Source organism: Aquarana catesbeiana, linkage group LG03 (assembly GCF_042186555.1).
Source record: "Aquarana catesbeiana isolate 2022-GZ linkage group LG03, ASM4218655v1, whole genome shotgun sequence".
Lineage (NCBI taxonomy): Eukaryota > Metazoa > Chordata > Amphibia > Anura > Ranidae > Aquarana > Aquarana catesbeiana.
In genome coordinates, this window is record NC_133326.1 from 11296740 (window position 1) to 11413673 (window position 116934).

General features: G+C 45.2%; 1 protein-coding gene across 1 annotated transcript; it reads right to left on the reverse strand.

Moving 5' to 3' along the window:
- Positions 1-20207: 20207 nt before the first annotated feature.
- NOX5 (NADPH oxidase 5) lies at positions 20208-109840 on the reverse strand. The gene is made up of 17 exons (XM_073618268.1): positions 109737-109840; positions 88915-89044; positions 82765-82915; positions 73687-73897; positions 71208-71442; positions 61992-62145; positions 55594-55769; positions 53543-53725; positions 48462-48594; positions 48228-48367; positions 45342-45488; positions 40248-40292; positions 37501-37625; positions 29525-29609; positions 24090-24189; positions 20683-20849; positions 20208-20595 (listed from the first exon to the last, which is right to left on the reverse strand). Exons 2-17 carry the CDS (start codon positions 89032-89034, stop codon positions 20464-20466), a joined length of 2304 nt encoding a protein of 767 aa, XP_073474369.1. The 5' UTR covers positions 89035-89044; positions 109737-109840; the 3' UTR covers positions 20208-20463.
- Positions 109841-116934: the final 7094 nt, after the last annotated feature.

The following is a 116934-nucleotide window of genomic DNA, read 5'->3' on the forward strand; positions in this document are numbered from 1 at the left end:
CCCATTCACACCGGCGTGACTTGTCATGCGACTTGACGGTTCCAAATCGCACGACAAGTCGCGCCCCCATTGCCGGCAACGGAACCGTTCATATCGCTGCAACTCATGTCGTAGGAATTATGAAAAAGGTTCCTGCACTACTTTTCACCGATTTCATTGCGAATCGCGTAGACCTCTGTTAACCGGTTCTCGCCCGGCCTATGGCAGGATGACGCCGGTCAATGGGGGATGAAGCGCGTTCCTCGGACACAGCCCATCCCCGATTAAGGTAAGGAGCCAATGAAATTGTCTTTTTACCACATGAACAGGCTGTGTCCAATCATCAGCCGGTCACAAATGTAAACAAACCGTGGTAACTCGCCGTTATCGGGTTCACACACCAATCCAGCGTGAAGAGAAGATCGCGGGAACAGTGAGTTAATGGTTAACGCCTTTACAGTACTGTGCTCGGATTGCCCCAGAAATAAAGAGTACCTGCCCGCAGCCCATCAGTACCTGTCATGTGACATGTTCAAAAGACTCATAATGCCTCATGGAATATACGTTGCGGTGTTTGCTTTCCGAAATGGGGTCATTTTGTGGGTAATGCCATTGTCCTGGTGCTCCAGGGCCTTCAAAAGTGTAATAGGTGGTCAGGAAATAAGATGTGTAATTTACTGTATTCTCCCATAGAACACATGAAGGTACTCCTTGCATGTTGGGCCTCTCTATGTGGCCAGGCTGTGGAAAAGTCTCACACATGGGGTATTGCCTTACTCAGGAGGAGTGGCAGAATGTATTTTGCCACTCCACCAATTGGAAGTATGTGTAAGAAATAGATCAGTGAAAAATGTAGCGCTAAAAATATAAAACAATAAGCATCCAATGTGAAGAGGAGATCGCGGGGCACAATGAGTTAATGGTTAACCCTTTTACAGTACTGTGCCCGGATCGCCCCAGAAATAAAGAGTACCTGTCTGCAGCCCATCAGTACCTGTCATGTGACATGTTCAAAAGACTCATAATGCCTCATGGAATATAGGTTGGGGTGTTTGCTTTCCGAAACGGGGTCATTTTGTGGATGGTGCCATTTTCCTGGTGCTCCGGGGCCTTCAAATGTGTAATAGGTGGTCAGGAAATAAGATGTGTAATTTACTGTATTGTCCCATAGAACACCTGAAGGTACTCCTTGCATATTGGGCCTCTCTATGTGGCCAGGCTGTGGAAAAGTCTCACACATGGGGTATTGCCTTACTCAGGAGGAGTGGCAGAATGTATTTTGGGGTGTAATTGGAAGATATTGATCAATGAAAAATGACTCATTTTTCATACATGTTTCTGTTTTATATTCATTATATTTCAGATTGATTTTTATCACAAAGTTTTTATTATTTACACACAATACTTGATATATTGTTCAATGTTTATTGTTTTATATTTTTAGCGCTACATTTTTCACTGATCTTTTGCATTGAACTTTTGTCACATTTTTATGTAGCAGCTGTTAATTTTTCTTCGCTAATTGAGTTAGCGCAGTCATATCCCCTATCCACATGTGTAAGAAATAACTTGTTATTATTCCAATTTGGTGTAAAAAAAAACAATAATAAAAAATAAATAAATAATTTCTTAATTTTTCCAAGAATTGTGGGGAAAAAATTACAACTTCAAAAAACTAATTTGGGAGGGGAGGGGGGTATCTGTACTGTCCTGGCATTTTAGGCCCCTTTCACACAGCCGTTCCGTATGTCAGTTTTCCATCCATCCGTTGATGGACCAAAAACGGAAACACATGTATCTCTATGGGATCGTGGACGTTGGCGGATTATCATCCGCTGACATCCGACTCTGCTAAGCTCCATTTTTTTATAACGAAAGGAAATTCTATTTTTTTCATCCTACAAAAAAAAAAAAAAAAAAAAAAAGAGAATGGACGAAAAATGGATTTTAGCGGACATCCATTTATAACCCTTTCATGACTAAGCCTATTTCTGACATTTGTTGCTTGCAAGTTAAAATCCGTTTTTTTTTTTTTTTTGCTAGAAAATTACTTAGAACCCCCAAACATTATATATAATTTTTTTAGCAGAGACCCTAGAGAATAAAATGGCGCTTTGTTGCAATATTTGTTTTCTTTGCTGCGCGAGCTCGCGGGGACGGAGGCACTTTTTAAAAAAAAAAAATTTTTCTTATTTATTTTTATTTTTTTACATTGTCACTTTAAAAAAATTAATTAAATTTGATCACTTTTCATGTAAACCTCCCTTGTGACAGTAATAAGTGGTGACAGCTACTCTTTATGGAGGGATTGGGGGTCTAAAAGACCCCCAATCTATCCTTTGCACTTCAAAGTATTCAGATCGCCAAAAACGGCGATTCTGAATACTGACGGGTTTTTTTTTGTAAACGGCGCCATTGGCAGCCGAGTAACAGAAAGAAGACTGGAACAAAGCTGCTTCCGGCTGGAAGAAAGGTCAAACATTCCCATAGACACACTCCTAAACCTTGTGGACGGCCTTCCCAGAAGAGTTGAAGCTGTTAGAGCTGCAAAGGGTGGGCCAACTGAACGGATTAAGGCGCATTGAACCCTATGGACTAAGGCGCATTAAAGTTCATGTGCGTGTAAAAGCAGGCGTCCCAATACTTTTGGTAATATAGTGTATGTATGGGAGGCTTATAAATATCCAGCAGGAATAGTAACTAGAGCCCAGTTCACTCCCCCTTCCTTCACGTACTTCTACTCCTGGCCTCCAGCCACCTCGATTCAGTCATCACCTTCTGAGGACATCTATGACCAGAGGCAGGAACTAGATGAATAGAGAGCACAGCCTGCACCTCCTCCTCCAGGCTCTCTTACTTGAAGGTAGACAGGCTGCAATAAAAAAACTCCTCTTTTGCCCGCAAGCAATGTTCCTTCTGAATGTATGACTTCTATGCGTATGCACGCGAGATTTGCCACCCTGGGCTGGTCAATTAAGATGGCAGAAGCCGGAAGGGACAGCGTCTCTTTGATTACAAACTATTTTTCTTTATGGAGATAGGGTGGTTGTCAATGTTGATGTCCTACTGTGGAAATGTGATTAACCGGCTGTCAAGCCAGCTGACCCTCTGATGGCCAGACTTTGAAACATAAACCCACAACGAGTGTGCAGATAAGACTTCTAACTTTATTTTCTAGCATTTCTAAGGGCTCATTCACAAGGGCATGTGGATCCATACACCCGTGCAGAGGGCCGTGTTTAGCTGCCTGGGAGGCACAGGTGGTCCTTGCAGCTTGTGAGAATCAAGGACGAGCTGATGGCTGCACGGATCTTCACGGATCCTCTATGAAGGAACACCTGTGCGGGACCCATACACGGCTCTGAAAGCAGTATCGGTGGTCAGTAGAAAAATGAATGTCTCAGAACTGGTGGTCAGCAGGCATGTACTGGCCATTGGGACTACAGGGAGTTTCCCGGTGGGCCGATGGCTCAGTGGGACGATTTCAGTGACAGTGGACCGCTGCCTCCCTCCAGTCCTCTGTCCCCCCCCCCCCCGCAGTGCTCACCTCCTCTCCCTGGCTAGTTATGCAGCGCGCCTGAATACAGACATGATGCTCAGGAGTCAACACTTAGAAGCTCATCATACAATCTGGAAGGAGGGCGGCCTCACTTTCCTGCCTAATCTTGTTCCATTGGGGGGGGGGGGGGGCGCCAAACTGATTCTTTGCCCCAGGTGAAATAATGTCTAGCTTCCCCACTGATACTGCCTATAAGAGAAATAATGTAGAATGGCTAATAGCTAGTGGGGGGGGGGCTTGGGTGGCAAGCCGGCATGGGAGAGACCTGTAAAAGTGGGCCAGTCTGGGTGAAGTCCAGGGCCAAATTTTTGTCCCAGTCCAGCCCTGGTGGTCAGTGTAAAGAAGAATGCCTCAGGATTGGTGGTCAGTGAAAAATAGAATGCTCCAGCATTGTCGGTCAATGAGAGGAGAAGTAACCCAGTATTGGTGGTCAGTGGAAAGAAGAATACCCCAGAATTGGTGGTCAGAAGAATGCCCCAACATTAGTGGTTAGTGTAAGGAAGCATGCCCTAGCTTTGGAGGTCAATGGGTGAAAGAATATCCCAGCATTGGTGGTCAGTGGAAGGAAGAATGCCCCAAAATTGGTGGTCAGAAGAATGCCCCAGCATTGGTGGTCAGTGAAAAACAGAATAGCCCAGCATTGTCGGTCAAGGAGAGGAGAAATACCCCAGAATTTGTGGTGGTCAGTGGAAAGAAGAATGACACAGAATTGGTGGTCGGGTGAAAGAAAATTGCTCTAGTGTTGTTTGTTAGTGGAAAACAGAATGCTCAATATTGTCAATGGGAGGAGAACTGGCCCATTATTGGTGGTCAGTGTGTCAGAAACCATGAAATCAGGCCGAGACAGAAGTACAGTTAAATCACACATGTTTTATAATAAAAGTAAATAGAACAAACGTAGTCAAAACATAGCCAGAGTTCAGGAACCGGAACAGATAGTCAGACAAGCCAAACATCAGGGAGCTGGAGATGAGCGTAGTAAAACATCAAGCAGGATCTGGAGCCAGAAGGGATGTCAGCCAAGCAAGTCTTTTAACAGGAATGCAGGAGAGCGTCTCTGTGATGTTGACCAAGGCAAAGGCAGAGATCATCTGGGCTGGGCGGTTTAAGCAGGCAGGACTGACGAGCAGGATATCATCAATAGCTGAATCACTGTGGAGAGAGATGGGAGCTGGCAATTAGCCGTCAGCTGAGCGAGCAGCTCAGAGAAGGAAGGGCTGAGCCTAGCCCTGACACAGTGGAGAGAAGAATACCCCAGAATTGGTGGTCAATGGGAGGAAGAATGCCTCAACATTAGTGGTTAGTGGGTGGAAGAATGCCTCAGCATTAGTGGTTAGTGGGTGGAAAAATGCCCCAGTATTGTTGGTCAGGGGAATGATGAATGTTTTAGAATTGGTGGTCAGTGGAAAGAAGAATGGCCTAACATTGGTGGTCAGTGAAAAACAGAAAGCTACAGCATTGTTAGCCAATGAGAGGAAAACTGAACCAGTATTGGTGGTCAGTGGAAAGAAGAATGCCTCATAGTTGGTGGTCAATGGGAGGAAGAATGTCCCAACATTAGTGATGAGTGGGGGAAAGAATGCCCCAGTATTGGTGATTAGTGGAAAGATGAATGTCTCAGAATTAGTGGTCAGTGTAAAGAAAAATGCCCCAGCATTAGTGATTTAGTGAGGAAGAATGTCCTACTATTAGTGGTCAGTGGAAAGAAGAATGTCCCAGCATTTTGTGGTCAGTGGAAAGAAGAATGCCCTAGCATTAGTGATTTAGTGAGGAAGAATGTCCTACTATTAGTGGTCAGTGGAAAGAAGAATGTCCCAGCATTTTGTGGTCAGTGGAAAGAAGAATGCCCTAGCATTGGTGGCCAGTAAAAAACAGAATGCACAACACTGTTGGTCAATAAGAAGGGAACTGGCCCAGTGTTGATGGTCAGTGGAAAGAATGCCTCATAATTGGTGGTTAATGGAAGGAAGAATATTCCAACATTGGAAGTTCGTGGGGGTAGTAATGCCCCAGTATTGGGGATTGGTAGAAAGATGAAGGTCTCAGAATTGGTGGTCAGTGGAAAGAAGAATGCCCCAGCATTAGTGATTTAGGGAGGAAGAATGCCCCAGCATTAGTAATTTAGGGAGGAAGAATGCCCCAGCATTGTGTGGTCAGTAATGATCATCTATGTCCTGCTCTTCTGACTAGTAAGCAGGCTAGCAAGGTCAGCCAAGGGTATGCAGTTTGACCAGGATGACCTGCATGCCAACATGTGAAGCTGAACTGCTACAGGTGTCCAGATCCAGTGACCCTCCTGGAACTAGATTGGGGCAAACCAGAAGATCCTCCAATTCTTTGGTGGCCTAATCTAACCCCTTCCCACAAGAACAACAAGGTGTCCGAACCCTTCTTTACCAATATACGTTTACACAATTTGGTGAACTGCATATGTTCCCCTTATCTGGAAACCCCCTTTAGCAAACATTTCGATGTTCCATATCTTTTTTTTTTTTCTCCCCTCTCGTGTTTTCCTCTACTTGATGTCTCTTCGTTGGTCTGGTCGTACAATTCATCTCTGTAGCGCATTTTTTTCATCATTTATTGAATAATACTCATTGGCTATAATATGAACATTCGTGTTAAGAAGCCCCGGACCACAGGCTATTGTGTGTTTGTTCCGTTTTCTCGCCTTCCAAATAAATGTTTCATATCTCTCTACACAGAGGTGACAATCTTCCAGATGGATGGGTCGCGTCACCATGGAGACGTGTACGCACCTACCCTCTTCTGCCTCCAGATCTGACAGGTTAATAAGCAGGCCTCCTCGCGCGGCGGCACTCAAGGTTATAATTATGTCTGTCTCCCCCGGTGTGTGCCGCCCCTTCCCAAGCTGCAGAAATCAGCCCTAGAATCATCGGGATCATCCGCCTGCACCGCTATCATCACGGTGAGGGCCTAGCCACAAGCTGCCTTTGTTTATGTACAAAACTAATAAAGTTGTACTAGAATATTGAATGCAAATATGTAACGGGTCTTTTGCAGGTTACAGCATTGGTTGGTGTCTGTTATTTTTAGGCTGTGAGATCTCTAATAGGAATAACATTGTTTAAAAATATTTTAAAATAAAGATCTTTACACTTAGGGGACTATATATAAAAAATTACTTTGCAAAGGTCTCATCGTTCCAGAAAAAATAATTCAATCAGTAATATTTCAAGCAAATAATACTTGTAATGTAGTAATAATAAAGTAAAAAAAAAAATATATATATATATATATATATATAAAATTAAATATATTCAAATAAAAAAAAAATTGCAGAAAACACCCTGTAGCCCTGCGCAAATGCAAACGTGAGTCCAGGGTGCGCACACGCATGTAAACCGCGGACGCAAATAATACTTGTAATGTAGTAATAATAAAGCAAAAATAAATATAAAAGAAAAAAAAATATATATATATATATATATATATATATATATATATATATAATTGAATATATTCAAATAATAATAATAAAAAAAAAAAAAATTGCAGAAAACACCCCGTAGCCCCCCGCACACCTGCGCAAATGCAAGCGCGAGCCCAGGGTCCGCACACGCATGTAAACCGCGGCCGCAAATAATACTTGTAATGCAGTAATATGTGTGCAATGTCAGTTTCTATTTGTTGCCTTTTGCAGGGCCAGCGTGACGTAAACTAACATTCAATCCTAAGAAGGAAAAGGCCTTAAGAACATTCGACTAGCCCTTAATCACTCTTAATCACAAGCACAGCCAGGGGACCCATCTAACCAAGCTGATCTGTGATTGGTTAGATGGTGTGAAGGGCAGGGGAGACATTGGGGGTCTATTATCATAGTCATAGTTAGTCAGGTTGAAAAAACACACAAGTCCATCTAGTTCAACCATAAAAAAAAAAAAAAATATATATATATATATATATATATATATAATTAAATAAAATAAAAAATATCATACAATCCCATATACCCAATCCTATAACCACAGTTGACCCCTAATGTCTCATTAAAGAGTACCTGTCACCTGCCTAATTCTATCACATAGAGCAGGGGTCTTCAAACTACGGCCCTCCAGTTGTTCAGGAACTACAATTCCCATCATGCCCTAGTCATGTCTGTGAATGTCAGAGTTTTACAATGCCTCATGGGATGTGTAGTTCCCCAACAGCTGGAGGGCCGTAGTTTGAATATTCCTGACACAGAGGTTTATTACCCCCTTGGCATAGCAATCAAGTAAAAATAAAAATAAAAGAAAATAGTAAAAAAAAAAAAAAAAAGATAATTAAATATATTTAAATAATAAAAACATTTTAAAAATTGCCTAAACCCCCACATGTGACATATTGCCGCGACCGTCAGAGTGAGAACAATAATTCTAGCACCAGAGCTACTAGCTAACTCTAAACTGATGAGCTGTAAAGGCTTTTAAAAGATTTTTGAGCACCATCAGTTTTTGTCGATATCGCAGGCGCATTCAATTTTAAGACATGTAAGAATGTTTGGTATCTATTTACTCGATGCAACCTCATCTTTTATATTTTAACCCAAAATGGGTATTATATGGTGTGGTTTTGCACTAAAATAAATTTTATTATATTTTTTTCTGAAAGTTTGCGTTTAATATTGCGCAAATATCACCTGAAACAAAAGTTTGCAATCACCTTTCTATTCTGCAGGGCCTCTACTTTCAGAAAATATATAATGTTCTGGGGGGTTAATTACATTTATTGCCAAGAATTACGATTTTTACATGCATGCGAAAAATAAAAAAAATTGCTCTGGAGCTGAGCTGGTTAACAAAAAATGCGGTGTAGTTTTCTCATTGGGGTCAACTTCAGAAAACCATACTGCACTTTGGCCACTAGATGGAGCCAATAAAACAGGCATTAATCTCTTAGGAAAAATACAGTGACATAGTGTTCAACTTGTACGAATGCTCCTGACGTTTGTGCAATGAATGTCTTATAAACAAGGGAATGTAGGGAATGCAGTTCCGGCACCTCCAGCACTGAATGTTTGTAATGGCAAGGGGTGGTGCGGTGAGCTGGAAGGTCTATTGTTGCTGTGGGGCCTTTTGTTGCTGGGAGTGATCTACTGTACGCTTGCCCACTGACAAAGAAATGATCAGTCTATCATTTTATCGGTAGGTTTATTTTACCAGTGAGAGGCAGAATAAAAATATCCAGAGAAACGCATTTCAAAAAAGTTATAAATTGATTTGCATTTTAATGAGTGAAATAAGTATTTGACCCCTTCGCAAAACATGACTTAGTACTTGGTGGCAAAACTCTTGTTGGTAAGTAATCACAGAGGTCAGACGTTTCCTGTAGTTGGCCACCAGGTTTGCACACATCTCAGGAGGGATTTTGTTCTTTTTGCAGATCTTCTCCAAGTCATTAAGGTTTCCAGGCTGACGTTTGGTAACTCGAACCTTCAGCTCCCTCCACATACTTTCTATGGGATTAAGGTCTGGAGACTGGCTAGGAAACTCCAGGACTTTAATGTGCTTCTTCTTGAGCCACTCCTCTGTTGCCTTGGCCGTGTGTTTTGGGTCATTGTCATGCAGGAAGACCCATCCATGACCCATTTTCAATGCCCTGGCTGAGGGAAGGAGGTTCTCACCCAAGATTTGATGGTACATGGCCCCGTCCATCGTCCCTTTGATGCGGTGAAGTTGTCCTGTCCCCTTAGCAGAAAAACCCTCCCAAAGACACACAGGTCCCAGAAGACAGCAGGGGCCAGTCAGGACGTGCAGCGCGACTCGTGCATGCGCAGTAGGGAACCAGGCTGTGAAGCCGCAAGGCTTCACTTCCTGATTTCCTTACTGAAGATGCCGGTGCCTGCACCCATGAGCCAAGGGACAAGTCGGCTTCAGGTGAGGACATTGCGGGGCGCCCTGGACAGGTAAGTGTCCTTATTTTAAAAGTCAGCAGCTGCAGTATTTGTAGCTGCTGGCTCTTAATTTTTTTTTTTTTTTATCGGCGGAACTCCGCTTTAATCTCCCATTAAATAAAGACCTATTGCAACCATATTTTGCAACATATGGTTGCAATAGGACTTTATTTAATGAGAGATTAAGAAGACCGTACTGTTTGATATATGAACACAATTTTGCACAATTTTTGGTATAGAGTTATCACGAGAGTAGCGCTGCACTATATATACCTACACATTGAAGGATGTCAGCTATCTTTGGCCTTGGAGGTCCTCCTCAGACTGGACAAGGCCGGAGACCTTGCTGCACACAGTTAGTCAGGTTGAGAAAAGACACAAGTCCATCCAGTTCAACCAAAAAATAAATAAATAAATAATAATAATCATACAATCCCATATACACAATCCTTCACCCACAGTTGATCCAGAGGAAGGCGAAAAACCCCCCAGCAAAGCATTCTCCAATTTGCTACAGCAGGGGAAAAAAAATTCTTCCTGATCCCCTGAGAGGCAATTGGATTTTTCCTGGATCAACTTTACCTTTAAATATCAGTACTCAGTTATATTATCTACATTTAGGAAAAAATTCAGGCATTTTTTAAAGAAATCTACTGAGCTGGCCAGAACCACCTCTGGAGGGAGTCCATTCCACATTTTCACAGCTCTTACTGTGAAGAAACTTTTCCATATTTGGAGATTCATTTTTTTTTTCCTCTAGACGTAAAGAGTGCCCCCTTGTCCTCTGTGATGACCTTAAAGTGAATAACTCAACACCAAGTTCACTATACGAACCCCTTATATATTTATACACGGTGATCATATCTCCCCTTAATCTCCTCTTCTCAAGAGAATAAATTCAGTTCCTCTAATCTTTCCTCATAGCTGAGCTCCTCCATGCCTCTTATCAGTTTGGTTGCCCTTCTCTGCACTTTCTCCAGTTCCCCGATATCCTTTTTGAGAACTGGAGCCCAAAACTGAACTGCATATTCCAGATGAGGTCTTACTAATGATTTGTACAGATGATATCTCTCTCTCTGGAGTCCATACCTCTCCTAATACATGAAAGGACTTTGCTCGCTTTGGAAACCGCAGCTTGGCATTGCATGTTATTATTGAGCTCATGATCTACCTAAAACCCCCAGATCCTTCTCCACCATTAATTCCCCCAGTTGTACTCCCCCTAGTATGTATGATGCATATTCTTAGCCCCCCCAAGTGCAGAACTTTACATTTATCAACATTAAACCTCATTTGCCGCACAGTTGCCCAATTAGACAGAGCATTGAGGTCGGCTTGTAAATTGGAGACATCCTGTAAGGACGTTATTCCACTGCATAGCTTGGTGTCATCTGCAAAGACTGAAATGTTATTTTTAATCCTAAACCCGATATCATTTATAAAGGTATTAAAAAGTAAGGGTCCCAACACTTGGGGTACACCACTAATAACCTTAGACCATTCAGAGTAAGAATCATTAACCACTACTCTCTGAATTCTGTCTTTTAGCCAATTTTCTATCCATTTACAAATTGATCCTTCCAAGCCTGTAGAATTTACCTTACACATTATCCGTGTGTGGGGAACTGTATTGAACGCTTTTGCAAAATCCAAGTATACCACGTCCACAGCCACCCCTCTGTCCAAGTATGCCACGACCATAGCCACCCCTCTGTCCAAGTATACCACGTCCACAGCCACCCCTCTGTTCGAGTATACCACGTCCACAGCCACCCCTCTGTCCAAGTATACCACGTCCACAGCCACCCTTCTGTCCGAGTATACCACGTCCACAGCCACCCCTCTGTTCGAGTATACCACGTCCACAGCCACCCCTCTATCCAAGTATACCACGTCCACAGCCACCCCTCTGTCCAAGTATACCACGTCCACAGCCACCCCTCTGTCCGAGTATACCACATCCACAGCCACCCCTCTGTCCGAGTATACCACGTCCACAGCCACCCCTCTGTCCGAGTATACCACATCCACAGCCACCCCTCTGTCCGAGTATACCACGTCCACAGCCACCCCTCTGTCCAAGTATACCATGTCCACAGCCACCCCTCTGTCCAAGTATACCACATCCACAGCCACCCCTCTGTCCAAGTATACCACATCCACAGCCACCCCTCTGTCCAAGTATACCATGTCCACAGCCACCCCTCTGTCCAAGTATACCACGTCCACAGCCACCCCTCTGTCCGAGTATACCACATCCACAGCCACCCCTCTGTCCAAGTATACCACGTCCACAGCCACCCCTCTGTCCGAGTATACCACGTCCACAGCCACCCCTCTGTCCGAGTATGCCACGACCACAGCCACCCCTCTGTCCAAGGTTTTACTTACCTCCTCATAAAAAGAAATCAGGTTTGTTTGACAACTTCTGTGTTTCATGAATCCATGCTGTCTGTTGCTTAAAATGTTTTTTCCACCAGGAACTCGTCTATGTGGTCTTTTATTAAACTCTCCAGTATCTTCCCCCACTATAGAATTTAAACTAACAGGTCTATAGTTACCTGGTAAAGACTTTGATCCCTTTTTAAATATAGGTACCAGATTGGCTCTACGCCAATACAGTGGTACCATTCCCGTCATTAATGAGTCCCTAAATATTAGAAACAATGGCCTTGAAATGACAGAGCTCAATTCTTTTAGGGGTAGATGCCATCTGGTCCAGGTGCTTTATCCACCTTTATTCTGTCTAAATAATTCTGGACCAGATCACTAATATTCACATCAATAATCGCACCGACTGTTGTCACCCTCTCACCAAGCTGCTTGGCGATGGTTTTGTAGCCCATTCCAGCCTTGTGTAGGTCTACAATCTTGTCCCCGACATCCTTGGACAGCTCTTTGGTCTTGGCCATGGTGGAGAGATTGGAATCGGATTGATTGCTTCTGTGGACAGGTGTCTTTTATACAGGTAACAAGCTGAGATTAGGAGCACTCCCTTTAAGAGAGTGCTCCTAATCTCAGCTCATTACCTGTATAGAAGACACCTGGGAGCCAGAAATCTTGCTGATTGATAGAGGATCAAATACTTATTTCACTGATTAAAATGAAAATCAATTTATAACTCTTTTGAAATGCGTTTTTGTGAATATTTTTGTTGTTATTCTGTCTCTCACTGTTATAATAAACCGACCATAAAAATTATAGACCGATCATTTCTTTGTCAGTGGGCAAACGTACAAAATCAGCAGGGGGGGGTCAAATACTTTTTTTTCCCCTCGCTGTACAGCACATTTATTATTTATAAATAGATCCCTTAGCCCGGGTTCACACTAATGCGATGCGGGAACCAGAGCGATTACAGAGCCAGTTCGCGCATCGCTCCTCTCCCAGCAGGCAGTTCACACTGTTTTCTACGAACCGCTGCGGGTGTCATTACATTGTTAATGACACCCCCAGATCGGTTCACAGATGGCACAGGAATCGGATCGCATGTGCATACCTTCCAACTTTTTTGAGATGGGAATGAGGGAGACCTATCAGCAAAAGTATGCAGGCATAGGACACACCCCTTACCACGCCCCCTTAAAGGAGAATTGTACACAAAAAAACAAGATTGGTTAAACCCACAAGTACTTTTTTTTTACACTACTATTCCTTTCATATTGGCTTTTGGAATTGACAAATGCAGCAATTTAGAAATCAGATGAAAGATGTATGATGCTTTTATTATGGTGCTGGGTGACAAGAAATTAGAATACGGTACCACATCCCATTTATATGAGAAAGAAAGAAGAGAGGGGGGCAGACGGGACCTTTAAGGTACCAGAAAAAGCAAACAAATTGAAAAAAATCTATACATTTTATTCAAACACTTATATATATATATATATATATATATGTATAATATATATGATATATATATAATAAAATCGCAATAAACATTTACAAAAATCACTCTATTATTTCTTGGAACATATACAACCACTCTCTTTACCCTACATGTTTCGCTCACAAGAGCTTCTTCCGTTACCATTTCTGTACAAAATGTACTCTATACAAATGTATGAACATCTTTTCAACAAAGTTTCTATAAACAAAGATATAACATATCTCATTGACATGCGATGTGATTTTATTCCTGGCAATTTTAAGCATATTCATTTACAATTGTTGTTTCTTTTATAGTATATAATACTTCATGCGACATTTCTCAAAAAACTCCTGAAGAAGCTCTTCACATCGCATGTCAATGAGATATGTTATATCTTTGTTTATAGAAACTTTGTTGAAAAGATGTTCATACATTTGTATAGAGTACATTTTGTACAGAAATGGTAATGGAGGAAGCTCTTGTGAGCGAAACATGTAGGGTAAAGAGAGTGGTTGTCCATGTTCCAAGAAATAATAGAGTGATTTTTGTAAATGTTTATTGCGATTTTATAAAAGTGTTTAAATAAAATTGATATACATTTTTTTAAATTTGTTTGCTTTTTCTGGTACCTTAAAAGTCCTGTCTGCCCCCCTCTCTTCCTTCTTTCTCATGTATGACGTCTTCTCACCTGCGTGTGACTATTAGCAGTGGAAGCTCAGATTCCCGTTCTGATGGAAGCTCTGCTGCATCGGCATCTCAATGTGTTTATAAAGGGCATCCGGCTCACTTTGTTTAATATAAAGCAAAGTACTTTGTGTGTGAGCGCTCCCCCCTCCCCCCCGAGACACATTTCTAGTCCTAGGAGCCCCTGTGAGCGGATAAGAAGCACATTTAATAGGAAGACTCAATTGTTACAAGTGGATTGTTAGCAGCAACTTGTTATTCTTCTGTCTACAATGAAGATGTGGAAGGGGACCTCCGGGAGGACGCGAGAAGATGGAGATCGTCGGGTACTCAGGTGATCCCTGGGAGAGAATACCGACTCATCCTGCCATGGCAAGTCATACGATGGGACTGTGATTAGAGGAAGACGTGCCATCTACGATCAGAGGGACGCGCACAGCCGTGCGCTGCTAACTGTCATTTATACACCAAAGTAAACCCAGCAACTGCAGCGTTTGTCATCATGAGATAGAAATGATAATAAATAGTGTTCTTTTTTTCTCTTTATTTGTCATGAAACATGTGTTTTACACTAAGCACCGAATCACCTAATCGATCAATGAGAACAGTAAGTGTGCAGTACAGTTTTCCTTTTATTTGGATCGTCAAAAATCGTGTTTGCGGTTTTATAGGTCATTGGGGTTGATTTACTAAAACGAAGTTGCATACCTTCAAAAGTTTTCTGACCGAATTATCAAGGTGATGAAGGGATCAACATTGAAATCCTGAAACGCGTCGGACGAACCACAAAGGAGATCAACAACTTTCAAACCAGAATTACTGTATTGTTCTTCTTTCTAAATCAATGTTCTAATTGGTGACTAACGCACCTAGTAGTGTTTTAATACTTTTTCAAATAAAATTTTGACAATTTTTATATACATATATATCTCAATTCTCTTTATCAAGTTGCCTTAAAAGTCCCATATGATTGGGGGGGGGTATTCTTTCTTTGTAATACTAAAACTGGGGAGTGCAAATCTGGAGCATGCTCTGCATAGAGACCAATCAGCTTCCAGGTTTTTCATCAAAGCTTTAATTGAACAAACTGAAGTTAGAAGCTGATTGGCTACCGTGCACAGCTGCGCCACATTTTGCACTCTCCAGTTTTAGTAAATCTCCCCCATTGCAGTGGCGGCTGGCTCTCCATTTATTTGGGGAGACAAACCCTCCCTCCTCCCTACACGTCCGCACTTACCCCATCCAGGTCACGGCTTCCCCAGCTTCACCTCCCCGGGCCAATCCGGTCTTAATCCGGTCCGGTCTTAAGACCCGCTTCCTGTCCTGATTGGCTGGGAGGAGAACCCGCATGACAATAGCAAATATTGATTCGCTAATGTCACAAGTGGGTGGGATCAGGGCGCTCAGCCCAACCTTTTTGAAGCCAATTGGAGCCTCAGGCTCTAATCATGTGCTTAAAAAAAAAACTCATAGAAATCTATGCGTCCGGCGCCATTAGGGGCCAGCGCATGGAGATTAGGGGGGTGGCGCCTCTGCGCCCCTTATAGACCGGCCGCCGCTGCCCCATTGTCACAATTAGGGGTCACACAGAATGCATGTAGGCAGGTGCAGTCTACTTTCTCCCCTGCGGGTGGCGCTCTTCCCCAGGGAGTCAAGAGGAACAAGGTTTTTCTATGGAAGGGGTGTCAAACCCAATTTCATCACGGGCCACATCAGCATTATGGTTGCCCCCAAAGGGGGCAGTTGTAACTGCAAGACTAAATGTCAAAAGCACCCCACCCACGTTACATCAGGTGTTAAGAGCCCCCCCCCCCCACCATCAGAAGTCAAGAGTTCCCCCACCCTTTCTTACATCACAGTGCACTCCCCTTACCTTGTGCTGTTGGGGGCGTAGCTGATAAGCAGAAAGTGTGGGGTCTGGAGGAGGATCAGAGGAGGGCTGAAGCCAGCTGGCGGAGGCTGCTGAATGCTGAGACCAGGGGCGGGGCAGAGATGAGGGCGTGCTGCAGCTGCACAGAGGAGCAGGATCTGTAGGAGGCATTTTGTCATCCTCTCTGCCGCAGACTGAGATGGGGCAGAGGCAAACCTCTGAGCAGCTGCAGGGAGGAGCTCAAGATCTGGTGGAGGGGTTCTGTCCTCCTCTCTGTTGCCTACTGCTGAGACAAGGTGGGGGCAGAGACAAGGGGGGTGCTGCAGCTGCAGGAGAGATGTGAGGGCCTCATGAAATGGCATGGCGGGCCGGATTCGGCCCAGGGGCCTTGTGTTAGACACATGTGCTTTATGGTTCCTGAGTCACTGGGGAAGCTATCCTATTGGATGCAGCTGCCCCATGTGACTTGTGCAGCCATCTTTGGTCAGGTAGAGCGTATTTAAAGTGGAACTGCACTGCGTCTGAGCACCACAAGCCAAAAACACAATTTGATTAAATTTTAATATTCAAACCCCCCGTTCCATCCATGTCTCCATGCTTTATTTTGCTTAGAAATCACCCTAAAAAACTTTTTTGGCTGTGGCCAACTTAAGTAAGGGCAGATGATTCATGTAGCATTTACTTTCTGAAATCCATCTGCCTTTAGCTCAGGCATGCAGGCAGGAGGGTGTGCTTAGCTGAGAAAACCCCTCCTCCCCTCCTGAAGACTCCTGGGATGTATGACATCATTTGCCTAGGCAACAAGCCAGGAATTAACAGTAGACCCCGGTATGTCTAGTTATCTCCAAACCTGCCCCCAGCTACATTATCCAACTAATCTCAAGTTTACCCAAACTGTCCTCTCTGCTCGTTCAAAAACCTCCTGCTCTCTAGCTATCTTGTCTCCTCCTCCTATGTTCAATTCCAGGACTTCTCCAGAGCCTCTCCCATCCTCTGTCACTCTCTACCCCAGTAGGTCTGGTGGTTATCTCCAAACCTGCCCCCAGCTACATCACAAACCTCATCTCAACTGCTCACCCAAACTGTCCTCTCTCCTCCTCCCAAGACCTCCTGCTCTCTAGGCCCTTCACCCTGCCCCCTCCTCCCCTCGTCACCTCCTCCCACGTTCGCCTCCAGGACTTCTCCAGAGCCTCTCCCATCCTCTGGAAATCTCAACCCTGGTATGTCCAGTTATCTCCTACCAGGTCCACCTTTAGGTGATCCCTGAAAACTGACTTATTCAGGAAAGCCCACTCCACCTCCACCTAAAAACTGTACTTTGGTCGCCTCCATCAGCTCATACCCCACAGCTAGCACCTTTTGTACCACCTCCCCCTCCCTTTTAAATTGTAAGCTTCATGAGCAGGGACCTCTTAATCCTTCTGTATTGAACTTTACTGTAACTGTATTGTCTCCCTTTATATTGTAAAGGGCTGCACAAACTGTAGGCTCTATATAAATCCTGTATAGTAAATACAATAATATATGAAAGTGTTGCACCATCTATATACCAATCTAGAAGACATATGCGTGTAGCCAGTGGTGCGCTTAAGATATCTGGCTCCTGGGGCTGCACATTTTTTAACCCCTTCCCCTCCTGCCCAACAATGATCCAAAGCAATAAAATGACACTTCCCTGTCAGGTGGAAGCGATCCAGTGGCTGTACAGCCTCCAGGTTGCTTCCACGCACCCCATTATGTGTCCCCTCCATACACACCCCGCCATGTTTCCCGGGCTCCACATGCCCATTGGCCAACCCAGAAACATCATGGCTGACCCCACCGGGTAGAGGGGAGGAAGAAGAGAATGACCAGGAAGAGATGTCACTTCCGGGTACTGGTGTCACTCCAGTAGCTTCAGTGGAGGACAGGTGAGGCATCAGGGGTCTTTTAGACCCTTGATGTCTCATCAAAATGAACCTGTCACCAAAAAAACATAGTGGAAGATTTCTGTTCTTCAAGAAATGGAAAAAAAAAGGTTAGCAAAAAAAAAGATTATGTAAAAAAAGTGTAAAAAAAGGCAGGCCCAGGTTGGCCCGTTATTCACAGTTAAAGCGTTTTTTACCCAAACACTTCATATTCCTGATATGTGGCTGCTGTGCCATGTACTGGTATGAGGAAGTCTCCTGTTCTCTTTGTATTGCTTTCTTTATGTGAAATCCTTGGTGTTCCTGCCAGCCCCTCCCTCTGCTTTCCTATTAAAGCGGAGTACCACCCAAAAGTGGAACGTCCGCCCATCTGATTCCTCCCCCCCTCCGGTGCCACAATTGGCACCTTTCATGGGGGAGGGGGGTGCAGATACCTGTCTAATACAGGTATTTGCACCCACTTCCGGGAATAGACTCCCGCGGGAGTCACGCCCCTTCCCGCACCCCCCACCGCTGTCTCCTGGGAAACGCACAGGTCCCAGGAGATAGCGGGGACCACTTAGGATGTGCAGCGCGACTCGCGCATGTGCAGTAGGGAACCCTGATTCCCTCATCGAGAATGGTGGTGGCAGCAGCCGAGAGCCGAGCGATTGATCGGCTTCTTCTGCCAACATCACTGGACTCCAGGAAAGGTAAGTGTTCATTTATTAAAAGTCAGCTGCTGCAGTATTTGTAGCTGCTGGCTTTTAATATTTTTTTTTTTTAGGTGGACTCCCGCTTTAAAGACTAACCACACTAAGCAGGAGAACACATCGTGGTCAGTTCTCTAGCTATGCTGGGAACTCAGCTCTCCTCCAATGATCAGACTTGTCCTGACACGCCCCCCCCCACTGCACGGCCATTCACTGGGAAGATCAGTGTGCTTCTGCCTCTCCTCCCCTCCCCCAGCTCTTAGGCAGCGGAGAACAGAGGGAATGTGATCACTTATAAAAAAAAAATGGAAAAAAGATATTTAGAATGTTTTTTTATATCTTTACACAAATGTTTTGCCTTTCATTTCTATTTTAAACTGAATAGGTTGTTTTACAAGGTGATCGTTTGCAATCACTCTAAACTGATGACCTGTAGGGGCTCCTAAAGCAATTTTAAGGATTGACATGTTGGGTATCTATTTACGCGGTGCAGCCTCATCTTTTAAATGTTTCTTTAATTGACTTTTTTATTATATTTTACTTTTTCAATTTTATTTATTTTTGCTATTTGTTTGTTTGATCGATATTTTGGGTCCTGCTCATTCAAATTTTCTTGTCACTGAAATGAAACGTCCATAGAGTGGAGGTGTTCTCAAATTTGACTATAAAGGTGGAAATACATACTGTAGTACCCTCCTAGAGTAGCGTAGGCTGTTAGGTAAATTTAGCTAGCTCCTCTGTAGTCAGTGGAGCAGGGGTTGATTATTTAGGCCTGCTCAGTGCTTCACAGGGTGCAGCTCTAAATACTTTCCCCTGTATTCTAGAGGATTCTGGAATTCTAGTGGGAGGAAGAACTGAGTGGGCTGCCTGAATATTTATGGAACTCCAGCCAATCCCTGGTGAGATGCGCCCAGTAGGTGGAGACAAGTCCATAAATAACCTGAAGCCTGAGGCAGAGTGCAGTGTCCCTGGGTCCAGTCCTGCTGGAGGAGAACTGCTGTGCAGAGGCTCTGCCCCTGGGGCAGGAATGCTAAAGAAACCGTTGTGAGGACACTAAGAGCCCAGTTAGGATTACTGGGGTGCCTATTTGCAAGCTTAGTCCTGGAATCAATTTGGGGCAGGAGTGAGCTCACTGGACAGAGCCAGGAGGAAGTTGGGGAAAGAGTGTCAACCTGTCCTATGGTGGTGTGAGTCTACATCTCCCTCACCACTAAGAGCCTGGTGGATATCAGAAAGAGGCAACAGATGATCCTATGGCTGTCAGAGTAGGCAGTCCATGTGCCGGAGAGTCAGTGACTGTGTGTAGTTTTTGGTCTTTGGGAGAAGTCATAGTCATTGTCATCATTAGAGTTTCTTTGGGGCATTTTTGTACAGTGCAGCAAGATAGTTAAGGATTCCTCCAGGGTATCCCATGCTCCCTCACCCCATCCAAGTTTTATGTTCCAATAAAACCCCAAAAAGACACCCCTAGATTGTTCTTTGAGTAGATGGTCCATGTGCGTAGACGGCCCATGGGAGTAGATGGTCCATGTGCGTAGACGGCCCATGTGAGTAGATGGTTCATGTGGTGGAGAGTCAGTGACTGTGTGTAGCTTTTGGTATCTGGGAGAAGTCATAGTCACTATCAGCATTAAAGATTCTTTGGGGCATTTTTGTACAGTGCACTAAGATAGTTAAGGAGCCCTCTGAGTATTTAGTTCTAGTGTATCCCATGCTCCCTCACCCCATCCAAGTTTTAGGTTCCAATAAAACCCTAAAAAGACACCCTTAGACTGTTCATTTGAGCCAGTGGAGGATTAAAGAAAATGCTATGTGCCTGTCTGTGTGTTCTAACTAGGGAATAAGGCTAAGACTAAGGTCTTTCAGGGACACACTTTAAGGACAACTTGTACCAAAGGCGCAGTTGTCCTTCAAAAACAAGCCTTCCTCGATGTGACCATTTATTAATATTTGTAGGCACCTTACATTCTCATTGAACTACTCTAATTTAGCGAAGACTAAATGACTAGAAATTTTCCTTAAAAAATTTGAAGTTGAACTGTTCGCAGTGCGCCTTGATGACTTTGGCCAGTGCCGGAGAGCCACAGTAGAACACTTGCACCTTTCCTTTCTTCTCCTGCTCAATTTTCTGGAAAACCTAAAACCAAGAATATAAATTATTAATTGCTTTTAGAAAACTTTCTATAAGCCAACCCAGAAATATTCGTCTGGAATTTAGTCATGCCTTGTTCCAGTCTGGACGTCCCGGCTGCGTTCGAGTCTTCAGTCCCGTAATGGAGTCTTTTTCTTCCTTCTTGGCCAGAAGGTCCAGAGCCATCTGTAGTCCGATGGCCTTCATGTCATTCTTGCCGAGAGCCGAAGTCATGTACATGTGCATTTCCAGGAATCGACCTGAGATACAGAATGTTATTTCATTTTCTGGACAATTGTACTGCAGTCATATTTATTTGGTTCCTAGTGACAGATTTAATATGGTGACAATTAATAAGTTGGCATCTTCCCAGCTGGGCAAATACTCCGACCACCTGCTGTCCAGGTCTAGGCCTGGACTTCAAGTGGTAAAACAAGCTGGAACTGTAAGCTTGTCAATTCGTCCAAGCGTGAACGTAGCCTCAATCGCACGTTTTCAATGCCCCCCCCCCCCCAACCGCAACCGCTAGTCTAAATGAAGCCTTATGGACACGGGGACGCGAGTTGAATTTTAGGGGAAGCTGACAAAAAGTTTCCTCTGGCGCCCCTTTCACCTTCCCATCACCCGGGGAAATTGAAAGTTCTTTTGACAGCACAAATGTATTTCTCGTCCGTGTCTCCTGAGCCCACTATGCGAGCGATCTGCATCTGACAGCAACGCTGGGATCCATGATTAGGATATGTGAGAGCGAGACGAGTCATTAATCACCGACAGGTTACCGCACAACGCAACACCTCTGACTGCGTACTGCACATCGGGGGAGGGGAAGTGATCTGCGGGAAAGTAATAAGGAAACGTGCCGTTCTGCAATCATCACAGGAAAGGAGCGTTCAGGTTCCTGGAGAGAGGAGAAGATTGCTGACAAATTTGCAAATCTGTATCCACCTTAAAGTGTGTTTCCACTTTTGCAGCCAAATTAGGATACTTTGACTTTAGGGGAGACGGGCTGTGACCATTGGGAGTAGAAAAGGTCCCAACTTCAGTGGGAATAAAGAATGCCCCATCGTTGGTGTCTTTGGGAGGAATTGTTCTCCTTTGTTGGGTGTCGGTCTGAGGAGTTATGCCCCATCATTGGTGTCATTTTGCCCAATTGTTGGCGTCATTGGGAGGAATTGTGCCCCATCATTGGTGTCATTGGGCCCAAATGTTGGTGCCATTGGGAGGAATTGTGCTCCTTCATTGGGTGTCGGTCTGAGGAGTTATGCCCCATCATTGGTGTCATTTTGCCCAATTGTTGGTGTCATTGGGAGGAATTGTGCCCCATCATTGGTGTCATTGGGCCCAAATGTTGGTGTCTTTGGGAGGAATTGTGCTCCTTCGTTGGGTGTTGGTCTGGGGAGCTATGCCCCATCATTGGTGTCATTTTGCCCAATTGTTGGCGTCATTGGGAGGAATTGTGCCCCATCATTGGTGTCATTGGGCCCAAATGTTGGTGCCATTGGGAGGAATTGTGCTCCTTCATTGGGTGTCGGTTTGAGGAGTTATGCCCCATCATTGGTGTCATTTTGCCCAATTGTTGGCGTCATTGGGAGGAATTGTGCCCCATCATTGGTGTCATTGGGCCCAAATGTTGATGTCATTGGGAGGAATTGTGCTCCTTCATTGGGTGTTGGTCTGGGGAGCTATGCCCCATCATTGGTGTCATTTAGCCCAATTGTTGGCGTCATTGGGAGGAATTGTGCCCCATCATTGGTGTCATTGGGAGGAATTGTGCTCCTTCGTTGGGTGTCGGTCTGGGGAGCTATGCCCCATCATTGGTGTCATTTTGCCCAATTGTTGGCGTCATTGGGAGGAATTGTGCCCCATCATTGGTGTCATTGGGCCCAATGTTGGTGTCATTGGGTGAAATTGTGCTCCGTCGTTAGGTGTCCGTCTGAGGAGTTATGCCCCATCATTGGTGTCATTTTGCCCAATTGTTGTCTTCATTGGGAGGAATTGTGCCCCATCATTGGGGTCATTGGGTTCCAAATGTTGGTGTCTTTGGGAGGAATTGTTCTCCTTCGTTGGGTGTCGGTCTGAGGAGTTATGCCCCATCATTGGTGTAATTTTGCCCAATTGTTGGCATCATTGGGTGGAATTGTGCTCCTTTGTTGGGTGTCAGTGTCAGGAATTGTGCCCCATCATTGGTGTCATTGGGCCCAAATGTCGGTATCATTGGGAGGAATTGTGCTCCTTCATTGATGTCAGTGGGGGGAATTGTGCCCCATCGTTGGGGTCATTTTGCCCAATTGTTGGTGTCAATGGAGTGAATTGTGCCCCTTTACTGATCTCAGTGGGGGAAGGGGGGATTATGCCCCATTGTTGGTATCAGTGAATAAAATAGTGCCCCAAAGCCAAGATAAAAGCAAGAAGAGGGTCGCATCTGGCCCCCAGGCCGCAGTTTAGAGACCACTGGTCCAAAAACCGTTACCAGCCTATGAAAGCATTGGTTCAAACCAGATGGATTAGACCCCAGATGCCTCGGTAAAGAGTACCTGTCACTGCCCATCACAAGGGATGTTGTTAATGCCCTGTGATAGCAATAAAAGTGAAGATACATTTTTTTAAAGAGACAGTGTAAAAATAAAATAAATAATAATAAGAAAAATGTTTAAAGCGCCCCCGACCCCCCCTGTGGTTGCACGCAAAGGTGAACGCATTACGAGGGTCATACATGCAAATGTAAACGGTGTTCGCACCACACGTGTGAGGTATTGTCACGAACGTCAGAGCGAGAGCAATAATTCTAGCACCAGACCTTCTGTGTAACTCTAAACCGCTAACCTGTAAAGGCTTTTAAAGCATCAACTGTGGAGATTTTTAAGTATTTTTAAGTTTGTGGCCATTCTACAACCGTGTGCAATTTCAACATGTGACATGTAAGGTATCTATTTACTCTGCATATCATCATCTTTTATATGTTACCAAAAAATTGGATCGTATTAAAATTAATTAAAGTTTTTTTTTTTTCAAAACAAAATTGCATTTGAAAAAAAGCTGTGTAAATACCGTGTGACATAAAAAAAAAAATTGCAACACCCACCATTTTATTCTCTAGGGTCTCTGCTTGAAAATCAAGTAAAAAATAAGGTAACACTTGTAAAATCTATTTAAATGCATCACAAACGCCTCGAACTGAAACTACACCACATAAGAAATGCGGAGAGATGAATTCAGCCTTATTGAACCGTATTGTGCGTGCACCACAGACTGCCCAACCCATCCCCGCCATGGCAGCGCACCATTAAAAACACAACCGGTGGTATCAGAGGAGCGGGGTGCGGACTCCTTCACTACCAGCTTATCAGGGGGAGAACATTAGGATTAGGTTTGGCTGGCACCCCCGGCAGGTACCCCACACGGGACAGTGCCCCTTTTTTCTGTATATTTTGTGTATAATTTTGTATATATTTTGTGGATATTTTTGTATGTATTTTGTGTCTATTAGAAATCCCGTATACCTTCCGGCTCCTCGTCAGCCTGGTCCAGCTCCAGCTTGGTTAACAAACTAACAAACCACTCGAAAAACTTCTGGTCTCGGTTTATCCAGAAAAAGTCCACCTGGAAACGGAATAAAATGGCGGAAATTCACTCGTCACTTTAAATGATTTTTTTTTGCAAACTGCAATTTTTTTTTCTCCAGTATCTGTCTGTTGTCTTATAATACACATTGATTTGTTAGTAGCCTCAGTCTTATTTAACCCCTTCAATACCGGGCACTTTCACCCCCTTCCTGCCCAGGCTAACTTTCAATTTTCAGTGCGGTCGCAATTTGAATGACAATTGCGCTGTCATACAACACTGTACCCATATGACATTTTTAGCATTTTTTTTCACACAAATAGAGCTTTCTTTTGGGGGGTATTTAATCACCTCTGGGTTTTCGTTTTTGCTGAACAAATAAAAAAAGTCTTAGTTTCTGTTATAAAATTTTGCAAATAAGTAATTTTTCCTCCTTCACTGATGGGCACTGATGAGGCTGCACTGATGGGCACTGATGAGGTTTCACCGTTGAGCACTGATGAGGCCGCACTGATGAGCACTGATGAGGCCGCACTGATGGGCGCTGATGGGTGCTGATGAGGCTGCACTGATGAGGCTGTACTTATGGGCATTGATGGGCGCTGATGAGGCTGTACTGATGGGCACTGATGAGGCCGAACTGATGGGTGCATATTAGGCCGCACTGATGGGCGCTGATGAGGCTGCACTGATGGCTGCTGATGAGGCTGCACTGATGGGTGCTGATGAGGCTGTACTGATGGGCACTTATGGGCGCTGATAAGGCTGCACTAATGGCTGCTGATGAGGCTGCACTGATGGGTGCTGATGAGGCTGCACTGATGGGTGCTGATGAGGCTGCACTGATGGGTGCTGATGAGGCTGTACTGATGGGCACTTATGGGCGCTGATGAGGCTGCACTAATGGCTGCTGATGAGGCTGCACTGATGGGTGCTGATGAGGCTGCACTGATGGGTGCTGATGAGGCTGCACTGATGGGTGCTGATGAGGCTGTACTGATGGGCACTTATGGGCGCTGATGAGGCTGCACTAATGGTTGCTGATGAGGCTGCACTGATGGGTGCTGATGAGGCTGCACTGATGGTCGTGGATAAGGCTGCACTGATAGGTGGCACTGGTAGGCCGGCACTGATGTGCGCTGTTGGGGTTGCACTGATGGGCGCTGTTGGGGTTGCACTGATGGGCGCTGTTGGGGCTGCACTGATTATCAGTGTAAACTGTGTGCTAACAGGCTTGCCAATAACCGGCAAGATAACAGGCAAGTCTGTTTACATGCACCAGCTGTGATTGGACACAGCTGATCACATGGTAAAGGGCCACCGTGATTGACCCTTTACTGCGATCTGTGACCAGCGGTTTTGAAATGGTACTCTAATACCACACACAGTCTTTGATGTCAGCAATATGCGTACAGTTAGAATTAGACTGGAGTTCAATGTAAAATTTGATTTGAACTTCTGTCCGAATATCTGAAATTCGGATGAATTTTGTTTCGTTATTCAGAGCATTCGGTAAAATTAGTTTATATTGTAATTCGGGTATTCGAATATATCTGAATCTCTAAATAACAAAAAAAATCATCCCAATATTAATTCGGCAGGAAACGCACATGTCTAGCGGTCACAGAGCTGGATGACCACGCTGTAGCCGTCTTTTGTCTATAGCATAGTCGGGAAGTAATTAAAGTGGTTCTAAAGGCAGAATTTTTTTTTTTTTTAACATTGTATTTCTGCCAAAAGTACCAATACCTGGTTTATTGATCATGGGTATCACTGATTGCTTGATTGGCCAGCAAACATCTCCTCCATGCCGCGCCGCATTGATGCCGTAATTAATGCAAAAAGAGCCCCAACCAAGTACTGAGTATATCCTATACTGTACATGGACAGACTTCTCACTAAGACAACATTTCTGTATTAAAAATCCTTTTTTTATTGGTCTTATGTCATATTCTAATTTTCTGAGATACTGAATTTTGGGGTGTCACTCGCTGTAAGACAAATTAAAAGAAAGAAATGCTTGAAATATATCACTGTGTATGTAACGCATCTATATAAAATATATGAGTTTCATTTTTTGAATTGATAACTTTTTGATAATATTCTCATTTTTTAGACGCACCTGTATATACTGTATACATTTGCAAGTGGTTTACCGGGGTAGCGGTTGAAGCTATCAGCCACAACCCTGTATTTTTTTTTTTTTTACTTTAAGCCAGCGGCTGGCTTTTTCATGAAAGCGATCCGAGGGGCTCATTAGCCACTGGAACCCCACCCGCCACCCGCCACTCGCCACTCGCCAATGTTTCTCGGGCTTACCATCTTTAAGCCTGAGAAACGATCCAACAGTGCGGCCGGCTGGTCACAGAGGCGATAAAAGACTAGATTGTCTTTGATCGCCTCTATGGCCTTGGAGGACCGGATCGACGTCATGACGTCACCTCCGGTCCTGGCTGGAACTAAACAATTTTTTTTTTTAAAGCAAAGGGAGAGAAATTTAACCCCCCCCCCCAGATTTCTTCATATAGAGGTCCTGTCATCCTTATTTCTATTACAACAGATGTTTACATTCCTTGTAATAGGAATAAAAGTAATAAAAAAAATATTAAAGGGACAGTGTAAATCAAATTAAAAAAAAAATGTAAAGAGCCCCATCCCTCCATGATCGCACGCAGAGGTGAACGCATATGTAGGTCGTGTACGCATATGTAAACGGCGTTCGCACCACACATGTGAGGTATCACCACGAATGTTATAGTGAGACCAATAATTTTAGTGCCAGACCTCCTCTGTTACTCTAAACCGGTAACCTGTAAACATTTTTAAAACATCACCCATGGAGATTTTTAACCACTTGCTGACCAGCCGCTGTCATTATACGGCGGTAGGTCGGCGCGATCCCGCGAACTGTCGTAGCTGTACGTCGGTCCCTTTAAGCGGGATAGCAGGCGAGCCCGCTGCATTGCGGGGGTGGTGATGCTTGTGACCGGCGGCCGCGATGACCGCCAGACACAAACGATCGCGGGTACGAAAGGCAGAACAGGGACGTGTGTGTGTAAACACACACGTCCCAGTTCTGCGAGGAGAGGAGAGAGAGATCGTGAGTTCCTACAAGCTGGAAACACTGATCTCTCATCTCCTATAGTCAGTCCCATCCCCCCGCGGTTAGAACACACAGTCAGGAAACACAGGTAACCCCTTGATCGCCCCCCCCCTAGTGTTAACCCCTTCCCTGCCAGTGACATTTATACAGTAATCACTGCATTTTTATAGCATTGATCGCTGTATAATTGTCAATCGTCCCAAAAATGTATCAAAAGTGTCCCATGTGTCCGCCATAATGTCACAGTCTCGATGAAAAAATCGCACTAGTAAAATAAAATTTAAAAAATAATAAAAATGCCATAAATCTATCCTATTTTGTAGACGCTATAACTTTTGCACCAATCAATCACTATACACTTTTTGCGATTTTTATTACCAAAAATATGTAGAAGAATACATATCAGCCTAAACCAATTTCAAAATTATCTTTTAAAAAAAAAAAAAAAAAAAATGGGGCTATTTATTATAGCAAAAAGTACAAAATATTGTGAGTTTTTTTTTTTTTTTTCAAAATTGTCTCTCTTCTTTTGTTTATACGGCAAAAAATAAAAACCGCAGAGGTGATCAAATACCACCAAAAGAAAGCTCTATTTGTGGGGAAAAAAAAGGACATCAATTTTGTTTGGGTACAGCGTCGCACGACCACGCAATTGTCAGCTAAAGCGACGCAGCGCCGTATCGTAAAAAATGGCCTGGTCATCGAGCAGCCAAATCTTCCGGGGATGAAGTGATTAATGTGGTTGTTAACCCACTCATATAAATTTATATAAGCCCCTCTGTGTCCTAATAACAAGTGCTCCCGTCTCTGTGTCTCCTTTACCGGATTTCACAGCAGCTCCCCGAGATCACATCACAGGCCGGCTCTCTCCTCTGCCAGGCTGACAGATGCAGTGGGCGGGGCCAAGATCCCCTTGCTGACGTCAACCAGGACCCGAGGAGGAGAGGAGAAAGAGAGCTGGCCGGCCATGTGATTGCGGGGAACCACTGTGAAATCCGGTAAAAGGAGGCATTTTTTATTTTAATAAAGCACACAGACAGGAGCACTTGTTATTAGAACACAAAGGGGCTTATATAAAGTTTTAACAGTTATGAGAGCAGCAGGAGCGGAGGGGGGCGGGCACTGACACGGGGGCGGGCACTGACACAGGGGCGGGCACTGACACAGGGGCAGACAGGCAGGGAGGGGGGAGGAGCACATAGGAGGACAGGAGGGCTGCAGATGACGGAGGCATGCAAACTGACCACGGTGTCAGGCTCAGCAGCCATGATGAACCGTGGTCAGTTTACAAAGGGGATGGTAGAAACTGGCAGGATCAGTCAGGTATTACAGGTGTTACAGGGGGCCAAATGACACAGGACAAGGGAAAGGATCCATTTTTTAACAAACGCATTAAGTACCGTAGTTTGTTGCCATTCCACAAGCGTGCGCAATTTTTAAAGTGCGACTATGTATGTCTATTTACTTCTTTCATATTTTAGAAAAAAAAAATTGGGGTATATATTGTGTTTTTGTTTTGTTTTTTATTCATTAAAGTGTATTTTTTCTAAAAAATGCATTTGAAAAACCACTGCGCAAATACCGCGCAACATAAAAAATTGCCACGATCACCATTTTATTCCCTAGGGTGTCTGCTAAAAAAATGTTTTAGAATGTTTGGGGGGGGTTTTCTAGCAAAAAAAATACAGATTTAAACTTGTAAACAAAAAGTGCCAGAAAATGCCTGGTCTTCAAGTGGTTAAAGTGTATTTTTTCCAAAAAATTGGCGTTTGAAAAACCTCTGCGCAAATATCATGTGACATAAAAATATGCAACAAACGCCATTTTATTTCCCTAGGGCCTCTCCTTAAAAACAAAAATGATAGTGTTAGGGGATTCTAAGTAATTTTCTAGCAAAAAAAAAAAAAAAAAATGTTTTACATGTAGGAGAGGAATGTCAGAATTGGCGTGGACTGGAAGCAGTTAATGAAGTTTTTATTATATGTTTTGTTTTTTAAATATTTTTATTGAAAATTTCCAATTTACAAGCGTTAAGAAAAAACAGAAAGTAGTAGATTTACAAAGCTTGTATTTAACCCACTACCAGTTTCCCTTTACTGCATTTATGTTATGTTTTTGTACCTAATATCATGCAGTTTTAATCACATTAACATATATGTACATAGGTAACTATTACCAAATTATTCATTTATAGTGGAAGCATGTTTATTTATTTATTTATTATATATTTTAAATTGCCATGTGATATGCAGTATTGTCCATAGTCCTCACCTTTCTGAGCTTCATCTCGCTGTCCTTCAGATTCTCAAACCAGGAGTAGCTGCAGTTCGGGCAATTCTGTTTCCGCATACGGTACCTGATGAACATACAAAAAAAATTCCCAAAGACAGAGACAGATTTTTGTGTGCTGGATTTTTATTGGTTCAGATGATGTTTCCTGCAGAGAATGCCTCCACCAACATACCGGACACCAAGGGGTGTATTTACAAAAAAAATTTTTTAAAAATGCATAGCTGTTCGTCCATCAAAACTGTGTAAATTCGTGCCATGCAAGATCGAATGTTCCCGGGCTATAGTTTCTGCAAATCGAATGTGTGAATGCAGAAATACCGCAGATGGCCACCAGATGGAGCTGAGGAGTACACATTTTTTTTCATATGTCAGCGCCACCTAGTGGCCATGATGCAGTATTTACAGTTATCACCAGATCAGGAGGTGAGGGGGAATCTTTCAATGGGGTCACCTATAACGTTGACTGCTGACTAAGAGGGGATTTTCCCTTACTTTGATTTAACGTTCACTTCCTGTTGTGTCTCTGGAACAGGAAGTGAATGAAGATCCCTAAGGGGACACAGACAGCAAAAAAAAAAAAAAAAATGACATTCCCTGGCTATAAAATGGAAAATTCCTATCAAAATACTTACCGTAATTTTCCTTTCCTGATGGACTCCATGGCAGCCAACGTGTGGGTTTAGTCCCGCCTCTACTACCCTATAGGACACTACTCCCATAAATCTTTGCTCCTCACCAGCAGCCGTGTTCGATAACTAGCCTACTCCAGTCATTTGGGAGGGAACTCCTGCTGCCATGGAGTCCATCAGGAAAGGAAAATTACGGTAAGTATTTTGATAGGAATTTTCCATTTTCCTGACAGACTCCATGGCAGCCAACGTGTGGGAAATAACTCGCCGTACACACCCGGGTGGGCAAAATGCTGAAGAAAACAAAGATTTATTTAATACCGTCCACCGACAGTACTTTAACACCAAAATCAACTGAGGATAGAGCAGCTGGCTCAACACAATAGTGGGACATGAAGGTATGTATCGATGACCAAGAAGCCGCCCTGCAAATCACTTCAGGCGAGACGTGGCGAGAAGCAGCCCACGAGGTCGAAAGACTTCTAGTCGAGTGCGCTGTCACCGCTTCTGGAGGAGCCAAGCCCTTCTCTCTATATGCCCATTGAATTGCCTGTACAACCCATGCAGAAATGGATCTGACTGAGGCTCGGAGCCCCTTGTTCTTCCCATAGAACGACACAAAGAGATAATCCGATTGACGGAAGGGAGCCGTTACTTCAAGATATTGCTTCAAGGAGACACCAACATCGAGTGGATGTATTTCTAGATTTCCAGCAGATCTAAAGGTAGGAAGTGAGATCTCTTGATTCTCGTGAAAGATTGAGGTGACCTTAGGGTTTGACCCCAGCATTGGAATTAGAGTCACTCTGTCTGGAAAGAAGGTTAAGAAGGGTTCTTTTGACCCTAAGGCCTGGATCTCGGATACCCTCTTGGCTGAGGTGATGGCAATCAAAAAGGCAGTCTTGATAGTAAGATCTCTAACAGACAGTGGTTTAACGAGTTGAGAGAAGAACTCAAGAACTAGAGGTAGATCCCATTTAGGGAACCTGGGTTTCCTTTGAGGCCTCATTCTAATTGCTCCTTTGAAGAATTGTTGAATAAGGGCATGTCTGGCCCAGGACACCCCAGTAAAGGCTGATATTGCTGAAACCTGTACGCGCAGTGAGCTGACAGATAAGGGTAAATCCAGGCCTGATTGGAGGAAGCTCAAGATGTCCTGGACTGCAGGTGCGTCACATGACTTGGCCCTGGACGACATATGGATCGAGAACCTTGTCCAAATACGCTCATACACCTTGTTAGTGCTTTGTCTTCTTGCATTCAGAAGTGTAGGAATAACCTCCTTAGGGCAACCTAGTGCTTCCAACCTACCCCTCTCAAGAACCAAGCCCTCAATTGTAGGTGAGCTGGGCACGGATGGAGAATCGTGCCTTGGGAGAGTAGATCCGTTCTGGTTGGGAGAGGAACTGGTTCTCGGAAGCTGAGGAGTGATAGAAGAGGAAACCAAGGCCTGTTGGGCCAGTAAGGAATGATGGCTATTATCTCCACCTCCTCCCACCTGAGCCTCCGCAGGAACTGGAAGATGATAGGCGTCGGAGGGAAGGCATAGGCTCTGTGGAACCACCAACGTTCCGTCAGTGCGTCTATCCCGTAGGCTTGTGGATCTCGAAACCTTGCATAGTACCTCGTTAGCTTTTTGTTGTACGGGGAGGCGAAGAGGTCGACCTCTGGCGAGATCCCCAGTGTTAGAATCCATCTGAACACATCCTCGTGGAGAGACCACTCGTTGTTGTCCAAGTGGACTCGTGAGAGAAAATCCGCTTGGACATTGAGAATCCCTGGAACATAGGTTGCCGTTAGATTGACCAGATTCTTCTGGGCCCAGACCATTATTGGTTCCACTTCTTGTAGCAGAGACAGGCTCTTGGTACCCCCTTGTTTCCTTACATAGGCTACTGCCGTCGTATTGTCCAGTCTGAGTAACACGGATGTCCCCGCTATCAGATGACGAAATGCCAGCAGTGCCTGGAAGGCTGCACGCAACTCTAGGATATTTGACACCAATCTCCGTGCTGGAAAATCCCAGGAGCCTTGAGCCACTTCCGCTAGGCAATGAGCACCCCAGCCTCTCTCGCTGGCGTCTGATGTCACCGTGATCCAAGTGATGGGAAGGATGGAGTGACACCTGCGTAGATTCTCTTTCTGAAGCCACCAGAGGAGGGAACCCCTCATGGTCTGAGAGATGTAAACGCGCTGATTCTTGTCGCCCGACCATTGAAGAAGAAATCCCTTCTGGAAAGGACGCATTCTCCACTGAGCCCATTTCACCATTGGAAATGTGGACACCATGGTGCCTATGATTCTCAGACACTGGAGGGCCCGGAGATGAGAAGACGAGAGAGCCAGGCGAATCCTGTCCCGAACTATTGTGATCTTCTCCTCGGGTAAGGAAATTGTGCCTTTCACTGTATCGAAGAGGGCCCCGAGAAACACGAGAGACTGGGAAGGCTCTAGTTGGCTCTTCTCCCGGTTCAGGAGCCATCCGAATTCTTGGAGAGTTGAGATGACCATATCTCTGTGTTTCAGGAGGCAATCTCTGTCTTGCGCCAGTAGGAGGAGATCGTCCAGATAGTGGTGAAGACGGATCCCTCTGGTTCTCAGTAGAGCCACAACGGCCAGCAAGACCTTCGAGAAGACTCGTGGAGAGGTGGACAGACCGAAGGGAAGGCATGTGAATTGTAAGTGTAGTTGGCCTATGGAAAAACGGAGAAAGCGTTGAAAGTCTGTTGCCACTGGAACGTGGAAATAGGCGTCCTTGAGGTCTATTGAAATGAGCCAGTCTCCTGGTTGAACCGACTGTCGAATTGTGGACAGGGTTTCCATTTTGAACCTTTCCTTTTTGATGAAGTGGTTCAGGTGCGTCAAATCTATGACAGGTCGCCATGCTCCATTCTTTTTCTGGACCATGAAAAGAGGAGAATACATCCCCATGCCACGTTGGTCGTCTGGGACAGGAATAGCCGCGCCTTGATCTAACAAAGATCTCACGTAAGCTAAAAGGATTTTTCTTTTTTCTTCTGTGGCTGGAAGAGATGTGGGGACACACCTGAGCCTGGGAGCACTGCTGAAAACCCAGGTGTGACCTGAGGAAATCGTCCTTACGGTCCAAAAGTCCTGGATCGAGGCCGCCCAAACATGCCGAAAGCGAAGGAGGCGAGCCCCCACCTGGCCTGCCTGGGCGGGCCCCATCTCAAAAAGACTTGGTCGGTTCCTTCTCACCCGACATACTACTCTTAGCATTTTTCTTGAAAGAGGATTGTCTGGCCTTCCAGGATCTGGAGAACTCACGGCCCGGCCTGTATCCACGTGCATCCCTGGCACGATCCTGATTCTGTTTCCTTGGAAACGATCTTCTCTGGCCTTGTAATCGCCTGTCCTGAGGGAGGAATCCCGACTTACCCCCGGTGGCACGGGTTATGGCGCTGTCTAATTTATTACCAAAAAGAGAGGACCCATCGAAGGGGATACGGCACCAAACCTGCTTTGATGCTGGGTCTGCCAGCCAGGGGCGAAGCCAAAGGGCACGCTTGGCAGTAACAGCAGACAACATAACTCTAGCCACCAAGCGGATAATGTCGATTGAAGCCTCCCCCAGAAAGGATGAGGCTAACCTTAATTCCTGGATGGGCGAACTCCTGGCCACTTCCTCCGAGACTCCTCTAAGTGTCTCATCCACGCTATCTGACCACGTCTCCATGGCCCTGGACATGGCGGCCAGAGCCAAGGCTGGTTTACATGCCATGCCTGCTGTGAGATAGACCCGCTTCAAATCCGAGTCTATCCTTCTGTCCAAGGCGTCTCTGAACGAGACCGTGTCTTCCAGAGGGAGGGTCACATGCTTGACCAATCTCATCACAGCTGCATCCACTAGCGGAGCAGACTCCAGTTGTTTAACTTCTTCTTCCTTGAAGGGATAAAGCCTTTGAATCTTAGAGAGAAGAGAGTTCTTTTTCTCTACCTTTCCCCACTCATCCGTGATAACTTCACCTAATTCAGTGAAAAAGGGGAAGCTGACACGTTCCTTCTTCAGCTGCTTGAAGAACTTCCGCTGTTTTGCAGGGGCCGTCACTGGCTCTTCCCAGTTTATAGTTTCCTTGATGGCTTTAATCAGAGGAGGAAGTAAGTCAAAACTGAATCCGGTATAAGGGTCTTCTCCTTCTGAATCACTATCTGAGGAGACAGCAGACAGGTGACTGGGCAAAGAGGACTCACAAGTGTCCTGGGCCTGAGTATCCCTAATTGGTGGGTCTGGAGGCTCTGTAGGAGAAACATGGGATTGACTAGACCCCAATTCCTTTAGATTCTCTTTCACGATCTTCTCCACCAGAGACTTGAGTTGCTGATCCGATCCACCTCTTTCACCTGTTGCTTTTATATAGCAGGTATCACAGAGGGATTTGCCTATAGGAACCTTTGCCCTACACCCCCAGCAGGCTCCTTCGGCTGCATGACTGGAGTGAGATTTGGAAGGGCGAGATGGTTCCCGGCTACGGTGTCTCGATTTCGAGGAGGAACCGTGATGTCCAGATCTGGACGAGGAATGCCGGTGCTGTGATCTAGAGGAACCACTTCTGTGCGAGCTACGTTGTTGAGTAGACCTAGAAGGGCTGGAAAGAAAAAACACAAGTCCTTCTGTGTTAATGGAGACAACAGACAACTGATGCTCCATACCCCCCCCCCCCCCCCCGCAACACCCAGGCAGGAACCCCCCTACCAAGTACCTGTTGCGAGAGGGCTGGCCAGAGGCAGGCGGTGAAGCGCTAATGCTCCCGGAGGGATCCATCGGGCTGAAACAACAAAGCACCAGATAGTAGTTTAGAAAGCAGTAAGGGCAGGCCAAAACACCAGTCCTCAGAAGCCCCCTCACCTGATGAAGCAGAATCAGAGCAAGGGGATACACTGCCGACAGTCTGCAAGCATTCCCAAGCCTGCAGACCATTTTTCCAAATTTAAATCTGGCGCCCTTGTGACGTCACCGCCGTGCCGCTAGTGCGCACGCGCCGTTACCGCTATGCGCGTGCGCGAACCAAGCCTCGTTCTCGCGCCGGACCCGCGCATGCGCAGAACGGCCGCGAAAACGAAACCAGGAAGTACACGGCGGCTGGAACGCAGAGGGAACCAGCCGCCATGTCTGCCAGCTACACTGTACCCGACAGTGCGGGGAAGGACACAGGACACAGGCACAGACAAACACAGGGAAGGATTACACAAACTGCTGCCATAACAGTGTAAACGGAACGGACTCACCACTCCTGCTGCGATCGAGACCTGGACCAGGTAAAACAGCACAGACCGGACTTATTCCTGGGCAACAAGGGTCACCTGCTAGTAGCTAGGCTGTATGACCAGTTGGGGTTCGCCTGCCAGTGGCTAGGACTTACACCGTCTTCAGCGCCTCTTCCATATGCCCCTTCCATACCCTGCTAGTAGCTAGGGCTTATTGGAATACTGCGATCCCATCCTAGGAATCGCTCACCAGATCTGATCGCAGGGAGAAAATAATCTTCGGGTAGAAAGACCATTTTAACTAGGTCCTTGGAGGAGGACAAAAAAAGAACACGGCTGCTGGTGAGGAGCAAAGATTTATGGGAGTAGTGTCCTATAGGGTAGTAGAGGCGGGACTAAACCCACACGTTGGCTGCCATGGAGTCTGTCAGGAAATAAGTTTTAACTGACTTAACTACTTCTAATGCAAATAAGCTAAATATAGGGACGTGTTTAAAAAAAACTTGCTGAACTATTCACCCAGCAAAACTGCATATACATTCATCCTGTGCAAATGGGCTAAAAAAACAAACAAACAATAAATATTATTAGGCTATTTCCAGTGCTAGTCGAATGTTTTTCATTTTAATTTTGATTAAAAATGGAAAATATCACATTTGGCCACTAGATGGTGATAAAGCACCATAGGATTTGAACACCATCTAGTGGCCAAATGCGGTATTTTCTGTTTTTTTGCCCTGGGAAAGTCCATGTACATTCGTTCTGTGCAAACAGGACAAAAAAAAAAAAAAAAAAAAACGAAAACAGTGACTATTATTAAGCTCATTCCTGTGCTAGTCGAGTGTTTCCCATTTTAATTTTGATTAAAAATGGAAAATATCAAATTTGGCCGCTAGATGGTGCTAATAGGATTTGAACACCATCTAGTGGCCAAGTGCATTATTTTCTGTTTTCGCCCTGCGAAAGTGCATGTACATTCGTTCTGAGCAAATGGGCCACAAAAAAAAAAAAAAAAATGACTATTATTAGACTATTTCCTGTGGCAGTCGAGTGTTTTTTCCTTTTAATTTTGATGAAAAATGCAAAATACCATATTTGGCCACTAGATGGTGCTAAAGCACCATAGGATTTGAACACCATCTAGTGGCCAAATGCGGTATTTTCTGTTTTTTTTGCCCTGGGAAAGTCCATGTACATTCGTTCTGTGCAAACGGGGCAAAAAAAACCCCCCCCAAAATAACAGTGACTATTATTAAGCTCATTCCTGTGCTAGTCGAAGTGTTTCCCATTTTAATTTTGATTAAAAATGGAAAATATAAAATTTGGCCACTAGATGGTGCTAAAAGGATTTTAAAACCATCTAGTGGCTAAATGCGTTTTTTTTTTTTTTTTTTTTGCCCTGGGAAAGTCCATGTACATTCGTTGTGCTAGTCGAGTGTTTCCCATTTTTAATTTTGATTAAAAATAGAAAATATCACATTTGGCCACTAGATGGTACTAATAGGATTTGAACACCATCTAGTGGCCGTTTATTTTCTGTTTTCGACCTGTGAAAGTCCATGTACATTCGTTCTGAGCAAATGGGCCACAAAAAAAAAAAAAAAAAAAAAAAAATCAATAACTATCATTATCATTAGACTTTTTCCTGTGCCAGTCAAGTGTCTTTTTCTTTTAATTTTGATTAAAAATGGAAAATACCATATTTGGCCACTAGATGGTGCTAAAGCATCAAAGGATTGAGCACCATCTAGTGGCCGAGTGCGGTATTTTATGTCTTAAATGGAAAACCATTAGACAGAGGAAATAGCCTAATAACATTTTTTCAGTGTTTATTTTTTTTTGCCACATTATCACAGAATGAATGTAAAGGCACTTTTATTGCAATGAAATGCTATGCATTTTTTTTTTTTTTTTTTTTATAAATACACCCCTAATCCAGGGCTGTCAGAGGTAATCAAAGGCTTTCTTTGCTGTGTTTTTTTTTTTTTTTTTTTTTTGCTGTTTATGCTTTTTATTCTGTATTGTGTATTCTGTATTTATTCTGTATATTCAGATTGTTGGAATTTGTTGGAATTTCTCCCAGTAGTGTGTCACACAGACCTGTACATGATACTTTGCAGGATTGAAGCGAATGGTGTGATGCCAATTCCCGCTCCAATTAGCACAGCGTGGTCCGAGGTAAAGATGCGTCGATTGGGAGTTCCGAAAGGCCCATCGATATAACACTGCGGACAGAGTGTGAAAACAAGAAGTGATTTGTAAAGGGAAAAAAAAAAAAACAATATTAAAATTCCAGAGGAACAGGAGATAGAAGGAGATAGAAGGAGATAGAAGGAAGACGGGTCTCTGGGTATTATGATGTAAATCATCGGGTACAGAACATGTCCAGCTCTAAACTGTCCCTAATCATCTCCTCTTCTTCTGCGTCTCGGTAGGTACAAGCAGCTCCAGTTTGTGTAAAATAATAAAGCAGCTCTGGCTGCAATGCTCTACTCCTCTCCAGTGCTGTCCCTGGCAGTACCTCATCACCACCACAAGATGTCCCCAGTCTTTCACATTGGATGATGCCCGGAATCAGCATGATTGAGGGCTCCTTCACACCAAAAGGTGCGTGCGTCCGAGCGCGTGCAATTTTTTGTTTGCATTCCTGCGCTGCACGTTCAGGTCAGCCTAATAAACTTAATTGGCAAAGAATAGAAAAATGGCTGAGAAAAGTCAAGTTCTAGCACATCGGAATAGTAGTCACTCAAACATGCATGGTCCTATTTAACTACTTGCCATCTGGGCCAGTTCTGACACTTTGCTCCTAACAGGCGGGGCTTAAGATCACATGGCCCACGATTGGCTGTCATGGCAGTCACGTGATTCCAAAAAGCTTTTTGGTTAGGCGCGCTTTCGGCACAGCTGTGTTGACCGCAAGTCGCGTAAATATGTTGCCTCTCAGGGCCAAGGACCGGGCGCCGAGAGGCTCCAAGGGGTTAAAAGAGGTGGGTGAGGAGAATTCACATCGCTTCCTCACTGCCTTTCAGTAGCCTTTGAAGGGCAATCTGAATGCAGATCATACTTCAGAGGAAAGGTGGATTTAGACGCACGTCAAAAACTACCCTAAACTAATTTAAAAAACAACCCGTGTAATCCTGTGATGGTCAGTGCTGCATTCCCTGCTGTGGACTGTTGAGGTCGGCCATATCCGCTTCACTGCTGGTTTAGTGTGCCTGTTGGTCCTTGCATGTACCTCCCCCCCCCCCCCCGGGTCCTTGTGTTTACCCCCCCTCGGGTCCTTGCGTGTACCCATCCCCCCCTCAGGTCCTTGTGTGTACCCATTCCCCCCCTCAGGTCCTTGTGTGTACCCATCCCCCCCTCAGGTCCTTGTGTGTACCCATTCCCCCCCCGGGTCCTTGTGTGTACCTGTTCCCCCCCGGTCCTTGTGCGTGTACCTGTGCCCCCCCCCCTGGGTCCTTGTGTGTACTTGTTCCCCCCTCAGGGTGGTTCTTGTGTGTATCTATCCCCCCCCCGGGTCCTTTTATGTACCCTTGCGTGTACCTGTCTCCCCCCCCCCCGGGTCCTTATGTGTACCTATTCCCTCCTGGGTCTTTGCGTGTACCTTTCCCCCCGGTCCTTCCGTGTACCCCCCCCCCCCGGGACCTTGTATGTCCCTTCCCCCCCTGTCCTTGTGTGTACCCATCCCCCCGGGGTGTTTCTTGTGTGTATTCCCGGGTCCTTTTATGTACCCATCCCCCCCCCCCCCCGTGTACCTGTCCCCCCCCCGGGTCCTTGTGTGTACCTGCCCCCCCCCCCCCCCGGGTCCTTGTGTGTATCTATCCCCCCCCCCCCCGGGTCCTTGCATGTACCTGTCCCCCTGGGGCCTTGTGTGTACCTGTCCCCCCCCCCTCTCCCGGGTCTGACCATCACAGGATTGCACAGGCTGAGTTGCCCTTGTTTGGTTTAGGCTGACAAATACATATCTATCATCTCTCATTGACCCTGAAGAAGAGAAAACTCAAAACGCGTTGGTCATCTATTGGTGAATATGGACACTTTGTTCATGTTGAGGTTTAAATGTTGATTACTGAGATCTCTATATTAGCATGTTTATGTCCATGAGAGTATAATGGTATCGATATATACAGTACGTTCAGCCCATGTCTTTTATCTGATTTTAATGTCGAGATATAAAAATCTATATTATACGGTTGTATTTTGAGTGGGTGCCTTGAAAGTCCCATACACCTATCAGTTTATATAAAACGTGAGATGCTGGCACCAATTTCAGTCACACTTGAAAGTGGTTGTAAACCCTCCATATACCTAGTGAAGTGACTGGCCTCAGGTGATACACAGAAGCAAATCCTTCTACATAAGTTGTACCTGTTTATCTGCAGTCTTCTCTTCTCTACATCCATTTAAAGTCCGAAATTTAGAAAGCTTGTCTGATTGTCAGAAAAAAAGGGGAGCTGAAGTTACACTATGCAGAACTCAGTGAGGCGTTCTCTAAGAGCTGATTGGAGCGAAGAGACCCCCCATTTAATCACAGTACACAGAAGCAGAGCTGAGGCTGTCAATCACAGGCTGTGTGCTGAAGCCACCTCCCATATCACCTTTTTATCTCTTGGTGTCAGGAAAACTTGTCAGAAGTGACTCATGCAGAGAGCAGAGGAAGGAGGCAGCAGACAGCAATGACACTTAGGATTGACAGACTATAGAGGGAGAAGCTTTGCTCATATTTCATGTCTGAGGTTTGCAGCCACCTTAAAGTATTCTATATCATCTATATTTCGATCTGCTGTTAGAAGTAAACATATTACAGGAATCACATTTGTTCTGATTGCAGCGTTGGGGACACTCACCTTAACATTACACAAAATGTGATTGTCATTAACTTGAAAGGAAATCTGAAAGACAGAATAACAATAAGAATGTTTACAGAGTTTGCAGATTCAGCAACCTGTTCATAGTGCTTCTAGGCCTTAGTCAAAATATTCTGTGCTGTGCAACCTCCCTCTCTTGCACCAAATGTGTGCAATCAAGGCTAAAGTGGGCGCAGACAGAAGACAGGGACTGAGTCTAGGAACATACTGGCTAATTCAAATCTATTCATAAGATGGACACCTAAATCTGGCAGTGACAAAACAATAGAGTGAGAGGCACTAGTAGGGAGGGGTCCTAAATACCCTCCCAGCAGCCAGTATCAGGTGGAAACTTATTACTGGGATCTTCTGGCTGCTGGGAGACACCCGCCGATGGACACCTGAACTACAACCCTCCGCTCTGGGAAGCACAGTGCCACCAGCAGGTGATCCAGGCGCTGACAACTGCTCTCCAGGAATTAGCCAAAATATAACCTCGCAGTGAACCAACCACCCTCCCCCTCATCCACCCCCTCACTCCAACTTTTTGCTCCATACCTCCCAACTTTTTGAGATGGGAATGAGGGACACCTATCAGCAAAAGTATGCAGGCATAGGACACACCCCCTTGCCACGCCCCCTTAAAGGAGAATTGTACAAAAAAACAAGATTGGTTAAAGAGGAAGTAAACCCTGATGGGTTTACTTCTTCTTTGTTTCCCTGCAATGGTAAAGCATAATGGGCTACTATGCATCGCATGCCTAGTACATTATGTGTCACTTACCTGACACAGGAGCCTGCGATGTCACCGCTGTCTTCACGAAGCGTCCATCTTCTTTCCGGGTATCGCGGCTCCGGCGCTGTGATTGGACGGAGCCGTGATGACGTCACTCCCGCCCATGCGCGCTGGTGCCGCCACTAACTTGGCATGATGGCCGTTAGAAACGGCACGCTCAGTGCGCCTGCGCACCGTTGTCTACGGCACATGCGCCGTAGACATCGGCGCCTGTCTTTTGGAAATATCTCCTAAACCATGTAGGTTTAGGAGATATTTCTTGCACCTACAGGTAAGCCTTAATCTAGGCTTACCTGTAGGTAAAAGTGGTCTGTAAGGGGTTAAAACCACTTTAAACCCACAGGTGCTTTTTTTTAAGCACTACTATTCCTTTATATTGGCTTATGGAATTTACAAATGCAGCAATTTAGAAATCAGATGAAAGGTTTAGCGCTGGGAAACACTTTAAGATAGATAAAAAGTGCATTTTATATACATCTATATAAATCAGACCAAAATGAGGGACAAATGAGGGGGAATGAGGGACAGAGGGACATTGCTCCAAATCAGGGACAGTCCCTCCAAATCAGGAACAGTTGGGAGGTATGCATACCCCCCCTCTATTAAGTTTAGGAGGGTTGCAGAGGATGTACTACTTACCTTACCCCAGCTCCAGCAGGCTACAGCGCTCTCCTCCTCAAAAGTCTGGGCTGTGGGCTCTCCCTCTGCATCATCAAATGCAATTCAGGGCTAATAATCCTGCATTGTACATGAAGGAGGCAGGAGTGTGACCACGGTCAAAGCTTCTTAGGGTTCATTTATAAGAGCAGCACTCTTTACCACCAAGTGATCAGTAGTGGCCTCCAGGTATTTAGGATGCAATACAGCTGCCTCCTGCATGCCCTTTAATTTCCAGCTGAAGGGGGATTTTTTATCAGATCATGAGGTGGCAACCATGAGCCAAGGTTGCTGCACAGCCCCACCTATGTCAGGACCTGGATCACCTGCTGGTGGCACTGTGGTTCCCTGGGCGGAAGGTTGTAATTCCAGTGTCCACCAGTGGGTGTCTCTCAGCAGCCAGCAGACCCCAGTAATCAGTTTCCACCTGATGCTGGCTGTTGGAAGGGTATTTAGGTCCTTCCCTAGTAGTCTCTCTCACTCCAGCGTTTTGCTGCTGCCAGACTCTGTTGCTATAGATCTGATCTTGCTATCCTGTACCCTGCTGGCTTCTGGGAGGGTATTGAGGTTCTAACCTATTGGTCCCCCTCGCTACAGTGTTTTGCTGCTGCCAGACTTTGTTGCCACAGATTTGATCTTGCTCCTGCCCTGTACACTGTACTCTGCTGTCAGGACCTAAATTACCTGCTGGTGGCACTCTGGTTCTCTGGGCAGAGGGTTGTTATTCCAGTGACCACCAGTGGGTGTCTCTCAGCAGCCAGCAGACCCCAGTAATAAGTTTCCACCTGATGCTGGCTGTTGGAAGGGTATTTAGGTCCTTCCCTAGTAGTCTCTCTCACTCCAGTGTTTTGCTGCTGCCAGACTCTGTTGCTATAGATCTGATCTTGCTATCCTGTACCCTGCTGTCTCTTTCCTGCTCCCCTTGTATCTGATCCCAGTTTTGGCTTCCCCTTCCAATCTTCTCCCTGCACCACCAGCTTACCCTGCCTTTCTGTGTTCCTCATTTTGTATATAGTTAGTTGTTAGTTAGGCATTCAGTTTGTTAATTATTAGTCAGGTATTCTGTCACTCGGTTTTTGGTTCACTTTTATGTTTATGTGTGCTGGTGTTTGGATGGATTTTGTTTCACTGTAAATGAATCTCACTTAAAGCATACACCCAGTCTGGTCCCATTTTCCTGAGTGTATCCATACAGATCTGGCCATCCCTGCTGCTGATTCCAGACAACTTACTTGAATGGGTCAAATTTGGCAGCAGTGTCTTCCAGATGCAACAGTTGGTATCTGGACTGGCTGCATGGATCAAGTGAGCCTGCTGGAGCGAGAAGTAAGGTATTACTCCTTATTCATTCACCCCTGGAGTCTAGACCCAACCAGGGCCGGGACAAGGGGTGGGCAAGAGAGACGGCTGCCCTGGGTATTGTGGTATCATGTGAGATGGGGGTGCACCACAACAAGGTTGGGGGAGATGATTTGTGTTGGTAGGAGGAATTTGGGGGGCGACAGGGGATAGGAATTGTTCTTGAAAGGGAAATTTGGGGAGGTGTGCTAGGGGTGGTGATTTGAGGGGATTTGTGTTGGGAGGGGGAATGGAGGAAGGATATTTGTGCTAGGAGGGGGGATGTTGGGGGGTCTGTGCTAGAAAAGGTAATATGGTGGGTGGGAGAGAGTTTGTGCTTGGGGAGGATTTTTTTTGGGGGGGGGGGGGGGCTTTGTGCTAGCAGGGATGACTGTAGGTATTTGTGCAAGGAGGGAAAATTTGGTGGGGATTTGTGCTAGGATGGGGGATTGGGGAGAATTTGTGCTGGGAGGGGGTTTTGGAGTGGGGGGAGAGGATTTGTGCTCACAGGGGAGATTTGAGGGATAGAGTATTTGTACTGGGAGGTGGGATTTTTTTCGGGGGGGGGGGGGGGGGGGGGGCTGATTTGTGCTGGGGGCATATAGGGAATGAGAGGATTTGAGCTGGGGGGGGTTGGGGGACGAAGATTCATGCTAAAAAGGGGATTTCATCAGGGGTGGCTTTGTATGGGTGGAGGGGATTTATGCTTAGGGGGTAAGCATGCAGATTGGTGGGGATTTGGGGGATGCAGATTGGGGGATTTTTGCTGACACATAATGCTCATATCTTGGGAATGGGGGGGGGGCCGCAATTTGGAATGCTCACCCTGGGCTCTAGATTACCTTGTCCCGACACTGAACCCACGCATCAGGTAACCTTTGCAATGTGTAAACAGGTGTTAGGTCCGGGTAGAGGGAGTCTTCTTGGTACCCCCCAAGAGAGAACACGAGGACATGAATCTCCCCTTCAGTTGAGGGGCTGGAAGGGACTCTAGCATTGGGCCTCACCTGGGAACTAGAGAAAGGACTTTAGCATGTCAGTGAGTATCACAATGCTCTCCCTCTGGTCAACAGGGCTGTGTCCTCAATCTCCTTCCTCTGTCTTAAAGGTGGAACATCAGAGGTCTGTTTAGATCCCTGATATCTCACCAAAGCCCCATAACGGCTCCTAAAAAATATTATAAAAAATAAAATTAAATGGTAAAAAATTTAATAAAACATAAATAAAAAAAACTACTGACACCACTGGCAGAACTGCCAGGGTTGCAAGGGTCGCACTTGTGACCAGGCCCTAGCATTCTGCCACCGTGGGGGGGCCCAAGATGGCAGGAAGGGGGCCTGCTGCAGAGCATGTGAAAGGTTCCCGCTGCGGGACCGTAATAAAGGGCCCCACATTGAGAATAAAGGGCACCAGGATCAGTGGGAAGGGCCTAAAGGGAAGGGTCAGGAGGGCCCTTCAGGATTTCTTGCACCTGGGACCTGAAGGATCTAGTTATGCCTCTGCCTGGGGTGAAGGGTTATATGCTTTTACTGGTGGTAGCCTGGTTGGCTCTGGAGTAGATGGTGGTAGTAGAAGAGAAGTCCCCCCCCGCCTAACGATAAGAGAAAACCTCCTCATATATCATGCGTCAGTTGGCTTGGGTCTCTGTGTCTCATGGGTCTTGGTTGGTCATTTGGGTTTCTGGAGCTTCTATCCGGACCACAGAAAACATAGGCCTATATGAGAGCACTCCGGGCATGAAGGGGATAATGTGTGCAGTGACCAGAAGAATGAGGTGAAGAGGTCCAGGACCGGCACCACGCACGTGAACAGTATGTGGGTTTGGCTGGAACACGAGTGGGATTCGTTGATGACCCCGTATGTAGGTGGGAACCAGCTGCATGTGTCAACCACATGTACGGAAGCTGAGTACCCTGCCTTATAAGTGCATGGGTGGGGGGTGACACTGCATGGGTAGATTTGACTGATTCCTAGAGTTCAGGTTTACATCTACACTATGTAGTAATACACCTGAAAACTGTATATGAGGAATTTCTATTTTTCCACCATCACACCTTCTTCCCATATCTGTATCAGCGTTACTCATTGAAGACTGGGCCATGAACTGTTAGCTTAGGCTGGCCATACATTATACAACTTTCTTGTACAATTTTCCTTTAGATTTACCGAAATCATACAATTTAAGGTCAAACCTAAACCCTTTTCAATGTGTATGCAATTAGGCAGGCCCTTGCACTACATAGTTGAAGGTAAACCTAAAGGAAATTGAACCGGAAAGTTGTATAATGGATGGCCAGCCTTACTTCTCGGCTCTGTGAGCTTCCTCCTCCTTCATCCACGCCGACATGGACTTCTTCACCAAGTGGATTCTTTCTTGGTCGGTATGACGTCAGTTCAATCTGTGCATCTGCGTTGGTGGCGATAACTCCAGTGGAGCTGAAAAGATGTTCCTGCAATGATAAAATAAAATCAGGAATCCGTAGACGCCTGTAACTTGACGGTTGCATCGGTCCTGGTTTTTCACTGTAAAGCAAACTTATCGCAATAAAAAAATTGGTAAACTAATATATGCATGGAAGATGTAAGAGCACACTGTCAGCAAATACCTTTACGTGTTTGAAATCATAGCTTAGATCACTCACCCTCCCCCATACACACACATCTCTACGTTACTGCATCCAACACACAATGCAAAACCTGGTAACTCAGCAGCTTATCATCAGGCCCAGGTATTGGCAGATGCATGGCAAGGGTTGTCCTTCTGGCAATGCGGACAAGAAATTTTCATAACTGCTTTGGGAGGACTCCGAGGAATGCTGCTGTACCTGACCAAACCAGTCCTAACCATACTGTACCATACCAGACCTGACCATAGTTTTCCATACCAGACCTGACAAAACTGTACCATACCATACCAGACCAGACCATACCATACCGTACCAGACCTAACCATATTTTACCATACTTGATCCTACCAGACCTGACTATACTGTACCATACCATACCCGACCATACCATACCATACCAGACCTGACCATACCGTACCATACCAGACCTGACCATATTGTACCATACCATACCTGACCATACCGTACCATACCATACCAGACCTGACCATACTGTACCATACCATACCAGACCTGACCATAGTGTACCATACTAGACCTGACCATACTGTAGCATACCATACCTGACCATGCGTACCATACCAGACCTTACCATACCAGACCTGACTATACTGTACCATAACATACCTGACCATACCATACCGGACCTGACCATAGTGTACCATACCAGTCCTGACCATACTGTACCATACCATACCTGACCATACCAGACCTGACCATACCATACCAGACCTGACCATATTGTGCCATACCATACCTGACCATGCGCACCATACTATACCAGACCTGACAATACCAGACCTGAACTTACTGTACCATACCAGACCTGAACTTACCGTAGCATACCAAACCTGACCATATTGTACCATACCATACCTGACCATAACGTACCATACCATACCTGACTATACTGTACCATACCAGACCTGACCATGCGTACCATACCAGACCTGACCATGCCATACCATACTATATTTTACCAGACCTGACTATACTGTACCATACCAGACCTGACCATACCGTACCATACCAGACCTGACCCTACTGTACCATACCATACCTGACCATGCGTACCATACCAGACCTGTCTATATTGTACCATACCTGACCATACCGTACCATACCATACCAGTCCTTACCATACTGTACCATACCATACTATATCGTACCATACCAGTCCTGACCATACTGTACCATACAATACCAGACCTGACCATAGTGTACCATACCAGACCTGACCATACCTGACCATGCGTACCATACCAGACCTGGCCATACGGTACCATACCATACCAGACCTGACCATACCGTACAATACCATACCAGACCTGGCCATAGTGTACCATACCAGACCTGACCATATTGTGCCATACTATACCAGACCTGACCATATTGTACCATACCATACCGTACCATACCATACCTGACTATACTATACCATATCCGGCTATCGTTCGTTACACAGGCAGAACGGCAATCTACCTATGTAAACAAGGCAGATTGCCGATCTGTCAGTAGTGAAGGCATAGATCCTATGTCTCTGCAAAGCAGGAACATGTATCCAAGCCTTCCCTTAGTAAAAGCACCTCCCACAGAGTACACAAGCACTGGCTAGGCACACAGTTAACCCTTTGATCGCCCCTGATGTTTAACCCCTTCCCAGCCAGTGTCATTAGTACAGTGACAGTGCATATTTTAAGCACTGATCACTGTATTAGTGTCACTGGTCCCCAAAAAATGTCAAAATTGTCAGTTATTGTCCGACTGCCTGCCGCAATATCACAGTCCTACTATAAGTCGCTGATCGCCGCCATTACTAGTAAAAAAAAAAAAAAATCGCTAACCAATCAATATACGCTTGTTGGAATTTTTTTGCCAAAAATATGTAGCAGAATACATATCGGCCTAAATTGATAAAGACATTTGATTTTTTTCAATTTCTTTTATTGGATAGGATTTATAGCAGAATGTAAGGCTCCATTTACACGTGAGCAATCCAAATCGTGGGCAGAATCGCTTTGATTTTGCCCGCCATTCGAAATTGCGGCAAATTGGGGGACGCTTGTGGGAATGCCATTACTTCTCAATGGCACCTCAATCGCAGAGCGATTATGCCGCGATTGTAGCCCGACAAATCGCGGTGAAATAGCGCAAACAAAGTCGCAGAACGCCTGTCGCTCCAAAAGAAGTTCTGCGATTTCCTGCCATTGTGAACCATGGGCAGAATCGCGGAAATTCCGCCCGCGATTTGGATCGCTCAGGTATGAATGGAGCCTTAAATTTTTTTTTTTTTTAAATTGTCGCTATTTTTGTTTATAGCGCAAAAAATAAAAACCGCAGAGGTGATCAAATACCACCAAAAGAAAGCTCTATTTGTGGGGAAAAAAAGGACGACCATTTATTTGGGTTCAGCATTGCATGATGGCCCAATTGTCAGTTAAAGTAACGCAGTGATGTATCTCAAAAAATGGCCTGGTCAGGAAGGGGGGTAGATCTTCCATGGGGGTCAAATGGTTAAAACAAGAAACAAACAGTGAACGTTCGGTGTGACGTTCTCTCCACCTGGCTTTGGTAGACTTTGTTCTTCGGATTCTCGGACGCTCTCTTTTCTTCTTCTTTCCTGGCGGCCTCGGGAAGACGGAAATGTTCATACAGTCGGTTTGTCCATTGGCCGAGGGAGCGGATGTGTACCCAGAGAGTGTCTGCAGGGAGAAGGATTTCATCAGAGCCCCCCAGCAGACCCGGACCCGGATTTCGGTTGTAGTTGTGGGGTACGGAGTTGGGGTATTTTCTTACCTGCCTGCTCGGGGGCGCTGCTGATAGTAAAGGGGTGCCATTCATACTTGGCAATGGCGGGTATGTTCAGGTATATGAAGTCGCCAGGCTTGTATTGGAAGGACGGCGGTCTCTTAATGACAAGATGTGTCACCTTCATTTAGAGGGGTGAGAAATAAAAAAAAAATCACATAAAAATACAAAATTAATTTAAAGGCGAAATAAAGCCAAAACGTTTTTGTTTTTTTCATTTTGGATAGCGTAAGGGAGAGTTATAGCCAGGGCCGAGACAAGGGGTGGGCAGGAGAGACGGCTGCCCTGGGCACTGCGGTATCATGTGAGGTGGGGGTGCCACAAGGGGATTGGGGGGAGGGATTTGAGTTTGAAGGGGTAATTAGGAGGGCGGCAGGGGGTAAGTATTAGAGTAGATGAGTCATGCTATAAGATTTGTGCTGGGAGGGGGATTTGAAGTGGGGGGGGGGAGAAGATCAGTACTAAGGGGGGAAAGTTCAGGGGTAGAGGATTTGTGCTAGGAGGAGTGACCTTTTTTTGGGAGTGGGGCAAAGATTTGTGCTGAGAAGGGGGAATTCATTAGGGGGGCAGGTTTTTAATAGGAGGAGGGGGAATTTCATCCATGCCTTTATGGACCTTGCTTTGTGCACTGGTCCAAATCATTTGGTGGAGGGGGGATTATGGTGTGGGGGGTTGTTTTTCAGGGGTTGGGCTTGGCCCCTTAGTTCCAGTGAAGGGAACTCTTAAGGCGTCAGCATACCAAGACATTTTGGACAATTTTATGCCCCCAACTTTGTGTGAACAGTTTGGGGATGGCCCCTTCCTGTCCCAACATGACTGCGCACCAGTGCACAAAGCAAGGTCCATAAAGACACGGATGAGCGAGTTTGGGGTGGAGGAACTTGACTGGCCTGCACAGAGTCCTGACCTCAACCCAAAAGAACACCTTTAGGATGAATTAGAGTGGAGACTGCTAGCCAGGCCTTCTCGTCCAACATCAGTGCCTGACCTCACAAATGCGCTTCTGGAAGAATGGTCAAACATTCCCATAGACACCCTCCTAAACCTTGTGGACGGCCTTCCCAGAAGAGTTGAAGCTGTTATAGCTGCGAAGGGTGGTCCAACTCAATATTGAACCCTACGGACTAAGACTGGGATGCCATTAAAGTTCATGTGCGTGTAAAGGCAGGCGTCCCAATACCTTTGGTAATATAGTGTATATATTTTATACGAGTATATGCCTGGAGTCCAGCTTTAAAGGGTGTCAAATCCAATTATTGAAGGCATTAAATGGAAGCCCCTTTTCTCAAGAATAAACCACTGTTTTCCAAATCAACCATGATGTCATCATCGTGGGCATTTCACACTGAGAACACGAATAAGCAGAAGTTACAACCATTTATAGGCAGCTATATTGATACCCAAAACGCTACTCTTCCTTTAAAAATTAAGATCACCCAACCCTCTCCCACCATTGAAGCCTCCCTAATGATCCCTTAATGGCATGTGGGGTCTCACTGACCAAAAGGGAGACTCACGAGACCAAAATGGAGCCTAGCTTGACTTTTATAACAAAACTCCAGATTTGCATATACATCAATCGGCCACAACATTATGACCGCCCACCATAACATGGCCAACCACCTAATATAGAGTAGGTCCCCTTTTTCCTCCAAAACAGCCCTGATACATTGAGGCATGGACTCCACTAGACCTCTGAAGGTATGCTGTGGTATCTGGCACCAAGCGGTCAGTAGCAGATCCTTTCACTCCTGTAAGTTGGGAGGTAGGGCCTCCATGGATCGGACTTGTTTTTCCAGCACATCTTACAGATGCTGGATTGGATTGAGATCTGGAGAATTTGGAAGCCAAGCCAACACCTCGTGTTAGTTATTGTGTTACTGAAATCATTCCTGGCCACCCTCTTCCATTGCTCCGTAGTCCAGTTATGATGCTTGCATACTCATTGTAGGCGCTTTTGGCTGTGGACACGGGTCATCATGGACACCCTGACCGGTCTGCGACTACACAGCCCCCATACACAGCAAACTGCAATCCTCTGTGTGTTCTGACACCTTTCTATCAGAACCAGCATTCGCCTTTTACAGCAATCTGAGCTCCAGTAGCTCTTCAATTGGATTGAATTACATGGGCCAGCCTTCCCTCCCCACCTCCATCAATGAGCCTTCCCTCCCCACCTTCATCAACAAGCCCTCCCTCCCCACCTCCATCAATGAACCTTCCCTCCCCCACCTCCATCAATGAGCCTTCCCTCCCCACCACCTTCAATGAACCTTCCCTCCCCCACCTCCATCAATGAGCCTTCCCTCCCCACCACCTTCAATGAACCTTCCCTCCCCCACCTCCATCAATGAGCCTTCCCTCCCCACCTCCACCAATGAGCCTTCCCTCCCCACCTCCATCAATGCGCCTTCGCTCCCCACCTCCATCAATGAGCCTTCCCTCCCCACCTCCATCAATGAACCTTCCCTCCCCACCTCCATCAATGAACCTTCCCTCCCCCACCTCCATCAATGAACCTTCCCTCCCCCAACTCTATCAATGAACCTTCCCTCCCCAACTCCATCAATGAACCTTCCCTCCCCCACCTCCATCAATGAACCTTCCCTCCCCCACCTCCATCAATGAACCTTCCCTCCCCCACCTCCATCAATGAACCTTCCCTCCCCCAACTCCATCAATGAACCTTCCCTCCCCCAACTCCATCAATGAACCTTCCCTCCCCCAACTCCATCAATGAACCGTCCCTCCCCCACCTCCATCAATGAACCGTCCCTCCCCCACCTCCATCAATGAGCCTTCCCTCCCCCACCTCCATCAATGAGCCTTCCCTCCCCCACCTCTTTCAATGAGCCTCCCCCCACCTCCTGTCAGGGTTGAGTTCACCTGCTAGTGGCACTGGGGTTCACTGGGCCGATGGCTGCAGTTCCAGTGTCCACCAGCAGGTGTCTCCCAGAAGCCAGCAGGTTCTGATCAGCCACATCTGGCTCCAGCTGCCAGGTGGATATTTAAGGCTGCTCCTCCCCTCCCCCAGGGCGTCTCTATCCTTTTCTGATTGCCTCCTTGCTACCAGATTGTGCCTGATACCTATCCTGAACCTTCCTGTGTCCTGATCCATCCTGCACCCCTCTGCCTTGCTCTCTGCTCTTGTTCCCAGTCGTGTTTCCCTTCCTTGCAACCCTGTTACCTTTGTCCCTTATGTTGTAGATAATGTATATAGGTAGTGGTTAGGTTCATTAGTTATTTTTGTTCTTGTTTGCTGGAGTGGTTTATGTTTATTGGTGTGTGTTTACACATATCACTTTAATGATAAATACAATGTTTGGTCTCGGTTTCCTTGTGTAGCTACGTGTCTGGTCTCTTTAGCCGCTGAACCTTGACACCTCCATCAATGAGCTTTCCCTCCCAACTCCATCAATGAGCCTCCCCTCCTAACTCCATCAATGAGCCTTCCCCCACACCTCCATGAATGAGCACCCCCCCAGCTCCATCAATGAGCCTTCCCTCCCAACTCCATCAATGAGCCTTCCCCCACACCTCCATGAATGAGCACCCCCCCACCTCCATCAATGAGCCTTCCCTCCCACCTCTATCAATGAGCCTTCCCCCACACCTCCATAAATGAGCACCCCCCCACCTCCATCAGTGAGCCTTCCCTCCCACCTCTATCAATAAGCCTTCGCTCCCCACCTCCATCAATGAGCCCCCCCCACCTCCATCAATGAGCCTTCCCTCCCCACCTCTATCAATGAGCCTTCCCTCCCACCTCTATCAATGAGCCTTCCCCCACACCTCCATGAATGAGCACCCCCCCACCTCTATCAATGAGCCTTCCCCCACACCTCCATCAGTGAGCCTTCCCTCCCACCTCTACCAATGAGCCTTCGCTCCCCACCTCCATCAATGAGCCCCCCCACCTCCATCAATGAGCCTTCCCTCCCACCTTCATCAATGAGCCTTCCCTCCCCACGTCCATCAATGAGCCCCCCCCCACCTCCATCAATGAATCTCCCCTCCCACCTCCATCAATGAGCCTCCCCTCCCACCTCCATCAATGAGCCTTCCCTCCCAACTCTATTAATGAGCCTTCCCCCACACCTCCATGAACGAGTTCCTCCCACCTCCATCAATGAGCCTTCCCTCCCCACCTCCATCAATAAACCTTCCCCCCACCTCCATCAATGAGCCTTCCCTCCCACCTCTATCAATGAGTGTCCCCCCTCCACCTCCATCAATGAGCCTTCCCTCCCCACCTCCATCAATGAGCCTCCCTTCCCAACTCTATTAATGAGCCTACCCCCACACCTCTATGAATGAGTTCCTCCCACCTCCATCAATCAGCCTTCCCTCCCCACCTCCATCAATAAACCTTCCCCCCACCTCCATCAATGAGCCTTCCCTCCCACCTCTATCAATGAGTGTCCCCCCTCCACCTCCATCAATGAGCCTTCCCTCCCCACCTCCATCAATGAGCCTCCCCTCCCAACTCTATTAATGAGCCTACCCCCACACCTCTATGAATGAGTTCCTCCCACCTCCATCAATGAGCCTTCCCTCCCCACCTCCATCAATAAACCTTCCCCCCCACCTCCATCAATGAGCCTTCCCTTCCACCTCTATCAATGAGTGTCTCCCCTCCACCTCCATCAATGAGCCTTCCCTCCCCACCTCCATCAATGAGCCTTGGTCACCCATCACCTTGTAACCAGTTCTCCTTCCTTGGATCACTTTTGGTTGATCCTGACCACTGCAAACCGGGAACAGCCCACAAGAGCTGCAGTTTTGGAGTTGCTCTCACCTAGTCGTCTAGATATTACGACTTGGCACCTAATATATCCCACACACTTTCAGGTTCCATTGTCAGAAGATAATCCACGTTATTCACTTTACCTGTCAGTGGTCAGAATGTTATGGCTGAGCAGTGTAAATTCAGCTGCCTATATCTCTCTATCGGCCATTTGAAATGCACAAAGGACAACTTCCTCTTTGGTATTTGTATTCTTAGTCTGAATTGGAACATTTACTAGGACACAATTTCCGGAAGAATAACACATCTATAATGAAAGCACCTTGGAGGGTAGGAGGTTCACCTCTACGACGTACAATCCACCTATACGGGATGCAGCCACTCCGAAGAGCTTCTCCAGCACAAACAGGAGTCCCGGCACCAAAAACCACTTCCAGAATTTGGGGGTGTGAAGATATAGCAGAATCCAGGACCAGATATAGGACAGATGTGTCCAGTAAAATACCTGTGGAAGGAAGAATACTCTTTATTACAGTCTTATGCATGGTCATTGTAAAGCAGCATGGTCTTCCTAAGCTATTTCATCATAATACCAAGCGCTGGTTTAAAGTGGACCTTCACTGAGAAAAATGTCTGGATGGGGATGTAAGCAGGTCCTTCCATAAGGTTCTAAAGAGTTAACTGGTTTTCTCTTGCAGGGTTTATGCCCTCAGGTTAATTAGGTCAGCCAGGTGGAAATTCTTACAATGTCTTAATGTTGGGTTGTGTCCTCAGGCCTGCTGAGCTGGTGGTGACTGAGCAGGAATGGTTAAAGTTTTTCTCACTCTTTTGAGTAAGGTCACTGTCCCCTTGCAAGAGTTCCTGGGGAAAAAACTGTGAAAATATATCTGTTACTCTGCCACAGTGATCAGAGTGATCAACCCCCCCCCCCCCCCCCCCTGAAAATTCGTAAATTCCTAAATTCAAAAATCCAAAAATTTGAAAATTCGTAAATTCGAAAATCTGAAATCCAGAAATTCAAAAATCCAAAAATTCAAAAATTTGAAAATTTGAAAATCTGAAATCTGGAAATTCGAAATAACAACTAACTATTAAGTTATAGGCATTGGAATTTCCTTTCAAATTTGGCTGTTAGTGAACGTAACGAATACGAATTTATCCGAAGTTACGAATTATCCAAAATAACGAATGCCACATCTAAACAAATGGAACGGAACAAATTAATTATTATTATTAATAATAATAATAATAATAAAAAGTTTTTATTATTGTTGTTATTTATTATTATTAATTCATTACGTTCCATTCGTTTAGATACGGCATTCTTTATTTCAGAAAATTAAAAACTTTGGATAAATTTGTTACGTTGACTAAGACCCCTTTCACACTGGGGCGCTTTGCAGGCGATACAGCACTAAAAATAGCACATGCAAAGCGCCCTGAAAGAGCCGTTGCTGTGTCTCCAATGTGAAAAGCCCCGAGGGCATTCACACTGGAGCGGTGCGCTGGCCGGACGCTAAAAAAAGTCCTGCTAGCAGCATCTTTGGTGCGGTGTTTATACACCGCTCCTTCACCACTCCTGCCCATTGAAATGAATCGGGAAGCGCAGTTATACCGCCGGCATAGCGCTGCTGCAGTAGCGCTTTGCGGTGGTTTTAACCCTTTCTCAGCCACTAGCGGGGGAGTAAAACCGCCCCGCTAGCGGCCGAATACCACCACTAAAATGACGGTAAAGTGGCGCTAAAAATAGCGCCGTTTTACCACCGACTACACCCCCTCCCCCAGTGTGAAAGAGGCCTAACAGCAAAATTTGAAAGGAAATTCCAATAACTATAATTTAATAGTTAGTAATAGTTAAGTTATTATTAGTTAGTTATTATTTCAAATTTTCAGATTTTTGAATTTCCGAATTATCGGATTTTCGAATTTCAAATTTCCGAATTTCAAAATTTTCGGATTTTTGAATTTTCGAAATTTCAGAATTTTCCAAATTTTATATTTTCGAATTCCGAATTGACGAATTTCTGAATTTTCTGGTTTTTGAACTTCGAATTTCTGAATTTTCGAAAATTCTAATTATCAGATTTTCAAATTTCCGGATTTTCAAATTTCCGGATTTTCACATTTCCGGATTTTCACATTTCCGAATTTTCGGAAATTAGGAAATTCGAAATCTAGAAATTTGATAATTCGCAAATTTGGAATTTTCGAATATTTGAATTTACGAATATTCTGAAAAATTTGTTAAACGTGTTTTCGTTAATTTCGTATATCTCCAAATTTGTCAAAATTCGTTAAAAAACGAATTTGGAACGAAACGAATTGTACATGTCTATTTAACTGACCAATCTCATATGACAAACCCTTACTAACCTCAAAGTGCCCCCCTTTCCTGACGAAGGTGCTGGAGCAGACGAGCATCAGGCAGACGAGCAACTGCAGCAAGATTCCAGTGAGGGAAGCGCTTCCATGTATCCATCCAATGCCGGGTCGTAGAGTGAGGAAGTACTCCCAGAAGGTGAAGAGACCCGGGTCCATGGACTTCTTTACTAGGGGGACAAATTCCATGGTGAGTCCACATCACTAACCCAATATAACAAGTCGCCCCTGTGGAACACTTGTTAGTCGAAACGCGTTGGTCCAGCACCTCCTGCTTCCCACATTGCCATTATATATTTTTATACTTTTTGTGATCACTTTTTTTATATGGTATTTTACCTTCAGTAAAACCTACCTTGGTTGACCTACGCCATGTGGAGTTCCTTTTTCTCTTGTTTCCTCATGCTGGAGCATTGATGACCATCTTTGGACCACCTTCATTGTTGGACCGGTTTGGCGGCCATTAAGCCTTGGAAACTCTCGTTTCAACTACCACCCAACCTCGTGCAGATTGGAGTTTGTGGCCTGCAGGAGACCATCCAGTTTGGCATCATCACTGGGGATCTAGTATCCCAAAGCTTTATAGACGCACTGCCGTACAGTGTGTGCGTCCAACTGATCCGATAAGAGTACCCATTCTTCTATCTGAATGTCTTCCCCTGTTCATTGGTGCATTTTCTACTTCGGTTGAAGATTGAGGAGAAAGTTCCCTCACCATTGGACACTCTACACTTTACATGTGGACTTTTCTTTTTCCCCATTGCCATTATTTCACAACACTTTGGGTTTGCTTTGATGTTATATAATATTGTTCACTTATATTTTTTGCACCCATCCCGCCTTCGTGATTGAGGCGTCTTGGATTTATACAGGTTTCGCATTTGCTTATTTATTTTTTCATTCATTTATCAATTTTTAGCGCTACACTTATGGTTTGCACTTTTGACTGGACTTGGTTTGTTTGTGTGTTAGCAGCTTTTCATTCACGGTTTATTGGGTATTTTCACCCTTTTTTTCCCCACACAATATAACAAAGCTATGAGATGTAACTCGGTGCAGAGTTTGTAGCGATCGCCAAAAGGCTTTCAATACCTTTTACATTGGCCATTCTATTAATACTTGTGAAAATTATTTTTCAATAGTCAGATTTAACTGCCTGCCCCATACTTTTTTTACTTTAACGTCTTTTTCTTTTTCATGTACAATATGCCTCTCGTCTTCTCGGGCACACACGGGTCGAATTCCAAACAAAATTTTTATTTGGAAATTGTAATTAGGAATTTTTGATCGAATTTTGCACCATTGGTGGGCCGCAGCAGAGGTCGATTTTTCGTGCAGCCATCAAAATTGAGTGATCGGGCATGTTGGAAATTTTTTGAAAAACAAAAACTAATTTCTAATCAATGATAGGAGAATTGTATGAGAAATTTAACTGGAAAAGAAATGCGCGTGAACTGTGACCTGGAAAGAAAAAGAAGATTCCCGGCCACAAAATGTATTTTTCTGTAGCAACAGGAGGTGAAATTGAAGGCTTGGTCGGTCGAATTTCGAAATCAATGGTGGCGCCTAGACATGTGCACTGACAACAAAAATTTGTTCGTTTTCGTTTCATTCGTTGGGACAATAATTAACGGATTAATTACAAACCGCGCTCCTTATAATTTGCAAGTGCAGAATCACACTCTAATGTAAAACAAAAACATATATTGTAGTGTATAAATAATATCAATAGTGATATATATAGATAACTAACAACTAAGTGAAATCAGCAAATAATCATACATCAAAAATTAAGAACAAAACATAAACAAAAACAAGTGAAAGCAACAGTTCAAAATTGAATTTAAAAAATTCAAAAAATATATATGTGTTCAAAAAAATGAAATCAAACTTCTGGATAAATCCTCCTGGGGTTCAGCAAAGCATCAGACAACAGTAATCCACCACCATCACCGGCCACACAGCCTACTCACCAGATTGAGGTGACTCCCATAACAGGAGTCAAAAACGCTTCAAGAAGCTTCTCCGATCACGGCTTTGTTCAGGTGCTAGAACTCAGGTAACTTAGGTAACACTGTAGCTGCTTGGATGCATGCAAACAAACTCCCGAATAGAGATGGGTCATTGAAGACCATTAGTGCCATGAATGGTGAGAAATTAAATGGAAAACTCCCATCGTGAAGTATGCCAAAAATGTATTGAAAGGGCTAAAAACAAGCTAAAAACCGCATCACCCACATGTGGGTCCGTGCGGGCAAACAAACAAGTTGCGTTACGAACGGAAGTGGCGTGTCACGTGGCATACTTCACGATGGGATTGAATGCCGAAATTCTAAATTTCCGAAATTCTAAATTTCCGAAATTCGGAAATTTAAAAATTCGGAAATTTGAAATTTGGAAATTCAGGAATTTGAAAATTTAAAACTTCGGAAATTTCAGAATTAACTAATTCGGAACTAAACGAATTGCACATGTCTAGTGGCGCCATTGGATCACAAAATAAATGAAATTTCTAATTTTCATAAGAAAATTAGTTCGGGATTCGACCCATGTATGGCCCGCAATAAGGAAAATCAGCAATATTTAGCAATATGTTTACATTTCAAATTTGTTTTCGAATTTGATTTAGTTTTCTAATCCGATTCAAATTAGAATTTTGTCCGAAATTTAAATTTGTTATTTCAGATTTGTTTAAATTTGTTACCATTGCAGTTCAGAAATTCGGATACATCCGATGTGCGGTTTGTTTCCTTTCGAATCCAAATTCTGACAAATTTTTTGTTCTTTAGAAATTGTGATGTATCTGAATTACAGAATAACGAAAAATTTCTTCTGAATTTCGATTCGTAACGAAACGAACCGCACATGTCTATTATAAATATGCTTCCTAATTAGTTACATGAAAACTGGAAAGGAAATTGGGACTTTGTGTGAGGCTGGTGGTAATTGGAGCAGGCAGTACATACATAGTGACTTAATGAGTTTATTGACACAAAGAGGGTATAAAATCGCACTCAATATGAACTACATAAAAAGCCAATCAATATACAGTGCCTTGCAAAAGTATCCACCCCCATTGGCATTTTTCGTGTTTTGTTGCCTCACGACCTTGAATTAACATGGATTGTTTGAGGATTTGCATCATTTAATGTACAGAACACGCCCACAACTTTGAAGATGTTTTTTTTTTTTTTTTTATTGTGAAGCAAACAACAAATGAGACAAAATAACTTAAAAAAATTCAATGTGCATAACTATTCACCCCCCTAAAGTCAATACTTTGTAGAGCCACCTTTTGCGGCTATCACAGCTCCAAGTCGCTTTGGATAAGTCTCTATGAGCTTCCCACATCTTACCACTGGGATTTTTGCCCGTTCCTCCTTGCAAAACTGCTCCAGCTCCTTCAAGTTGGATGGTTTGCACTTGTGAACAGCAATCTTTAAGTCTGGCCACAGATTTTCTATTGGATTGAGGTCTGGGCTTTGACTAGGCCATTCCAACACATTTACATGTTTCCCCTTAAACCGCTCAAGTGTTGCTTTAGCCGTGTGTTTGGGGTCATTGTCCTGCTGGAAGGTGAACCTCTGTCCTAGCCTCAAATCACACACAGAGTGTTACAGGTTTTGCTCAAGAATATCCCTGTATTTAGCACCATCCATCTTTCCTTCAACTCTGACCAGTTTCCCAGTCCGGACTGCTGAAAAACATCCCCACAGCATGATGCTGCCACCACCATGTTTCACAGTGGGGATGGTGTTCTTTGGGTGATGTGATGTGTTGGGTTTGCGCCAGACATAGCGTTTTCGTTGATGGGCAAAAAGTTCAATTTTAGTCTCATCAGACCAGAGCACCTTCCTCCATACATTTTGGGAGTCTCCCACATGCCTTTTCACAAACTTAAAATGTGCCATTTTGTTTTTTGCTGAAAGTAATGTCTTTCTTCTGGCCACTCTGCCATAAAGCCCAACTCTATGGAGCGTACGGCTTATTGTGGTCCTATGTACAGATACTCCAGTCTCTGCTGTGGAACTCTGCAGCTCCTTCAGGGTTACCTTAGGTCTCTGTGCTGCCTCTCTGATTAGTGTCCTCCTTGCCCGGTCTGTGAGTTTTGGTGTGCGGCCGTCTCTTGGCAGGTTTTCACCACACATTCTCTGCAACTTTTTTGGTTGACACAGTTTCACATGAGACTCCTTCAGAGCCCCACTCTGTGCTACCACATACACTATATGGAGGATGCAATTTCTTGGGGATTTTGTGTTTGGGCGTTGGCCCGATGTGTGGTTTAGCTTCCTCAGCTCCCGCGACAGACGACCCATCCCAGCGGTTGCTTTCAAGTACAGCATCACACACCCCCCGTTTTTCTAGTCCTATATTAATGGATGCATCCTTCTTGATGAAGTGTCTTTACACGAAACGCGTTGAGACAGGATGCAACCTTGTTTCATTCGGTCATCATTGCATCCACTTATTATCCCTCTCATTAGATGTTTTCTTACTGTTTAACATATATTGGTAACTGCAATGTGCTGCTACATCGTTTTTAAAGGTTGTATATACATGAATTACTTGTATTATGTGTTGTAATTTTAATTCTATTGTTCATGAACTGTACCTTATTCCACATTTACATATATGAGTTTTTGAGTGCGATTTTATACCCTCTTTATGTCAATAAACTCATTAAATCACTATGTATGTACTGCCTGCTCCAATTGCCACCTTCCTCACACAAAGTCCCAAATTTTTTAGTTTTCATTGACCCAGGGATGGCAGTACATTGGAGCTGCACGATTAATCGTTAAGAATCTTTATCACAATATTTTCCCCCTTGCGATCTTGACAAAGTATTTCCTTTCTATGCAGAGAATTCTCTCTGCTCTGCTGAAGTCGACAGCCGTCAAAAGAAAGGAAAAAAAAAAAAAAAAAAACTGGGCACAACATATTCTTTAGCATTGGAACTTAAGTATAAACATTGTAACGATTTGTCCTTTAGATCAAAGAAATAGACTTTGGTGTGTAAACTAAACCTTTTTTCTGACATTTGTTGGTTTCAAGTTAAAATCTTTTTTTTTTTTTGCTAGAAAATTACTTAGAGCCCCCAAACATTATCACCGATTATATATATATATTTTTTTTAGTAGAGACTCTAGAGAATAAAATGGTGGTTGTTGCAATATTTTATGTCACACTGTATTTGCGCAGCAGTCGTTCAAATGCAATTTTTTTGGGGAAAAAAATTTACACTTTAATGAATTAAAAAAACAGTAATGTTAGCCCAATTTTTTTTTTTTATAATGTGAAAGATTTTACGCCCCGAGAATCACGAGAGAATTGTGATCTTTATTCTAAGCAAAAAAAAAAAAAAAAAAATCGTGATTCTCATTTTGGCCAGAATCGTGCAGCTCTACGGCACATATTACCATATCTGTATGCCTCATTTAGGCCCCTTTCACACTGGGGCGGTAGGGGGCGTCGGCGGTAAAACAGCGCTATATTTAGCGCTGTTTTACCGCGGTATTCGGCCGCTAGCGGTGCGGTTTTAACCCCCCGCTGGCGGCCGAAAAAGGGTTAAAACCCCTCGTATAGCGCGGCTATAGCCGTGGTATTACCGCGGTATAGCCGCGCTGTCCCATTGATTTCAATGGGCAGGAGCGGTTTAGGAGCGGTGAATACACCGCTCCTTCACCGCTCCAAAGATGCGGCTTGCAGGAGATTTTTTCTTCTCCTGCCAGCGCACCACTTCAGTGTGAAAGCCCTCGGGCTTTCACACTGAACAAACAGCAGAGGCTGTTTAGGGGCGGTTTGCAGGCGCTATTTTTAGCGCAATAACGCCTGCAAACCGCCCCAGTGTGAAAGGGGTCTTAAAGCGGGATTCCGGCCAGGAAAATTATTTTTTTTTAAAGTCAGCAGCTACAAACATTGTAGCTGCTGACTTTAAATAAGCACACTTACCTGTCCTGGGTGCCCGCGATGTCGGCCGCCCGAGGCCGACCCGTCCCTCTGCTCTTGGGTCTCGGCACCGCCATCCTAACTAAGGGAAACAGGCAGTGGAGCCTTGCGGCTTCACTGCCAGTTTCCTACTGCGCACACGCGCGAGCGGCGCGGCGCTCTGTGAATGGCCCCGTGGTTTTCTGGGAACACACACAGTTCCCAGAAGGCAACGGGGCCGCTCACCGAGGAGCAGGACACGCCGCGGAATAGGAAGAGGCAGATTAGGAAGACTGCCTAGCAACAAGGGTTCAGGTAAGTTTTAAAAAAATGTTTTTTTTTTTATTTTTTTTAACGATTTTTCATGCTATTTTTTATTTTAGGGTGGCCCTCCACTATAAAGTCCCATTTGTTTCCCTCTTGCCCCTTCTATGGTAATTAGTTACATGTTATTTTGCACTTACTGAAATTGATCACATGGGCAGCTGTATGGACCCAGGTGAAGACGAAGATCACATATCCAACCAGCTCATGCAGGAAGATATTCTGGTCCAGTGGAAGGAAATGGGAAACGAATGTAGTGCGGAGCCACGTCAGACAGCGGCGGAGCATCAGAACCTGAAGACAGAAATTTAGATGTCTTTGTTGGCAATAATAATATTTAATCTTGCCAATATAAATGTTGTATCAATATTAGTAATACAGTCCTGCCATTTGATCTGCTCTGCAAATGCTTTACATGTCTGTTGAGAGTGATCCTTACAATGAATACGAATACCGATACTTTTTTTTTTAGTACTCGCCGCTACCAATTACTGATACCTACTGCAACTGCTTTGTTTTCACTTCAGCTGTCAGCAATGGTACAAAGCATTGAAAAGTTATTTACAAAGTAAATAATTTTTTTAATTTTTTTTTTATTTTGTGCTTTTTCAACGTGAAATGTGTAAATATATGTTAATATATGTGTAAAAATATTCACTAACAAAGCAAACAAACAAAAAAGTTTTAATTGTTTATCGTTTATAAAATAGACGTGAACAAAAAAAAAAAAAAGCAGGAAAATAATAATTAAATGGAGGAGAATAGGGAGTTAATTAAGGCTGATTAGAGTAAATTAGGAGTTATTATGGGGTTAAACAGAGGGATATTTGTTCATCGCTTTGATCTGCAGATGAAGAAACAGAAAGATACAAAAAGAAAAAATGTTTCTTTTTATTTTAGTGTTGTTAGTAAACATTGCTGGCTGTTTTTTTTTTTTTTGACAGCTCCAATTACCGGACTTCTTTAACCGCTTCAGCCCCGGAAGATTTTACCCCCTTCCTGACCAGAGCGTTTTTTTTGTGATTCGGCACTGCGTCGCTTTAACTGACTATTGCGCGGTCGTGCGACGTGTCTCACAAACAAACTTGACGTCCTTTTTTTCCCACAAATAGAGCTTTCTTTTGGTGATATTTGATCGCCTATTTATTTTTTGCACTATAAAAAAAATAAGAGCGACAGTTTTGAAAAAAACGCATTATTTTTTACATTTTGCTATAATAAATATCCCCCAAAAATATATAAAAAAAAACATTTTTCCTCAGTTTAGGCCGATCGTATTCTTCTACATATTTTTGGTAAAAGAAAAAATCGCAATAAGCGTTTATTGATTGGTTTGCGCAAAAGTTATAGCGTTTACAAAATAGGGGATAGTTTTATGGCATTTTTATTAATATTTTTTTTTTTTGCTAGTAATGGCGGCGATCTGCGATTTTTATTGTGACTGCGACATTATGGCGGACATGTTGGACATTTTTGACACATTTTTGGGACCATTGTCATTTATACACCAATCAGTGCTATAAAAATGCACTGATTCCTGTTTAAATGACACTGGCAGTGAAGGGGTTAACCACTAGGGGGCGGGGAGGGGTTAAGTGTGTCCTAGGGTGTGATTACTAACTGTAGGGGGATGGGCTGTGTGTGTCACTACGCTGATCACTGCTCCCAATGACGGGGAGCAGAGATCAGTGACACTTGTCACTAGGCAGAACGGGGAGATGCTGTTTACATCAGCATCTCCCCATTCGTCCTCTCCGTGAGGCGATCGCGGGTATCCCCGCGGCGATCGAGTCCGTGGGACCCGTGACCCAACTCACAGAGCTCCCGGCGGCGCGCACGCAATGGCATGGCGGGAAATTCAATTGGACGTACCTGTAAGTCCATTTGCCCAGCCGTGCCATTCTGCTGACGTAAATCGGCGTGCGCCGGTCGGGAAGGGGTTAACACTTCAGCTGTCAACAGGGGAGACCCCACTGACAGCTCAAAGAACCGAACCTGAAAGTATCGGTTTCAGGTATCGGTGAATTTGCACGAGTACCGATACTTGTGCAAATACTCGATATGGGCACGGATACCGATAGTAGTATCGGTGCAACCCTACTTAAAACGTATCCAAATCCAAGAACCAACATTTTATATTATCCACTTGAAGACCAAACCTTTTCTGGCCCTCTTTGTTTACAATAGAAAATTTCTTAGAACCCCCAAACATTATATACTATATATATATATATATATATATATATATATATATATATATATATATATATATATATACACACAGTGGGGACGGAAAATATTTAGACCCTCTTAAATTTTTCAGTCTTTGTTATATTGCAGCCATTTGCTAAAATCATTTACGTTTATTTTTTTCCTCAGCGCCCCATATTGTACACACAGCCCCCCATATTGTACACACAGCACCCCATATTGTACACACAGCACCCCATATTGTACACACAGCCCCCCATATTGTACACACGGCACCCCATATTGTACACACAGCACCCCATATTGTACACACGGCACCCCATATTGTACACACAGCACCCCATATTGTACACACGGCCCCCCATATTGTACACACGGCACCCCATATTGTACACACAGCCCCCCATATTGTACACACGGCACCCCATATTGTACACACAGCACCCCATATTGTACACACAGCACCCCATATTGTACACACAGCACCTCATATTGTACACACAGCACCCCATATTGTACACACAGCACCCCATATTGTACACACAGCCCCCCATATTGTACACACAGCACCCCATATTGTACACACAGCACCCCATATTGTACACACAGCACCCCATATTGTACACACAGCCCCCCATATTGTACACACAGCCCCCCATATTGTACACACAGCACCCCATATTGTACACACAGCCCCCCATATTGTACACACAGCCCCTCATATTGTACACACAGCACCCCATATTGTACACACAGCACCTCATATTGTACACACAGCACCCCCATATTGACAGAAAAACACAGAATTGTTGACATTTTTGCAGATTTATTAAAAAAGAAAAACTGAAATATCACATGGTCCTAAGTATTCAGACCCTTTGCTGTGACACTCATATATATAACTCAGGTGCTGTCCATTTCTTCTGATCATCCTTGAGATGGTTCTACACCTTCATTTGAGTCCAGCTGTGTTTGATTATACTGATTGGACTTGATTAGGAAAGCCACACACCTGTCTATATAAGACCTTACAGCTCACAGTGCATGTCAGAGCAAATGAGAATCATGAGGTCAAAGGAACTGCCTGAAGAGCTCAGAGACAGAATTGTGGCAAGGCACAGATCTGGCCAAGGTTACAAAAAAATGTCTGCTGCACTTAAGGTTCCTAAGAGCACAGTGGCCTCCATAATCCTTAAATGGAAGACGTTTGGGACGACCAGAACCCTTCCTAGAGCTGGCCGTCCGGTCAAACTGAGCTATCGGGGGAGAAGAGCCTTGGTGAGAGAGGTAAAGAAGAACCCAAAGATCACTGTGGCTGAGCTCCAGAGATGCAGTCAGGAGATGTGAGAAGGTTGTAGAAAGTCAACCATCACTGCAGCCCTCCACCAGTTGGGGCCTTATGGCAGAGTGGCCCGACGGAAGCCTCTCCTCAGTACAAGACACATGAAAGCCCGCATGGAGTTTGCTAGAAAACACCTGAAGGACTCCAAGATGGTGAGAAATAAGATTCTCTGGTCTGATGAGACCAAGATAGAACTTTTTGGCCTTAATTCTAAGCGGTATGTGTGGAGAAAAACAGGCACTGCTCATCACCTGTCCAATACAGTCCCAACAGTGAAGCATGGTGGTGGCAGCATCATGCTGTGGGGGTGTTTTTCAGCTGCAGGGACAGGACGACTGGTTGCAATCGAGGGAAAGATGAATGCGGCCAAGTACAGGGATATCCTGGACGAAAACCTTCTCCAGAGTGCTCAGGACCTCAGACTGGGCCGAAGGTTTACCTTCCAACAAGAAAATGACCCTAAGCACACAGCTAAAATAACAAAGGAGTGGCTTCACAACAACTCCGTGACTGTTCTTGAATGGCCCAGCCAGAGCCCTGACTTAAACCCAATTGAGCATCTCTGGAGAGACCTAAAAATGGCTGTCCACCAACGTTTACCATCCCCCCTGACAGAACTGGAGAGGATCTGCAAGGAGGAATGGCAGAGGATCCCCAAATCCAGGTGTGAAAAACTTGTTGCATCTTTCCCAAAAAGACTCATCAAAAGGGGCTTCTACTAAATACTGAGCAAAGGGTCTGAATACTTAGGACCATGTGATATTTCAGTTCTTCTTTTATAATAAATCTGCAAAAATGTCAACAATTCTGTGTTTTTCTGTCAATATGAGGTGCTGTGTGTACAATATGGGGGGCTGTGTGTACAATATGGGGTGCTGTGTGTACAATATGGGGTGCTGTGTGTACAATATGGGGGCTGTGTGTACAATATGGGAGGCTGTGTGTACAATATGGGGTGCTGTGTGTACAATATGGGGTGCTGTGTGTACAATATGGGGGGCTGTGTGTACAATATGGGGTGCTGTGTGTACAATATGGGGTGCTGTGTGTGCAATATGGGGTGCTGTGTGTACAATATGGGGTGCTGTGTGTACAATATGAGGTGCTGTGTGTACAATATGGGGTGCTGTGTGTACAATATGGGGGTGTTGTGTGTACAATATGGGGTGCTGTGTGTACAATATGGGGTGTTGTGTGTACAATATGGGGTGCTGTGTGTACAATATGGGGTGTTGTGTGTACAATATGGAGTGCTGTGTGTACAATATGGGGTGCTGTGTGTACAATATGGGGTGTTGTGTGTACAATATGGGGTGTTGTGTGTACAATATGGGGGGCTGTGTGTACAATATGGGGGGCTGTGTGTACAATATGGGGTGCTGTGTGTACAATATGGGGTGCTGTGTGTACAATATGGGGGTGTTGTGTGTACAATATGGGGTGCTGTGTGTACAATATGGGGTGTTGTGTGTACAATATGGAGTGCTGTGTGTACAATATGGGGTGCTGTGTGTACAATATGGGGTGTTGTGTGTACAATATGGGGTGTTGTGTGTACAATATGGGGGGCTGTGTGTACAATATGGGGTGCTGTGTGTACAATATGGGGGGCTGTGTGTACAATATGGGGGGCTGTGTGTACAATATGGGGGGCTGTGTGTACAATACGGAGCGCTGTGTGTACAATATGGGGTGCTGTGTGTACAATATGGGGTGTTGTGTGTACAATATGGGGTGCTGTGTGTACAATATGAGGTGCTGTGTGTACAATATGGGGTGCTGTGTGTACAATATGGGGTGTTGTGTGTACAATATGGGGTGCTGTGTGTACAATATGGGGGGCTGTGTGTACAATATGGGGTGATGTGTGTACAATATGGGGTGCTGTGTGTACAATATGGGGTGCTGTGTGAACAATATGGGGTGCTGTGTGTACAATATGGGGTGCTGTGTGTACAATATGGGGTGCTGTGTGTACATTAATGAGGAAAAAAATGAACTCAAATGATTTTAGCAAATGGCTGGAATATAATAAAGAGTGAAAAATTTATGTTACCCTGAGTAAATAGATACCATGCTTGTGGAACGGCGCCAAACTACGTTACTTAAAGATCTCTATAGGCGACGCTTTAAAAATGTTTACAGGTTACCAGTTTAGAGTTACAGAGGAGGTCTAGCGCTAGAATTATTGCTCTCTCTCGCTCTAACGTTTGCGGTGATACCTCGCATGTGTGGTTTGAACACCGTTTACATACGCAGGTGTGACCTATGCATGCATTTGCTTCTGTGTGCGAGCACGAGGAGACGGGCGCTTTAAATATATTTTTTTAATTATTATTTATTTTACTATTTATTTAACAATGTCCCTTTAATTATTTTTTTTTTTAAATTTTAATCATTTTTTTCCTATTACAAGAAATGTAAACATCCCTTGCGATAGAAATAAGGGATGACAGGTCCTCTTTATGGAGACATCTGGGGGTCTATAAGACCTCAAACCCTGGAAACTATTAGATAAAAAAAAAAAAAAAAAAAAAAAAAAAAAAAGCAAACATTGATCTCTACGTCCCAGAAAAAAAAAACTGGCAATACTGCCATGACATCACTTCTGACCGCCCAGGACCATAGAGATGGCCAGGGAACATCTGGTCCAGGGCCGGTTCTGTGTTAACCCGGTGGAAGTGCCAGATTGCATACCGAACTCCCCAATCACACAGGAGAGCCTGAAGAGGTGCCGGAGGGCTGCGGAAGGGGGGGAAAGAACGTCCCCTCCCACTGCTTGTGAAAGCAATCCAGCCGCTAATCGGCTGCTAGGACGACTTTTACAAAAAAGGGAATCGCTGGCTGAAAAAAAAAAAAAAAAAGATACCGGGACGATGCTTGTAGCTGCAACCATCATCCTGGTATAACCACTTCAACCTAAGGACGTCCATGGACATCCTACCGTCGGGAAGTGGTTATTATCGGTATTTTTTTGCTAGGAAATACTCCAAACCCCCCCAAAAAAATGATACATTTTCTGAAAGCAGAGACCCTGGAGAATAAAACGGTGGTAGCTGCAATTTTTTTATGTCGCACTGCATCTGCACAGCTATTTATCAAAGGCATATTTTCAGAAAAAAATACACTAAAATGAATGTTAGTGCAAACAAATGCAATATCATACCCAGTTTTTTTGTAAAATATAAAAGATGAGGTTGCATCGAGTAAATAGATACCCAACATGTCATGTTTAAAATCGCAACAAATATCCCCAATTCTCCATAGGTGAAACTTTAAAGTGGTAGTAAACTCTGTACTACCACTTATACCTACAGGTTATCCTATAGTAAGGCCTATAATAAGGTTTACCCGTAGGTACTGTAAATATCTCCTAAACTTGCACAGTTTAGGATATATTACCTACCATGTGACTATATTCACCCTGCATTCAGCCCATGACATCATCGGCGCATGTGCTCTGAAGCTCCGGCTTACAGTGCCAGACCTTCAGAGTCCGTGCCAGAAACGTCGGCTCTCGCACGCACATGCGCAGGAGTGACATCATTGCGGCTATGGCCAATCACAGCAAAGTGTCCGGCGAACCCACCGGGGGAGAGGGAGATGTCAGCCATCTCAGCGGTAGGCTGGCGCCACTGGAAGGGCTTTGTTCTAAGGTATTTCATAATGTGCTTGTATGCGATACTAGCACATTATGCTGTTGTCTTACAGGTTTTTTTTTTTTTTTTATTCTTCAGAAGTTTACAAACGCTTTAGAAGCCCTAAAAGTTTATCAATTTACAGTTAACCATGAATTATGGCCCTAGAATTATTGCTCTCACTCCGACATTTACAGCTATACCTTTACATGTGTGGCGGAATTTAGGTTTACATACGTGTGCGTTTGAATTGGGGTGTGTATGGGAGTGACAGGGGGTACTTTCATTTTTTTAAATTATTTTTATTTATTTTATACAATTAATTAGACATGTGCAATTCGTTTAGTTCTGAATTACTTTTTTAACAAAGTTTGACAAATTCGTTAATTGCGAAATTTCCGAATTTTTCAATTTCCAATATTTCTGAATTTCCGAATTTCGGAATATTTCAATTTCTGACATTTCGAAATTTTGGGATTCCGAATGTCCGAAATTACGAATTTCCGAAATTATGAATTTCCGAATTTTCAAAATTACAAATTTCCGAATTTCCAAATTTAGATTTTTCAAATTTCCGAAAATTCGAATTTTCAAATTTCCGAAAATTCGAATTTTCAAATTTCCGAAAATTCGAATTTTCAAATTTCCGAAAATTTGAAATTTTGACATTTCGTAAATTCGAAATTTTGGAAATTGGAAAATTCAAATTCGGAGGTTTGGAAATTCGCAATTTTCGGAAACTCGGAAATTCGAAATTAGGAAATTCGAAATTTCATAAATTTAAAAATTCTAAAATTTGGAAATTTGAAGATCCAAGAATAAGAATGAACATCTGCAAATTCAAAAGAATTAAAATCTGAAAGTTTGAAAACCCGAAAATCTGAAATAATAACTATAAATAAATATTAAATTACAGGTATTGGAATTTCCTTTCAAATTTGGCTGTTAGTGAACGTAACGAATATGAATTTATCCGAAGTTACGAATTATCTGAAAAAACGCATCCCGTATCTAAACGAATGGAACATAACGATCTAATAATAATAAATAATAATAATAATAAAACCTTTTTACTATTATTATTTATTATTAATTTGTTCCTTTCCATTTGTTTAGATGCGGCATTCGTTATTTCGGATAATTCGTAACTTCAGATAAATTTGTATTTGTTATGTTCACTAACAGCCAAATTTGAAAGGAAATTCCAATACCTCTCATTTAATAGTTAGTTATTATTTAGAATTTTACTGATTTTTTTTTTTCTTTTTTTCAGATTTTCGAATTTTCGCGTGTTCAAAATTTTGAATTTCCGAACTTTCGTATTCTGAAAATCCGAAAATTCGGAAATTCAGAATTCGAAAATTCGGAAATTCGGAATTCGAAAATTTAGAAATTCGGAAATTCAGAATTCGAAATTTCGTTAATTTGAAATTCAGAAATCCGAAATTTGGAAATTCAAATATTCGGAGATTCGAAAATTTGAAAATGCAAAAATTTGTAAATTCGTAAATTCTGAAACCTGAAAATTCGGAAATCCGAAAATTCGGAAACCTGAAAATTCGGAAATTTGAAAATCCGAATTTTCGGTTTTCCGAATTTTTGAATTTCCGATTTTTCGAATTTCCGAAAAAAGCAAAATAAAATGAATGAAACGAAAATGAACACATTTTTTGGCAGTGCACATGTCTACAAATAATTAATAATAATTTTTTTTTTTTTTTTTTCTTTATTCGAGTTTCTTGCTATCACAAGAAGGCTAATAAGCCCCATATGTGATATCATTAGGCAGGTGTCAGGTCCTCTTTATGGAGACATCAGGGAGTCTGTGAGACTCTCGATGTCTCCCCTGCCCACCACTGCAGTTAATCAAGCACAGATTGTGCTTGATTAGCTGCTCCCTTGGCTGTAGTAGCTGAGTAATGGTCGTTTACTGGGGTCCTGCCCCCCCCCCCCCCAGGGAAATGGGAGAGCCAGGGAACCACCGCGGGTTCCAAGTCCATTCAGCTATGAAAGCGGGTGGGAATCCAAACTCGGAAATCTAAAATTGGTGTCCTCCTATTAAAAAAAATATGGACTGAAGTATATTTAGAAGGTGAGCAGATTTCCCTTTTTGAGGGTTGAAGTGTTTGCGGCCGTGGTGAAATCCATAGTCAGCATCCACCTACCACAATAAAGGCGTAGTTGAAGTTCAGACATTGACCACATCCCTTGGCCACCATGACCCATCCTCCGAGAAAGGAATGGTTGACGGCGTTCAGGGTGAAGAGCAGGACGTTGACACAGCAGTAGGCGCACATGAAGAGGACTTTGCTGCGGTTGTTGTGCCAGTAGGTCGGGGTCAGATAGCGGGGGGTGCGATTCTTCTTTGTTACAGTTGGTGGCTTCAGCCAATTCGCGGCACTGACAAAAAAAAAAGAATAAAATGGAAATCTGAACTCCGGGAAGAGAGAAATAAATGCCGTTCTGTATTCATGAATTAATCATTCGATGTATTTTTGTAATTGCAAGTTGAGAAGATATCAGAATATTTCCTGGAATCTCTTAGACCAGGGTGTCAAATTCAATTTCTTCGCAGGCCAACAACAGCATTATGATTGCCCTCAAAGGGCTTAGATGTCCAGAACACCCCCCCCCACACCTACATCAGATGCTCAGAGCCCCCCACCATCAGAAATCAACAGCCCCACCCCCCACCCTCTCTTACAACCGCCTTTACCTTATGCTGCTGCCGGGAAGAAGGTGGGGTGAAGCTGGGAAGCAGAAAGTGCAGGATCTGGAGGAGGACCAGAGGAGGGGTGGAGTCAGCTCGTGGAGGGAATGCTGAGACCAGGGGGTGCTGCGGCTGCACAGAGAGGCACAGGATCTGTAAGAGGAGTTCTGTCCTCCTCTCTGCTACTGGCTCCTAAGACGGGAGGGGGGTGGTGGCGGAGATGAGCCTCTCTGCGGCTGCACATTGAAGCACAAGATCTGGTGGAGGGGTTCTGTCCTCCTCTCTGCTGCTGACTCCTAAGACGGGAGGGGGGCAGAGACAAGCCTCTCTGCGGCTACACAGAGAAGCGCAGGATCTGGTGGAGGAGTTTTCTCCTCCTCTCTGCTGCTGACTCCTAAGACGGGAGTTGAGGGGGGGGTGGCAGAGACGAGCCTCTCTGTGACTGCACAGAGAAGCGCAGCATCTGGTGGTGGAGTTCTGTCCTCCTCTCAGCTGCTGACTCCTAAGACGGGGGGGGGGAATTGAAGAGGGGAGCCTCTCTGCGGCTGCACAGAGAAGCACAGGATCTGGTGGTGGAGTTCTGTCCTCCTCTCAGCTGCTGACTTATAAGATGGGAGGGGGGTTGGCAGAGACGAGCCTCTCTGCGGCTGCACATTGAAGCACAAGATCTGGTGGAGGGGTTCTGTCCTCCTCTCTGCTGCTGACTCCTAAGACGGGGGGGGGGATGGCAGAGACGAGCCTCTCTGCGGCTGCACAGAGAAGCGGCAGGATCTGGTGGTGGAGTTCTGTCCTCTTCTCAGCTGCTGACTCCTAAGACGGGGGGGGGATTGAAGAGGGGAGCCTCTCTGCGGCTACACAGAGAAGCACAGGATCTGGGGGAGGAGTTCTGTCCTCCTCTCAGCTGCTGACTTCTAAGATGGGCGGGGGGTTGGCAGAGATGAGCCTCTCTGCGGCTGCACAGAGAAGCGCAGGATCTGGTGGAGGAGTTCTGTCCTCCTCTCTGCTGCTGACTGCTGAGACACATGTGCCCTATATGCTAGGCCCAGAGGCTGCATGTGGCCCTTTGGCTCTTGTTGTACAATCCTTGCTGCATCTCTCAGTCAACATGGCCTCTGTACTAATACAGCAGCTCAGTCCCATTTCAACACCGTGGCATACTCTTGAGGCAAGCATTGTCTCTGAATGAAGAGCAGCCCCTTCACCATCACCTCTTACTTCCTACATGTGACTGCCCCAAGCCCCGGCTTCTCCTTCCGTTGTCTTCTCTCTGCAATACACTGTCCTCCTGGGACTTGTAGTCCCATACAGGTCCTAATAGAGGCTCTCTCCTGGGGACTACATCCCCCCACAATTCCAAGCAGCTCCAAGCCGTCTTTTAGAGCTCCCTGGGCGGGCTCTCTCCTTACCCAGGCTGCACCGCAGCCAATCACAGTGTCTCCGTATCCTGGGCAGTAGGGGGGGGGGGGGGGTTTCTCCTCCGGTCATGGCTGTAAGTGTAGAATGTCACATCCTCTTCTGGCCATCTCTCTCCTCCGCCCAAATGGGCCTGACAGCTGCCCCAGGTTTCCTGTTTCAGGGTGGCTCCTTTCTCCTGCAGCATCCTATGGAGCCACCCTTGCATGCAGGGACTAGAGCTGTGTCTCCCTACACTGTGTGCATCAATAGAAACACACAGCCCACATAATCCAAAAACCTCCACTACTTAAAGGAGTAGTTTTTTATTTTTTTTTATTTTTATTTTTTTTTTTAAATCATACTTACCTAGCCATGTAACTATGTAAAAATATCCATATCTGGAATTCATCTTTAATAAATCTAGGAATCCCTTCAATTAGCAGGTCTGGATTAAAGTTTAAGGGCATTTCGAATGAAATGAGTTGACAAGTTGGAACAAAATTCTACAGCCAGCTTTAGTGGAAGGTTGGAAGAGTTACCTGATGGTCAGGTTCTCCATGACTTCTGGGAAATTCTCTAGTTCCTCCTTTAGTTCCTGGAATGTGATGGATCCGCTGTTGTCCCGATCAGCTGACTGGAAAAGTACCAGAGTCAAAGCGTCTAACTTTTCCTCCGGCAGGGAGATGGCGCTCTCCAGCAGGCAAGACTTCAGCACGGTGCGGAGCTCCTCCGGCTCAATGGAACCACTCCCTACAATGATGAATAAACGGGCAATAATTTAACTGGGAGTAATAAAAAAAAAAAGTGGACTAATTAAATCAGCCTTTCTGGACCTTTTTTTTTATTACCCTCGAGGAACCCCAGTAAAGATTTTCAGATCTCAATCACCCCCTGCTAAAATGAATACATCGGTGGCTGGTGGGAAGATTGTCCCTCTTACAATGCTGGACAGATGCCCCCAATACAGACAGCAAAAAAGATCATTGGTGTCATGCAGCTGGCTCCGCCAAATGGCGTTTGACCCAGAAGCATAGGTGTGTACACCCCAAAGCTTAACCACTTGCCTACCGGGCACTTTTACCCCCTTCCTGCCCAGGCCAATTTTCAGCTTTCAGCGCTGTCACACTTTGAATGACAATTGTGCAATGCTGTACACATATGACATTTGTATCAATTTTTTGGAGACAGATAGAGATTTCTTCAGGCGGTATTTAATCACCGCTGGGTTTTTTTAGTTTTTGCTAAACAAACGAAAAAAGACCAAAAATTTTGGAGAAAAAAAAAGTTTTTCTTAGTTTCTGTTATAGAATTTTTTAAATAAGTAATTTTTCTCCTTCACTGATAAGCACTGCTAGGCTGCACTGATGGGCACTGATAAGGCTGCATTGATAAGGCTACACTGATAAACTGCACTGATGGGCACTGATGAGGCGGCACTGATGAGGCGGCACTGATAGGCACTGACAGACTGCACTGATGGGCACTGATGAGGCGGCACTGATGGGCACAGATGAGGCGGCACTGATAAGGCTGCACTGATGGGCACTGATGAGGCGGCACTGATAAGGCTGCATTGATGGGCACTGATAGACTGCACTGATGGGCACTGATGAGGCGGCACTGATAAGGCTGCATTGATGGGCACTGATAGACTGCACTGATGAGGCGGCACTGATGGGCACTGATAGGCGGCAATGATGAGCACTGTCAGACATCACTGATGGGCACTGGCAGGAAGCACTGATGGGACTGCAATCAGTGCCCTGATTATTGGTGTGGATGTCCCCTGGGTGGATTGCCGCTTACCGGCTCTCCTCTCCTCACACACTGTCAGCATGAGTAGAGGAATGCCGATAAATGGCAAATCCTGTGATTGGACACAGCTGATCACATGGTAAAGGGCCACTGTGTCAGGGCTGGGCTCAGCCCTTCCTTCTCAAAGCTGGCCGCTCAGCTGTCGGGCTAATTGCCAGCTCCCATCTCTCCACAGTGACTCACCTGTTGATGATCCTGCTCGTCAGTCCTGCCTACTTAAGCCGTCCAGCCCAGATGATCTCTGCCTTCGCCTTGGTCACATCTCTAGAGACGCTCTCCTGTGTTCCTGTTAAAGACTTGTTTGGCTGACATTCCTTCTGGCTCCAGATCCCGCTTGCTCTTCTACTACGCTGTTCTCTGGCTCCCTGACGTATTGGCTTGTCTGACTATCCGTTGCGGTTCCTGAACTCTGGCTATGTTTTGACTTTGTTTAAGCTGTTTACCTTTTTATTATTGTTATTAAACAAGTGAGATTTAACTGTACTTCTGTCTCAGTCTGATTCATGGTTTCTGACACACTGCGCACATAGAGCACTCCCGATGCGTACCCCGGGGCTGCGCAGTGAGGCAGGGTTCTGAGAGGATGTCAATAGATGCCCTCCCGGAAAAGTGTGACTGAGCTGTAGCAATCATTTGGCTATAGAGAGGCCGGCAAGAGGTTAAACACACATGCGTGTGTGTATGTGTATATATATATATATATATATATATATATATATATATATATATACACACACATACATACACACACACTCCTATAGATAAATGTAAACAAATATTTTAAAATGTATTAAAAATTGAACAGTGTCAGTCGGGCAGAGGTTGGCGTCAGTAGAGCAGTGAACTTTATCAGTAGGGCAGTGGATGGTGTCAGTAAAGCATAGGACTTTATCAGTAGAGCAGAGGACAGTTTCAGTAGGGCAGTGGATGGTTTCAGTAGAGCAGAGGACGGTGGCAGTAGGGCAGTGGACAGTGTCAGTAGGGCAGAGGACAGTGTCAGTAAGGCAGTGGTCAGTGTCATTAGAGCAGTGGACGGTGTCAGTAGAGCAGTGGATGGTGTCAGTAGGGCAGAGGATGGTGTCAGTAGGGCAGTGGACGGTGTCAGTAGAGCAGAGGATGGTGTCAGTAAGGCAGTGGACGGTGTCAGTAGAGCAGAGGATGGTGTCAGTAGGGCAGTGGACGGTGTCAGTAGGGCAGTGGACGGTGTCAGTAGAGCAGAGATTGGTGTCATCAGGGCAATGGATGGTGTCAGTAGGGCAGAGGACTGTGTCTGTAGGGCAGAAGAAGGTGTCAGTAGAGCAGAGGACGGTGTCAGTAGAGCAGAGGACAGTGTCAGTAGAGCAGAGGACAGTGTCAGTAGAGCAGTGGACGGTGTCAGTAGAGCAGTGGTCAGTGTCAGTAGCGCAGAGGACGGTGTCAGTAGAGAAGTGGACGGTGTCAGTAGGGCAGTGGACGGTGTCAGTAGAGCAGTGGACGGTGTCAGTAGGGCAGAGGACAGTGTCAGTAGGGCAGAGGACAGTGTCAGTAGAGCAGTGGTCAGTGTCAGTAGCGCAGAGGATGGTGTCAGTAGAGCAGTGGACGGTGTCAGTAGGGCAGAGGATGGTGTCAGTAGAGCAGTGGATGGTGTCAGTAGAGCAGTGGTCAGTGTCAGTAGCGCAGAGGACGGTGTCAGTAGAGCAGTGGTTAGTGTCAGTAGCGCAGAGGATGGTGTCAGTAGAGCAGTGGACGGTGTCAGTAGGGCAGAGGATGGTGTCAGTAGAGCAGTGGATGGTGTCAGTAGAGCAGAGGACGGTGTCAGTAGGGCAGAGGACAGTGTCAGTAGAGCAGTGGATGGTGTCAGTAGAGCAGTGGTCAGTGTCAGTAGCGCAGAGGACGGTGTCAGTAGAGCAGTGGACGGTGTCAGTAGAGCAGTGGTCAGTGTCAGTAGCGCAGAGGATAATGTCAGTAGAGCAGTGGACGGTGTCAGTAGGGCAGAGGATGGTGTCAGTAGAGCAGTGGAAGGTGTCAGTAGAGCAGTGGACGGTGTCAGCAGAGCAGAGGACGGTGTCAGTAGAGCAGAGGACAGTGTCAGTAGAGCAGTGGACGGTGTCAGTAGAGCAGTGGACGGTGTCAGTAGAGCAGAGGACAGTGTCAGTAGAGCAGTGGTCAGTGTCAGTAGCGCAGAGGACGGTGTCAGTAGAGCAGAGGACGGTGTCAGTAGAGCAGTGGATGGTGTCAGTAGGGCAATGGATGGTGTCAGTAGAGCAGAGGACGATGTCAGTAGAGCAGTGGATGGTGTCAGTAGAGCAGTGGACGGTGTCAGTAGAGCAGTGGATGGTGTCAGTAGAGCAGTGGATGGTGTCAGTAGCGCAGAGGATGGTGTCAGTAGGGCAGAGGACGTTATAAGTAGAGCAGTGGACTTTATCACTAGGGCAGAGGACACTGTCAGTAGGGCAAAGATTGGTGTCATTAGGTCAGTGGACAGTGTCAGTAGTTTTTTATTGTTACTATTTAATTTTTTTAATTATTTAAAAAAACTGCTTTTTTTTAAAGATTTTTTATTTTTTAGGAGCCATTGGGGAGCTTTTGTGAAATATCAGGTATATAAACAGGTCTCAAATGTCTTGTTTTTGAGTTTTTTGTAGGGGGGAAGAGTGGCAGGCAGCAGGAGGAATTTGTGCCGCACAGGGTGATTAGGGGTGTGCCCAGGACTATGTAGCATCGTCAAACTGGAGGTCAGTCAGCCATAGCTTAAGGACCCCTTAGCAACTTCTGGAACCTAGGGTGTCATGGAGCTCTTTCTGAGATCAGCTGGACTAGAGTCTATTATGAGACTGTAGACTAATGCCCCGCCCACACGGTCGGATTTTCCGACGGAAAATGCTCGACGAGAGCTTGTTGTCGGAAATTCCGACCGTGTGTAGGCTCCATCGGACATTTTCCATCGGAATTTCCGTCACACAAAATTTGAGAGCTGGATCTCAAATTTTCCGACCACAAAATCGGAATCGGAAATTCCGATCGTGTGTACACAATTCCGACGCACAAAATTCCACGCATGCTCGGAATCAAGCAGAAGAGCCGCACTGGCTATTGAACTTCATTTTTCTCGGCTCGCCGTACGTGTTGTACGTCACCGCGTTCTTGACTTTCGAAATTTCCGACCAACTTTGTGTGACCGCGTGTATGCAAGAGAAGTTTGAGCCAACATCCGTCGGGAAAAAAAAAAAAAAACAACCACCAAGATTTGCTTTGTGGGTGGTCCTGTCAGCTTCCCCCCTGCAGGAGCCATGTGAATTAGAAGCAACCACTGTCTGGGTATTCTGAAAGCTGTCATTGGTAGCAATACAATTGCCCAGCAAGGGCCTATCCGCACTGTATAGGGTGGATGGAGGAACCTGTTAGATCTCTTTTTGTTTGTTCAGCCTGCAGTGTATGGCCAGTCTAAGCTTAAAGTAGAAGTTCAGCCCAAACCTAAAAACTAACTTATAAAGTTTTTGGCTGAACCTCCACTTCAACCAGTTCAGCCCCAGAAGGTTTTACCCCCTTGATGACCAGGCCATTTTTCTGCGATACAGCACTGCCTTACTTTAGCTGACAATTGCGCGGTACGTTGTACCCAAATAAAATTGATGTCCTTCTTTTCCCACAAATAGAGCTTTCTTGATCACCTCTGCGGTTTTTATTTTTTGCGCTATAAACATAAAAAGAGCGTCAATTTTGAAAAAAAAAAAACAACATTTTTTACTTTCTGCTATAAAACATATCCAATAAAAAATGTAAAAAAATCAAATTTCTTTATCAATTTAGGCCGATATGTATTCTTCTACATATTTTTGGTAAAAAAATCCCAATAAGCGTATATTGATACAAAGATATAGCATCTACAAACTATGGGATAGATTTATGGAATTTTTAAAATTGTTTTTACCAGTAATGGCGGCGATCAGCGTCTTTTTTTTTTTTGTGGGACTGCGACATTGCGGCGGACAAATCTGACACTAAGTAACACTTTTTGGGGACCAGTGACACCAATACAGTGATCAGTGCTAAAACAGTGCTAGACATCTGTGCTCCTGATTAGTAGGGATGGGCCCAACGGACCCCTGTTCGGTTCGCACCAGAGCTTTCGAACACCGCGAAAGTTCGGACCCGAATAACGAACCTCATTAAAGTCAATGGGACCCGAACATCAAAAATCAAAAGTACCCATTTTGAAGGCTTATATGTAAGTAATTGGGCGTACAATGGTTATAGGGGTCCGGGTCCTGCCCTGGGGGACATGTATAAATAAAAAAAAAATAGTTCGGGAAAAACGTCATTTTTAAATGAGCAGTGATTTTTTGATTTTTAAAGTGAAAGCCTAAAAATGAAAAATTCCTTCTAATATAGTGCCTGGGGGGTCCCCTTAGTCTACCTGTAAAGTGGTAGATTTGTACCATGTCTAGAATCTGCTGCAGCAATAATTGCATTTATAAAGCCCCCCAAAAATGTCATTTTCCCTGCAAGCTACCTTTATTTTGCTCAGCAACAGCTGGGGAGCCAGTGTGTATGATAAGGCCACAATGTAGTGCACTGGGAACAAGATTAGAGATGTTTTGGATACATTCTGGTGTCACTTTGACTTTGTATAGAAGTATTGGGTGCGTAAAAATTGGTCTTGCTGGAAAAAATTGCAATGATATGCACCTGTCAAACAGGTGATGGAACAGATGAGGAAGCAGATGAGGAAGGTTTAGTAGGCCAGTCCACCACCTCCTCTGCATGCTGTGGCTGGATAGCACGGGCAAACTCACTAAACAGAGGAAATGATGCCCTGCCTGAGGACTGACCACCACGTCCACCTTTGCCTGTGGACACATTTGTTGCTGGCCCCCTTACAGTGCCAAGGGAACGTCTGCCTCTCCTTGTTGTCCTCCCAGACATTATTGGGAGGGAGGGGGCAGTGCTTATAAGCAAATGTAAAGAAGAAGTGTAAATCTGTACGTAGATGCAATTTAATCAATGTAAAGTGGTGTTTGGTGCACTTTAATTTGAGTACTCACACTTCACAGACACACCAAACAGATACACTACAACATACTGCAATAAAATGCGCCAAACGTACAGAGACGCACAGAACTATATGGCATTAAACTTGCAGTAATGCACACAGAAGTAAATGGCGTTAAACTTGCAGTAATGCGCAAAACTACATGGCGTTAAAATGGCAGAAACGCACACAAAACTATATGGTGTTAAAAACTGGCAGTAATGCACACAGAACTATATGGTGTTAAACTGGCAGTAACGCACACAGAACTATATGGTGTTAAAAACCGGCAGTAACGCACACAGAACTATATGGTGTTAAACTGGCAGTAACGCGCGCAAAACTATATGGTGTTAAACTGGCAGTAACGCACGCAGAACTATATGGTGTTAAACTGGCAGTAACGCACGCAGAACTATATGGCGTTAAACTGGCAGTAAAGCAAGCAGAACTATATGGCGTTAAACTGGCAGTAACGCACGCAGACCTATATGGTGTTAAACTGGCAGTAACGCACGCAGAACTATATGGTGTTAAACTGGCAGTAACGCACACAGAAGTAAATGGCATTAAACTTGTAGTAACGCAACAAAACTATATGGCGTTAAACTGGCAGTAACGCACACAGAACTATATGGCATTACACACAGAACTATATAGCGTTAAACTGGCAGTAACGCACACAAAACTATATGGCGTTAAACTGGCAGTAATGCACACAGAAGTAAATGGTGTTAAACTGGCAGTAACGCACACAAAACTATATGGCGTTAAACTGGCAGTAACGCACACAGAAGTAAATGGTGTTAAACTGGCAGTAACGCAATCAGATAGACGGTGTTCAACCGTCACTACAGTGACGATATCTGAACTGTTCCTACTCTAGCTATACACTAATGTAAAGATTACTGACACGGTCTCACTACACTACACTGAAACTATCTGAGCTGTCCCTACTCTAGCGGCACACTATGCAAAGCTGAATGATGGTCCTCCTCACTACACTCACACTATCCCTAGGCTGACACTAAACTAATATTCTGCACTGACAATTGAAGCAAAATAGCACAGTATAGCACACTAACTAACTAATAGCACTGAACAGAACCCTGTTCTATCTCTCTCCACACCAAAATCACACTGAAAATGGCTGCCATTGAAAGAATACTTTTATACTGTGGGGCAGGAATGAGCCATGATTGGATAAAGTCATGAAGACAGTGTCTGTCCAATCATGACTCTGACAGTGCTCTGTGCCCTGATTGGCTGAAGCTTTCACTGCTTCAGCCAATCAGGGCTTGCAATGCACTGTTCAGCGCTGCAATGCATTGTGGTCGGTTTGGGGTGCTGAACTAGCGGTTGAACGACCTGTTTGTTCGGATGTTCGATGAACGTCCAAACAACGAAAGTTTGCCCCGAACTTATGCTCGGGCCGAACCGTTCACCCATCCCTACTGATTAGAAGGAATCACAGATCTCTCTCTTTCAGTCTGACAGAACAACGGTCTGCCTTATTTACATCACCGTTCTGTGTCTCGGCTATCGTGGCCGCCAGACCCACCGATTGGCTCCAGCTGTGTCTAATCACAGCGGGAGCACGGCTCCGCCGGCACGCTCCCCAGAGCCGATGGAAGAAATCACGAACAGGTACGTGATTCTGCTCTTAAGGGCCACCCTGCCGCAGGATATGTACGTGGGGCGGTCATCAAGTGGTTAAAGTATTACTAGACCTACAATAGTAAAATCTGTCTGTATATGCAGTAAAGCACACTTGTTATACTCACTGTGGAACCTAAGGGGTTAATCCTCTGCATTGTGTAAAAAGGATGTTTGATCCAGGCTTCTCTGATCCTTCCCTCTTCCACTGTCCCCAATCCATCTCGTGATAGAACAGAGCATTAGGAGTCAGGCTGTACATGCTCAGTTTGGTGTGTATTGCTAGAGAGTTTTTATTTTTTTTTTTGGGGGGGGGGGGGGGGTGCATGATCAGCACAGGGCCAATCAGCACTGTCCAGACAGAGGGTCAGGGGTCCTGCAGCCTCATAGGACAGTCAGAGCAGAATGAAACCTCCTCCTACAAGCTTTAACCAGACACTGATAGTGAAGTCACAAGACTGCTATATACTGCTGATGGGAAAGGGTATTTAGCAGTTTACATTTTACTAAAATAATTACATTTCCATGTTCTGTGTACTGTGGGAGACCAGATATAGTGAATGCAGAGTCCTGGGGAGAGCAGATATAGTGAACGCAGGCTCCTGGGGAGACCAGATATAGTGAATGCAGGCTCCTGGGGAGACCAGATATAGTGAATGCAGACTCCTGGGGAGACCAGATATAGTGAACGCAGGCTCCTGGGGAGACCAGATATAGTGAATGCAGACTCCTGGGGAGACCAGATATAGTGAATGCAGGCTCCTGGGGAGACCAGATATAGTGAACGCAGGCTCCTGGGGAGACCAGATATAGTGAATGCAGACTCCTGGGGAGACCAGATATAGTGAACGCAGGCTCCTGGGGAGACCAGATATAGTGAATGCAGGCTCCTGGGGAGACCAGATATAGTGAACGCAGACTCCTGGGGAGACCAGATATAGTGAACGCAGGCTCCTGGGGAGACCAGATATAGTGAATGCAGACTCCTGGGGAGACCAGATATAGTGAACGCAGGCTCCTGGGGAGACCAGATATAGTGAATGCAGACTCCTGGGTTTAGTAACACTTTAAATAAACCTTACATGGTAGGATCATATTTTCATGATGTATTATTATCTGGGGTTGGTGTTTTTACCGTCCACATCATACACTTGGAAAAGAAAGCCAAGTTTGTCCGCTTCACTCCCATGGATCAGGAGATTGAGAGCCTTCATCAATTCATCCAGCGTGATGGAGCCGCTCCCATCAGAATCGAACAAAGCAAAGAAACGTTCTGCGAAAAATGACTGAGAGAAGACAGAAGTATTAGAGATATAAACATTTACATATATATATATATATATATATATATATATATATATATACAGATATACAGATTTACAGTATCTCACAGAAGTAAGTACACCCCTCACATTTTTGGAAATCTTTTCTTCTATCTTTTCATGTGACAACACTGAAGAAATGACACTTTGCTACAATGTAAAGTAGTGAGTGTACAGCTTGTATAACAGTGTAAATTTGCTGTCCCCTCAAAATAACTCAACACACAGCCATTAATGTCTAAACCGCTGGCAACAAAAGTCAGTACACCCCTAGGTGAAAATCTCTGGCTGTACTACAGGTACAAACAGCAACTAACATATAGCAGCTCACAAAAAGTGAGTACACCCCTAAGTGAAAATTACCAAATTGGGCCCAATTAGCCATTTTCCCTCCCAGGTGTCATGTGACTCGTTAGTGTTACAAGGTCTCAGGTGTGAGTGGGGAGCAGGTGTGTTAAATTTGGTGTTATCGCTCTCACTCTCTCATACTGGTCACTGGAAGTACAGCATGGCACCTCATGGCAAAGAACTCTCTGAGGATCTGAAAAAAAAGAATTGTTGCTCTACATAAAAATGGCCTAGGCTATAAGAAGATTGCCAAGAACCTGAAACTGTTTGTGTGGAAGAATGGTCCAAAATCACACCTGAGCAACGCATGCGACTCGTTTTTCTATACAGGAGGTGTCTTGAAGCCGTCATTACCAACAAAGGATTTTGTACCAAGTATTAAATACATTTCAGTTTAGCGGGTTCAATACTTCTTCCCTGTGTCCTTCTATTTTATTACACAGAACTTCATTTCTGAATTAGTTTTGTTGCAGTGGCTCACTAACCGTGATCCCTACTTTTTTTTTTTTTTTTTTTACTATGATAGTCAGGACCATCTATGCGGTATGGACACTAGATGGCACAATGATAGGAAATAAGTATAATCTTCAGCACCATCTAGTGGTCATATCTCAATATTGTCCAAATTTACACATTTGAATAGCAGAGAATATCGCGTTAAAACATTTGATTGTGCCACATTCACACAGAACGAATTTACATGCAGTTTCAATGGATAGACAGGTATACATTAATTTTTTTACATAAACCTCTAAGTGTTGTAGTAGTGGAGTTAGGTAGTAGATGGCAGTACATGATTAAAGTTTGAAAAACACTGGCGTGGAGCTTTGCTGAAAAAAACAAATGCTGAGAGGCAGGACAGAAGGGCACCAGCTCTGGGAGTTTTTCAGCCAGGGTCTATGAGGTACATATTTGGCCTACATCTATTGGAAGGGAATTATTCAGCTTTAGTCAGAGCTTCACAATTGTTTTTTTTTTTTAATCTACTCCTCACCGGAGAGACTGTACAGGTAATCGGGGTACTGATCATCAGTGCAGCCCCAACAGTGCCCATCAGTGATGCCAGTCTGTGCTCATCTGTAATGCCAATTTGTGCCCATCAGTGATGCAAGTCAGTGCTGCCTTTCAAAGCCCATCAGTGTCTGCTCATTAGTGCCGCCCATCAGTCCTGCCTTTCAGCGCCCATTAGTGCCTGCTCATCAGTGCCACCCATCAGCACCGCACATCAGTCCTGCCTATCAGTGCCGCCTATCAGTGCTTATTAGTGCTGCATATCAGCACCGCCCATCAGTCCAGCCTATCAGTGCTCATCAGTGCCATCTATTATTGCTGCCTATCAGTGCCGCCTATCAGTGCCCATCAGTGCTGCATATTAGTGCCTCATCAGTGCCCATCAGTGCAGTCTCATCAGTGTCCATCCGTGCAGTCTATCAGTGCCCATCAGTGCAGTCTCATCAGTGCAACCTATCAGTGTCCATCAGTGCAGCCTATCAGTGCTGCATATTAGTGCCTTCTCATCAGTGCCACCTCATCAGTGCAGTCTATCAGTGCCCATTTGTGCAGCCTCATCAGTGCTGATCAGTGCAGCCTATCAGTGCCCATCAGTGCTGCCTCATCAGTGTTGATCAGTGCAGCCTATCAGTGCCCATCAGTGCCGCCTCATCAGTGCTCATCAGTGCAGCCTATCAGTGCCAGTCAGTGCAGTCTATCAGTGCCCATCAGTGCCGCCTCATCAGTGCCGCCTCATCAGTGCTCATCAGTGCAGCCTATCAGTGCCAGTCAGTGCAGTTTATCAGTGCCCATCAGTGCCGCCTCATCAGTGCCCATCAGTGCCGCCTCATCAGTGCCGGTCAGTGCAGTCTATCAGTGCCCATCAGTGCCGCCTCATCAGTGAAGTCTATCAGTGCTCATCTGTGCCGATCAGTGAAGTCTATCAGTGTCCTTCAGTGCAGCCTATCAGTGTCCATCAGTGCAGCTTATCCGTGCTCATCAGTGCAGCCTCATCAGTGCTGGTCAGTGCCACCTCATCAGTGCCGATCAGTGTAGTCTATCAGTGCCCATCAGTGCCGCCTCATCAGTGCAGGAGAAAAATTACTTTTTTACAAGATTTTTTGACAAAAACTTTTTTCTTTTTTAATTTTTTTTGTTTTTGTTTTTTTAAGCAAAAAATAATTAAAAAAACTCAGTGGTGACTAAATATCAGCAAAAAAAGCTCGATTTGTGTGAAAAAATGCGATAAAAGTTTCATATGTGTACAGTGTAGCATGATTGCGCAATTGTCATTCAAAGTGTGAGAGCGCTGGAAGCTGAAAATTGGCCTGGGCAGGAAGGGGGGTGAAAGTGCCCGGTATTGAAGGGGTTAAAGTGGAACTAAACCCTCCTATCCTTCACAGCCAAGTAAGCTGCCATCTTAGCCTCTGTTTCATTTGCAATTGCCAGGGCAATGTGATTAGTTACCAGTCATTTGATGGCTTGACAGTAGTGTTGAGAGCACAAGCAACTGTGACTGATATCATGCACGGCACAATTTAATTGTAACTTTTTTTTTTTTTTGGAAACTGTTAAATTAGTGGGTTTAGTTCCACTTTAATGAATGGGAAAAATCTGCTTACATTTCCTATTTCAGTAAAGTTGTGTTCCTTTGTAGAAGTTGCAATAGATGTTCATCTTTTTATTTCCTTTATTGTAGTTTATACAGACTCGGCAATAAGAAACGGATAGATACGGCATCAGCTGCAGCATCCTGAATGGCGACCCGACCAATCGTTACCAAATGAGATTACAGATTCATCTCCTTCATCAGCAACAATCTACTGTAAGTGCATGAGATCTACCCACACACAGGACGCCATACAACGCTGCCATCTTGTGGAATATAAGTGTATAGCTTTGTACATTTTATTTGCAAGCTTTTACTATTAAAATGTTTTTTTTTTTCTTATTTATACATTGCCAAATATTCCATAGTAGTTAGTGACAGTGATGTCTCTTATTTCTAGGTTAAAAATATTATTGACGACAATTAACATATTAGAGAGAAGCCTTAGGGGCTCGTTCACAGCACCGGATAAACGCAAATCACTGCAAAGACAAATAAAAAAAAAAAAAAACAATGGTTTTCTATGAGTCTTTTTTTTCAGACCGCAACAACTCCTAACTCTGAATTTGGTTCTGCTACATGGATTGTTTTCCAACATGAACATTGGCACACGTCTGGGTGTATGGTGGGTTCTATTCCCGACAGCAAATTACTACTGGCAGATGTGCAGTTTTTCTGCTGGTGACCAGAGACTGGACAGGGCCATCCAATGCCCAGGCTGAAGATGGGAAATTACACCCCCCTCTTACTAAGTCCCCCACGACCACTAAAAACCTCTTCCCCCACCCCTAGGGTTGCTACCTGTCTGGGACTCTCCCGGACAGTCTGGGTTTTAAATCCTGTGCCCGGTGTTTCAGTCCTCCTGAAACCCGGACACACCAGTGGCAGCCCCGCAGCACCAGTCCTCCGATCCCCCTCTCCCCTCAAGTCGGCTTATAGTGCTTTTAATTTTATTGGTGGGGGGGATGATTTAACTGGGATACAGACGTGGGGGGTTCAACTGGGGGACAGACTGGCGTGGGGGGATTATACTGGGGGACAGACTGGCGTGGGGGGATTATACTGGGGGACAGACTGGCGTGGGGGGATTATACTGGGGGACAGACTGGCATGGGGGGATTATACTGGGGGACAGACTGGCGTGGGGGGATTATACTGGGGGACTGCCTTGATTGATGGCTCGGTTCTCAGTGCAGAGAGGGCGGGTGACAGATGCAGCATCCACCTAGGTAAGTATGAATCTAAATAAAAAAAAAAGCCATGCTTCTCTTTTAACCCTCTTAGCATGAAGTTCAGAGCTTCACAGTTTGCCCCTGGAGTCCTCTTCCACTCCTCCATGACAACATCACGGAGCTGGTGGATGTTAGAGACCTTGCGCTCCTTCACCTTTCATTTTGAGGATGTCCCACAGATGATCAATAGGGTTTAGGTCTGGAGACATGCTTGGCCAGTCCATCACCTTTACCCTCAGCTTCTTTAGCAAGGCAGTGGTGGTCTTGGAGGTGTGTTTGGGGTGGTTATCATGTTGGAATACTGCCCTGCGGTCCAGTCTCTGAAGGGAGGGGATCATGCTCTGCTTCAGTATGTCACAGTACATGTTGGCATTCATGTTTCCCTCAATGATCTGTAGCTCCCCAGTGCCGGCAGCACTCATGCAGCCCCAGACCATGACACTCCCACCACCATGCTTGACTGTAGACAAGACACACTTGTCTTTGTACTCCTCACCTGGTTGCCGCCACACACGCTTGTCACCATCTGAACCAAATAAGTTTATCATGGTCTTGGCCACCGTGCTGCAGCTCAGTTTCAGGGTCTTGGCAATCTTCTTATAGCCTAGGCCATCTTAATGTAGAGCAACAAATCTTTTTTTTTCAGATCCTCAGAGAGTTCTTTGCCATGAGGTGCCATGTTGAACTTCCAGTGACCAGTATGAGAGAGTGAGAGCAATAAAACACCAAATTTAACACACCTGCTCCCCATTCACACCTGAGACCTTGTAACACTAACGAGTCACATGACACCGGGGAGGGAAAATGGCTAATTGGGCCCAATTTGGTAATTTTCACTTAGGGGTGTACTCACATTTTGTGAGCTACTGTATGTTAGTTGCTGTTTGTACCTGTAGTACAGCCCGGAAACAATAGTGCGCATTTTGCTTTTTTTTTTTTTTAACCTACCTAAAACAGACCGACACTAATTAAAAAAAAAAATACTGGCCCTGACCTTGGACCCTTACCTTGACCCAAACACTAACCCTGGCATCAAACCTTGATCTAGGTATTTTTTTGTATTTTATTTTTATTATTATTATTATCCAATTAATTTTTTTAGAGAGAGAGAGAGAGAGAGAATCTCTCCTCAATTAACAGAGAAGGAAAACACAGAGGCTATCACAGAGATCTGATGACCTGGAATCTTGAGTTCTGGGTCCCGATTGTTAGTACGGGGCTCATGCATGCATTAAGATAAAAATCCTTCTGTGTGCAGCAGCCCCCCTAATTCTTACCTGAGCCCCACCTCTGTCCAGCAGCGATGTCCATGAGTGCCTCGGGCGTCTGGGACTCTCCTCCTGATTGGCTGAGACGCAGCAGCGGCGCCATTGGCTCCTGCAGCTGTTCAAGTCAGTTAGCCAATCAGGGGCAAGAGGGGGTGGGGCCGAAAAGGCAGATGCGTGTTTGAATGGACACAGGGAGCTGTGACTCGGCTGGGGTGCCCCCCATAACAAGCTGCTTACTGTGGGGGCACTCAACAGGAGGGAAGGACTTACAATTATTATTATTCAGGATTTATATAGCTCCAACAGTTTACGCAGCGCTTTACAATATAAAAAGGGAGACAATACAGTTATAATACAATAAAATACAAGAGGATTAAGAGGGCCCTGCTCAGAAGAGCTTACAATCTAATAGGGTGGGGCAGGTGGTAGAAAAGGTTGTAACTGTGGGGAATCAGTTGATGGAAGTGGTAAAAGAGACACAGGTACAATCACTTTAACTCCAAAATTCTTCCTTACCTCCTTGACATTAAGGGCGGTCTTGAATTCTTGCAGATCGATTTCCTTGTCTTCTCCGGCAATGTTCTCAAACTGCTTAGTCACCCACTCCAGCCATTTGGTATCCTCGTCCGTACTCATGGTTCTGACACTGAACGAAACACGCAAACTCCAGATTACATTTCATTTTATTACCCACTTTGCGTCTGGGCAATTTTAAATTTTTTGCAAACATGATAAAAAATCTGGAAAATTACATTCTGGCCTATGGGCAGATGACGCCCACACAAACTTCTCATCGATCCGGGTGATGTCATATGAAGTCCTCCCGGATCGCGCCCCACGCTGGGCCACGCAGCTGAGCGATCTGTCACCGGCTGCATCCCCCAGGCAGCACAGCCGATGACTGATCACTGTACCAGACCGCCGCCGGTACCATGTGACGCTGTAACCAATCACAGCAGGTCACATGACAGCTGTAAAAAATGGATGGCTTCCTTTCATGGCATCCATTGTATATATAATTGTGTTTCTAGCTGTGATTGGTCGGTGTAATCACATGGTACAGGCAGGTGCCAATCACAGCAAATCTGTGCCATGTGATCAGCTGTGGCCAATCACAGCTAATCACAATAAAACAAACTGAATGAATCAATTTCATTCAGTAAAATGCTTGCTATGAAATTCATGGCTATATGCAAACATAATTTATAAAAAAATAAATAAAATATTAATCACTTCCCCAGAGTAGTACAATGTTACTATATTGCTCTGGTCAAAGTGCGTGAAAAAAAAAAATCGTAAAAAATAAAAAAGATATAATAAAAAATATATATATATATTTTTTTCTTCATACTGTCACCAGTCAGAGTCCCTGATCAACTGCTATATTATGACGCTGTACTGCACTGGTGACCCTATGTTAAAAAAAAATTTAATTTCTTAATTTTCCCCCAAAAAATTGCCAAAATTTACAACTTCAAAAAACTCACCATGCCTCTTACTAAATACCTTGGACTGTCTACTTTAAAAAAAGGATCATTTGAGGGGGTTATTTGTACTGTCCTGACTGTACATTGGTGTGACAGACTCACCCGGGATAGAAGCTGTTGGAGGGGACTGAATGCAAGCCTCTTGCTGACCGATTATGGGCCCTGGCATTTGGGGGAACGGTGCTCTTTGTGAGCTGTATGCCTGGGGACTCTTGAGGTGGTATTACTGTGGATTCGGGTCCTGGTCCCCCAGGACACACAGACTCTGGGGACCCTGTATATGCCATATGGGAAATGGTGACTTGGAGGGTATGTCTTGGATTGCTTAAAATGGGACAGTAATATTTATCCCCAATATCTCCCAGGATATATATGTAAAGACTATTATTGGTTTGTTTGATTCTGAACTCAACATGTTAATTGAGTGAGCTGATCACATTAGCCTCCAGGACTGGCTAGGAGACGAACAGTCTAATCCTACTATAAGTGTTGATGACTAGGCTGAGGAGGGGGGAGAACACTGTTTGTATTGCTAATTGTAATTAGCTCCTGCTATTGTGAAAATGTCCTGTGGTTGTACTTATGATAATGTATAATGTACTGTGTGAAGCTTGGTGGCCACAAGTCTGGGCAAAAGGTCATGTTAGTAAACTAGCTCATGTTAATTAGGTTAATTAGGTTACAGGTGTATTGTTAGAGTAATATGAGCAGGAGGTATGCACCCCCTCTTTTACTGTATAAAAGAGCCTGTATTCCTGTCAATAAAAGAGATTCCTGTTTGACCTTACATACAGCCTGCCTGGTGTTTGTTCTGAGCTACACAACTGGATTGGAACGGCACATAGCTGTAGTTCTAGTCCCGGAGCATCAGATGACCAAACCATCAGATGTTGCGCTCTGCAATCTGATTCTATAGCCGCAGAGGAGTGTCGGGAGAGTGGAACCGAGCGAGCAGGGGCTCGTTACAATCAGGAATAATCAATTATTAGATATATCCCATAGTTTGTGGACTCTGTAACTTTCCTACAGACTAAATAATATACATTGATTTGGGTCATTTTCACCAAGGAAATGTAGCAGAATACATTTTGGCCTAAATTTATGATAAAAGATTATTTGCCAACAAAGAAAAACTTTTTTTCAAAATTTTCGGTCTTTATTCATATGCTTTGGTCAGAACAAAACTGAGCTCTTTGGCATTAACTTGACTCACCGTGTTTGGAAGCAGAAAAATGCTGACTATGACCCTAAGATCACCATTCCTAGAGTCAAGCACGGAGGTGGAAACATGATGCTTTGGGGCTGTTACTCTGCTAAAGGTACAGGCCGACTTTGCCACATTGAGGAACCAATGGACGGGGTCATGTATTGTAAAATCTTGGATGAGAACCTTCTTCCCTCAGCCAGAACACTGAAGATAGGTCATGAATGGGTCTTCCAGCATGATAATGACCAAAAACACCGCCAAGGCAACAAAGGAGTGGTTCAAGAAGAAGCACGGTAAATGACATGAAGTGGGGGGGGGGCGTGGCCAAGATGGCGTGGTGAACGGCGGCTTTTGAAAGGAGCTCCGCAGATCCGTAACTTTAATCTGGATCCATCGGCACTAACCACCCTATTTAATTATCCCTGCTGACCGAGGGGGAACTGGGGAAGACCTGTCTGCTGTGGGGAGAGGAGAATTGGCTGTCCCAGGGCCGCGATCGGCATCCCGCTGACGCTCCGGGCCTACCTCGGAGGACAAGGCCGAAGCCGCGGCCTTTCCTGGCGGGCCGCGCCGCGGACCGGGAGCTCCTTTCGGCGCTCGCCTCTGCTGGGGAGGACCATCGGCTGTTGGGGACCTCGGATGGGGCCGGGACAGATGACCCTGGACTTTTATTAGGCTGCGCTTGGGGCCTGACGACTCTGATCCCCCCCACGTTTTACTAGGCCGAGACCGCGGCCTTTCCTGGGCATCCGGAGCCGCCGGACCGGCGCAGGGGGGGCCCGAACCCCGTGGCCTGGAGGAAGTGTCCCTGAAACGGCTGGGGACAGCTGCCTGGACAGTGGGGGAACCCCTGGGCACTTCCACCCCTGACATTTTCCTTGTGCAGGAGAGCGGCTGAACCAGAGACCCCCTGTCAGCCTGTGGTGCATGGATCCTGCTTTATACAGTTCCAGGTGAGGGGGGGGTTGTTGCTGGGCCACACGCTGCACCATACCTTTCACCTGACTACCCCGGACCCGGCAGGGGGGCTCCCACGGCCAGTTACTGATCACTATCCAGATATAGGCCCCAGGCACCTGAATGAGGCGCAGGAACTCCAGCGCAAAGTACAGCAAAGGGGGTAAGAGGTTGACCTTTCCGCCACAGTCGGACTCACCTCAGACACCCACCTGCCCCCCCCCGGAGACTCTTAATACGTGCAGTCCCCACAGAGCCTCGCGGACGAACATTATGGAGTCGGATGACTCTCTGCCCCCCTGGCTGGCTGACGTCATGGCGGCTATTGCTACTTGTCAATCCACGTTAACAACAAAGATTGAAGCCGTTCAGCTGGACATGGGTCTAATCCGCCAAGATATTGACAAAATCAGGTCGCGAGTGACTGAAACAGAGCAAAGGCTGAGTACCACCGAAGACTCCATTGCGGAACATGAAGCATCACTCCGTACGCTTCAGACCAAGGTAAAGGCCCTTGAATATAGAGCCGAAGACACGGAGAACAGGAATCGGCGCAATAATCTCCGCATTGTTGGTCTACCGGAGGGGGCGGAGGGGAATAATCCTACCTCCTTCATAGAGGGTCTGCTGCGTGACCTCCTACCCGATGCCCGATGGTCACCTTACTACGCGGTTGAGAGGGCGCATCGCATCCCGCCGAGGCCGAGGCCTCCTGGATCCCCTCCCCGCACCTTCATTCTCCGTCTCCTTAACTTCAGAGACAGAGATGAAGTTCTCCGTGCATCTAGATCTGTGGGGGACCTCAGATTCCAGAATACCAGGATGATGATCTTCCCCGACTACTCGGTCGAGACCCAGAAGCTTAGGAAATCTTTTGACCAGGTTAAAGCGGCGTTGCGATCACGCAACATCCGTTACAGTGTACTCTTCCCTGCCCGCCTGAGAGTTCAGGACGGCGAGACAACTCGTTCTTCACTACACCGAGAGAGGCCTCTGCCTGGTTGGACACGTTGCCACAGAATCGCTAATGGTCTTTCTGGTATGTGCTCCATGACTTTTTTCATTGGTCCCTCTCCACAGCTTAGATCTGGGTCTGAGTTATCACACGAACTACTACATGGATGATTTTGTTATGTTACACAGGTTATGCCCAGTTCAATCCATGGAGTGTGCGGATCTGTGGGGGGAGCACTGGTTATCCTTATCAGGGAAATGTTAAGTTAATGCCCCTGCCAAAGAACTTGGCCAGGAGACGGTTGGAAAAGAAGTTCCACTGCATCTGTTTGACTCCATGAGGAGCGTTGGAGTCTTTGTTCTGTATCTTCTACTATAAAATGGATCGAAACTACTGTGAGGTCGCATTACCGGATACTTCCTTATGTCTGACTTTCCACATCCTCACAGCCTGCTGCATTACAAAGCGGAGATCTCACTTGTGTAGGGCCGCCTGAACTGCTGCTCCCCCCCCCGTGTGAAGTCTCGGGGGGTGGGCTTGCCTCTTCCACGGACCCCCCGTTGCAGCCGGCGAGCTGAATAAGTTTGGGATTGATACCCGCCTCAGTTTTGGGGGGTTGGGTGGGGTGGGGGGTGGGGTGAAGAAAGTTCCCCTAACGGGGCTTGTTTCATTTACTTTGGATACTGGTATCCTTTATCTGTTTTTAGTTGGGTTTATTTGGTTTTGTTTGATGTTCATACCAAAAAAACTTAACTCATCAGCATTGCATTGTTTCCAGATGTGTCCGTTTTGGGTCCCGGGGTCCAGTACAAGAGCCGTGATCTCCATTGATCCTAATATTATTAATATTCTTGACAGATATGTCCTCCCTTAATATTATCTCCTGGAACACCAGGGGACTAAACTCCCCGGTCAAGCGCTCCCTGGTGTTCCAATTTATTAAATCTTATAACCCGCATATATGTATACTCCAAGAAACACACTTAACAGGACGTAGGGTTATGGCTCTTAAAAAACCTTGGGTGGGCCACCACTATCATTCCACGCACTCCTCTTTCTCTAGGGGTGTTACTATTTTGGTATTGAAGTCACTCCCCTTTCGGCTCTTGGATTTGGCCCTCGACCCTGATGGTCGGTATGTCATTATGCATGCCAAAATATATTCTTTAACATGGACCATTGTGGGCTTGTATTTGCCTCCCCCGGCTTCCTTGGTGGTGCTCAACCGGATCACTAGCAAGATAGCCGATTTTGCATCTGACAATACTGTTATACTCGGTGATTTTAATCTGGTCCCTGACCCGGATTTTGACAGGCTAACTCCTGCGGGACATCATTGCTCTGGGTTGGCTGAGTGGGCAGATACCTATGGCTTGACGGATGTCTGGAGGTGGCGTCACCCCCAGACCAGGGCATACACATGCCACTCGGCCTCTCACAGAACTTTTTCCCGTATAGACTTGGTCTTTGCAGGGAGCCAGGTACTCCCACGGGTCACAGACATACAAATTCTCCCTAGGGGTATTTCTGATCACGCACCCTTGCTGTTGTCTTTGGATCTCTCCCTAGGCCCAGTGGCAAGGGTATGGAGGCTCTCCAGATTTTGGATCTCAGACACTGCAGTAGATTCCCAATTTAGGACGGAACTCCTAGACTTTTGGGCAGTAAATGTGGGCTCGGCAGACCCCACAGTAGTGTGGGACGCCTTTAAGGCCACAACACGGGGGGCGGTACCAGACCATCATTGCCAGAGTCCGACGAGAGCGTAAGGCAGATTTGATTAAGGCTGAGCGGGATGCGGGCAGTGCGGAGGCTCTTTTTGTTCGTACCCGAGACCCTGTGCACTATTCGCATCTACAACTCATGACGAAGGAGGTGGTGCGTCTTCGTACCTCTCTCACCCAGAAGAAAATGTTGGCTCAGTCTCAGCGGATTTTTGAGCAGGGAGAGAGGTCAGGCCGTCTGCTGGCCTGGCTCTCCAGGGAACAGGCTGGTGGGATGAGTATCTCATGTATTAAAGACCTATCGGGACAGCTGATCCATACACCGGAAGGGATAAATGGCTGTTTTGCGGAATTCTATGAATCCCTCTACAGCTCCAGGGCAGACTATAGAAGAGAAGATCTAGGAGCATACTTAGATGATATTGACATCCCAACCCTTACAGCTACGTACCGCGACAAGCTCGACGCCCCAATTACGTCTCTGGAAATACTCCGGGCACTTAAATCAATGCAGTCAGGGAAAACACCGGGTCCTGATGGCATCCCAGTGGAGTTCTACAAACAGTACGCAACAGAACTAGTTGATAAATTACAGGACCTCTTCTCTGCGTCGGGGCGTCTTGAAAAACTCCCGGACACAATGAGCGAAGCAATTATAGTGGTGATCCCTAAGCCGGGGAAGGACCCCACGTTATGCTCCTCGTATCGCCCCATATCCCTTCTAAACGTCGATGCAAAGGTGCTGGCGAAAGTGTTGGCCAACAGGCTTAATTTGGTCATTACTGCCCTCATCCACAGGGACCAAACGGGCTTCATGCCCGGAAGGGGAACTGACATTAATATCAGACGCCTTTATACCCACATAGATAGAGCGGATGAGGCGACTAAAGGAGTGGTGGCCTCACTCGACGCGGAGAAGGCTTTTGACTCCGTCGAGTGGGGTTACCTATGGGAGGTGCTCTCGCGATTCGGGTTCGGCACGGGTTTTACGAACTGGCTCCGCATGTTATATCATGGCCCCTCAGCTAGAATACGTACCAACGGATGCTTATCGGGGAAGTTTAGACTCTTTCGTGGCACGCGACAGGGGTGTCCTCTCTCCCCGGGTCTATTTGCTCTGGCAATGGAGCCCCTGGCTATATTGCTGAGGAAAGATCCGGGTGTGAAGGGTCTCCAGGTAGGCCCAATTGAGGAGAAATTATCATTATACGCGGACGATGCTCTGCTCTATTTAGCGGATGCGTCGTCCTCTTTACAGACTGCACTGGACCTGATTAACCGATTTGGTGGGTACTCGGGGATACGCATTAACTGGGACAAGTCGGTTCTTTTCCCGCTCCACCCCTCGACCCCTAGGGTGCCACACCCACAGCTCAAATGGGTAGACGACTTCAAATATTTGGGGATCCAGGTTAGCGGCAAAGTCCAAGACTACATGGATAACAATTTGCGACCACTCATGACACAGCTTACGGCTAGATGTGCTGCTTGGCGTTCCCTTCCACTGACACCTGTTGGCAGATTTAATCTGCTAAAAATGATCTTTGTTCCCAAGTATCTCTACTTCTTCCGTAATACACCTATACACATACCTGGGACTTTCTTTCGAAGGTTGGAGAGTCTGCTGATACATTTTGTCTGGGCCGGGAGGCCACCTAGGGTGGCCAAGCAGATTTTATATCTCCCGCTCTCGGGGGGGGGATTGGCCCTACCGAACTTTCAAATCTACTATTGGGCAGCTGTTCTGGTCACGATTCGGTGGTGGTTCTCCCAGCCCATACAGAATCCGGCGGTCACTCTGGAGGCAGCTATTTTGGGTTCCTATGCGGCCCTGAGCAATCTCCCGTTCCGTGGACTTAGAGCCAGCCTGACCATGACAACACTGATGCGAACTACCGTGAAGGTATGGCAGGAGGCTAGGAAAATATATGGGAAGCCCAATTTCATCTCACCCCATATGCCCCTATGGGGTAACCCTATGCTCCCCCACTTTTACAGCATACCGGATCCCTCGCTTTGGGCAAAAAAGGGAATTCTCACATTAAAACATATAGTCAAAGAGGGTAGACTTATGTCTTTCCAAGCCCTGAGGCAATCTTTCGCTATTCCGCTCTCCTTCCAATTTAGGTACTGGCAGCTGAAACACGCCTTTGAAGCTCAGTTCCCTGCCCCCCTCATTCTGGAACCGGACTCCATTGAACGGCTCTTGACTTCCAGCGTGATGGGGAAGCCCCTCTCAACATTATATCTTTACCTTACAGTGGAGTATGATGCCAAATTAACCAAAACCTGGGAAAAGTGGAGGGTCGATATTCCCTCTTTGAACGAGGAGGAGTGGAAGGAGTGTTTAATCTCCTACATTCCCTCCATGATAGCTGCAAAAGATAGGTTCATACAATTTAAGTTCCTACACAGAGCGTATTTCACCCCACAGAGACTGGCGCGCATTTACCATCAAAGAGATCCCAACTGTCAGAGATGTAGGCAGGAGGAGGGTACTTTCTGGCACATGGTCTGGTCCTGTCCCAAACTTCACCCCTTCTGGTCAGCAGTGGCCTCCACATTGAGCAGGGTCATAGGCTCACACTTGCCGGTTGATCCTCAGGTACTACTGCTTAGTCATTTGGAGGAAGTGGAGGGAGATAGATATAGTAAATTGTGTCTAACCTTTGCACTATACTATGCCAGGCGTGAAATCTTATTGCGATGGAAACTAGTGGAGCCTCCTACTCTGGCCTCGTGGAGAAGGTCGGTGAATATGGCACTTCCTCTTTATCCACTTAAGGACCGCCTAACGCCGATTTACGTCGGCAAAGCGGCACGGGCAGGCAAAATCACGTACATGTACGTGATTTGCCTTCCGCGGGTGGGGGGTCCGATCGGACCCCCCCCCGCCGCCCGAGGCGGTCCCGTTCTGTTCCCCGGCGATCCGAGATGAGGGGGAGGCCATCCGTTCGTGGCCCCCCCCTCGCGATCGCCGCCGGCCAATGGGAACATTCCTTTGCTGCTGTATGCTAAACAGCAGCAAAGGAAATGATGTCATCTCCCCTCAGCTCGGTATTCCGTTCCAGCGCCGAGGGGAGAAGACATCAATGTAAGTGCACAACACACTACACACACAGTAGAACATGCCAGGCATACAAAACACCCCGAACCCCCCCCCATCACCCCCCAATCACCCCCCCCCCCCCCCGTCACAAACTGACACCAGCAGGTTTTTTTTTTTTCTGATTACTGCATAGTGTCAGTTTGTGACAGTTACAGTGTTGGGACAGTTAGTATTACCCCCCTTTAGGTCTAGGGTACCCCCCTAACCCCCCCTAATAAAGTTTTAACCCCTTGATCACCCCCTGTCACCAGTGTTGCTAAGCGATCATTTTTCTGATTGCTGTATTAGTGTCACTGGTGACGCTAGTTAGGGACGTAAATATTTAGGTTCGCCGTCAGCGTTTTATAGTGTCAGGGACCCCCATATACTATCTAATAAATGTTTTAACCCCTTGATTGCCCCCTAGTTAACCCTTTCACCACTGATCACCGTATAAACGTTACGGTTGACGCTGGTTAGTTCGTTTATTTTTTATAGTGTCAGGGCACCCGCCGTTTATTACCGAATAAAGGTTTAGCCCCCTGATCGCCCGGCGGTGATATGCGCCGCCCCAGGCAGCGTCAGATTAGCGCCAGTACCGCTAACACCCACGCACGCAGCATACGCCTCCCTTAGTGGTATAGTATCTGATCGGATCAATATCTGATCCGATCAGATCTATACTAGCGTCCCCAGCAGTTTAGGGTTCCCAAAAACGCAGTGTTAGCGGGATCAGCCCAGATACCCGCTAGCACCTGCGTTTTGCCCCTCCGCCCGGCCCACCCAAGTGCAGTATCGATCGATCGCTGTCACTTACAAAACACTAAACGCATAACTGCAGCGTTCGCAGAGTCAGGCCTGATCCCTGCGATCGCTAACAGTTTTTTTGGTAGCATTTTGGTGAACTGGCAAGCAAGCACCAGGCAGCGTCAGGTTAGCGCCAGTAGCGCTAACACCCACGCACGCACCGTACACCTCCCTTAGTGGTATAGTATCTGATCGGATCAATATCTGATCCGATCAGATCTATACTAGCGTCCCCAGCAGTTTAGGGTTCCCAAAAACGCAGTGTTAGCGGGATCAGCCCAGATACCTGCTAGCACCTGCGTTTTGCCCCTCCGCCCGGCCCGGCCCACCCAAGTGCAGTATCGATCGATCACTGTCCCTTACAAAACACTAAACGCATAACTGCAGCGTTCGCAGAGTCAGGCCTGATCCCTGCGATCGCTAACAGTTTTTTTGGTAGCGTTTTGGTGAACTGGCAAGCACCAGCCCCAGGCAGCGTCAGGTTAGCGCCAGTACCGCTAACACCCACGCACGCAGCATACACCTCCCTTAGTGGTATAGTATCTGAACGGATCAATATCTGATCCGATCAGATCTATACTAGCGTCCCCAGCAGTTTAGGGTTCCCAAAAACGCAGTGTTAGCGGGATCAGCCCAGATACCTGCTAGCACCTGTGTTTTGCCCCTCCGCCCGGCCCAGCCCAGCCCACCCAAGTGCAGTATCGATCGATCACTGACACTTACAAAACACTAAACACATAACTGCAGCGTTCGCAGAGTCAGGCCTTGATCCCTGCGATCGCTAACAGTTTTTTTGGTAGCGTTTTGGTGAACTGGCAAGCACCAGCGGCCTAGTACACCCCGGTCGTAGTCAAACCAGCACTGCAGTAACACTTGGTGACGTGGTGAGTCCCATAAGTGCAGTTCAAGCTGGTGAGGTGACAAGCACAAGTAGTGTCCCGCTGCCACCAAGAAGACAAACACAGGCCCGTCGTGCCCATAGTGCCCTTCCTGCTGCATTCGCCAATCCTAATTGGGAACCCACCACTTCTGCAGCGCCCGTACTTCCCCCATTCACATCCCCAATCAAATGCAGTCAGCTGCATGAGAGGCATTTTCTTTATGTCCTCCCGAGTACCCCTACCCAGCGAACCCCCCCAAAAAAGAGGTAGTGTCTGCAGCAAGCGCGGATATAGGCGTGACACCCGCTATTATTGTCCCTCCTGTCCTGACAATCCTGGTCTTTGCATTGGTGAATGTTTTGAACGCTACCATTCACTAGTTGAGTATTAGCGTAGGGTACAGCATTGCACAGACTAGGACACACTTTCACAGGGTCTCCCAAGATGCCATCGCATTTTGAGAGACCCGAACCTGGAACCGGTTACAGTTACAAAAGTTAGTTACAAAAAAAGTGTCAAAAAAAAAATATATATATAAAATAAAAAAAAATAGTTGTCGTTTTATTGTTCTCTCTCTCTCTATTCTCCCTCTATTGTTCTGCTCTTTTTTACTGTATTCTATTCTGCAATGTTTTATTGTTATTATGTTTTATCATGTTTGCTTTTTCAGGTATGCAATTTTTTATACTTTACCGTTTACTGTGCTTTATTGTTAACCATTTTTTTGTCTTCAGGTACGCCATTCACGACTTTGAGTGGTTATACCAGAATGATGCCTGCAGGTTTAGGTATCATCTTGGTATCATTCTTTTCAGCCAGCGGTCGGCTTTCATGTAAAAGCAATCCTAGCGGCTAATTAGCCTCTAGACTGCTTTTACAAGCCGTGGGAGGGAATGCCCCCCCCCCCCCACCGTCTTCCGTGTTTTTCTCTGGCTCTCCTGTCTCAACAGGGAACCTGAGAATGCAGCCGGTGATTCAGCCAGCTGACCATAGAGCTGATCAGAGACCAGAGTGGCTCCAAACATCTCTATGGCCTAAGAAACCGGAAGCTACGAGCATTTTATGACTTAGATTTCGCCGGATGTAAATAGCGCCATTGGGAAATTGGGGAAGCATTTTATCACACCGATCTTGGTGTGGTCAGATGCTTTGAGGGCAGAGGAGAGATCTAGGGTCTAATAGACCCCAATTTTTTCAAAAAAGAGTACCTGTCACTACCTATTGCTATCATAGGGGATATTTACATTCCCCGAGATAACAATAAAAATGATTAAAAAAAAAAAATATGAAAGGAACAGTTTAAAAATAAGATAAAAAAAGCAGAAAAATAATAAAGAAAAAAAAAAAAAAAAAAAAAAAGCACCCCTGTCGCCCCCTGCTCTCGCGCTAAGGCGAACGCAATCGGCGGTCTGTCGTCAAACGTAAACAGCAATTGCACCATGCATGTGAGGTATCACCGCGAAGGTCAGATCGAGGGCAGTAATTTTTGCAGTAGACCTCCTCTGTAGATCTAAAGTGGTAACCTGTAAAGGCTTTTAAAGGCTTTTAAAAATGTATTTATTTTGTTGCCACTGCACGTTTGTGCGCAATTTTAAAGCATGTCATGTTTGGTATCCATGTACTCGGCCTAAGATCATCTTTTTTATTTCATCAAACATTTGGGCAATATAGTGTGTTTTAGTGCATTAAAATTTAAAAAAGTGTGTTTTTTCCCCAAAAAATGCGTTTGAAAAATCGCTGCGCAAATACTGTGTGAAAAAAAAAAATGAAACACCCACCATTTTAATCTGTAGGGCATTTGCTTTAAAAAAATATATAATGTTTGGGGGTTCAAAGTAATTTTTTTGCAAAAAAAAAAAAAACTTTTTCATGTAAACAATAAGTGTCAGAAAGGGCTTTGTCTTCAAGTGGTTAGAAGAGTGGGTGATGTGTGACATAAGCTTCTAAATGTTGTGCATAAAATGCCAGGACAGTTCAAAACCCCCCCAAATGACCCCATTTTGGAAAGTAGACACCCCAAGCTATTTGCTGAGAGGCATGTCGAGTCCATGGAATATTTTATATTGCGACACAAGTTGCGGGAAAGAGACACATTTTTTTTTTTTTTTTTTTGCACAAAGTTGTCACTAAATGTTATATTGCTCAAACATGCCATGGGAATATGTGAAATTACACCCCAAAATACATTCTGCTGCTTCTCCTGAGTACGGGGATACCACATGTGTGAGACTTTTTGGGAGCCTAGCCGCGTACGGGACCCCGAAAACCAATCGCCGCCTTCAGGCTTTCTAAGGGCGTAAATTTTTGATTTCACTCTTCACTGCCTATCACAGTTTCGGAGGCCATGGAAAGCCCAGGTGGCACAAAACCCCCCCAAATGACCCCATTTTGGAAAGTAGACACCCCAAGCTATTTTCTGAGAGGTATAGTGAGTATTTTGCAGACCTCACTTTTTGTCACAAAGTTTTGAAAATTGAAAAAAGAAAAAAAAAAATGTTTTTTCTTGTCTTTCTTCATTTTCAAAAACAAATGAGAGCTGCAAAATACTCACCATGCCTCTCAGCAAATAGCTTGGGGTGTCTACTTTCCAAAATGGGGTCATTTGGGGGGGTTTTGTGCCACCTGGGCATTCCATGGCCTCCGAAACTGTGATAGGCAGTGAAGAGTGAAATCAAAAATTTTCACCCTTAGAAATCCTGAAGGCGGTGATTGGTTTTCGGGGTCCCGTACGCGGCTAGGCTCCCAAAAAGTCCCACACATGTGGTATCCCCATACTCAGGAGAAGCAGCTAAATGTATTTTGGGGTGCAATTCCACATATGCCCATGGCCTGTGTGAGCAATATATCATTTAGTGACAACTTTATGCAAAAAAAAAAAAAAAAAAAAAAAGTGTCACTTTCCCACAACTTGTGTCAAAATATAAAATATTCCATGGACTCAATATGCCTCTCAGCAAATAGCTTGGGGTGTCTACTTTCCAAAATGGGGTCATTTTGGGGGGTTTTGTGCCACCTGGGCATTCCATGGCCTCCGAAACTGTGATAGGTAGTGAGGAGTAAAATCAAAAATTTACACCCTTAGAAATCCTGAAGGTGGTGATTGGTTTTTGGGGCCCCGTACGCGGCTAGGCTCCCAAAAAGTCCCACACATGTGGTATCCCTGTACTCAGGAGAAGCAGCTGAATGTATTTTGGGGTGCAATTCCACATAGGCCCATGGCCTGTGTGAGCAATATATCATTTAGTGACAACTTTTTGTAAATATTTTTTTTTTTTTTTTTTTTTGTCATTATTCAATCACTTGGGACAAAAAAAAATAAATATTCAATGGGTTCAACATGCCTCTCAGCAATTTCCTTGGGGTGTCTACTTTCCAAAATGGGGTCACTTGGGGGGGTTTTGTACTGCCCTGCCATTTTAGCACCTCAAGAAATGACATAGGCAGTCATAAACTAAAAGCTGTGTAAATTACAGAAAATGTACCCTAGTTTGTAGACGCTATAACTTTTGCGTAAACCAATAAATATACGCTTATTGACATTTTTTTTACCAAAGACATGTGGCCGAATACATTTTGGCAAAAATGTATGACTAAAATTGAGTTTATTGGATTTTTTTTATAACAAAAAGTAGAAAATATCATTTTTTTTCAAAATTTTCGGTCTTTTTCCGTTTATAGCGCAAAAAATAAAAACCGCAGAGGTGATCAAATACCATCAAAAGAAAGCTCTATTTGTGGGAAGAAAAGGACGCAAATTTCGTTTGGGTACAGCATTGCATGACCGCGCAATTAGCAGTTAAAGCGACGCAGTGCCAAATTGGAAAAAGACCTCTGGTCCTTAGGCAGCATAATGGTCCGGGGCTCAAGTGGTTATAGACTGACATATGAAAGTAGACAATGCCCAGGAAAGTTTGATAAAATCTGGTCCTCTTGGGTTGATGCCTCCGGGGATTCTGAACCCCCATCCCCATAACCAAGAAGTGAAACATTTTAGAGGACATCCTACATCTCATGTTCATTTTTCTGATGCTCGGCCCCCCCCCCTCATCCCCTTCCCTCCCCCTCCCTCGATCCCCTCCCCCCCCCCCCTTCCCCCGTCCCACCCCCCCCGCCATGCCTACTAGGTTTGACTGCATATTGGTTGCCTACTTTATTCCACCTGAAGAGGTTATTACGCTTTAATGCCATAAGAAGTATTGCTAGGTGTAATTTCTGACGTTTGCATAACTGACATGTCTGCTAAATAGTGGCTTTTGATTGAAGGCAGATCCTGTTGTCACTTTTCTCATCGCATTGACTGTACTAATTTATTGTATTGTAATGCTGATTTATTCAATAAAATCTTCTGTTAAAAAAAAAAAAAAATGACATGAAGTGGCCTAGCCAGTCTCCAGACCTTAATCCTATAGAAAATTTATAGAGGGGGCTGAAACTTCGAGTTGCTAAGCGACAGCCAGGAATCCTTAAGGATTTAGAGAAGATCTGTAATGCCGCGTACACACGGTCGGACTTTTCGTCTACAAAAGTCCGACAGCCTGTCCGACAGACTTCCGGCGGACTTTCGGCGGACTTGCAGCAGACTTTCTAACGAACGGACTTGCCTACACACGACCACACAAAAGTCCAACGGATTCGTACGTGATGACGTACACCGGACTAAAATAAGGAAGTTCATAGCCAGTAGCCAATAGCTGCCCTAGCATGGGTTTTTGTCCGTCGGACTAGCACACAGACGAGCGGATTTCGGGTCCGTCGTAGTTACGACGTAAAGATTTGAAGCATGTTTCAAATCTAAAGTCCGTCGGATTTGAGGCTGAAAAAGTCTGCTGAAAGTCCGGAGAAGCCCACACACGAACGGATTACCAGCCAGCTTTAGTCCGTCGGCGTCCGTTGGACTTTTGTAGACGAAAAGTCCGACCGTGTGTACGCGGCATAAAGAAGAGTGGACTAAAATCCCTCCTGAGATGTGTGCAAACCTGGTCACCAACTACAAGAAATGTCTGACCTCTGAGCATGACAATGACCCAAAACATACCACCAAGGCAACAAAGGAGTGACTCAAGAAGAAGCATATCAAGGTCATGGAGTGGCCTAGCCAGTCTCCAGACCTTAATCCTATAGTATGGTTCAGATGGTGAGAAGCGTGTGTGGCGGCAACCAGGTGAGGAGTACAAAGACAAGTGTGTCTTGCCCATAGTAAAGCATGGTGGTGGGAGTGTCATGGTCTGGGGCTGCATGAGTGCTGCTGGCACTGGGGAGCTACAGATCATTGAGGGAACCATGAATGCCAACATGTATTGTGAGATACTGAAGCAGAGCATGATCCCCTCCCTTCAGAGACTGGGCCGCAGGGCAGTGATCCAACATAATAACGACCCCAAACACACCTCCAAGACGACCACTGCCTTGCTAAAGAAGCTGAGGGTAAAGGTGATGGACTGGCCAAGCATATCTCCAGACCTAAACCCTATTGATCATCTGTGGGACATCCTCAAACAGAAGGTGGAGGAGCGCAAGGTCTCTAATATCCACCAGCTCCGTGATGTTGTCATGGAGGAGGGGAAGAGGACTCCAGTGGCAACCTGTGAAGCTCTGGTGAACTCCATGCCCAAGAGGGTTAAGGCAGTGCTGGAAAATAATGGTGGCCACCAAAATATGGACACTTCGGGCCCAATTTGGACATTTTCACTTAGGGGTGTACTCACTTTTGTTGCCAGTGGTTTAGACATTAATGGCTGTGTGTTGAGTTATTTTGAGGGGACAGCAAATTTACACTGTTATACAAGCTGTACACTCACTACTTTACATTGTAGCAAAGTGTCATTTCTTCAGTGTTGTCACATGAAAAGATAGAAGACAAGATTTACAAAAATCTGAGGGGTGTACTCACTTTTGGCAAATACTGTATATATATGCATTTCTGAAAGCCATCTCACTAGACACTAACTTACACTTTGTAATGGAGGCCCCAGCTTGTTCTCACCGATCCGGTACAGGAAATAGGTATGATTGTCTGTAATCATCGGCCTCACTAATGTATGTAGGGATCATGAGAAGGAAGTGGGATTAGGTATCTGCTATGAAGGACGTGAGAGAACATTTAATTAAGATGACAAATTCAGGACACCTTTATCAATACCAAATCCATTACCAGCCCTGTAATTCTTTCAATGGATGAACATTCTTATTAATCTTTAATGCTTCCTCAGGCTGGGAGGCTCCTGCTGGGAAGAAGTCATCGGCACCTGTGTTGTTCTATGGGAAGCGTCTGCTGTCAGTGACAGTGCACAGAGGGGGGGGGGGGGGTGACGATGAGACAATGAAGGGGGTCATGTGTGCGCCAACAGGGACAGCTGTTATCCGCGGTGATGTCACCATCTCATCCTATGTGCCGTAATTACACCTCCAGCCCAGAGCGCTCAGAGGACGAGCATTGCTGTTTTATGACTATGCCACGCTTGTTACTGTCCAGTACCTTTTTGATCTTAACCACTTCAGCCCCGGAAGATTTTACCCCCCTTCCTGACCAGAGCAATTTTTGCGATTCGGCACTGTGTCGCTTTAACTGACAATTGCGCGGTCGTGCGACGTTGCACCCAAACAAAATTGACGTCCTTTTTTTCCCCACAAATACAGCTTTCTTTTGGTGGTATTTGATCACCTCTGCGGTTTTTATTTTTTGCGCTATAAACAAAAAAAGAGCGACAATTTTGAAAAAAAAAAAGCAATATTTTTTTACTTTTTGCTATAATAAATTTTCCCCCCAAAATATATAAAAAACTGTTTTTTTCCTCAGTTTAGGCCGATACGTATTCTTCTACATATTTTTGGTTAAAAAAAAATCTCAATAATCGTATATTGATTGGTTTGCGCAAAAGTTATAGCGTCTACAAAATAGGGGATAGTTTTATGGCATTTTTATTATTATTTTTTTTTTTTTTTATTAGTGATGGCGGCGATTTGCAATTTTGATGGGGACTGCGACATTATGGCGGACACATCGGACACTTTTGAAACTATTTTGGGACCATTGTCATTTATACAGCGATCAGTGCTATAAAAATGCACTGATTACTGTGTAAATGACCCTGGCAGTGAAGGGGTTAACCACTAGGGGGCGATGAAGGGGTTAAGTGTGTCCTAGGGAGGGATTCTAACTGTAGGGGGTATGGGCTACTAATCACATGACAGCGATCACTGCTCCTGATGACAGAGAGCGGTGATCCCAGTCATGACACTAGGCAGAACGGGGAAATGCCTTCTTTACATAAGCAATTCCCCGTTCTGAGGCTCCGTAACACGATCGCCGGGAGACCGGGGGACATCGAGTCCGCCGGTCCTGCGGGCACGGTCACGCTGTACGTGGGGGGGCGCGTGCGTGCGCCAGCTATCACCGCCACTTAAAGGGGACGTACTTTTGCCCACCGCTGCCATTGTGCCGACGTATATCGGCGTGCATCGGTCGGCAAGTGGTTAAAGAGACCCTGTCCCTAAAAAAAAGTGTTTCTCAACCTTTCTTTATTCATGACACCCTTTAAAAGTATGCAAAATCTTGAAGCAGCCCAGTCTAAGATGGGGTCACCCCTTTACATCAGTATCCACAAATAGCAGAAATGTGACCAGGTGCCTACACCCCGATATATACACAATATTACCAAAAGTATTGGGACGCCTGCCTTTACACACACATGATTTTTAATGGCGTCTTAGTCCGTAGGATTCAATATTGAGTTGGCCCGCCCTTTGCAGCTATAACAGCTTCAACTCTTCTGGGAAGGCCGTCCACAAGGTTTAGGGGTGTGTCTATGGGAATGTTTGACCATTCTTACAGAAGCGCATTTGTGAGGTCAGGCACTGATGTTGGACGAGAAGGCCTGGCTCGCAGTCTCCACTCTAATTCATCCCAAAGGTGTTTTATCAGGTTGAGGTCAGGACTCTGTGCAGGCCAGTCAAGTTCCTCCACCCCAAACTCGCTCATCCATGTATTTTATGGACCTTGCTTTGTGCACTGGTGGGCAGTCATGTTGGAACAGGAAGGGGCCGTCCCCAAACTGTTCCCACGAAGTTGGGAGCATGAAATTGTCCAAAATATCTTGGTATGCTGACGCCTTAAGGGTTCCCTTCACTGGAACTAAGGGGCCAAGCCCAACCCTTGAAAAACAAACCCCCCCCCTCATAATCCCCCCTCCACCAAATGGTTTGGACCAGTGCGCAAAGCAAGGATCACCTGAGCTATTTTCAAAAACGTGTTGCAGCAGAGCGAGTCCCCAAAAAGGATCAGATCTCTGGCTGACTTCCAAGTGGTTTATCTTATACAACATTGCTAAAGGAAAACTCCACTAAATGCTATTTTGTATCTAAATTGGGAGAATAAATGAATGATGAAGTTGTTGTAGATAGACCGCACTCCTTTATATTAGAAGAAAAAAGCGATGGGGTCCCCATGCTTTGAACTAATATGAACTGCAAAGACCACTTTTTAATCTCAATCACCCACCCCCAACCTCTCCTTTGATAACAGCAGCATAAAAAATGAAAACATTAAATGAAACAAGTCCGACCTATAGAGGCCTCACCTCACAGACTACAGGACTTACAGCAGGGGTGGTCAAATTTCTTAATAATATAGAGGCCTTCATGTGCGTCCCCCAACATCACAACTGGTGCCTAAAATTCAGTGATTATTCACTTTCATAGGCCACAGACACACAACAGGATATAGTCAAGAACAGCATGATGTAAGAGATGGTCAGAGACTGCAGACATGATACAGGAGATGTGCAGAGACTTCAGACATAGTACAGGAGATGGTCAGAGACAGCAGACATGATACAAGAGATGGTCAGAGACTGCAGACATGATACAAGAGATGGTCAGAGACTGCAGACATGATACAAGAGATGGTCAGAGACTGCAGACATGGTACAGGAGATTGTCAGAGACTGCAAACATGATACAAGAGATGGTCAGAGACCGAATACATGATACAGGAGATGGTCAGAAACTGCAGACATGATACAAGAGATGGGCAGAGACTGCAGACATGATACAAGAGATGGTCAGAGACTGCAGACATGATACAAGAGATGGTCAGAGACCGAATACATGATACAGGAGATGGTCAGAAACTGCAGACATGATACAAGAGATGATCAGAGACTGCAGACATGATACAGGAGATGGTCAGAGACTGCAGACATGATACAAGAGATGATCAGAGACTGCAGACATGATACAAGAGATGGTCAGAGACTGCAGACATGATACAAGAGATGGTCAGAGACCGAATACATGATACAGGAGATGGTCAGAAACTGCAGACATGATACAAGAGATGGGCAGAGACTGCAGACATGATACAAGAGATGGTCAGAGACTGCAGACATGATACAAGAGATGGTCAGAGACCGAATACATGATACAGGAGATGGTCAGAAACTGCAGACATGATACAAGAGATGGGCAGAGACTGCAGACATGATACAAGAGATGGTCAGAGACTGCAGACATGATACAAGAGATGGTCAGAGACCGAATACATGATACAGGAGATGGTCAGAAACTGCAGACATGATACAAGAGATGATCAGAGACTGCAGACATGATACAAGAGATGGTCAGAGACCGAATACATGATACAAGAGATGGTCAGAAACTGCAGACATGATACAAGAGATGATCAGAGACTGCAGACATGATACAGGAGATGGTCAGAGACTGCAGACATGATAAAAGAGATGATCAGAGACTGCAGACATGATACAAGAGATGGTCAGAGACTGCAGACATGATACAAGAGATGGTCAGAGACCGAATACATGATACAGGAGATGGTCAGAAACTGCAGACATGATACAAGAGATGGTCAGAGACTGCAGACATGATACAAGAGATGGTCAGAGACTGCAGACATGATACAAGAGATGGTCAGAGACTGCAGACATGATACAAGAGATGGTCAGAGACTGCAGACATGATACAAGAGATGGTCAGAATGTTATGGCTGGTTGTATATAAATATCTGTGATTAACAAATAATAAATACAAATAAATATCCTCAGCTCTTGATATGTTGTATGCAGCAGATACAATGTACTAACCCCGAACACAGAGCGTATAATATTCCGGTACTAGCACAAGGCAGATAATGCCGGTATACTTCAATGGGTAAAAGTGACAATCTTTAAAATATTCTACCCAGCAATACGATAATCAGAGTGTGAGATCGTTACCTTCTCCGGGACCCGTCAGGTCCAGCTGCTTCCTTGTAGATGCTGAGAAGTGTCCGGATTCATCCTTTATTGGAGACATCCATCCAATCACAGCCACGAGTGTCTATAATGTATAGAACTACAATGTATATAATGCTCTTCAGGAGTAAAAGGAAAATCAGCTGTGAGAGAGGAAGAAAAAGAATGACAAAGGACAGAGATCAGATCCCTGATGGGAGGTAAAATTTTGCAAAACATTCCCAACTTCTGAACTAAGCAAATAAAATTGAAAAGCAATAAAATAAACAAAGAGTATTAAAAAAAACAATCCAACAAATAACAATCAGAAGCTCAAACATGAAAGCATCATCTGAAGCTATGGAGGAGTACACTAGAGGCCCAATCACACCACAACGCATTGGGCTGCGGAGCAGAGTAGAGCTGCCCAATACATAGATGAGATAATATCCATTGTGTCCTCTGTGCTCCATACCACCAATCTGCTCCATTTATACCCAGCGCAGCATTTTGCAAATGCACTACACCACAACGCAACAATCCCCCGGGCACATTATCCACTTGCAGACCAGGCCTTTTCTGGAGCTTTTTGTTTACAAGTTTAAATTATAATTTTTTAGTAGAAAACTACTTAGAACTCCCAAACATTATATATATATATATATTTTAGCAGAGACACTAGAGAATAAATTGGTGGGTGTTGCAATATTCTACGTCACACTGTATTTGCGCAGCGGTCTTTCAAACGCAATTTTTTGGGAAAAGTACACTTTTTTGAATAAAAAAAACCCAAAACACTAAAGTTAGGCAAATTTTTTGTATAATGTGAAAGATGATGTTACACCGAGTAAATAGATACCTAACATGTCACGCTTTAAAATTGCGCACGCGCTTGTGGAATGGTGACAAACTACAGTACTTAAAAATCTCCATGCTTTGAAATTTTTTACAGGTTACTAGTTTAGAGATACAGAGGAGGTCTAGGGCTAGAATTATTGCTCTCGCTCTAACGATCGTGAAGATACCGCACATGTGTGGTACGAACGCCATTTACGTATATGTTAGCTTCTGCGCGCGAGCACCGGAGGGACGTGGCGCTTTAATGCTACATTTGTATGTGAGTACAACCATTGTTGTTTGGCCGAGGATCGCATAAAGAGTTCACTGTGTAAGTTGCTGCTCGCTTCTGAGTCCGGAGTTCGGCCTTAATGTTGATTTCACATGACCGCAAGGTAGGGTCGCCACCTTTTCTTCAAGTCAAACCCGAACACTTTACAGTAGCGGAGCACAGCAATTTTTTTTTTAATAGTATAAACTATACATACATTTTGCTATTAAATAACATTTCTAATCATATGAAGTTAATAACAAGAGTCCCCCTTTACATCGGAGTCCACAGAGTTCCTCTTTTACATCTGAACTCGCAGAGTTCCCTTTCACTGTAAGGGGGGACTCTGCAGACTCTGATTTAAGGGAGAACTCTGGGGACTCTGACATAAGGGATGCTCTGGGAACCCTGATTTAGGGGGAACACTGAGAACTGTGATGTACGGAGAGGACTCTGATGTAAGGGGGAACACTGTGGCCTCTGGTGTAAAGGGGAACTCTGATGTAAGGAGTGCTCTGAGAACCCTGATGTATCTGAGGCTGCTGGACTTCAAATTTCCGGCCCCAACTTTCCTATTCTGAGGCACAGCGCCGGGGATTGGAGTGTAGGCAGACACAGAGGGGTAGGGGTGGGGGGAGAGGTGCAGATCGATCCCTCTCTCCTCTCCTGTCTGTGTGTTTGGGGTGGAGGGGGTTGTTAGTGTTGACTTTGGGCAGTCTGAGAGAGCGTGTAGCAGACACTCTCAGCTTGGACAACTGCAGCCAGCTGGGAAGCCATAGTCCGGTCTAAATAATGTGTCCGGGTGTCAGGCAGTCTGAAACCCGGACACATGATTCCAAACCCCAACTGTCCGGGTGAATCCCAGACAGGTGGCAACCCTACCGCAGGTTGCCGCCTAATGTTCAGGCATTACTGAGTGCGTTTCCCCAGTGTCCCCAACGACTGATCCTTAAGCCCCTCCCACAAGGTGAGTAATGGTATTGTGGGTTTTCGCTTTAAATGAGGATTAAGGCTACTTCCACACTGAAGGCGGTTTTTAGGTGTTTTAGCGCGAAAAATAGCGCCTTTCAGGGGCGGACTGACAATTCGGGCGCTCGGGCACTGCCCGAGGGCCCCATGCCACTAAGGGGCCCCATCAGGGTTGCCAGCCTCAATAAAACCAGGGACAGTATGTAAAAATCTGTGTTTTTTTAAAAATCCCAAGATTATAGCTGCCCCGCCTCTCCCCTACCTTTTCAGTGTGTGTATACTGTGTGTGTATACTGTGTGTGTATACTGTATGTGTGTGTGTATACTGTGTGTGTATACTGTGTGGCCCCTTTAATCTATTGCCTGGGGGGCCCCATAATCTTTTATTGCCAGGGGGCCCCATGAGTTGTCAGTCCGTCCCCGGCGCCTTTAAAGCACCTGAAAAGCGCCTCTCATGCCTCCCCAGTGCGGTGCGCTTGCGGGACGGGGAAAAAAAAGTCCTTCAACCAGCATCTTTGGGGCGGTGGAGGAGCGCTGTATACACCGCCCCCCCCCCCCCCCCGCCCATTGGAATGAATGGGCAGTGCTTCCAAAGCGCATAAAAAAGCACTTCAGAAGTGCCGCAACGCGAACGGCTTTAACCCCTTCTTGCGTAGCTCCCAACTGTCCCTGATTTCGAGGGACTGTCCCTCTGTCCCTCTTTCCTCATTTTGGTCTGATCCATATAGTTGTATATAAAACGCACCTTTTATCTTTCAAAACGTGTTTCCCAGCACTAAACCTTTCATCTGATTGCTGCATTTGTAAATTTAAAAAGCCGACATAAAGGAATAGTAGTGGTAAAAAAAAAGCCCTTGTAGATTTAATAAACCTTTTTTTGGGGGCTAATTCTCCTTTAAGGGGGTGTGGCAGGGGGGCGTGTCCTATGCCTACATATGTTTGCTAGTAGGTGTCCCTCATTCCAATCTCAAAATGTTGGGAGATATGCTTCTTCGGCTGCTAGCGGGGATTAAAAGCGCCCCGCTAGCAGCTGACAAGCTCCACTTAAACAGCGCTAAAGCGCCGCTAAAACGAGCAGCGATTTAGCGCTAATGAAGCTAATTTAGCGCTGTAGCTAATGCTACAGTGTGAAAGTAGCCCTAGTACTGAGGTTTACAGTAAACCTAAAGCGGAGCTCCACCCAAAAGGGGAAGTTCTGCTTTAAGTACTTCTCCCCCCTCCTATGCCACTTTGGGCATATCATTTTTTTTTTTTTGGGGGGGGGGGGGAGCAGGTACCTAGTTTTGACAGGTACCCGCTCCTGTTTCTGCTTGGATCACCTAGGCGATCCGAGCAGAAGTTGTCCTCCCCCCACCCCCCAGTAGTCTTCTGGGACACATCACAGGTCCCAGAAGACTGCCAGACCATTCAGGACGCGCAGCGCAACCCGCACATGCGCAGTGGGCACCCGGCTGTGAAGCCGCACGCTGTCACACAGTTGAGATGCCAGTGCCGGGGAGAGAAGATGGAGAGAAGGGAAGGCTGGCGTGAGCACAAATCGCTGGATCCTGGGACAGGCGAGCGTGTGTTTTTTAAAAGTCGCAGCTACAGTGTTTTTTAAACCGCTTACGGACCAGCCGCCGTCGTTATACGTCGGAACTTTCACACTAAATACCGTTGTTGCGACAGCAGATAGCTGCCATAACCGCTGTATTTTTAAAAAACGGCGGATGGTCCTCTTTCGGATTAAAAGTGGTCTCTGCGGCAGATTCGCCGCAAGATCACTTTTATCAGCGGCGGGAGAGTTGCTCCCCTCCCCCACGCGTTCCGTCGTCTCTGTCGCTTACCGGAGCCGTTTGTAGCGGCGGAGACGATCCGTTCCTTCCGCCCAAAGGTCTTAAAGAGGAAAAAAATTTTAATGAAAAAAAATATATATATTTTTTTCTTTTTTCTTGCATTTTAGTGTAAAATGAGGTCTGTTTTGACCCCCAGATCTCATATTTAAGAGGTCCTGTCATGCGTTTTTTATATTACAAGGGATGTTTACATTCCTTGTAATAGGAATACAAGTGACCCAAAGATTTTTTTTTTTTTAAATGGACAGTGTAAAAATAAAAAGCAAAATAAATAATAATAATAAAAAAAATTAAAAGCGCCCCGTCCCGCACAGAAGCGAACGCATACGTGAGTCGCGCCCGCATATGTTAATGGTGTTTAAACCACAGATGTGAGGTATCGCCGCGATCGGTAAAGCGATAGCAATACTGTAATTCTAGCACTAGACCCCCTCCTGTAACTCAAAACTGGTAAGCTGTAGAAATTCTTAAACGTCGCCAATGGAGATTTTTAAGTGCCAAAGCTTGTCGACCATTCCACGAGCGGGCGCAGTTTTGGAGCGTGACATGTTGGGTATAAATTTACTCAGCGTAACATTATCTTTCACAATATAAAAATAAAATTGGGCTAACTTTACTGTTGTCTTATTTTTTAATTCACAAAAGTGTATTTTTTTTTTCCAAAAAAATTGCGCTTGTAAGAACGCTGCGCAAATACAGTGTGACAGAAAGTATTGCAACGACCGCCATTTTATTCCCTAGGGTGTCTGAAAAAATATATATATATATATATATATATATATATATATAAAATGTTTGGGGGTTCTAAGTAATTTTCTAGCAAAAAAAAAAATAATTATTTTAACTTGTAAACACCAAGTGTAAAAAATAGGCCTGGTAATTAGCACAAAAATGAAAACGGGAGGAAGGGGCAAGCGGGAGTTTAAAGGTACCAGAAAGTAGAATAAAAACAATCAATTTGAGAAAAATATAAATTTTATTTAAAGAATTCTTTAAAATCGCAATAAACGTTTACAAAACATTTGTATCATTTCTTCGGACATATACAACCACTTCTTACTCTACATGTTTCGCTCAGAAGAGCTTCCTCAGGAGTTTTTTTGGAAATGTCGCGTGAAGTAATATATAATAACACAAAAATGACTGGAGCTCCACTTTAAGGAACTAAGCTAAATCAATAAATTTTTTTGTAGCTAAAGTGGAGTTCCAGTCTGTTTTTTTTTTCCCAAAAACACCCCCATGATATTCGCAGTTGATCTGATTTAATGGCATATGCTGTACATGTAATCTTTTTTGTTTATTACATTTACTCACTGTAGCCTCTATGACATGCAAGCTCCCATATTTTTTATGGGCGTCTGAAGTCCGCTAGGAGTTTCTTTCCAGATACGGTGCTGCTGGCTACCCAGCATGCACCTCCCCGATCTCGCGCCTGCGCACTGTGTGCAAAGCGTGGTGCATAGGGCTGGGAAAAAATCTGTGATTTTCTTAAAAAAAAACTCGATTCATAATTCGAATCGAGTTTTTTTTTTTTGGACACCGTGCCGGTCCTGAGGAGCCGTGGCAGGGTTTCTTTAGGCGAGGCTGCGGCTTCGGCCTTGTCCGCGGCGTCCTGCCTAAAGGCTCCTGCCTGCAGTTTCTCAGGACCGACGCGGTGAAAAAAAAAAAATCTAAAAAAATCGATTTGCTTAAATTTTGAATCGATTTGACCTCTCAGCTCGATTCAAGATTTAAATCGATTTTTTCCCCAGCCCTAGTGGCGCACTGAAGGTATTGCAGGTTGCCATAGTAATGGCGGCGGCGAAGGAAGTTCCCGCCCCCAATGGTATGACAACCTGTCAATCAATATAGAAAACCCGGCAGAAAGCTAGCATACCATTTTGCTCCTGGGATTGATGACACTTATATCCCAGGAGCCAATGGGGCGGTTCGATATGACATACCTTGCCACGGCGAGGTAAAACGGAAATGGAGATCTATATTTAGCCTACAGTTTGTATGCTTTGAAAAAAACAAAAAACATTCCAAACATTCATTGTATTGCGATCAGCAACGCCGGGGGGGGGGTCAAAGATCAAAAATAGGGTGCAACTAAAATTACAAGTGACAATCCGATCAAGCAAATAATTCAACTTCTGTACCACATCCCTAAATTTGATGTATCGAAACCATATTCACAGTGTAAGTATGGGACTTTTAAGGCACAGCATTTTTGATAAAAAAGTAACATTTATCCAAAATATGGTAAAATTAAGTAATATTAAGTCTATTTTATGACAAACCACAATAAAAAAAAAAAAAAACAATGTTATGAAAACAGTCGATCGATATTTGCAATGGTTGCATATAGTAGTCTTTACAGCTCAACGCGTTTCTGGGACAAGGTCCTCTTCATCAGGAGCTATCAATATAGACTTTCTATAAATGCCATCTAGATAGAATGACAGACTTTTAGTGATCACATTATAACACAATAATATAACAAAATTTGTATAATGGCATTCCCTCAGGGATGGGGGTGCAAGGGTTCAGGGCTCAGATAACCACATGGGGGGGGCACCACGAGGAGATTGGGGGGGAGGGGATTTGTGTTACCACCCATAGGGGGGCCCCCCAGGTGACCTCCTTTCCTCTCCTCCTCCAACCTCCAAGGAGAGGCCACCTGAGGGGGGGGGGGGTGCATTATGTGTCAGCAAAAATCCCCTCACCATAAAAATTGAGCACTAATCAGCATGCTTACCCCCTAAGCATAAATCCCCCCTCCTCAAATGTCCTCTCAGAGCACAATTCCTCCACCCCCACTCCAAATCCACACCAGCACAAATTCCCCTTCCTCAATTCCCCATCCTAGCACAAATTCCCCTCCTAGCACAAATACCCCCCATCATCCATATAAGCACAACTACCCCCCCCCCCCCACAAAAAAAATCCCCTCCTAGCACAAATACCCCCATTTATCCATGTAAGCACAAATGCCCCCCCACCCCCCCACAAAAAAATTCACCTCCTAGCAAAAATTAATTTTCACTCTACCATATCACCTTTTCAAGCACAAACCCCCCAAAAAATCCCCCCACCTAGCACAAATCCTGTCCCCCCTCCCAACACAGACCCCCCCCCCCCCTCCCAAATCAACACTCCTAGGACACCTCACCAAATTTCTCCTCCTGTAACCATTCTTACCCTCTGCCACCCCCCCACCCCTAACACAAATCCCCCCCCCCAATCTCTTTGTGGTGCCCCTCCACCTTACATGGCTCCACAGTGCCCAGGGCAGCCGCCCCTCCTG

Coding starts and splice junctions, on each gene's coding strand:
- NOX5 (XM_073618268.1), bottom strand. CDS start 89,034: ATGAGTACGGACGAGGATACCAAATGGCTGGAGTGGGTGACTAAGCAG. Junction 73,898..82,764: donor CCAAGTGTATGATGTGGACG/GTAAAAACACCA, acceptor TCATCATTGTAG/GGAGTGGTTCCATTGAGCCG. Junction 62,146..71,207: donor TCAACTACGCCTTTATTGTG/GTAGGTGGATGC, acceptor TTCTGTCTTCAG/GTTCTGATGCTCCGCCGCTG.